General features: G+C 36.7%; 3 protein-coding genes, 1 long non-coding RNA gene and 1 pseudogene across 5 annotated transcripts; 3 read left to right on the top strand and 2 right to left on the bottom strand.

Annotated features, from left to right (window-relative positions):
* Positions 1-14,613: 14,613 nt before the first annotated feature.
* Positions 14,614-15,033, top strand: FAM237B (family with sequence similarity 237 member B). Its single transcript, XM_037837337.1, has one exon. It carries the CDS (start codon positions 14,614-14,616, stop codon positions 15,031-15,033), a length of 420 nt encoding a protein of 139 aa, XP_037693265.1.
* A 6,211-nt stretch (positions 15,034-21,244) lies between these two features.
* On the bottom strand, positions 21,245-93,280 carry CFAP69 (cilia and flagella associated protein 69). The gene is given in 24 exon segments (XM_037836611.1): positions 21,245-21,928; positions 22,462-22,566; positions 24,341-24,427; positions 26,110-26,307; positions 27,251-27,327; positions 27,913-28,026; positions 28,029-28,049; positions 29,107-29,299; positions 31,795-31,876; positions 48,298-48,416; positions 49,923-50,041; positions 52,758-52,922; positions 58,058-58,274; positions 60,275-60,396; positions 60,491-60,539; positions 62,840-62,963; positions 64,591-64,768; positions 64,877-65,026; positions 75,925-76,023; positions 78,271-78,347; positions 81,236-81,345; positions 83,745-83,810; positions 84,952-85,011; positions 92,920-93,280. Coding segments are annotated over 24 exon segments (2,823 nt in total). The 5' UTR covers positions 93,040-93,280; the 3' UTR covers positions 21,245-21,757.
* Positions 38,442-39,388, top strand: LOC119534771 (annotated as a pseudogene).
* Positions 93,281-93,374: 94 nt separating the features above from the next.
* On the top strand, positions 93,375-114,470 carry LOC119534354. Its single transcript, XR_005217015.1, has 3 exons — positions 93,375-93,448; positions 95,280-95,425; positions 112,490-114,470. It is a non-coding gene; the product is annotated as an uncharacterized LOC119534354 (long non-coding RNA).
* On the bottom strand, positions 97,947-123,408 carry STEAP2 (STEAP2 metalloreductase). 2 transcript variants are annotated; one of them, XM_037836609.1, is made up of 6 exons: positions 123,279-123,408; positions 112,470-112,994; positions 108,839-109,366; positions 106,309-106,473; positions 104,160-104,307; positions 97,947-98,676 (listed from the first exon to the last, which is right to left on the bottom strand). In XM_037836609.1, the coding sequence occupies exons 2-6, from the start codon at positions 112,959-112,961 to the stop codon at positions 98,594-98,596; spliced, it is 1,416 nt and encodes a 471-aa protein (XP_037692537.1). In that variant the 5' UTR covers positions 112,962-112,994; positions 123,279-123,408; the 3' UTR covers positions 97,947-98,593. The 2 variants fall into 2 exon arrangements, with proteins under 2 accessions (XP_037692537.1, XP_037692536.1); XM_037836608.1 differs by lacking the exon at positions 97,947-98,676 and having other exon boundaries at positions 99,308-104,307.
* Positions 123,409-136,143: the final 12,735 nt, after the last annotated feature.

The following is a 136,143-nucleotide window of genomic DNA, read 5'->3' as shown; positions in this document are numbered from 1 at the left end:
AGACACCCAGGGGAGTGAATCTCCCTGGCAACGTGGAATATGACTCCCGGGGAGGAATGTAGACCCGGCATCGTGGGACGGAGAACATCTTCTTGACCAAAAGGGGGATGTGAAAGGAAATGAAATAAGCTTCAGTGGCAGAGAGATTCCAAAACGAGCCGAGAGGTCACTCTGGTGGGCACTCTTACGCACACTTTAGACAACCCTTTTTAGGTTCTAAAGAATTGGGGTAGTTGGTGGTGGATACCTGAAACTATCAAACTACAACCCAGAACCCATGAATCTTGAAGACAGATGTATAAAAATGTAGCTTATGAGGGGTGACAATGGGATTGGGAAAGCCTTAAGGACCACACTCCACTTTGTCTAGTTTATGGATGGATGAGTAGAAAAATAGGGGAAGGAAACAAACAGACAAAGGTACCCAGTGTTCTTTTTTACTTCAATTGCTCTTTTTCACTCTAATTATTATTCTTGTTATTTTTGTGTGTGTGCTAATGAAGGTGTCAGGGATTGATTTAGGTGATGAATGTGCAACTATGTAATGGTACTGTAAACAATTGAAAGTACGATTTGTTGTGTATGACTGCGTGGTATGTGAATATATCTCAATAAAATGATTAAAAAAAAAAAAAAACTCTGGAGAACAAAAGAATAATGGAAATCAGTTCAGCTAAACCAGGTTTAGATTGTAACTTTAAAACCTTTTCCTCCTAGCTGGGGGAAAATGCAGAAGTTTGGACTTCCTCACCTGGGTTGTTGCTGATGTTCTCACAAACACTGAGGACTGGCAGTTTGGTATGCCAAGCCCTATATCTTGGGACTTGCCCTTATGAAGCTCATTACTGCAAAGGAGAATCTAAACCTGCTTATAATTGTGCCTAAGAGGCTCCCCCGAGTACCTCTTTGTTGCTTAGATGTGGCCTCTCTCTCTAGCTAAGCCAACTCAGCAGGTAAACTCACTGTTCTCCCTCCTATGTGGGACCAGACTCCCAGAGGTGTAAATCTCCCTGGCGATGCAGGATATGACTCCCGAGGATGAATCTGGACCCGACATCATGGGACTGAGAACATCTTCTTGACCAAAAGGGGGATGCGAAATGAAATAAAATAAAGTTTCAGTTGCTGAGAGATTCCAAATGGAGTCGAGAGGTCACTCTGGTGGACATTTTAATGCACTATATAGATAACCCTTTTTAGGTTTTGATGTACTGGAATAGCTAGAAGTAAATACCTGAAACTATCAAACTCCAACCCAATAGCTTTGATTCTTGAAGATGACTGTATAACAATGTAGCTTACAAGGGGTGACAGTGTGACTATGAAAACCTTGTGGATCACACTCTCTTTATCTGGTGTATAGATGGATGAGTAGAAAATGGGGACAAAAACTAAATGAAACATAGGGTGAGGAAGGGGGTGATTTGGGTGTTGGTTTTTTTATTTTTTATTTTTATTTTTACTTTTTCTGATATAAGGAAAATGTTCAAAAAATGGATTGGGGCGATGAGTGCATAACTATATGATGGTACTGTGAACAGTTGATTGTACATGATGGATGATTGTATGATATATGAACATATCTCAATAAAACTGAATTCAAAAAAAAAAAAAAAAAAGAAGAAATAGCAAGAGAAACTGCAAAATATTTAGAGACGAATGAAAATGAGAACACAACATACCAAAACCTATGGGATGCAGCAAAAGCAGTGCTAAGGGGGAAATTTATAGCACTAAACGCATATATTAAAAAGGAAGAAAGAGCCAAAATCAAAGAACTAATGGATCAACTGAAGAAGCTAGAAAATGAACAGCAAACCAATCCTAAACCAAGTAGAAGAAAAGAAATAACAAGGATTAAAGCAGAAATAAATGACATAGAGAACAAAAAAACAATAGAGAGGATAAATATCACCAAAAGTTGGTTCTTTGAGAAGATCAACAAGATTGACAAGCCCCTAGCTAGACTGACAAAATCAAAAAGAGAGAAGACCCATATAAACAAAATAATGAATGAAAAAGGTGACATAACTGCAGATCCTGAAGAAATTAAAAAAATTATAAGAGGATATTATGAACAACTGTATGGCAACAAACTGGATAACGTAGAAGAAATGGACAATTTCCTGGAAACATATGAACAACCTAGACTGACCAGAGAAGAAATAGAAGACCTCAACCAACCCATCACAAGCAAAGAGATCCAATCAGTCATCAAAAATCTTCCCACAAATAAATGCCCAGGGCCAGATGGCTTCACAGGGGAATTCTACCAAACTTTCCAGAAAGAACTGACACCAATCTTACTCAAACTCTTTCAAAACACTGAAGAAAATGGAACACTACCTAACTCATTTTATGAAGCTAACATCAATCTAATACCAAAACCAGGCAAAGATGCTACAAAAAAGGAAAACTACCGGCCAATCTCCCTAATGAATATAGATGCAAAAATCCTCAACAAAATACTTGCAAATCGAATCCAAAGACACATTAAAAAAATCATACACCATGACCAAGTGGGGTTCATTCCAGGCATGCAAGGATGGTTCAACATAAGAAAAACAATCAATGTATTACAACACATTAAAAACTCGAAAGGGAAAAATCAATTGATCATCTCAATAGATGCTGAAAAAGCATTTGACAAAATCCAACATCCCTTTTTGATAAAAACACTTCAAAAGGTAGGAATTGAAGGAAACTTCCTCAACATGATAAAGAGCATATAGGAAAAACCCACAGCCAGCATAGTACTCAATGGTGAGAGACTGAAAGCCTTCCCTCTAAGATCAGGAACAAGACAAGGATGCCCGCTGTCACCACTGTTATTCAACATTGTGCTGGAAGTGCTAGCCAGGGCAATCCGGCAAGACAAAGAAATAAAAGGCATCCAAATTGGAAAAGAAGAAGTAAAACTGTCATTGTTTGCAGATGATATGATCTTATATCTAGAAAACCCTGAGAAATCAACGATACACCTACTAGAGCTAATAAACAAATTTAGCAAAGTAGCGGGATACAAGATTAATGCACATAAGTCAGTAATGTTTCCATATGCCAGAAATGAAGAAACTGAAGAGACACTAAAGAAAAAGATAACATTTTCAATAGCAGCTAAAAAAATCAAGTACCTAGGAATAAACTTAACCAAAGATGTAAAAGACCTATACAAAGAAAACTACATAACTCTACTAAAAGAAATAGAAGGGGACCTTATAAGATGGAAAAATATTCCATGTTCATGGATAGGAAGACTAAATGTCATTAAGATGTCAATTCTACCCAAACTCATCTACAGATTCAATGCAATCCCAATCAAAATTCCAAGAACCTACTTTGCAGACTTGGAAAAGCTAGTTATCAAATTTATTTGGAAAGGGAAGATGCCTCGAATTGCCAAAGACACTCTAAAAAAGAAAAACGAAGTGGGAGGACTTACACTCCCTGACTTTGAAGCTTATTATAAAGCCACAGTTGCCAAAACAGCATGGTACTGGCACAAAGAGAGACATATAGATCAATGGAATCGAATTGAGAATTCAGAGATAGACCCTCAGATCTATGGCCGACTGATCTTTGATAAGGCCCCCAAAGTCACTGAACTGAGCCATAATGGTCTTTTCAACAAATGGGGCTGGGAGAGTTGGATATCCATATCCAAAAGAATGAAAGAGGACCCCTACCTCACCCCCTACACAAAAGTTAACTCAAAATGGACCAAAGATCTCAATATAAAAGAAAGTACCATAAAACTCCTAGAAGATGTAGGAAAACATCTTCAAGACCTTGTATTAGGCAGCCACTTCCTAGACTTTACACCCAAAGCACAAACAACAAAAGAGAAAATAGATAAATGGGAACTCCTCAAGCTTAGAAGTTTCTGCACCTCAAAGGAATTTCTCAAAAAGGTAAAGAGGCAGCCAACTCAATGGGAAAAAATTTTGGAAACCATGTATCTGACAAAAGACTGATATCTTGCATATACAAAGAAATCCTACAACTCAATGACAATAGTACAGACAGCCCAATTATAAAATGGGCAAAAGATATGAAAAGACAGTTCTCTGAAGAGGAAATACAAATGGCCAAGAAACACATGAAAAAATATTCAGCTTCACTAGCTATTAGAGAGATGCAAATTAAGACCACAATGAGATACCATCTAACACCGGTTAGAATGGCTGCCATTAAACAAACAGGAAACTACAAATGCTGGAGGGGATGTGGAGAAATTGGAACTCTTATTCATTGTTGGTGGGACTTTATAATGGTTCAGCCACTCTGGAAGTCAGTCTGACAGTTCCTTAGAAAACTAGATATAGAGCTACCATTCGATCCAGCGATTGCACGTCTCGGTATATACCCGGAAGATCAGAAAGCAGTGACACGAACAGATATCTGCACGCCAATGTTCACAGCAGCATTATTCACAATTGCCAAGAGATGGAAACAACCCAAATGTCCTTCAACAGATGAGTGGATAAATAAAATGTGGTATATACACACGATGGAATACTACGCGGCAGTAAGAAGGAACGATCTCGTGAAACATATGACAACATGGATGAACCTTGAAGACATAATGCTGAGCGAAATAAGCCAGGCACAAAAAGAGAAATATTATATGCTACCACTAATGTGAACTTTGAAAAATGTAAAACAAATGGTTTATAATGTAGAATGTAGGGGAACTAGCAGTAGAGAGCAATTAAGGAAGGGGGAACAATAATCCAAGAAGAACAGATAAGCTATTTAACGTTCTGGGGATGCCCAGAAATGACTATGGTCTGTTAATTTCTGATGGATGTAGTAGGAACAAGTTCACTGAAATGTTGCTATATTATGTAACTTTCTTGGGGTAAAGTAGGAACATGTTGGAAGTTAAGCAGTTATCTTAGGTTAGTTGTCTTTTTCTTACTCCCTTGCTATGGTCTCTTTGAAATGTTCTTTTATTGTATGTTTGTTTTCTTTTTAACTTTTTTTTTCATACAGTTGATTTAAAAAAGAAGGGAAAGTTAAAAAAAAAAAAAAAAGATATAGTGCCCCCTTGAGGAGCCTGTGGAGAATGCAGGGGTATTCGCCTACCCCACCTCCATGGTTGTTAACATGACCACAGACATAGGGGACTGGTGGTTTGATGGGTTCAGCCCTCTACCATAAGTTTTACCCTTGGGAAGACGGTTGCTGCAAAGGAGAGGCTAGGCCTCCCTATATTTGTGCCTAAGAGTCTCCTCCTGAATGCCTCTTTGTTGCTCAGATGTGGCCCTCTCTCTCTGGCTAAGCCAACTTGAAAGGTGAAATCACTGCCCTCCCCCCTACGTGGGATCAGACACCCAGGGGATTGAATCTCCCTGGCAACGTGGAATATGACTCCCGGGGAGGAATGTAGACCCGGCATCGTGGGACGGAGAACATCTTCTTGACCAAAAGGGCGATGTGAAAGGAAATGAAATAAGCTTCAGTGGCAGAGAGATTCCAAAACGAGCCGAGAGATCACTCTGGTGGGCACTCTTACGCACACTTTAGACAACCCTTTTTAGGTTCTAAAGAATTGGGGTAGCTGGTGGTGGATACCTGAAACTATCAAACTACAACCCAGAACCCATGAATCTCGAAGACAGTTGCATAAAAATGTAGCTTATGAGGGGTGACAATGGGATTGGGAAAGCCATAAGGACCAAACTCCACTTTGTCTAGTTTATGGATGGATGTGTAGAAAAGTAGGGGAAGGAAACAAACAGACAAAGGTACCCAGTGTTCTTTTTTACTTCAATTGCTCTTTTTCACTCTAATTATTATTCTTGTTATTTTTGTGTGTGTGCTAATGAAGGTGTCAGGGATTGATTTAGGTGATGAATGTACAACTATGTAATGGTACTGTAAACAATCGAAAGTACAATTTGTTTTGTATGACTGCGTGGTATGTGAATATATCTCAATAAAATGATGATTAAAAAAAAAAAGAGGTTAGCTAGGGGCATGAATGATACTTGAGGTAAAGATAGAAGATAAAGACTGGACTGTTTAACTTAGCAAAAACTGGAGTGGTCAATGATTGTGACTAAATGTACAAACATAAAACTGTTCTTGCATGTGGGAGAACAAATGAATGTCAACCATGCAAAGTGTTGGAAAGGGGATGGTATTTGGGAAAAAACAGAATCAGAGCAAACAGGAGTCTATGGTCAACAGTAACATTGTAATATGCTTCCATTAAATGTAACAAAGGCAATCTACCAAAGCTAAATGTGTATGAGAGGGGGATATAAGGGAGGGATATGGAATTATTGGTAGAGGTGTTGTTGTCTGACGCTACTATTATATTGTACTATATGGTATTTTAGATTTCTCTTTATTATCTTTTTATTATTCATTAAAAAAACAACTTTTTTTTTCATAGTAATCAGTATGTTCCACTGCTGACTGTGGTGATAAATTCACAACTGTATGATGATTCCGTGAACAACTGATTGGACACTGTGGATAATTATATGTTATGTGAATACAGGGCTATAAAATTGTATGGAAAAATATAAACACGGATAAAAGTGCTGGGGAAAGAAAAAAAAAAAGGAAAAAAAAAAAAAGTCTGCTGGTAACAACAAAATAACAGTCTTGAATTTCAGTTGAGAAAAAAATACCCCAGTGTCATGTTCTGGAAACATGGCTATGCAGTGCCTCTACTGTCATAGGGAGGCACACATGGCCTTTTAAGATAGCTATAGCACCAGGGATTAAATGGAAGCAAGATAGTCTGTCCAAGGAGGGAGTTCAAGTGTGAACAGATCATTTCAGTGCAGCGGGGGAGGTACAGTGATGGAGGTGAGCACAGGTTATGGTCCGATCTGGTGGCAAGGAGCATCAAATGTTTATGGAAGAGACAATGTCTGAACGGAAGTTTTGTTAGGCAAAGATGGGGCTTTCCTAGAAGAGGGCACATCCTGAGTAAAGGCCTAGAGGCAAGAAGAGCATGGTGTGTATAAGGAATTGTAAGCAGTTATGTTGTTGAAAAGTTTGGAGTAGCTAAAATCCTATTTTCACTGCTAGAGGCGTACATGGGATTTGTTCTGGGTCTCTTGACCATCTAAGAAAGTGCTAGAATGCAACTCAGTCCTCATAAATTTTGTGGATGTTTCTGAGCTGGTGGAAGAATTACTGTTTAGTTAGGAGCTGCTTCATCTGCTTTCCTTATTCATTTAGTCCGCCACGTACACTCCCTGCACTCAGCTCTGAGGTGCACTTCCCATGCTTGACCTCCCACCCTTCCCTGCTGTTCACATCTCTCTCCTGGCTATACCCATGTGTTCTGACACCACATTTTAGCTCCTCCTCGTCTTCCCTAACTGAAATGCTCTGTTCCCTCGGGGAAGTCTTCCTGGATCATCCTTGCCTGCATTTATCTTTCCTTCCTCTGAACTCCTAAAACCCAAGGTCACTATCACTGGTTTGGCACTTACTTACAGCCAGTCTGTCTGTCTGTCTGTCTATCTATCTAATCATTTTTCTACTAAATTAGGAGAGCAAGGACCATAATACATAATTACTTAAGTATTTTTTTATGCTTGGCAACAATGTTGATAAATTACATGTGTAGATACTGTGTAATAAATGTGATATAAGTCACCAAGGTAGGGGTTCTAAACCTAGGGTCCACAAACTCCTTCAAATCTTGTGTAAAACTATTTGTGATGTGCATACGTGCTTTTCTGGGAAGCAGGGCTGGGGCCTTCACCACTACCTCAGAGATGTCATAGACCCCAAAGCCCACATTAGACGCATTCTTCTTAACTTTCATATATTTTTTCACCAACCAAGTTAATGCAGAACTGCTTCAGCTAGAAGAACTGGACAAGTATGCAGCTGAGCTCTGACTGTAGAACTGCAAAAATAACTACTCATAGAAGTCTACGACCTGGTGACTAGTTCCACCATGTATAAATTCCAGATTTGTAAAATTAACTAGAGGTGATATGGATAAATAAAATTAAACTTCATGATCTTAAAAAAAAAAAAAAAGTATATAACCTAACAGGTAAGTTAGGAACCATAACCATAAAAGGTTTTGTATACCTTTGTTTAATTTATTTCTAGATACCTTTTATTTTTTGTTTATATTGTACATGATATCTTTTCTCTAATTTATATATTCTGTTTATTGCTCACATTTAGAAATTCAAATAGATTGATCTTATATTCAGCAACCATGTAAAATTCTCTTATTAATTTAAATAATTTGTCTGTAGATATAATTTATTTGATTTTTAAAATAAATGCACATATATCATGCTTACTATGTGCTGAGCACTCTTCTAAATACTTTACAAATATTTATCTAATCCTCACAAAACCCTAAGGAGCCAGTTTGGTTTCTTTATCCCCAATTTATGGATGAGGAAACTAAGTCATGAAGAGATGAAGTAACTTACTCAAGTCACAAACTATCATTTGAACCTATAAGGTAAAATTTAAACCCAGGCAGTTGATTACCAAACTCTGTGCTCAACTGATACATTTTTGCTGCCTTTCTACTTGCTAGATAGTTCTGATTCTTCCTTTAAAATCTTTATACCTTTCATTTCTTTCTTTCTTTCTTTCTTTTTTTTGACAGAACAAAGTGAAATTACTTTATTTCTTTTGCTTTTATAATATACTTAATATCAGATGTAGAAAAAGGATTTTAGAAATCTAAAACTTCCAGTTATCTAGCCTTTGAGCTATCATATATATCAATGAAGAATTAATACCTCCAAAGCCAATTTCCTACTTCTAGAGTCATGAGGGTCTAAAAGTTCTTCTTTATGCTTATATTATAACTGAGACGTTAGGATTTAAGGACTGTTTATGATTACTGAATCATTATATAGATATTCCTTTTTGCTTTTTGGTATATTAAAGTAGACAGAGGGAAATACCTGAAACCTGAACTGTAATCTAACTGCCTTGATCTCTGATGATTGTATAGCCTTTATCTTGTGCCCTTGTGATTGTAAAAACCATGTGACTAACCTTCACTAGTACCCGTTTATCCAGTTTTTAGACTTTAAATCTTATGATCACTAAAGACAGCCCCTAATGTTTATTAATGAAGGGTCTTGGGTCAGCCCAGAACTAACCCACCCCAAGTCCAAAGTTATCTTGATAACCAAAGCTGGGTCTCTTCAAAATGGGCCCACCTGACATGCATAGACTTTAACCTACATGTCACCTATGCCTCATTATAACACTAAAAATCATGCCCATCATCGTGTTAAGGCTGCTACTTTTTTACATATGGTCTGTGACTAAGTATGTAATCAGTCTGTTCATGCTCAATAATTAGATCATTTCTAATTACATCATCTGGGGCCATTGTACTCATTATCCTAAAACCTGCCTATCTTTTGATACTATACAACTATCAGAATTACTGCAGTTTGGGGAGACAGATTTTGGACCAATAGACCATCTGTTCTCCTGCTTCACACCTAGCAATAAAACTCTTTCTCTCTTTGAAACCCTGATGTCTCAGGAATTGGTCATTTGAGTGCATCGGACAAAAGAATCCACCGTCTTGGTCTGGTAACAATTTTTAAATGAATTTATCTGTAAATTACACCCATGCATACTAATTTCTATTGGAACTATGCAAAACAAGTATAATCCCTCTTCCATATAAGTACTTTCACAAGCAAGGCCTGGTCCTGGATCCCATTTTAATTTTTTTGTATGACTCTATATATTATCTTGTTACATAATCTCACTCACAGATATTATACCTACAGCCTACAATATTTCTCTCTTTTCTGTGTTCCAGTTCCATGTATTCAACTTCATATTTGACATTCAACATTTACTTTTCTCAAGGGTAGCTCAAACTCCACACATTCGAAATTAAATTTATGCTCTCTATTCCCAATATGGTGATCTTGAAGTGTTTGAACTGAGAATGGAATAATCTTTAATGCCACTTCCCTTAATGCCAGTTATTAAAGTTATTAAATATATAGATACATTTGTTGTTTAAGGTTCCAAATGTATGGAAATTTATGTTTTTTTTTAACTTTCTGCATCGTGGTCAGGCAACATAGTATGAATGGTAACAATTTTTGGACTTTATTGAGAGTTGCTTTGTGTTCCATGAGACTTTTTTTATGTTATATTAAGAGGAATGCATACTCTAACTGTAGGGTTCAGGATTCTATCCAAATTTAATTGTGTTGTTCAAGTTGTTTGTACTTTTAGTAATTATTTGTCTTCTTGATCTAAAGGCTTGTTGGAATCTCCAGTTATGATAGGGAGTTTGTCAAATTTTCCCTCTTTTTCTGTCAACTTTTGCTTTATGTAATTTGTGGCTATGTTATTAGGTACAACTTTATTTAGAAGAGTTGTATCTTCTTGCTGAATTGGGTCTTTTATTATTATGCAGTGTCCTTTCTCTTATATAGTGCTTTTAATATTAATAAGGCTATGTCAGTTTTTAAAATGAACATTTATATGGTATATTTATTTCCATTCTTTTACTTTCAAGTTTCTCTGTTGTATTATTTGTGCAACTCTTGCAACAGCACATAGCAGAATTTAAAATTGAATCACATCCTCCATATTTTAAGTGGCAACTTCAAACCATTTACATTTATTATTATTATTGACTTGGTTTTTCCATTTTAAGTATTCTTTCCAATTGTCATTTTTCTGTATGCTTCATTTTCTCTGTTCTTGCCTTCTCAATTGATTATTTTTGTTTATCTGTTTTGTCAATGTTTATTCTCAATTGGTACAAATTTTTTTTGCCTATTTCTGTCCTTTGGAAGTTACTTGAGAAATTGTACCATACATATTTTTTTTTACAAAGCCTAAATTCTATATCTAAATCTCACTTTTTACCATACAAATTTAACAAAGAAGTCTAAACTTAACAGTCTGTATCTTACTTTCTTCTCCTTCTCTCTTTCACGTCTTCTTCCCTTCTTACTCTTTCATTCTTCTTCCTTCTCCTCCATCCCCTTCTTTCCTTGGAGATTTCATTTTCTTGATTACTCAATGAGTTAAAAATTATGTTGGTGGTAGTATACCCAGGTTCTAGATATAATGTAGCAATAAACCTTTCAGAGAATCAGTCATATTGCCATAAGTGGAAATTCTCTGTCACTGACTTGATGATAAACATAAGAATAGAATTTCTGGTTCATTCAGTTTAATGAGATTATGACATATTTCTTCCACTTTTCTTACTAGCTCACATGCTTGTATATGAGAATGTTCATTTTCACAAAAACTCACTAACGTATATTCTTGAAGGCTTTCATTTTTTGTTAAGATTTAATTGGAGGAACAGTATATCATTTCCTTCAAGTTGACCATCTTTTTCATGTTTATTCGATATTAGAGATTTCTGTTCTGTGAATTTCCAGTTTCTGTTCTTATCATATTTTTCTATTAGACTATAATTATTATTCTTAATTTATAGAAGATATTTATTCAAGATAGCATTATATACAGACACATATATACAAATTTGAACACAAAAATACACATCCACACATGTCTATAGCACAATAATCATATTCTAATGTGTACTGTTATTTAGTATTTTGTGTTTGAATATCATGTATAAAATATTTGGGCTAAAATTAATTGAAAAAGTACAAAACTATGCTTATGACATAATGTCAATTGTGCTTTAAGAAGCACTGGAATAAAAGACTGGAAATATTACTTTCCTCTATTTTTTCTATATTTTATAAGTTTTCTGTAAAGTATTTGTAATACTTGAATAAAGATAAAATGTTTTATGAAAAATAAACTACATTTCACAAAGTGACTTTTGCAGGAAATATGTGGTTATTCAATACATAGATGAGAGCTACCTTACTCTAGAAAGAACTGTTGAAGGGTCAGCGTTAACCCGAGAATGGAAAGAGTTGTGTCCTTCAAGTTGGGGGCAGGGGTGGGGGTTAGGGGACAGGTGGGCGGGCTGTGCCGGAGTCCAAGTCGAATCGGACAACAAGTTAGGAAGGTGAGGAAATTCTTTGGGAAGGTGGGGAATGTTGGATTAGATAAATTATAATGTCCCTGTCAACTCTGACAGTCCATGGTTAATTGTGGACTGGAACACTAGAATCCAGGAGCAGAAGAAAATCTGGTGTGAGGTGGATTCGTGTGCGTCCTAGCTAATCCGACTATATGAGTCTCCTTTTCTCGGTTCTGTTTTGTGCAGAAGCTGGTCCTGGAGAGGGAAGGAGCACAGGGAGATATTGCCAGGGCGGGACAAATGACTGATCACGTTAGCTCCACTGATGTGAGAAGAGAGTAGGGTGGCACGTAGAGCAGTGGTAGGAACTGAGGAGGGGGACTTCGTGGGGAACAGTGGCTAGGAAATTGGGTTTTGGGGTTAGGAGCTCATCTCATCCAGTACTCTCACCATTCCAGCCCAAGGACCTGTGAGGAAAGGGTGAGCCGCCCAAGGGGAAGTGGTACTTAGGCATCTGGCCTTGGATTGATCTCCCTTCCAGACCCTTCTGATGACTGCCGTTGGGTTTGGGTATAGAAGACAGATATAAACACAAAGATAATCCACTTTATGTAAATCCGTGGTTGATAAAGACATAGATATGAAATGTTAAGTACAAGACCGGAATATTCATTCCACGAAAGGATAAAGAAAATTCTTCCCAGAATCAAGCGCTGTGTATTTAAGCAGAAGAAAAGGTGTGTTTGTGCGTATATATGTGTTAGTATTAATAATTAAATGGTACTTAACTGGAGGTTGGAACCGGTCAGGAGGATTTAGGATAATAGTAGGGTCCACAGCTTTATGAGAGTTTTTGTCCGGATAGAAGATCAGGGCATGGGTTTTGGATGAGTAGAGGAAGACACCTTGGGAAATGTGCGTCTTTGAAGCAGGAGAAAGTAGAGAGCAAGAACTAGAGCGCGCGCGCGGAGGGTGTCGGGCTTGGTCAAGTGGACAATGAGGGCGGGGCTTCGGTAGCGCGACCACCCACCCTCTGCTGTCTCGCTCTGCCCCTAGAAAAGCAGGTCTGACTCCAGAGCCCGGCGCGGCCACGGCGGAGCCCACAGCGCACCACTCGGCGAGCCGGAGCCTCCCGCCTCCGGAGCCGACGAGCTCAGCGCGCCCGGTGAGCGCTCCCGGCGGGCTGCGGAGCGCTGCTTCCCGCTCTTCTCCTGCCTCCGGGGTGGGTCTGGGGAGGCAGCAGGTGCGATCCAGAGGAAACCGGAGGACTTCCCGAGCCCACCCTGAGACCTTTTGCCCCTCCCGAGCAGGAGCCGCCCGCGACCCCGAGCGAGGGTAGCGCACGCAGGACACCGCGCCGGGAGGCAAGACTTGGCCGCTGAACAGAGGTACTGAATTCTTGTGCGGGGTCCTCTTTTGTGTCCTGGTGACGGAACTGGGAGCAGAGCACTCTGGTCGGGGATCCTGACCTGAAATTGATGGGGAAGAAAATTCTCCGGTCCCACCTGCCCCTTCCTTATAGAGCTTGCACTATAAACTGTCCACTGTCCGCTCAATTTGGGGAATCTGCACAATTTTCGAAGTTGTGAAACGACCTGAATATCCTAAATTTAAATTTGTTTCGATTCTTCTCTTAATCCTAACTTTTTGGGGAGGTGGCGGACGGCGGTATATGGGGAAGGAGGCGAGTCCTGTGTTCTGGATCTGTTCTTACCCCTCCCCTCCTCCCTGGCTGTAAAGGTTGGGTCAGGCATATTTCCAAGGCCAGCCTGGAATAGTAGCTCTGTGGCGATTCAATGCCGACTTAGTCCTTAACTTCCACTTAAGTGCTTAAGACTCATTTATTAAATGATCAATCGGCAGGGAAACTGTAGTAAAGAACATTTAAAAGATGTGAAGATTTTGCAGAATGTAAGTTAGACATACATCATCTCATACTAGCCTATATCACATTTGTTGTTTCCCTGCCCCTCCATGTATGTATGCCAATCTTCTCTAACCAGCTTCTGAGCAATCTGAGGGAAGCCAGAGCTCCACCAGGAATCAATGATTGACACATATATTTTTAATGAATAAAAATATATCTTAAATGTAACTTAAAAGGGTGCTTGAGTTGTCCGGTACCATTTGGGCTAATAGATTTGTTATCTTAATTTTAAAAATCTTTTTCTCATTTTTACACATAGAATGGGCTGCATTTTGACCCACCTAATTTGATTGTGGTGTAGTAGGAGAGTCTTGGATGGGAAGGCAGGAGATCTGAGAGCTTGTTGAGCCATGCCACTAACTGAAAAATTTTTGAGAAGGTCGAGGTACAGGCTCTTTAAGGTTCCTTCCAGCTCTAATGGTCTATGATGAAATGGTCACATAAACATACCATAAACATATGATTTGTTTAAATATAATCTGTTGGATTTCCTACAACTGTTTATCAGAACATTGGTAATCAAGTTAGAATTTTAATATCCTTTCAAAGGAAGGTCTGAGAGTAGGCAACTTAATGGGAAACTAATGAACAAATATATAGTAGGCAAATTTGGCTTGATTGAGTGCAAACATATATGTATTTATAATTTTTAAAAGTTTAAATAGATCCTTGAGTTATTGAGTAATTTTCTTTCTAAGTAACACCCCCCCTCCCCTTTTCTTTGGTATAGAATATGGGTTCTGCCACAAGAAGATGCTTCTACCTTCTACTGGGCTGCATGATTTTGATCAATCTGGTTAATGCTGATTTTGAATTTCAAAAGGGAGTGCTTGCCAGCGTCAGCCCTGGGATCTCTGAAGACATTGATCTCCAGTGTTGGAATGCATGCTCTTTGACATTGATAGAGCTCAAGGAAATCAAGATAGAGCACAATGTGGACGCTTTCTGGAATTTCATGTTGTTCTTGCAAAAATCCCAGTGGCCCAGACATTATAATGTGTTCTTAAACATAGCTCAGGATTTCTGGGACATGTATGTAGACTGTTTGCTTTCAAGATCTCATGGAATGGGCAGAAGACAGGTGATGCCCTCCAAGTATAATTTCCCACAGAAGATAACAGGAGGTAATCTAATTATATACTTAAAAGAATAGCAGTTTAGTTTTCTTAAAAATTCAGTATTTAATCCTTCTGATATTTTTTTCCAGTTTATCCAACACACTAGCAAATTTGCTTTTGTTTTCTTAATATGGCTTTGATTTTTATTTTTATTAATGTTATATTATTTAGTAACTGTGGGAGCTCTGATGTACAAATATTTGATTCTAAATGCTCTTGGAATATGACACATTTTGGTATATCTTTAAAATTTTCACTATTTTTGTTCTAGTGTATATTTCACAAGAAAGCTATTTAATAGTGTAATAACTCAGTTTACATTTTTGGAGAAGAAATTTTTAAGCATTGGAAATGAATTTAGTCTTTTGAAATTAATATTTTCAACAGGGTTTTAAAAAAGTTAGCGGGAATTTTAAGAGTCATAGTAACATAAATATTAAAAATTTCACCTCTCTAACCTTACAGGTCTGGATTTTACAAAACGTGAGTTTTACATTTAAGAGGGAGAACACAGAAAATACCTCAAGTAAGAGGACATCAGCCTGAAAGCTTAACACTCACTGTCAATAATTATGAGGTCAAATGTTCCCTGCAGTATTTATCAAAATTGTTATTTCTAATTCTTTAATATTGATAAAGGAGCATTCTTGTTGATGTGTAATTGCTTTCTTGCTATTGAATGACCATTTCTGTCTTTTCAGGTCAATGTTAATAATTATTTTTGATCTAGAAAGCATTTTTGTAAAGCATCTTTATTTTACAGAATACACCACTTGTAATGCAAATGCAATATATTTTTAATACAATAGTCAATGGAGTAAAGTTGTAACCAATTTTATAAGGTATCTTATACATTGATACCGACTTTAAAATTATGCCAAAAGTAATTCCATTATTGTCCTAAAAGGTAATATTTAATCTGGATGTAATGTACCATATGGCTTCTGAAGTGTGCATATCATCACCAAGCCATCTTATATATTAAAGTATTTTTCTATGCATTAAGGGCTAACACCTTTTTTATGGTCTCATTTTTATTTTCTTATTTTAAAAAGTAAGAACAAATAAATAGGAAGTCAGAAACTTCATTTTACTAAAATGCAATTTGATAGACTTTTTGTCTTTAGGTGTTATCTCAATTGGTTATTAATATTTATTTATAGCTCATATCACATTCCAAAAAGGATATGAAACTTTATAGAAAATTATTAAACAATAGGATACCATGAAGTGGATGAGGAAACAGGGATGTAGGGAAATGAAGAGAGGAAACTAATGTGCAGTTGTGGTTTAGATTAATACTTTTGAATGTGTGTCATAAAAGCCTATACCTTTGATAGAGGGTAACTGTAATTTGGTCTGTTTCCTACTACTCAAAGTGAAGAGGGAACATTGATTGCCAGTGCTGGTAAGAGAAACCAAGCCACTTTCTCAGGAGGACCCAGCCTTTCCCAAGACTCAGAACCAATAGGAAGTTCTCCCATAGGTCTCAAATGTGTTCTCAAGTAATCCCTACAATGATAAATTCCCCTCTATGCAAGCTGATGCCAGCACACTGAAACTCAATGAAACTAAGTAATTCAAAGCAGCCAAAGCAATGCTGCAGTATACTGAACTAGTATGATGGCTTGACTTTGATTCAAGAATAAATTTTGAACTAAAGGAGGGGGCCTGACATTCTTTGAGTTACGGGACACTGAGAATCTGATGAGGCTATAGACCCTTTATTAGGGATTTTATATACACACATCCTCCCCATTTTGTGTGTAATTTTAGGGGAGTCCATGAACTCTGGTTAAGAATCTCCAATATTAAAGAATAAATGGACTGTAGAGCTTTCAGATATTATTTTACAAATATAATTTCATATAATCAACTTTTGTCTAATAAACAGGTAACAGATAATATGAGGTTGTAGGTCTAATAAATTCCTGATTGCAAATATTGTATGTTGCTAATTAAAAGTGGCTCCCTAAGGTCAGAAGCCTTATTGAAGGGTAGTGCTGATGTTTTGTTTTAAAAATGACCAGATACCCAAGAAGATACCTAATTCATTGGCTGTAGGTGGGCTGGAATATCTAGAGGTTCAAGGTTATGATTTTCCTTAGAAATCAGTTTTGTCTTTCACAACTTGTAGGCAAATGAATGACAGAGTCTCAAAAGTTCAATGCCATAATGCAAGATCACAGTATTTTTACCCTAAAAATTGTCTTTAATCCTCTATAATCATCATAAAAATTATATTGAAGCATTGATAAAATTCTCATTTTCAAATAAAAGTAGATGTTAACTTTCCAAGATAAGTTAATTGCAAATGAGTTGACATGCTACATTGATTATTCTAACCAATTATCCTACTCCTAATTGAGTTGACATGCTACACTGGACTATCAAAAATAAGCCAATTAATATTGGAGCACATTTGCCAAAAATGGGCATTCTGGTTATTAAAGCAGTTCATCTTAAGCCTTTCTGATGGTAATTAGATGTTATGTTCTGTTAAAATTCCTGCCAGCACAAATCATGTCATCTGTATCTGTTCATCATTCATTCATTCAACAACTAATCATTGAGCTTGGGGTACTTATGAACAATCCAGACACAATCCCTGACTCACAGTTGTCACTGCAGGGGGAGAAGGGTGAATTTGGAGTGACATAATGTAACTAATTCAAAAGCAGTTTTATGATAGCAAAATATAAGTAAAAAAAAAAAAAAAAAAAAAGGTTTGCCAAAATGAGGTTGAGTGGGGGCAGTATGTATTTCTCTTTAACCCTATCCAATATCATGGAATAAGATCAATCAAGAGATTGTTTAAAAAAACAATAAAAGCCACTACCAATTCTTGCAGTGGTAATATAATAAAGATTAAGTTTCACAACTTTGAGTTTATGCTGAGCTCATCTTAACTCATAGCCAGTTCTTTTCCTGAGAGTCTAAAGTTGAGGAGGAAAAAAAAGGTAGTAAAAACATCTAATACCATTCCTAAGATATTTCTTCATAAGGTGATATAGTGGACAATGTTGGATGTCTATGCCTAAAGTTCCTCTGCTCTTCCTGTAGAATTTTCTTTTTTTTATTTAAATAAACTTTTAATTTTAGAATAGTTTTATATTTGCAGAAAAATTGCAAGGATAGTACAGTGTGTTCTTGCATTGTTCATTTTTTTTTTCTTGGTGCATTTTCTTTAATATCTTACATTAGTATGGTACATTTGTCACAACATATCAACCAACATTGATACATTATTAACTAAAATTCATATTTCATTTGGATTTCACTAGTTTTCCCCTAAGGCCCTTTTCCTACTCTAGAATCCTATTCAAGATACTACATTATGTTTTGTCATGTCTCCTTAGGCTGCTCTTGGTTTTGAGAGTTTCTCAGATTCTCTGTTTTTTCTTGACAATTTTAAGAACTGCTGAAGCATTTTGTAGTATGCCCTTGAATTTGGGTTCATCTGACATTTTTCTTATGGTTAGACTGGGGTTATATGTTTCCAGGATGAAGAACACAGAGGTAAAGTGCCGTTCTCATCACATCATATCAAGAGCACATGCTACCAACATGACTTAATCGCCAATGCTGTTTAATAATCTTGGCTAAGATAGTGTTTGCCGGGTTTTTCCACTGTAAAGTTACCCCCTCCCCCAGTTTGCATACTGTATTCTGTGGAAGTGTGGAAGCAAATCACTAAACATAACCCACACTTAAGGAAATAGGGAAGTTATGTTCCACCTCTTTGAGGGGAGGTCTCTAAATAAATTATTTGGAATTCTCTAAATGAGAGATTTATCTCTTCTCCCTTATTACTTATTTACTTAAGCATTTATTTATTTTAGTGTGATATATGGATATTTATTTTATAAATTTATTGTATCTTATTTCGTTTCTCAAATTGTTCTAACTTTGGCCATTGGTAGCTCTTTGACTTACCCCTGGGCATTTCCTTACTTTCTGGCACTACAAGATGATCTAGGCCCATTGTGTATATTCCTTACTCTAGTCCTAGACCAGCCATTTCTCCAATGAGCCCCGGTTCCTTTTATTGGAGAATGGTATTGGAAATCAAGATCCGACAGGGGAAAGGTCCACAGTACCAGGCCAGTGCCTGGATTTCATGGGCTACTTTTCTCTTTCTCAGAAAGCATCTTTGATATTTTCCTTGACTATACAATAAACACAGGCAATAATGAAACATGGTTGCTAATGAAACTAATGTAAGCAAAGGCAGTATTGGCAGGAAGCGTAGAAAAATGAGAGGGACTAGTCTCAATAACTCTACAAAGGTTCTGCTACACCTGTAAATCTGTGTTCAGTTCTGTTGGTCAGTTTAGAATAGTAACAAATTGTAGCACTTCAGAAGTGGCTGGCCAGATTTCATAGAGACCAGAAACTGTATCATAAGATGAATGATTAAAGAATGATTAGATCTGAAAAGGCTTAGGGTTCACATCATATGTGATATGGAATGTAATATGTGCTTCAGAAGATAGACTGAGGACCAGATGCATGAAAGTTATTCACCCAATTTTTCACTTTCACCCAATGTAAGTAAGTTCTTTCTAGTAGAATTTAACAATGGAATGAGCTCCCTCATGTGGTAACATACTCAATAGTGAGTCTTGAAGCCACTTGTACCTGTGATCGCTAAACTAAACTAGACATTTTTTGTCTCCCAAGCACAAGTGTCTGGATTAAGCAACATTACTGCCCTCCTTCAACCTATATTTCTGTTTAGTATTAACCTGCTCTGTTTTACCTTTTCCTTTCCTGATCTGTAAGGTCTACATGACAGGGGAAACGTCCACAGACATCACAGATCATCTTGATTTCAGTCAGTCCTGATCAATTTGGAGATATCAGGCTGTGTACTACATATAAAAAACGATATTCAACCAAATAATATGAATTCTATTTCTATACCTTGGTTATATTTGCATATTAGCATTGATGCCTCACCATTTTAGAAAGCATATTACTATTAGGACGTAAGTATATTTGAATTACTTTAACAAGTTGTCCGTGTGTAGTTATACCTGTAGAGGATTTCCCTCTGGGCTCAAAATTTTGCTGCATTTGCACAGCTCAAGGGAAAGGCTGCAGAGGCCACTATCACACTTATTCAATTATTTATTTACTTAAGTGTTGATTACAATATGAATGAGATAAGGTCTCTACCTTGTCCTTGGGAGTTTATATAGTCTGGGGAAAGAGCTTATAGTACAAAATGGGGGCAAAGATGCATTGTTCTTAGTCATAGGCATTTCATGTTGATTCTGGGTAGATGCCTGAGGTATATCTGGTGCTCTGTCTATGAACCACATCAATTCTTGTATCACAATAATTCCCCTTCACATGGAATCTTTCCGTTTAGGGCTTCCTGTGAAGGAGAGGAAGAAATTATCCCTTCTAACATTTTGGGGGGAGTAGTAGTGGTAGAGAAAGGGATTTGGGGAGAGAACCAAGCTCACTGATAAGCTGATGCATATTATCTACTCCTGTGGACCACATGGGGTCCAGGCGGGTGGTCCAGAATGAGAGGCCACCAGTCAAAGGTGAACTGGCAACTCATTCTAATTAGAATAGTAACAGCAGCCATAACTTATCCCCTCATTGCAGATGCCCCTATCCACATAGACAGGCTAGTGGAAAATTCCCAAAGGCATGTGAGTTGGGGGAGAAGGAGAAGGTGAGAGAAGTAGGTAGAAGGAAGGTGGGCCCAGTGGTGCAATGGAACCACCCACTCTTATAATGAAAGTGGCTTGTATGCATGTCTTCCCAACTCCGCAATCAGTGGCATCATATTGGTAGCTGAAATTGGACAATGTGGGAGTATTTACACCTTATAAATTAGCAAATGGAAGAAATCAGGGCTTTTGTCTCGTTGGAAAGCAGTCTGTTAAACATTTACCATTATATCAATGAGTGGGCCCTGTGGGCAGTATCTAGACTCAAATTCCAGTGTATTTTCCAAAGAAAATAAGTTCTTATCTGTCCTAGCCTGGGGTATGCACTCAATTTTGTGTTCAACTTTTGGCAGAGAAGCGGGGTGAGGTGGGTGGGGCTAGACTATGGAAACCTCAAAATTACATCCAGGGACACAAACACTTTGCTCTACATCCAGCGTTAAGGCACCTACCTCTTATTCTTTGGCAAGATACTTCTGCCACCAACTGGGGGGAAACACATCTCCCCTTTCCCTTCCCCATTAAAGAAGAGAAATAGCATTAGAGTTTGTTTTGCATATTTATATATTAAGAGTAAAACCACCTGCATTTTTACTGTTTAACTCTTGATTAACATTTGCTTTTTTATAGATAACTTATTTTACTTTGGCCAACATATGACTGTAGACCTTTTTTCCCTGCCCAATATTCATATGTACTTTTGAAAACAGTGCCCTAATTCTGCCCCTACAGCTTCTTACACCACATGCTTTGGATGGAGTTGGCCTAGTTTAGGGAACTGGGAAGTAGGAAGCAGCATCAGGGCACTGTTTTCTCTGTCTTTGTAACCAAGATTCCTAACTGATATAACAATGTTTTACAATTTTAATTAAGAGAATTAGCAACTTTTCTGATGTTACATTTGTTACATGTTGATACTTTCAATAAAAATATATGTGCTTTTTTATATAGTATTTTACTATTTTATTAATATTTTATACTAAAATATTTCATTTACATTTGTATATAAAGATAAATTTAACTAGAAAAATTATAAGCAGAATTTATTTCAAAAAGTCTCCAGAGTATTTTATGTAGGATTAATCTTCTTTGGCTCATCTATGGTTTTAACTGTTTTCACTCTCTGTAAGGCTCCTCCTCGAACAGGCAGTTTTTTAAGAGCCATATCTGTGTCAGCCAGAGGTCCTCCTGTTAGTCTAGCAGGAGTGCTTTCCACTGTTACTACCCGACCAAAGGAGACCTAAAAAAGCAAGAAATAAACATATAAAAGTCTATTTCAAAAATTTTCAGTTAGAGAAAAACCCATTAATCCTTTAGCTTAATTTGTAAAAGATCCAAAACACATATATAAGTACTAGGAGGGAGCATGGAATGATGGAAAGATTAGAGTTTTGGAGCCAGGAAAAATGTGTGTGAATTCTTATTCTACTGCTTGTCAGCTCTGCAACCTGGGGCATATTATGCCCAGGAATGCTGGGGTACGGCATGGAGCTGTTTGCCAGGCAAAGGAGGAACCATGCATTTGCTGTCAAAGAGACGTACTGATATTCTGACAGTGCTTGTCGCAGTTTCTAGGGAATCCTGAAGTGCTGTGTCTGGTTTTGACTAGCATTGGCTGAGTATGGATGTATCTTGGAGAGTAATAAGCCTGAACTATGTGAATTTGAACAGCAAAAAGAAAATATATGAGATGAGAACCCCATAGAAATAACATTCTTTGGGGATTAAATATAATATTTATTAAGAAAAGTTATGGAGGGAAAAAAATCTTACCGTTGTGCTAAGGCCTTTAATATCTGTCCGGTGAAATATTGCATTTTGTGGTCGTTCATTGGTTCTAGAGGATTCTATAGCCTTTTCCTGAAGCCTTTTTGCTTTCTGAAGATTTTTAAATTAGGAAGAAAAGATTAATTTCTATTAAATTATTAACTATGGTACTTACTCATAATGAAATATACAAAATGCATTTAATTGTGTCTGATTTATGCTTTGGCTGTGTAGCGGATTGAATTGTGTACCCCAGTTGGACATGTTCTTGGTCTTGGTCCACATTCTGATGGGTGTGGACCCATTCTAAATAAGATCACTTTGAGATGTTACTTCAGTTAAGATGTGGTCTAACTGAATCAGGTTGGGCTCTAATCTGGATTACTGGAGTCTTTAATGAGCAGAGTGAAAATCAAATGGAGAGAGAAGCAAAGAGGAGCAGCTAGAAGCCAAGCTAACTGAACCCGGAGGAGAAAGGAGGACACCACCATGCGCACTGCCATGTAATGGAAAAGCCAAGGAACCCCAAAGATTGCCAGCCAGCAAGAAAATCCCAATCCTGGGGGGATGCAAGCCTTCTAGTCTCTAAAACTAAAAGCCAATAAATTCCTGTTGTTAAGCCAATCCATTGTGTGGTATTTCTTTTAGCGTCTAGGAAACAAAAAGCAGTTTATTAAGTAACTCTGGAATATGAATTTGCTTATTTAGGCTGAGAAGACAGTTAGTAACAAGTTAGATCCTTTGTATACTGAAGAAGACAACAGTTACCTAAACAAGTTACTGATGTTTCCAGAGGTACCAATCATATATAAACAAGGAGTAGAGTAGGCACTAAAGAAATTAGGTTCAATTAAGCAACGCTAATAAATTTACATCAGGTGATGCACATTTTCAACATACCTTGCAAAAAATTAAGTACTAATTCAGTACACTTAAGTGTTTCAAACATTCAGAATAACAAAACACTATATAATTTGCAGTTATATTCAAGCTCAATATTTGAGGCACTGAAAACAGGTGAAAATGGGAGGAAACAAATGATCTGCAGGGTAGGGGCTGATTTTCATTAACCATTCCTTCTGAACACAGGCATTTTGAGGATATTTTGTAACTAAAGTGGGAAATAACTTTTAGTGAACACTTTTAGTGAAAAGTGTTCTTTATTTTGCTATCTTAATGTGGTTCTGCTATTTTCATGGACTAACTTATTTAACAATTTCATATCAAGAGAAAGACTTGTAATATTAGGTAAAAGTGTTTCCAAAGTACTATAGAAAAAAGTTGAAAAAAAAGGATGAGATACTGTGATTTTGGAAATCCACAGTGCTTCTCACATATTTCAAGTGAACAATTAGCATTATAAACTTTTTAGATTAGTTTCTAGTTTAAAGCTGAAACAGCTAAACACATTTTTCCAATGGGGTGTTTATCCCAAGTTCCTATTTAATATTTAATACAATGTTCCTTTTGGTCACAAAGGGGAAAGACCCTTGGGGGAGAGGATAATACAGGAGAGCTGTTTTTTTTCGGTTCCTCACTCTGCTTCTTATAGAAAAGAAATTAATGGAGAAATATGTTCAGGATGGAAAGCAGGAGCATATTTCTCCTGCCTATTCCCTGGCTATCATCTCCTGTATGCAGCTCTGGGACACCACCCCTTGCTTTACACTGCTTAAAGCCAGTAAAACTCAGAATAGTGCCTTCTGTAAGTGTGAAAATGCACAGTTTCAGTTATAAGTTGCATATGAGGATCTAACAGTGTTGATATCTACAGAAATGTCATCACAGAAAAGTTAATAATATTCATTCCTGAAAAAGTCTGCCTGGAGTTTCTGGACAGACTTGGTTATTTTTTGTGGATACCACAATACTGTAAAAATCCTACCTTTAAAGTTTTATCATTTGATGTTCTAGCCAAGAAATTTTTCCATGATTTATTGGCCAATTCTCTTTGCTTGTTTGTGGCTTGTATCTGAAATGAGAAAGATAATTAAGAGTTCCAGTTTCTATGAAAGGATACCAAAGGACCTGAAAGTTCTTATTTTGAAGGAAGCACCTAATTTTCATCAAGGTAAATTTTAAAGCCGACTAGCAAAAACACTAGAGCATTCATATAATTCAATTTATAAAAAAAATATTATGACGGAAAAAAAAAAAATCTTTAACTCATTATGCAGCTAAGGTTTGAACTGTTTTCTTTGAAACGTAAACTTGCTATTTTTATAACAATGACTATTCTCAGCAAGACTGATTGTTTCATAAAATTACCACTTGTAAAGACAGACTATAATTCAGAACAGATTACATAAATGACAACAGGAAATTCACAGGAGAAAATAAAGAGATTTTAGCTGGCCATTAAAATAATTTAGGCAAGATTCTATTGGTAAAACTCTTCTAATTTATGACTGCAGCAAGCAAACCATTTTGTGAGAGTTTTGAGTTTGTTGTGGTGTTGCAGTCTAGGGAGGTAACCACTAAAAAACAGCATCAAAGATTATGGTTCTCAATAGACTGTTTAAAGGTATAATCAGAGGACACATGCATTGGTTGGTGTATAACAGATTATTAAACTTAAATTATGATTCTAAGGATATTTAAGCAAACAACTGCTAAAAAGTAAGTGAGGTCAGAGTCATGATAACAAATCAACAGTAGCTAGTCAACAGGGCAGAAATTCTGCTGTTTTATAGAACTAACAAGGCAGCAGAACTTGCCAATGGGCTGCTCCACTTAAGAGCAAATAAATTAGTTAAAGGGCAGCGTCCATGCTATGAAAGCTCTTGGCAAACAAAACTTTCAAGCAATCAGGTGTCTAAGGTGGAGCAGAATTCACAGGTGGACTCTGATCGAGTTCCTACTAGGCTGACGATATAAACATTTAATAGTTTACATGAAAAGATCAGGCAATAGAAAACCCTTGGGAAAGCACTTTAAAGAGAAAGCATAAAGCAGAAGTGGGGAATCTACATCATCTTCGTACCTGTGGACAAGTTAATTTAAATAGCCACTTAATCCATTTGCTCAAAAACTTTTGATGTGTTCAGCTTTCTACCTACGTAAAGTTTCAAGAAGATGGCTTATATTTCCAGACAGGCGTTTTCTGATTAAAGTCAGAGACCATTTTATCTCTGTTTTTAAGGCTTAGAGTAAGTATCTTGGCACTCAGGTGAGGATGAAGCTTCTCAGTATGCCTGTTCATGGCATACCAATAAGGGCCTATCAGAACGAGGGATGAGGGTCAACTTTATCTGTAAATAAAATTATGCATACAATCTCAGAGATACACTGTTTATGAGGCAGAATTTGTTAAATGTGGACATTTAACTAGGCCACAATTTTTTGGAGCCCTGTGTGGCATTTCAAAAATTGGAAGTCTCTGGTTCTTTTTACCTTTTAAAATAGAAGCATACAGAAATCAAGTTATAATGCCATAGAATAGCAGAGAAATAGAGTAATTGAATCTCAAGCTTTTAACTCTACGGTTTCTTCAAAAGCTGTACAAAAACACTGAAAACAGCTATAAGAGAAAACCACAAAATGACTCTAAGTGCTGATGTATTCACCAGTAAGACAAATATATCCTACGGCAGCTTTAACTAGTTGATAGTATTGAAATGAATATTTTGTGCTTCAGTGATATCTATGGCTTACTTTTGCATATACTTTTTGTTCATTTTGTACATCTTGGCGTGCTTGGCTTTCAATCATCTCACTTTGCAGAGAAGCAACCATCTTTCCAATATTTTCTGATGCTGTTATAATAGCTTCCAAATTTTTTGAATCTGCAGTGATTGGTCTTAACTTTTCTAATTTTATTTCTTCATATATTTCATTCCATATTTCTCCAATCTGTTATAACAAAGTTTGAGTTTATAATTAACCAAAACCAAATGATATTAGGTAATCCTTCATTTGGGTGGTCATTCTAAAGCTGACACTTAGTGAGCTAGCATTTTCTAACTGACTTCTGGGGATAAGTTAAGTGCACTGGGAATGATTTGGGTCACTGGATAGATATAAGCACTCAGGTAATTTACAGTTCCTCTGTTTTCAGAGCTGCAGAAACTACAAATTTAGTCTTCTATTCCTGAACTCCTGTTGCCCTTCCTCCCTGAAGTCCTGAATTGAAGGATAAGTCAAGTTGAACTTGGAGAACAAATATGGAGACTCCTGGGACTCTAGAACCCAGCCACTGTGAGAAGTAGGGCCTTGCTCTTCTTCCTCTAGCTAAGGCAACAGGCAATTCATCATGCTGATAACTCCATCTCATATTCAGGGTTGTCTAGAAATGAAGGTGCTTGAGAATATTTAAATTTAGAGAAAATTTATACATCCAGAATAGGGATAAAAATCAGCTTTTCTCTCATTTGGAAAAGAGGTATATTCGTTTATAACAAATATATAGTGCTAATGTTTGTTTACTCAAAAAAAGTCTCTGAAACTTCAAAAGCATTTATTTACCTACAAAAACATAACCAGCAAGGTAAGCCATCTAATGTCCTTTAGTTGTTATTGGATTGTGATAAAAATGGTAAAATAACACCTTAATAAGTGTTAGTACTTGTATTTTAATTCTAGTTCCAAATGGTTTCTAAAGAGAGGAATTTATATTAAAAAATTGTTAGGCTTTTGAATAGCTCTATGTTAAGGAAAGTACCTCGTCAATTAAGTGTTTCCTGAACAGTATTAGATGCAACATAGAAAACAGAAACTACACAGTACCTGAATTACGGCTCACAATTGCAAATATATCTTTTCTTTCCAATAGCAAGGTTATTAAGAAGGTACTTACCTTAAAATCAAGATACCTATGTATGATACAGAGTGTGACAAAATCTTCAGCAGATAGGCCAGGTAAATTCTCAAAATCTAAACAAAGTTTATAAAGAAGGATAACTTTAACAGAGAAACTGATTCCTAGAAGCATATATCCATCATAAAAATAAATGCAAACAGTCATTTTTGATTTCATCTTGATTTATGAAACAATTACTTCTGTGAGTGCCTGGCTTCCTTTGCCAGGTCAACCTCATCCAGTCTCTAGAAGAGGGATCATTCTTTCTGTGCTATGGTCAGACGATGAATTGTACTTTCAGAAACTGAAGTGTGTATAGGACATTTTCCTTAGCAGGAAGCAAGGACTTAAAAAACTCAGGTGATGGAGAATTCTAGTCCTTAAATCTAATCATGTAAACAAATTGTTCTTAATCCTGGCTACACATCGGAATTGCCTGGGGAGCTTTAAAAAACACTGATGCCTGCGCCCCACACACAGAGATTCTTATTACTTGGTCAGGGGTGCAGCCTGGACATTGGGGTAACAATGGAATAAGCATTTATCTGTATAAAAGGACTTTGGTTCATCATGTTTTGAAAATGGGCTTAAAAGCAAAATCAGATGGCATACTCAGCAAAACAGAGATGTTCTTTTGGAGTTGATGAGTAGCTTCTTACCTAGTTTTCCCAACACAGCATATATTTTTGCTCTGATATTCTCAGCAACATCCATAACTGCAACAGTTGGGCAGTTGGCAGGCAGTGGCATGGGTTTTTGTTCTTCTTGAAACTAGTTAATAGAGGTTTCTTTATATCTAATTAATTGGTTATCATGAAAACACAAAACAGACAGTTAAAACCATAGCAAATCATAGTAAATATCTGAGATTTCAGTCTAGACAACATAAGATATATAAAATTGTAACAGAGTAGAATTTGCCTAATATGTGGTTACTCTTTTGAATCCACAGCAATCAGTTATTTTCTTCCCAATCTGTGGCAAAAGTGAAGGTTTTAATTTTACTATTTATGTGAAATATGAAGTTTTAAAAAAAATCACTCATTTTAAAAGTGAAACTTGTAATTTGCGATTGAGAAACTGAATAATGTCACTTTAAACAACAGTGTAAGCTACTTAGCTTTTGTTTACTATATATTTTGCTATAAATATAAAAACTATTTTACAATGTTATAGTCAAAACTCAGAAATAAATAGATTGAAGGAAGAAACTCAATAGAAGTTAAAGGGGAATATTTTCATTTAAAAATAAGCAATTTTTCTTACATAATAAGAATTTTAAAAGATTTAGAAAATATAATGTAGCATTGTAGAATAATAAATGAATAGCCAATTCTGATACTGTAAACCTTGTTATTTTAGAATCTAGTACTTTAAATTTATGAATATTTGAGTTCATTTTTACATTTTTATTCAGAAAGTAGGTTCTTTTTCATAGTAAAACATAACTGTAACAAACCAGTATCAACAGGAATGTATAAAATAATATATAAAAATGGTTTCCAAACACTCTACTTACATCTCCAAATATTATTGGTAAATGAGATCTTAATCTGTAAAAGCAGGTAACCCAAAAAAACTTCTCAGGAAGTACTGTTAGATTGTTTTGAGTCAAATAATATAATCCAATACCATTTCTTAAAAATATCCTATTAAAATCTGGACCTGGTACTAGTTTACTTAGTCTTCTCCCAATCATTCAGAATTGATGATAGCAAGTTCTTCAAACCCTTGTGAAAAGAACTTTAGAGAAAGGGGTGATAGTGCTCAAACTTTCCTAATATGTTTTAAAGATATCTTTTTAAAAATATATGCATCTAATTGCTTCTACTAACAAGTTTAAATACACTTACCAATGATCTTTCCATTTTTGTCACGTTTTACTCCTAGTTCCTTTTCTTCTTTTCTCCACAGTTTAATTAAGAGACTAGCAGCTGTCTGGTCCTTTTTCCCTCGCCAAGCATTGACATGAGCGGTAGTTTTGGGATTATCACAAAATTCAACCATTATTCCAAGTATCAGATTACAGAACTTTTTTTGGTTCAACTTTAGCAACGAAACAGAAAAGGAAAAACAGTTGCAAGAAACATTAAGAATTATTGCCTTAAAAAAAGGGAAACACCTGTGTTTTTTAATAAGTTTCTTCTAAATGATTGCTTTAGTAAACTCAGAGCCTAAATAAGTAAGATTTGGGCAATCTCCTGCTAAAATAGATTCCCATGGTAATGAGTACTTTTTACCCATTAGAAATTCAAAAGGATAAAAAGAAAAAGATTCAATATAATTCTGAAGTAATCATAAACAAATATCATGAACAAAAATATGTTTTGATTGAGTTGGAAAAGAGGGATTGCAAAAAGAAGTGAGATGTTCATGCTAAGTGGACAAGGTCAACAGTGGTCTACACAGTTTACCACACTACCAACTACTGTAATTAAAGGATCTTTCCAGTTCACATACTTTATTTAAAGGTTTGTAAAGACTCGTTCTAGCTATAACTTCATTGCTCTTAAGCAACGTGGCAGGCACATATGAAAATTAAACAAAATCATGTGTAATTTTGTATTTTGAAAATTAGCATCAATAAAAAATATTGATTTAAGGAAAATTCTCTTCTCAAACACATTTCCTTTGTTTTACTACAACTAGTTTTAAGCAAACTAATATTTATGTATAAAAAATTCCACCCAGAGCAATGGCCTCCCAATAGTGATGGTTTCTGTGTGAAATGTATTTTGTTGATTAACTGTTATAGTTTATATTGCCAACAGAATACAGCAAAGGAAACACATACCCTTTTGTTTACATTGCAACACATTATCAGTTTCTTCTTTTATAAAAGGGATAATATAACATGCTGCAGAGGGTTATTGTAAGTTATATGAGACTGCCTGGAACGTATAAGCCCTCAATAATATTTAGCCATTACTAGCAATTATTATCAGTATACACTGAATAAGTATTTTAGAAAAATCATATTAAACATAATTCTCAATTGAGTCTTTTATTCTCGTACTTCACTATCAGGAGAAAAAGGCAAATGTCAAGGGCCAAAGTTGATATAAAAACTCTCTCACAGAATATTTATAATTTGTAATTAACTTGACTGGTTCAATCTACATTAAACACAATCTAATAATATTCACTGCAAACACATATACAGCAGTAATATATGTCAAGCACTAATGTAGCCAAAATCCATAGGCAAGTATATATAAGTATGTACACACACACACACTACTCATTTACTCCTCCCAGCATTGCTTTGAAGAATACTACTGAGTGAGGGCACTCCCCCTAAGCTTAGACGTCCAATAATGAGTTTAGAGAACAGCCTGAAATAAAAGCATAGTGTCCTCCTGGTCTTTTCTGTGCATGCGTTTTGTCCTGGGCATGCAGGTGTGACCCTATGAATTACATGGACATGAACATCCTCACTTGCTTAGGAAACTGTTTCCTGATGGTCCCAGGTGCTACACTGTATGTCCCCAGCTGTCAGTCCTTTTCCGTAGGCAGCACTGATTTCATTGTTCTCCTACAGTGTTCTATAGGAGAACTCTGTGAGCTGCCTCTACATGCACAGCAAGTTCTGGAATGGCGAGCCTGTGATGTGTATGCTGGTTCAGTCCTTTAGGCTGCCACCAGACTGGCACAGACACACATTCATCCTAGTATGTGCATAAAGGTTACTTTACTCCCTCCAAAACCAGGACTGCACTGGGAGTGGGGGTTGGCTCTGTACCAAGCCAGCAAGGGTACCTTCAGATCCTACCATTTTTAAGTTGCATTTTTCTAGATGAACACTTGCCCTGTTACTGCAACCCTGTAACTGTTTTCTGGAGCTTTGAAAAAGATGCTTCTGTCAGCTCTTGCTTATTGTCCCAAGGTTCTGTAGGGAGACAGGGCTCTGGTCTTATTCCACCATCCTGATGGGGGCAGAGTCCTCTCTAAGCTTTATACAAATGAAATTATATTTTCCTCTTACATCATCTTGACTATGGACCTCACTTAGATTTGAAGCTAGTAGGGGGTTACTTTTGAGTGTTAATGGGGGTCTTCATCATTCTTCTCAGTGACTAGATGGCAACTATCTTTACAGCTGTGGCTTAGTATGCTCCCCCCACCCCCTGCTCATTCCATAAAAGTGGTTTCACGACACACTAGACTTCTTAACATTATCTCCAAACTGTACACAGCTCTCAAAAAAAATGCTTATCTTTATTGGCTAATGTGGCCCTTGACATTTAATACTGGGGGCTAAGCTAGAAGTTATTAATAAATGACTATAGTTTTTGTTACTCTGGTACTTTATGTGCTTTTTCTTAGGAGTTAATGGAGTACAAACAAAGAAAAAAAGCCCAAATTCTCTGCTGGCATGTGTTTAGGATCACTGACCTAAATAAACTGAATTCTTAGCTGGAGGAATTTTCAGAGCTTTCAACATGCTAGTGTATATATGATGAATCTCCAGGAGGGACTTTCTTTAAAATAATACATTTGAATCTTTTTCTTTGGTTTATAGTTGTTATACCCATACTTACTGCCAATAAATCCAAAAGGAGAAAAATTCCTTCCTTTTCAAGAAAATAATCCTCTGAGGGATAACATCCTAAAATGCAGCACCTTAAATAAAAAGGAAGTTATTGTTGAACTCAATTTATAGAGCTTTCTACCAAAACAGCATTTTCAAATAATTTTATTTATTCCCTTAGTTAATATTCTTTACTTAAAAAAATAGAACTCTAAAATTTAAACTGTCCCAGTGAAGTTTAATTTCAACTATTTTTTAAAACCAGTATCAATTAAAACCTTTTCATAAATGCCTATTTCTTTTCTGCAGACTTGATTTTTTCCTCCATTTTATGATATTATTTACTTTTAAAATTCTTTTCTGATTGCTCTGGAAACTGTTTCTTCAAGGTTTATCAGTTTATTATCTCCTTTTAATGGTGTTGGTGCATCTCAAATATCCGATGATTCTTGATTACTTCTAATTTCTTAGCAGCTGAGATTATATACTAAAAATGCCTGTAGCTTAGGCCTATGCAGTTTATATGCAGGGAGGGATTGTTGGTTGCTGCCAGGGCTATTTTCAGATTTACAGGGTAGGGAATTTGGGCTAGATGAGCTCTTACGGTGGTGGTGATGGTGGTGGTGGGTGAATAGTAACTCACAGGCTAATTTCTCTTCTTCCAGGTACTGCAAGCCAGCTGGAGTTAGCTTCCTGTCTTCTTTCCCTTCCTCTAGCAAAAAGAGACCTCTGCCTCTGCTGACTGCCTGTGGTGGTGATCAAGGTGGTGGTAGTGGTGAGGTTGGAGAGCGGATGGTGCATAAAGGCTACCAGCGTGGCCCCTCCCATTCAGGAGGTCCACAGGTTTCACCACCTCTGGGCATAGAACATGCTTATTTTTTTCCTACTTTGGAGTAGAACTCTCTGATGTCTACAGAGCCATATAGCTCTTTAATTCATAACAATAATAGCAAAAATAGAAAATCCTTATTTGTTCAGAAATTAAACAATACACTCTTAATACCCAAAGGTCAAAGAGAAAATTAACAATGAAAATGAGAAAAATGAGTTAGAAAATCAGAAAATATGAACTGAATGATGACGAAAATAAACACATAGCCAAACTTGTGGAATGCTACTAAAATCATCATTAGAAGGGAACTTACAGCCTTAAATGCATATATTAGAGCAGAAGAAAGGTTGAAAATCTATAAACTTAGCATTCATCTCAAGAAGTAGAAAAAGATAAACAGGTGAAGCAAGGAAAAAGAGCAGAAATTAATGAAATATATAAAACAAACACAAAATAGAATCAACAAAGCACATGAGTTGATTTTTTGAAAAGATGAATACTATAGATACATCAAGGAGAAAGGGAGGGAGGGAGAGCACAAATAACAAATACCAGAAAGAAAAAGAAGGCAAAAATACATCCCTTCATAACCTACAGCTATTAAAGACTGTAAGAGGATATTATGAACAACTACATGCTGGTAAATTTGAAAATTCAGAAGAAATAAACAAATTCCTAGAAAACTACATCTTAGATCCTACACAAAAAGAAATAGAGAATCTTAAAATATCTACATTTATTAAAGAGACTAAATTTGTAATTCAGAACCTTTCTACAAAATAAATTCCAGGCTCAAATGGCTTCATGGGTGAATTCCACCAATTTTAAGAAAGACATAACAACGTTATACAAATGTATTCCACAGAAGAGAAAAACAAGGGAGAACCTAAGATGGTGGCTAGGAGAGACAGGGCAAAAAAACACCTCCGTGAAAAATACTAGATAAAAGCCAGAAAGTGACCCAGAACACCAGTTCCAGTGATGTACCAGCTGGACAAGGTCTCCTAAATCCACAGGGACCGTGCACTTGGTGAAACTGGGAGTCTGCATTCTGAAACGAGTGAGTGAGCCTACTGAATGTCCGGCAGCCATGCTGTGGGGTGGGGAAACCATGGGTTGGCGTTTGGAGGCAGACTAGTTCTTTTTAAAAAAAAACCCAAAAGCAGCTGCAGATAAGGCAGTGAGAATCACACAGTGCAGCATAGCAGGAAAGGGCTGTACGAATGCCTCAATAGCTGGCGTGGAAGATAGCCTTTCGTGCACCCACTGCTAGTTGTCTTGGAGCGAGGAGGACAGAGGGGAGCCAAAAAGCCATGCCCCTGCAACCATCTTCCCAGCGCGCTGGGAATGCTCCTGTCTGGCTCCGGAGACACAGCCCAGAGTCACGCCAAGGGTCCCATTGTGATGAGAAGTGTTTCCAGCAACACCGCACACATGCCACAATATTGGGCATGGACAATAGCCTTTTGTGCACCCACAGCTAATTGTCCCGGAGCTGGAAAGGCGGAGTTTTGCAAAAAGGGGGAAATTAACACGCCCCATTCAGCCATCTTCACAGCAGGCCAGAAATGCCCTTGCACAGCCCGGCGGCCCAGGGCTTCCCTTGAGAGATGGCGCACATTTGTGATGTAGCACAGCCTTCCCTCAGCAAAGGCCCTAGAAGGGCATGGCTGGGAAGAGGAACCCACCTGGAAATCCCAGGGACCCTACACCAATACCAAGGACTTGTGGGTCAGTGGCAGAGACAATCTGTGGTGAGACTGAAATGAAGATTTAGACTCTTGCAACAGCCTTAAATCTCCAGGAACACCTGGGAGGTTTGATTATTAAAACTGCCCTGCCTCCCTAACTGCTCAGACACACGCCCCACATTCACGGCAGACAGCACCAACAACACACTCAAACTTAGTACACCAATTGGACCCCACAAGAACCAGGCCCCCACAAACCACAAAGACAAAGTTGGGGAGAACTGACTTGAGGGGAATAGGTGACTTGCGGACGCCATCAGCTGGTTAGAGAAAGTGTATGCCACCAAATTAGAGATTGGTGTCTGAATAATCCTTCATATCCTAAAAGAACCCTATTAAGTAAAGCAATTGCCAAGAGCCTAAAAACAACAGAAAATTTTAAAGCATATGAAAAAAACCAGACGGTACAGATAACCCAAACCAAAACACCCAAATCAAAAGATCAGAGGAGACACAGTACTTGGAGCAATTAATTAAAGAACTAAAGACAAACAACAAGAGCATGGCACAGGATATAAAGGCCATGAAGAAGACCCTAGAAGAGCGTAAAGAAGAAATTGCAAGAGTAAATAAAAAAAATAGAAGATCTTATGGAAATAAAAGAAACTGTTGATCAAATTAAAAAGATTCTGGATACTCACAGTACAAGATCAGAGGAAGCTGAACAACGACTCAGCGATCTTGAGAACCACAGAATGGAAAATGAAAGAACAAAAGAGAGAATGGGGAAAAAAACGGAAAAAAATCAAAACGGATCTCAGGGATACAATAGATAGAATAAAACTTCCAAATTTAAGACTCATTGGTGCCCCAGAAGGGGAAGAGAAGGGTAAAGGTCTATAAAGAGTATTCAAAGAAATTGTTAGGGAAAACTTCCCAAACCTTCTACACAATATAAATACACAAAGCATAAATGCCCAGCGAACTCCAAATAGAATAAATCAAAATAAACCCACTCCGAGACACATTCTGATCAGACTGTCAAATACTGAAGAGAAGGAGCAAGTTCTGAAAGCAGCAAGACAAAAGCAATTCGCCACATACAAAGGAAACAACATAAGACTAAGCAGTGACTACTCAGCAGTCACTATGGAGGCAAAAAGGCAATGGCATGACATATTTAAAATTCCGAGAAAAATGTCCAACCAAGAATAATTTATCCAGCAAAACTCTCCTTCAACTTTGAGGGAGAGCTTAAATTTTTCAAAGACGAACAAATGCTGAGAGATTTTGCTAATAAAAGACCTATCCTGCTTCAGATACTAAAGGAAGCCCTACTGACAAAGAAACAAAGAAAGGAGAGAGAGAGATAAAGAAATTTAACAGACATATATAGAACATTACATCCCAAATCACCAGGATACACATTCTTCTCTAGTGATCACAGAACTTTCTCCAGAATAGACCATAGGCTGGGACATAAAACAAGCCTCAATAAATTTAAAAAAATTGAAATTATTCAAAGCACATTCTCTGACCACAATGGAATACAAACATAAGTCAATAATCATCAAAGACTTAGAAAATTCACAAACACCTGGAGGTTAAAAATGAGGGGGAGATGAAAACATTCCCAGGTAATCAAAAGCTGAGGGACTTCACCACCAGTAGATCAGTCCTATAAGAAATGCTAAAGGGAATTCTGCAGGCTGAAAGGGAGGGACACTAAACAATTGACGGAAACCACATGAAGAAATAAAGATTTCCAGTAAAGATCACATGGCAAATATAAATAGCAATACTACTGTATTTTTGATTTGTAAATCCACTATTTACTTGCTACAGGATCTAAAATATATCAAGTGTAATGATAAATTAGTGGTTTTGGACTCAATGTAAAATATGTAATTTCTGACAAGAACTACATAAGGGTGGGGGAATGGAGGAGTATAGGAACATAGTTTATGTGTCCTATTGAAGTTAAGTTGGTATCAAAGAAAACAAGATTGTTATAGACTTAAGATGTTAAATTTAAGCCCTATGATACAAAGAAAGTATCAGAGAATATGATCATAGAGATGAAAAGTAGAGTATCAAAGAAAACAAGATTGTTATAGACTTAAGATGTTAAATTTAAGCCCTCTGATACAAAGAAAGTATCAGAGAATATGATCATAGAGATGAAAAGTAGAGTATGGGTTATGAGAAGTGGGGGAAGGAGCAATGGGGAGTTAATAAGAAATGAATGTAGGGTTTCTGTTTGGGGTGAAGCCAAATTTCTAGTAATGGATGGTGGGAAGGTGATGGCATTGCAACATTATGAATGTGATTAATCCCACTAAATGGAATGCTTGGGAGGGGTTGGAATGGGAAGATTTATGCTGTATATATGTTTCCATAATTTAAAAAAAAGACAGCCTAGATAGATAATGACAATTAAATGCCATAGATGATCCTGGATGAGATCTTAGAGTAGAAAAGGCTCAAAAGGACATAATTGGGACATAAGAAAAAAAATGAAATGTAGAATGTAAGCTTTATATCAATGTTAAACTTCCTGAACTTCTTAACTACACTTAATGTGATTACATAAATGAATATTCTTGTTCATAGGCAATGTATATGTGAATTATATTATTTGTTCAAGGATGTGTGCAACTTGCTTTCATATGTTCAGAAGACACTGCAATAGATGATGGATGACAGACAGGTAGGGAAAGAAAAAAATGGTAAAGTGACAAAATATTAAAGTTGGTAGATTGGGGTAATGGTGGAGGGGGTTGGGGTATGCTGGAGTTCTGTGTATGGGGTTTGTATTAGTTTTGCAACTGTTACTGTAAGTTTGAATTTATTTCAAAATTAAAAAAAAAAAAAAGAATAGAAAAAGAAGGAACAGTTCCCAGCTTGTTTTATGAAGTCAGTATAAATTTATCCAAAGTAAGATGAACATTTTAAGAAAGGAAATTAAATTACAGGCCAATTTCTCACATGCACATAATGCAAAAAATCTAAAAGAATTAGCTAATTAAATCCATCAATTCTAGGAATGCAATATGATTTATCAAAGTAACAGAATAAAGGAAAAAAAATCCTACTATCTTAATAGATGATTAGAAAAAGTATTTGATAAAATTTAACATCTATTCATGATGCAGATGAGGAACAGAAGTTCAAGTTTAAGAATCTTAAAAGTTTAAATTCCTGAGAAAAGGAAAGAGAACAAAATGTCTGGCATCACCAATTAAACACTGAACTCGAGGTTCCAGCCAGTGAAATGAAGCAAGAAAGAGGAATAAAAGGTATAAGGATAGGAAAGAAGGAAATAAAATTGTCACTATTTACAGATAACAATTATATATATATAAAGAACCTACAATAATCTATAGATAAACTAACAGAATTAACAATATATATTGCTGGATATAAGGTCAATCTATAAAAATCAATTGTATTTCTATTTTTATGTACAAATAACAAATAGAAAATGAAAATTTTTTAAAAATGCCATGTAATTGTAGACAAAATAACAAAAACTTTTTTTTAATACCTAAGAAAAAATCTAACAAAGGATATGCAAATCTTCCATCTGGAAAACCTGAAACATTATTGAGAAAAATTAAAGAAGGCATAATAAATGAAGAACTGTATCAAAGTCACAGATGGGAAGACTCAATATTGTAAAGACACCAATTCTCAAATTTGCTCAAAAGATTCTATGCAATCCCAATTAAAATACTGGAAGGTTTGTGTGTGTGTGTGTGTGTGTGGATGTGCATATGTTTATATGCATGCAGAAACAGACAGGCTAATTTCATAATGTAAATGTAAATGCAAAAGGCCAACAAAAGTAATGGACAAGAGTAAAGTGGGAAGATGTACTCTTTCAGACAACAAGACATTAAAAAATTTCAAGAAAGAACAATATCATACAAGGAAAGACAACAAACCAATAGAACAGAGATCCTAGAAGACCAAATATATTTGGACATTTGATTTGTACAAACAAGGCTTTGCAAAACCATAGATTTAAAAGATGCTTTGGAGGTCAGACCCGTGGTTGTGGCAGGGGAGTTGTAAACACATCCTCCTGTGGTTCCTGGTGTTTGGTCCTTAATTATAATGGTGGGGAAAGACATGGCCCTGCCATGTTACAAATGGGGCTGCAGCCATCGCTTTGATCCCAAGAACAATTCCGATGATGCTTGCACATACCACCCAGGTGTTCCAGTCTTCCGTGATGCATTAAAGCACTGTAGGCTGTACAAAAGGTAGGCATAGTAGTGAGAAGCCACCTGAGCCAGTCAAGCCTGAAGTCAAGACTACTGAGAAGAAGGAACTATCTGAATTGAAACCCAAATTTCAAGAGCACATCATTCAGGCTCTTTAAAGTAGAAGCAATTAAAAGGCCAAGCCCAGATGAACCAATGACAAATTTGGAATTAAAAGTATTTGCCTCCCTAAAACAAGCACTTGATAAGCTTAAACTGTCTTCAGGGAATGAAACAGATAAAAAGGAGGACCACAGTGATGAAATTAAGATTGGGACCTCGTGTAAAAATCAAGGGTGTTCAAAGACATACCAGGGTCTGCAGACTCTAGAAGAAATCTGTGTGTATCATTCTGGACTACCTATTTTCCATGAAGGGATGAAATACTAGAGCTGATGTAGAAGAAAAACTTCTGATTTTAATACATTTTTAGCCCAAGAGGGCTGTACCACAGGGAAAAACATGTGGACTAAAAAGGATGCTGGGGACAAAGTTGTTCCATGTAGATATGATTGGTTTCAGACTGGGGGTGAAATCACCATTTCAAAATACGCTAAAAATTTACTTCCAGAACTTAGTCAAGTAGAAGCAAATAGTACATTGTTAAATGTGCACATTGTATTTGAAGGAGAGAAAGAATTTCATCAAAATCTGAAATTATGGAGTGTGATTGATGTAAAACGAAGTTATGTATCTATGACTGCAACCAAGGCTGAGAGCGCCATGAGAAAAGCAGGACGCATGCAATGGGCAAGCCTTGAACTGCCTGCAACTAAAAAGCAGGAAAAGCAAAAGGAAGACATAACAGCTTGATTGGAGAAAGGAAAAACTAATGCTTATATCAGCATTCTTAATAATGCGTGATGAATTATGAATTGGTGGCTTGCTGCTATAAATTTTTGTTTTGTTATTGTTGAAGTTTGGCATTTCAGGGTCAACAGTAGGATTTTAAAAGCCAAAGTCATTTTATATATTTGTCTCTTCCATATTCCTTTGAGTTATGTTCTCTACTTGAAGAAGTTGGAAATCAGTTCATAAACAGAGTTGTAGTACTTCTTAGTATATCTGTGTTGAACAGAGGAATATTAAGGAACTTTTTCTTTTTTCATATTTTTCTCTTACCCCATATTTTGTAAAGCAAAGTGAAATGTCAAATTTTAACCATTTTTTTCATGTATTTGTATTCCTATAATACTTGAAAATCTCTAAGGAAGAGATAAAGCTCTGCATTGTTTTTTTCCATTTGGGATGGTTACTTTTTTCTAGAAGGTAATGTAGCAAGCAAGGAGGAACATATGCATTGTTAACAAATTAGAATTCAGTTACAATTAATTAAATTAAAATATTATTTCAGTATCCTGTATTACTTGCCAAGCAGTATGAAGTAACTGTATAGGAGGCATTATAAATAAGACTATTGAGATATCAATTTGGTTGAAATTCACCATTTTATAAGACTAAGCAATAATGTTAAATATCTCTTTGCTGATTATTTTAAGGTCCTCTGTATAGTGTTACGACTAAATTCTACCTGATTTACAGCCTATACTTATTTAAAGACTTTAATTAGTTACATAGCAAAAGAAATTTTATCTGGCCTCAATGATCGAAAACTATAACTATAAAATTGTGGATTCTTAAAGGCTTGTAAATACATTAGGGTATGAGAAAATGTAAATGCTTTGCTTTTCGACAACAGTCTCTTACATATTAAGTATAAAATAGCTTAATTCTTTTGAGTCTTTTTAGACCTTCATGAAGAGCTTGACAATTCTTTGTGATATGATGTTGATTATGTATTGTACTTTGTTTTAATGTAGGTTTCACAGAATTAGATTGTTTATGCTCTTTGGACCCATTAAAGGGTAGGTTGCTTTGTGCAGGAGTGCAGAGCTCAAGAAAAAAATTAAAATTAAAAAATATTATGAAAGAAAAATCTCTGGCAAAATTTAGTTTGGGTATGAATTATGCTTATATAGATTAAAATGATTATTCTCCCCCCCCTCCCCCCAAAAAAAAGATGCTTTGGTAAAACATAGTTTATCCATAAATTATGCTGGGTCATACCCATACAAAAAAACACAAAACCTTGTACTTCACCTCTCACATCATATAGAAGACAGATCAATTCCAAGAAGGTATAATATGAAAGGTAAAACAATAAAGCTTATCGAAGAAAACACATAGCTTAAACAGGACACTTAAGGGACTAACCATGAAGGAAAAGGTTGATGAACTGGATCACATTAAAATCAAGAATTTCGGTGCAACAAAAACCAAAATTAAGAGAGTGAAAGAGCAACTCCAGAATGGCAGAAGATACTTGATACAAATATAACCAAAAAGGGCCCATGTCAAAAAGACATAAAAGACAGGCACTCCAATAGAAAAATGAGCAAGATACAAAAAAATAAGTTATCAATTAGTTAATAAGCTCACTAGTAATCAGGAATATGCAAATTAAACTATAAAGAGTACAAACCCACCAGGATGGTTACAGTTAAACATACAATACAACGTGTTGGCAAGGGTATGGTGCAATGCGAAATCTCATACATTACTGGGAAAGATGTAATTGATATAATTTGATACGATTACTTTGGAAAACTTTTTGTCATTATTTTCTAAAGCTGAAAAGATGCATATACTATGATACAGCATTTACACGTAGGGTTCTACTTAACAGAAGTATGAACACATGTATATTTAGGGACACACACAAATATATTGATTGCAGCATTAGTCTGCCCCAAGCTGGAAACAAACAAAATGTCCATCAATAGTTGAATCAATAAATTGTGACACATTCATTCAATGGAATACCATGCAGCAATGAAAATGAGCTATACTCAATAAACATGGATGAACCTCGCAATGTGGAAAGAAATCAGACTCAAAAAATACATCCTATATGATTTCACTAATTCAAAATCAGGCAAAACAAATACAAGAGATTGGAAATTAGGATAATGGTTATGTCTGGGGAGAAGGAAGAGCTGACAGATTTGGGGGAGGTATGAAAAAAGCATCCAGGGTGCTAACATATTCTATATCTTGATGAGGATGGTGGTTGCATTGGTATTTTTGTGATAATTGGTGAAATACATTCAGGATTTATGTATGTATATGTATGTTGTAATCAGTAAAAAATTAAAACTAAGACAATATGTACATTAAAAAAGATATTGGGAAATGCATTTAAAAAATATAAGCCAATTATAAGGGTTTAAGTGATAAAGCTTAAATAATTATAATTAGTAGTGACAGGAAAACGTATACTTACCAAGTCCCCCAAAAAATTATATTTTGGAGTTTTCATTTAAAATTAATTTTAAATTACAAACTCTAATCCCACCAAGCAAAAACTTCCTTCTCTTCACTTCCCATTTCCTGGTAACCTCGAATCTACTTTCTTTCTCTGCAAATTTGCTATTTATAAATATCTAAGTGACATCATACACTATTTGTCCTTCTGCACTTTGCTTATTTCACTCAGCATGTATTCAAGGTTCTTCCATGTTGCTGCATGTCTCAGAACTTCATTCCTAAGATTTTTACTGCCAAATAATATTCCATTATTTACATGTATACCACATTTTGTTTATCCGTTCACTTGCTGATGGTGTCCACCTTTGGCTAGCGTGGATAGGGCTGCCATAAACATTAGTGTATAAGTATTTGTTTGAGACCCTATTTTCTGCAGTGATTTTATATGTGTTGATAAAACACTAATCCTGAATGTCATGGGCTGTTTTATATATTTGAAAGTAAATCAGCAACAGGAGAGGAAACTTCTCTAACATCTGTTAGACTGTCCTAAAAAGTAAGTGTTGTGTACCATGAAAGAAATTAGAGAAGGGCCAGAGGATGCCATGGTAGCAGTTTGAAGGTGTGAGTGGCCAGAGAGGGACTCCTAAAATATGTGGTGGGGACTTGGATGGAAAAGTGGAGAAGCTACGTCTTAAAGGACGGGGTTAGTTTACTCAGCTGGGACCATCACCAGGGGCTGGCAGTGGTGAGACAGTTGCTGAACAGAGGAGTAAGCAGCTCTCCACTCCTGTGCACCCATCTCAGCTATTAGCTGGGGAGATAATACTCCATAGCCACATGGCCGGGAGCTCCCATGAGGGAAGTGGGGATGCAGTGGACCAGTGACCACATTTATTCTCCCTCCATGGAAGTACATGGTGTGCATGAGCAAGAGGCAAGGATAGGCCAGGGTGCCACATGGAAGTACCAGGAGGTCCTCCCACACCCCAGAGGCTAATGGGTGCATGGCAGGCAGGGAACAGGGCATGTTTGAGCTGGAGGGTGAGACACACAGCCTGAGAGTGACCCACTCGGAGGCCCGGGAAATATCAGACCCATGGTGCCCTTAAGCGGACTCCCTGCTGAACTGTACAGGGCCCATATTGCACTCCCAGGGCTGGCAGTCTCCAGTGCACATGGAGAACGGGTGTGCTGACTGGATTCCCACCTGGTTTGTACCCCACCCAGTGCACAAATTGGGGGAAAGCTGGCTTGAGGGCGAGAGGTAGCTCAAGAGTGCCATCTGCTGGGAAGACAGGGAAAGCGCACTTCAGCAAGCTGTGGCTCTGCAGTACATATATATATGTTCAAATAATACTGCATTTCCCAAAATAAACTTAACAAGATGAGCAAATTCCCCAAAGCGAACAACAAATCATAAAGCACATAAAGAAGCAAGAAGATATGGACAACTTAAACAATCAAATTAAAAAACCGGAGGAGACAGCCCTTGGAGCAAATAATCAAAGAAGTACACACAAATCTCCAAAAACATCAAAGAGTTAGCTAAAGACATAAAGGACATCAAGACTGTAGAAGAGCATAAAGAAGAATTTGAAAAAGTAAATAAAAATGGTAGATCATATGGAAATAAAAGACACTGTTGAGCAAATTAAAAATGTACTAGAGACACAAAACAGCAGATTTGAAGAGGCAGAAGAAAGAATAAATGAACTAGAGAATAAGGAAATTGAATGTGAATGCACAAAAGAACAAATGCAAAAAAAATTTAAAAAATTGAAATGGATCTGAGAGAAATGATTGACAACACAAAGCACACAAATGTAAGACTCACTGGTGTCCCAGAAGGAGAAAAGGGCTAGGAAGAGTATTTGAAGACATAGTCGGGGAAAACTTACCAACCCTTATAAATGATATAAATATGCAAATCAAAAATGCCAACAAACTCCAAACAGAATAAATCCAAATAAAACCACTCTGAGACATACACTAATCAGATTGTCAAATGTTGAAGGAGAAAGTCCTGAAAGCAACAAGAGAGAAGCGATCACCAAATATAAGGAAAACCACATAGGATTAAGTACTAATTACTTAGTGGCACCATGGAGGTGAGAAGGCACTGTATGACGTATTTAAGATTCTGAAAGAGAAAAATTGACAGCCAAGAATTCTTTACCCAGCCAAGCTCTCCTTTAAAATTGAGTCAGAGTTTAAAATCTTCACAGACAGATAAATGCTGAGAGAATTTGTTAGCAAGAGACCTGCCCTGCAAGAAATATTAAAAGGAGCTCTACTGGCCGAGAGAAAAGAAAGGAGAGAGAGGTTTGGAGAAGGGCACAGGACTGAAGAGTATTAGATAAGGTAACCAAAAGGAAAAAAAAGAGAGGGGGGAAAACAGACCTGACAAATAAAAACGAAAGGATAAGAAGGTTGATTCAAGAACTGCTTTCGGGGTATTGGCCTACCCCACCTCGATAGTTGCTAACATGACCACAGACATAGGGGACTGGTGGTTTGATGGGCTGAGCCTCCTACCATAGGTTTTACCCTTGGGAAGACGGTTGCTGTAAAGGAGGGGCTAGGCCTCCCTATATTTGTGCCTAAGAGCCTCCTTCCGTATGCCTCTTTGTTGCTCAGATGTGGCCCTCTCTCTCTCTAGCTAAGCCAACTTGAAAGGTGAAATCACTGCCCTCCCCCCTACGTGGGATCAGACACCCAGGGGAGTGAATCTCCCTGGCAACGTGGAATATGACTCCCAGGGAGGAATGTAGACCTGGCATCGTGGGATGGAGAACATCTTCTTGACCAAAAGGGGGATGTTAAAGGAAATGAAATAAGCTTCAGTGGCAGAGAGATTCCAAAAGGAGCCGAGAGGTCACTCTGGTGGGCACTCTTACGCACAATTTAGACAACCCTTTTAAGGTTCTAAAGAATTGGGGTAGCTGGTGGTGGATTCCTGAAACTATCAAACTACAACCCAGAACCCATGAATCTCGAAGACAATTGTATAAAACTGTAGCTTATGAGGGGTGACAGTGGGATTGGGAAAGCCATAAGGACCACACTCCCCTTTGTCTAGTTCATGGATGGATGAGTAGAAAAATAGGGGAAGGAAACAAACAAACAGACAAAGATACCCAGTGTTCTTTTTTACTTTAATTGCTCTTTTTCACTTTAATTATTATTCTTGTTATTTTTGTGTGTGTGCTAATGAAGATGTCAGGGATTGATTTATGTGATGAATGTACAAGTATGTAATGGTACTGTGAACAATCGAATGTACGATTTGTTTTGTATGACTGTATGGTAAGTGAACATATCTCAATAAAATGAAGATTTAATTAAAAAAAAAAAAAAAAAAAAAAGAACTGCTTTCACAGTAATAACATTGAATGTGAATGGATTAAACTCCCCAATTAGAAGCTACAGATTGGCAGAATGGACTAAAAAGTATGACCCAAGGATATGCTGTTTACAAGGGACTCACTTAGACCCAGTGACACAAAGAGATTGAAAGTGAAAGGATAGAAAAAAATATTCCATGCAAACTGCAGCAAAAGAAATCAGATAAAACACTAATATCAGATAAAATAGAGTTTAAATGCAAAGATGTCATAAGAGACAAAGAAGGACACTATATAGTAATGAAAGGACAACTCACCAAGAAGAAATAACAATCATAAATGTTTATGCACCCAATCCAATCAGTATGCTCCAAAGTACATGAGACAAACATTGGCAAAACTGAAGGGAGCAAGAGACATTTCTGCAATAATAGTGGGACACTTCAATACACCACCTTCTTCTACAGATAGAACAACCAGAAAGAGGACCAATAAGGAAACTGAGAACCTAAACAAGGTGATAAATGAATTAGACTTAACAGACATATATAGAGCATTACATCTCAAACTACCAGGCTATGCATTCTTCTCTAGCATTCATGGAATGTTCTGCAGATACTTCACATGCTGGGGCACAAAAAAGCCTCAGTAAATTAAAAAAGATTGAGATCATTCAAAGCACATTTTCTGACCATAATGGAATGCAGCTAGAAATCAATAACCATCAAAGAACAATAACATTCACAAATATGTGGAAGTTAAACAACACACTCTTAAACAATCAGTGGGTCAAAGAAGAAACTGCAAGAGAAAGACAGACAAATGAAATATCTACAGACAAATGAAAACGAGAACAGAACATATCAAAACCTATGGGATGCAGAGAAGGTGGTGCTGAGGGGGAAATTTAAAGCTCTAAATGCATAGATTAAAAAGGAAGAAAGAGCTAAAATCAAAGACCTAACTGAACAACTAAAGAAGCTAGAGAACGATCAGCAAACTAACTCTAAAGCAAGTAGAAGAAAAGAAATAACAAGGATTAAAGCAGAAATAAATGATATGGAGAACAACAACAACAAAAACAAAAACACAGAATAAATAAAACCAAAAGTCGGTTCTTTGAGAAGATCAACAAGATTGACAAGCCCTTAACTAGATTGACAAAACAAAAAAGAGAAGACCCAAATAAACAACATCAGAAATCAACAGTCCTGAAAAAATTAAAAAAATCCTAAGAGGATACCATGAACAACTATATGCCAACAAACTAGACAATTAGTAGGCTGAGCCTTGATCTTGGTGCCTGCCCTTATAATGCTTATTAACGCTTGTTACTGCAAAGGAAAGGCTAAGCCTATTTATAATTGCACCCAAGAGTCTCCCCCAGAGAACCTCTTTTGTTGCTTATATGTGGCCTCTCTCTCTCTAAGCCTATTTGGCAGGTAAACTCACTGCCCTCCCTGCTACATGGGACATGACTCCCCCTTCCCCATAATGTCAACACTCCTTTTCAATATGAGCAAGTTGGGATGGTCACTGCCCAGGTATCCCCGAAGACTGAGACAGTGATCAAATGCGACAGAGGGGCAGCAACTGACAAGATAGGATTTAACAGAGGATTATGAATACTGAATCTTTATATAAATAAATTTTTTTAAGTTCCTAGGGTACTAGATAGCTAGAAAGAAATAACTGACATGGTGGAATTGTAACATATAATATGCTTCAAAATTTGCTCTATAGCTACTTGTTAAATTATACTTTAGTTATCACATTTCTGTATATATGTTATATTTCACAATAAGGAAATAACTGAAATTGTGGATCTGTAACCCATGACAGTCTTTGAAATTTGCTCTAAATCTACCTGTTAAATCATACTTTGAAAATTATCACCCTTGTGTATTTGTTATACTTCACAATAAGGAAACAACTGAAATGGGAGAACTGTATCCCATAACATTCTTTGAAATTTGCTAATTACTTGTTAAATTGTACTTTGAAAGTTATTACTTTTCTGTGTATATACTATATTTCACAATTAAAAAAAGTGTTCTAATATGGATTTGCTGCCAACACAACAGAGATAAAATGACTTACACTTCACTTATTTGCTATGTTTACTTTACCTCTTACCCAAAGGGATTTGAAGATGTGTATAATAAAAGACACAGATAAAACCATTCATATATTAATTTTCATCTTAGTAAAACTGTGATGCATTAAATAAAGAGGGATTAAGAAACATCAAGACATCTTCTGCAGCAGCCTCCAAATCCCAATATATTGCTAGATAGTAAGGGTGATACTCATGACTAGTCATCTCTGACTTTTTTACTATGCTTAATATAGTGCTTTAATCAGTAAGAATATACTGTTGAAACTTAAAAAATATCAGGTCATCATGTTATCACTATTCCTCATTTCTCTATAGTAAAAAAACAAACTAGATAGCTGATTAACTGCCTTGCTTCTATATTTGGATGAGGACTGAGTAGTCCAGCTCTCTATTACAAACAGAAAATTTTCAGTGGATAAATCTAGTTACTTGATCTTATGAAAAGTGATGTTCAACAGAGTTTTCCTACTAAATGTATTGCGGTATGGCTCTGGTGATTTCCATCCAGAAAGAACAAAGGAAATGTGTTAAATTTTAATAATAAAATAAACTCAAGTTATCTTATTCAAGACAAAATTTGGTAAATTAATGCCTAAGAGAAGCAGTATTTTTACCCTTAGGTATGTTAAAAGTATGTTAAAAGCAATATTGATTAGGAAATGACTGATCAATTGTTTTTAACTCTTTGAAGAGAAGATGAATGAGGAATTCATCAGTATAAAAATACTGTAGGAGTGGTAATTGATACTAGTGTTTTCCCTAGTCCAGGCCAAAGTGGAACAGGCTCAAATCACAAAGCAAGTTTTAAATACAAAAAGAATGGTTTAAAATTTGAGTGACGGGTTTGGTAAGTGTTACTTCAGTATTATCTAAAAGGAAAAGGCATAAAGAGGGTTATCTTTCTGGCAGTTTTGAGTGAAGAAGACTGGCACAGACAGAGACAGGTAATTTTCTGTGATTCTATCAAATTTGGTTACAGGAATACTCACCAAATGCTGTCCAATGTACTAAAAAGAAGTATGTTATAGCCTAATCCACTCTGTAACTTCTTGGGATCTGCTCTCATTACATGGAGAATTATATCCACACCTTCAGTTCCAAAAATTTCCTGTTTATGAGTATTTATTTAAAATTATTTCTTGAAATATATAACCTTTTCTTTTCTCTACCCTACCTGTGCCCTAAAACTGTTTTTTTTTTTACCAGAGAAATAAAACAACACTGTTGAAAATTTTTTTTCATATAAAAAATTATTTTTAAATGTGTACTCATTTGTTCTCAGGAATGTAAGACAAATTATTGTAAAGCTAATCATTTTAAAAGCAGTCATCAATCAACATCCCAGTTCAATGCCCTTTTACATTTTTTGATTTTTACTTTTTTTTTTTAAATAAAACTATAAAATTTGCCCCGTAATTCTCTTCTGTGTCATAATGAATGCAATCTAGCATCATGTCAGATGAACACTAGATGGCAACAACTAAAATTCTATCATGAAAGATTTTATCATGCTCCCAAGAGACAAAAAGTACACAAATGGTAGTTTACACCTTTGAAAATCTATATAAACTTATTACCAGGCTATATTTTTCCTTTACAATTACTTTCCTCATTGCTTCAATAAACAGGATTATGATTATGTTTCCAGAAGAGTACAGGCACAGGGTAGTGTAATAGAAGGAGAACTTACATTCTTGGAGCAAAGTATGAATTCACTGTTACCACTGTCTTTCCCTAAAATCCCTCTATTGAAATTTGCATATTTTTTATTTTTATCTTTCTAGTTCCATCTCTTGCTATTAAAGTTATCAATCTCTGAGACTTAAGAGTTTGCTATGGAGTTTAAAATGTCAGAAGGAATTTAGCTTTTGTTCTAACTTTTTGTTCTAAATATGAACCCAATTCAAACCAAAAATGCATTTATAATGGTATAGCCCACTCTGGAAAACTGTTTGGCAGTTTCTTATAAAGTTAAACATATACCTACCTTATGATCCAGCAATTCCACTCCTAGGTATTTACCCAAGAGAAATGAAAGCATATGTGCACAAAAGGACTAGTACAAGAATGTTTACTGAAGCTTTATTCTTAATAGCCCCACATGGAATCAGCCCAAACGCCTACCCGTAGGGGAACGGATAAATGAATTTCGGTGTATTCATACAATGGAACTATTCAGCAATAAAAAGAAACGAACAAATGATATACGTAACACCATGGATCTATCTCAGAAACAAGAGGCTGACAGACAGAAACCAGACCCAAAAGAGTGATTCCATTCATATGAAGTTAAAGAATAGGCAAAACTAATCTATGGGGGTAGAAATCAGAATAATTGTTCATGGGGATGGGTAGATGGGGTGGCTAGAAAGGGGCATGAGGGAATTTTACACAGTAATGGCAATATTCTATGTTTTGATGGGGATGTTGGTGAAATGAAGGTAGACATTTGTCAAAACTGATCTATATACTTAAGATCTGTACCTCTTAAAAGGAATATTAAATTAAATTTTCACAAGATTGAAAAAAATTTAAGAGCACTTACTAAGAAAGAGTATAAAGTGTTAGGTGATTGGGAGATCTGAACAAAACTTGGATTCACAGGCATACATACCTTCCTATGAATATGATGTTCACAAAGACCAGATAAGATAAGTAATATATCAGAATGAAGTTCCAAAACAATGGCCTCTTCCTTTTCATTAGGCTTGCTTATTGTATTTTTAAACATTCCTAACGTGAAAAAAAAAATGCAAAGTTATTGAACACTGTATATTTATTTTGATCCAATACTGTCTGAAAGCCCTTTCTAATAAAATTTTGTCAGCTAGATTTTATTTTTGTCAGCTTATTTTAAAAGGTGGCATTTTCATTCTTACCTAGAAGCTGTGGACAGAAGGATGAAAAATGCATTATTTGAGTTCTCAATACAGACAGTAGCCCCACATATATAGAATTAGTATGGAATTAATTAATGGAATGTCATTAAAAGATGTCTTAACCTGATACTTTGTCTCAGCAAATAAAACTGTGTTTAAAACTATGCTGAGTTTCATGAAGCCTTTGCAAATACACAACCAAAATGCCTGACTACAGTTCACCTCTTCCTTTCCTCATGGATAACAGGGCCAACTTTAAGTTATGGTGGAAGACCTCCTGAAGTGTGTTTCTCTTCCTGTTATTTCTTTCTGCATCCTTTCCTCATGTCTGACTACAGGTGTCTTCAATAACTTTAGGTAGCAGTATTCTCATGTCCCTTAAAATCTCTCCCTTACTTCAAATTGAAATTAAAAAGGACTTGAAAACAGCCACTTACAGAATGACATTTGTAATAAAATTTTGTCTCAAAAATGAAGTGTTCTTTATGCTTTAAATGAGGGCCAAAAGTTATTTTTCCCTGTTAAAGGGGTCACTGGCAGTCTGATCAGAAGACTCCAGAGAAATTAACTGAGGCTGCTGCAGGCCCAGTGTTGAGGCAAGCCATGATGATGGAGGGGCCTAGGTTTATCGGGAACATTTTCTAGGAAGCCAACCTGGCTGGTCACAGGTCTGCTTGTCCTCTCTAAATCATCTCGTTCTCCTTCCTGCATGGATACAGGCAGATAATTCTCCCTGCTGTTTGTAGCACATGTTACATTTATAGTCAATTATTTTCTTCATACTTTGTACCTTTGACTCCCTGCCTTTACCCTCTCCTTGTTCTACTTTAAATCATTCTGTATATTTCTTCCAGATTCATCTTCATAAAACAGCATTTTACACATAACCCATCTAATCAAAACTGCTAATGGCTGCCCATGCCTAAAGAGGATGAAGTTCAAACTCTGTTGTCTGGTATTCAAAACTAGCTTGGCTCCTGATTATACAATTAACCTTATATTATTTATCTTTGTAAAACTTTAATTCCAGTTAAGCTAGCTTAGAATACATTATCATGCATATTTCAGCATCATGTCTCTGCTAATATTTTCTTCCTTGCTTGAAAGTGCATCCCTTTCTTTTTCTCTTGAAACTACCCTACCTTCACAATTCAATTCAATAAAGGCTCCTAGTAAGACTGCACAGCCTTGAAAATTAGCCAAGCCTTTTATTTTCTGTGGCACTTACCCTCTATATTATTCATCAAGGTAACATATGTTCTCTTTCTATGATATACATCTTTTCTTTTGTTCCCATCAAGGGCAATGTTCTCAGTGTCCCCTTCTATATATCTTTGTAATCTCAGTGCCTACCCAGAAGGTGTACAAACATTTACAATACAATAACTATTTATTGAGCACATTACTATAAAAAAGCCCTTGGTTAGATTCACTACACAGGATCGCTGCCTCCAAGAACTCATATGATCAAGATCAGCTTCTTTCAAGTTAAGGGAGAAAAAGAGTAATAAGAGAAGAACCTTTGCTAGCTGTTTTTCCCTTTCTTTATCCTACCCCCCAGCCAAGGTAGGATCAAGACTTTTTCCTGGACATATGGAAGACTGTATTTCCTGGAAGCCCTTGCAGTTAAACTGGGCTCTTGAGACTGAGTTCCATATAACAGAATGTACATGAAAGTGATAAAATCTACTTTCAGGTTTGGCTATCAAACTTATCAAGAAGATGAATATTTTGGTTTGCTCCTTTTTCAATATCCTTCTTTTCCTCCACTGCTATTACTGGAGGATACCACCCCAGTTCACTAATGACGGGACAGTAGGAACTTAAACTGTACAAATGGAAGAGATTTTGAGTAGGCGTTTATAATTGACAACCAGCAAGTAATATCACAAAGGCAATCACTTACTCAAGAACTAATCACTGAAATGAATATGACTGAACTAGCTCTCACTTTTCAATGTCAGGAAGGGTAAGGGTTAGAAGACTATTTTTTAACAAACAAAAGGTAAAGAAGCTTTTGTTTAGGGATTCTAAACAACATTTTACACTGGCCAATGCATGTATTTTGGGGATAAGATGACCTAGTATACTAAATTCCAAGTTGAAATCAAGGATATTCTGATATTTCAAATCAGAAAGAAACTCTTGTATACATTTCTGAACAGTGTACCAGCGTTTTGATACATAAGATGCACTGGAAAACGCTGTTATCTTCTTTTAAACTGGCTCCAAAAAGTTGGGCCAAAGCAATGACCTTATTACTAAAAGGAAGAACCATAACAAAAGCCAATTAAAAAAAAAAAAAGGGATAATCATAATCCTAAATGAAACGGTATCTGAACTGAGGAAACAAATGTTTAAAGAGTTAGTGATTATGATGTTTCAGTAGACAACCTGATTTATAACAAAAATATAAAACAAAAATCAAGAAAATATCCAAGAGTTGTCTCAGCTATAAGGACAAAAACAAACAAAAAAACAAAAAAACAAAAAAGTGTAGAGAAACATTCCAAACCAAACCTCTAATATTATGAATGTTTTACTTAGGACACTAACATATTATATTTTACCTATCAGTTGCTGAATTGCTCCTTTTCCACAAAGATCCTGGTTTATGGTCTCATCTTCAAGGTACACCATGGCTCTCAGGAGTCTTAAGCTGTAACGCATCTGGGCAAACTTGTTGCCACGGCCACCTGTACCATGAAAACTGTTACCCTCACTAAAGAAGGGATCTGTGGGGAAAAAATAATTTGCATTGCACTAAGAAATTTATAGCATAAAACATTTCAAAAAAATGAAACAATATATCAGACATCTTATATATCTATGTATAAGATTAAACAGGTTAAAATCCTGTTTCTTTTTTTCTTTTTTTTTGAGAAGGAAATATTATCCCTTCCCCCTCCTTCTGCTCCCGGAAAAGAAATAATGTGCTTTAAAATTTTATATAAATTTATAATATATGTATCTTCTGCAAATCATTTGTTACACAACATTATGTTTGTGAAATTATTCACATTGTCACTGTAGATCTATATCATTTTAATTTTTTTCAGCATTCATTTTATAAATAAATTAGTTTATCCATACTGATACAAATGATTCTACAATAAACATTGAGGCTCATGTCCTCTTGTTCACATTGAGAAGTTTCTCCATGTGACATCAGAATTATATGGGGTGTGCCTAAATTGAAGTTTAATAAAAGTTGCCAAATGGTTTCCCAAAGTGGCTATACACACATGATGTATAAGACTAACTTGTTTTTATCATTAATTTACATTTTCCTGATTACCAATGGGGTTGAGTGTCAGTCATTTCATGTTTTTTGAAATTTTGAGATTTTTCTCTATGAGTCAGCAGTCTGTATCCCTTATCTATTTTTCTACTGAGTTATTTTCTTGTCTGATATCTAGGCATTTTTATGAACCTGGATTCTAATCCTTTATCAGTCACAGGGTTAATAAATGTCTTCACTCAGTTTGTGGACTGATATTTTATTCAGCTTTTGTCATACAAACTTTTATCAACTTTACTGTAGTTAAATGACTCAATCTTTTCCTTTATTGCTTAAAGCTCTCACATCTCTTTTTTTTTTTTTAAAGCTTGGAGAGGTTTAATGTAATTTCTGTTAAAATCCCAACAAGATATTTTGGATATATAGACCAACATACTCTAAAATTTACATAGAAATCCAAAGGAACTAGCAGAGCTAAGTCAATTTTTAAAATGAAGCACAAAGAGATAGGAGTCACAATTAAGGTTAACATTTTAAGATTAGCAAAACAGAACAATCAAGATAGTGTGGTACTGGAAGAGGTTAGGCACGCAGATTGATGGAAGAGTACACAGAACCAAGAAATGGACCAACACAAATATGCCTAATTTTTTACAGAAAGGCAAAAGAAGTCTTCGCAACAAAATTGGGTTGAAGGAACACAAAACAGCTTCTGCTTATAATGGTGATGTAAGACTACACATGTGGTCAATTAAAAGACTCTAAGGATTCAAAGTGTTAATGATTATTTTTATGTCTGTACAATGCGCTTTTCAATGTAATACTATCACATAGCTCAAAAACCAACTCAAAGAATATACCAAAGGAAGAATTCCAAAATACCCCAACCAAAAAGGGGCATCATGGGACTGAGTCCATGGTGATAAGTGTGAAATTCACACTACCTGCAAGTACACATGCAAGTTTGCCTGTGAAAATTTCCATCACTTTACAGCATGTGATCCCAGTCTTCATGAAACCTTTTGTAAGGTTTAAAAGTAACATTTGTTCTCCATGATTTTTTCTCTGTTATCATTATCCTTTAACTTAATTTAGTTGTATGTTTTATTTTGTTCTAGCCCTAATTCAACCCCTAGAAAACTGTTGAGGTAGACTTGGGGAAGCCTCTACAAAGGATTAAAGGTGGTGAGAAACCTCATTGAGAGGAAAGAATTGAGAAAACTGTGATAATCAAACTACCACCCTCAAACTACAGAGAAAATAAAAAAGTGAGCAAACTGGGATCAAGAGAAAAAGGGAGTGTGGGTGGCTAAATACCCATAAAAAAAGTTTTGGTTTTTAAAAATCAAAGCCTTAAACAGGTTTAAGTGGTACAGCAAAATGTGCCCATCTGTAGGTATATTGTTATCTCCTTAAATATAAAAATACTTCATTATACAAGTCTTCGCATTTCTCAGGGATGTATGCTTCTTAATGGTAGACACAATGTTGTGGAACAAAGAACGCTTTCAAGAAATGTTTTCAGATCCACCCTTAAATGTCTAACTATCTTGGCACTAGAGAGCAGTGAATATACATATAAGACAATAAAGGGGATGAAGCCAATTTTCCTCTGAAACAACACTCCCCTCTCACCAAATAAAATCAGGAAGGGATGAGAAATTGTCATAGCATTGGCAGGGATGTCTGAAAAAAGCTGTGCTTACATTTCTTTCTCTTTTCTCTTTTATATCTTCTCTTTCTTTGAAAAAAATATTCCTGAGATAACTGCAGAATAAATGAAGGAAAAATATGCACGGGACAGTTTTCCTACGTGATGAATTCTCAGATGTACAATAAGTGTCCTGGTGAGGTCAATTTCTAACATGACTCTTTGGATGGCAAGTGATGACCTGCCACACACTTTTGTAATGTGATGATCCTTGTGGGGTTTCTCTTTGGTGTGAACAATCAGATGCTGAGTAAGATGTTTCCTCTGGCCAAAGATTTTCCTTAGTAGTTACATTCAAGAAGTCTTTCCTTGGTAAGAGTTTTGGGATGTTGACTGAAATTTGCCCACTTGGGAAACATCTTCCCACATCTGTTACACTGACAGTTTCTCCTAATATGAACCCTTTGATGCAGAGAGGGACGAGCTGCGACTAAAAGCCTTTACACATTCATTACACTCATAGGGCTTTTCTCCAGTGTGGATGATGGAGTGTTGAATGAGGTTGGTGCTCAGCCAAAAGGCTTTCCCACACTGGATGCATTCATAGGCCTTCTCTCCAGTGAATCCGCTGGTGCCTCATGAGATGTGACCTTCCCAAACTCAATGCATTCATAAAGCTTCTCACCAGTATGGATGATGTAGTATCAAATGAATCCTGGCCTATCATGAAAGACTTTCCCACATTCTTTGCATACAAAAAGGGTTTTTCTCTTATGTGACTCTGATTATACAAGACAAAAGTAGAGTGATGGGTGAAGGCCTTTCCACATTCACTGCACTTACAAGGCTTCTCCCCACTATGAATCTGCTAGTGCCACATAAGGTGTGACCTGCAGTTAAAGGCTTTTCTACATTTGATGCACTTATAGGGCTTTTCCCCAATATGGATCATGTGGTGCCAAAGAAGGTGTGTGCTCTTGCTAAAGGTTTTCCTATACTCAGTGTACTCAAAGCACTTCGTGCCAGTGTGAATCTGCTCATGTCAAACAAGGAAGCAATTCTTGCTAAATTCTTTCCTGCATTCCTTGCTTTCATAGAAATTTTTCCCTTTTTGTATCAAGGAATCTTCACCTGATCCTCCTGAGTCATGTTCATGGTTAGCATCTCCTGGAGAGACTTGCTCCTATACAACCCTTGAGTGTACACTTTCGTCTGTCAATTTACCATCAAGTTCAGGGACTATGTTCCCAGGGAATGTCTCTTTCTGGGGGTCTCTCCCTGGCCTCATGTTCTCTTCTTTAATTTTCGATGAGGCCTCTTGATGTGTGCCTTGCCCCAACCTGGAGCCCTTGAGACACCCTCTGTCAGTAGTTCCTGGAGTGAAGCTTCCTCAGACAAGGCCAGGTGAGATGTGGTAGATTTGATTAACTTGAGTTTTGTACAGTCACCTGTACAGGTATTTTGGGAGAGGCCTTTCTTCACTGTCCATAGTTCCTGCTTGTGCTCCAGCTGATTGATAAGTTCATGTGTGGGAACAAGACATCCCAGAGAGACCAGGAACCCACAGGCCTCAGCATCACTTCCTGGTACAGAGTCCTCTGGGCCAGATCACCTCTGAGGTGAAGGTCACAGTCATATCCTCAAAGATCATCAATACCTCTTTACCATGGGCATACATCTTGGGGACCATGGGGATGCCAGGCCATCCACTTTATGCCCAGGAAACCTGAGGCTCAGGTGGCTGAGGACAAAGGCATGGAACCCGGCCACTGTCTCGGTTCATGACTTCCCTGCTCAGTGCCTTCTCTCTGGATACTCTTGTGGAGAGTCTCCTGGGTCTTTTAAAAGAAATGTTTTCCTCTCCAATATCATAAAGATATTTTCTCCTGTTTTCCTCTAAGAGTTTATGGTTTTAATTTTAAAAACAACTTTTAAAATTAAGTTATTAAATTCATTTTGCAATTTTTTTTTTATAAGTTCTAAGGATGTAAATTTTATTTCTTCACATGGAGGGCCAATTGCCCCAGTGTCATACTTCCCTCACTAATAGGTACTCAATAATTATTAGTTCTTCTTCTTCTTAGGCAGGATTTTCTCTTTTGTCTTATAGTCTTCTATAAACATGAATGATATTATAAATGAGAGAGAAAATAACTGTCTTACTTAATAAATGGTGATTTAACAAACTAAATTTAGCAAGTAAGCATATTAGTAACCAGAGAACGGAAAAAAAAAAGGCTATACTTTTTTTCCTTCCTCATGGAAGAGTAATATTCACAATCCTATGAAAATTCATTACATAAAATTATTTCTAGAACAAAATATTTACCAGGAAAGAATGAAATCTCTTCCTCATAAGATTTTTTTAAACAATATGGGTTTTTTGTTTGTTTGTTTGTTTTGTTTTTTAATTTCCTTTCTAAGAATTCTGAGAATTAAAATAAAATACTAATACAAATTGGAGTTTTGCTAATTTGGTAGACTACATATGGAATCATTACTTCTGTCTAGAGAACTAGATTTTAAGTTCCTTGAAAGCAAGGATTTTTTAAAAAAAATTTCAACATGACTGTATCTCCAACACCTAAAATGGTAAAAATAAAGAGAAAACAAATTTGTTGAGTTAATTACTTAAAATATTGCCAGGACTTAGTATACTTTTTGGATAAGTTCAGTAAAACAAAAATTTAAATCACATTACATGGATGATTTCTTTTCATGAGAAGTATATTTTATTTATTTGCATCAAGTATAATTATGGTTCTGACATTTATCAATATCTGATTTAAAATGAAAACTCAGTTTTTTTTTTCCTTCAAATTTAACATGTAAATACATTAAAATCATGGGAAAAAAGATCTCTACATTTTAATTTCTCTTTGCTCTAATTAATTTTATGGCTTTTTCTATGCTTATATTGAGAGTTCAGTTGAAAAATGCAGATTATAATTTCAGCAGGAATCTTAATGGGCACTCACCTTCATTCTCACACCATTCTAGAAATGCAAGGACTTGAGCATTTCCCTGGCATGACATATACTCTTCTATTAGTAAAGGAGCCACTGACGACAAAGTGGCAAGTGCATGCAGTTGTAATTCTTCATGCTGTGAAGCAGACCACTCAATTATTTTGTGTTTCTCAGGCTTTTTAACATAGGTAAACAAAGCCAAGATGACGTTGCCATCAATTAGCAGCTATGAGGAAGGAAAAAAGTATTTTGTAGAAACAAAATTAAAACTTTATATACTCTAAGAAAATCAAATGAAATATTCCCAATTTGATGTTCTATTGATGAACACTTTAAAATATTTCTTTCCTAAGTATCTCCAACTTATGATATGTACCCAAAAACCCAACCAAACAAAAACAAACCACAAAGCCTTTCTGGGCTATATATTTTCTAGCTGACAATAATATAAAATAAATGTCAACTTTGTTGTTTATGCTGTTCATATGTAATTTAGTTCCTGCTTATGATAAAACCACAGGAGTAGAAAATATGGAGCAAATAAACTGCTGGCATTCCTCTTCTCCCTCTCTGTTTTTAAAGGAAACATTTCACAGATCCAGTTCTGTACTATAAAAGCATAAAAGCATTTTTGTCTGAAGTCTGATTATGGCTAATTTTAAATCATACATAAGAGAACTTATAATTCCATTAAATGAATGTCAGTCAGGTCACAAGCCATGTTTAACTAAAAATTGTATTGAATCTATCCTCTAAAGAAAAAGAAAACAAAAATGCATACCTATTATGGTATGACAACAAGAGAATATAGCTGATTCTGATTGTTGTATATTAGTGGCTCACTAGGCAGTAAACACCATGTGCTAATTTCTATTCCATTGTTTTCATTTGGCATTATTTTATAAAGACATTTACCTTTTCACAATAACATCTGTGAATTTTTCTAATTCTCTATTTCCATGTGGAAAGAACACACGATTTAGAGTTGAGAATATGTGGTCTTAAGCCCCAGCATTGTTACCTTGTAGCTGTGTGATTTGGGGAAAGTTATTACTGACCACAAATATATATGACATAAAATCAGAGCAGATTCTAAAGCTTATTAACCTTGTGCCATTTGACTCTGTTGTCTATAAAATGTTGTTCAGTCAACTAAAATAGGTTTATAAACTGTAATATAAATTTTACTTATAGCCTCTATCATTTCAATGGTTAGTTAATACTCCACTATAACAATAAACCGAATTTTATTCAGCTATTCTTTAATTGGCACTTCAGAAAATACATTTAAATTCTATAAATATTTTTCTGATATAAATAATAGTTATAACTGTAAAGACAATTTTTTCTTTTTCTGAGCATTTTATAGTATATATATTCCTCAAAATGGTATTACAAAGAAAATGCTGAGCTCATTTAATCCTCATAATAATCCCATGAGGTATGTATTACCCCCATTTTGAAATTGAGACAACCAAGATTTAGGAAAATTAAACAACCTATTCAATATCACAAAGCTAGAAGGTGATAGTACCAGGATTCTGCCTGACTAAAGCCTTAACTGTTTTACTATACCATCTTTATGTTATCATTAACTTTAGTGATAGAATGAAATCAGGCTTCTTTTTTAGGGAACACTATTGGTGCTTGAAAGAGCCTTCACCACAACCTTACATTAGCCTTGTGAATAGGGCAGTAGAAGTATTATAACCTTTCTTTTACAGAAGGAGGAATTAAGCCTCAGAAAGTTTAGATGATTTTCCAAGGCCACACAGTGATAAGTCAGAAGCGAAATTCAGTTCCAGTGTTCTTCAGGTTACATTATGCTATTATGTACGAAAAGGAAGTGTTAAAATAAATTCATGGATAATCAATTTTCTCTAACATTAAATAATCCCTGTTGTTATGGTCAGATACAGCATTATTAGGCGGGATGGGCCTTATGAAAAATTTTCTACCTTATGTTCTGTTTTTCAGAAGATATAAATATATTAATGAATCTCAACTTCTCTTGCTTTTTTTGGTTCATGTGGTTTAACTTTACTTTTATTAAGTTTACTTTTATTAGCAGATAAGTAAATTTTTAAAAGCTGTAGTTCAAGCAATAAGTCTTCGTTACGTAATTATTGTAAAGATTTAGGTAGCTCAAAGATTTGTAATCATGACTTTAAAAAATGTTACTACAAAGTGCGATGATTTTCATTTTCTGTTTTCTTTATTCTTTACCTGAATAGTTGGTAAATCTTTACATAAAATCACAATTATATTGAATAGCAATTTCTTCAACTCAAAATCTTCATAGGAATTAGAAAATTTAAGACCTTTCACCAAAGGGTTTTGACTTTTAACTGTGAGGAAAAAAAAGAAAGAGTGAAATGAAAGCTAACATAATGTACAAGACTTATTAAGAAAATCATAAGTTGAAAGTTTTATGGATGTTACCTTCATTAAAGGTTGCAAAAAGTATCAAATCTCTGGTAAAACCACTTTCCTAATATAAATACACAAAACAAGTAGAAGAATCAATTAATTAAATGCAAGTTAAGATACAGATACCCATGTTTACACAATATTTAAATATCCTTATCAGATTCCCCTATAGTAATTCATTTGAATTCATAAAGCAATAATCATAATAACAGACGAATGCATGAAAATAAAAGCCTAAAGCTAGATAAACCTGTAATTTATTTAATTTTGAACTTATCTCTCTAAGTTCTAGGAAATATTTTACATTTTTCCATGAATACTTTATAAGATATTGTTTAAAATTTGGTAAGAAGCCAAAACGTTTAGGCCTACATAGTAATGTATGTAATTTATTATCTATACCTTCAAGTGACACAATAAGGAAAAAAAGTTATTTTTCAATGGCTTTTGCTCTTAAACACCCTCCACCTCTACCCCAATCATTCTTATTATGTCAAATGTTTGGTCAAGAGATAATAAAATGGTTCCTACTTAACATGAAAAGCTCTGAAGAATGACCAGAATTGCAAACATTTCAGCAGGAGAGAACTCAAGCCTGCCATAGAAATCCGAGATGGACTCTATATTAGGGAGAGTCTGTAGGGGCCAAGTCTGGGCTTTTGAGCTTGCAGCCTTATATTCCTACTACTTTAGGATCCATATGCTTTCTCTAAAATGTGAAGATGTTACTCCTTTGACTAGAGACTTCAGAGAAACATTAAAGGTCCACCTACACATTGCATCCTTGACCAACAGGCTACTGTAGGGCTGTTGCCCCATTTGCACAGTATGAATTACATGACTCTTCTCTTACGCTGGGATTCACTTGACGTCCACTGATATGAGACTCGGGCCTCTGTGGCCAAAGTTTCTTGAAGTACTTAGAAAGTATGTAGCTGCCATGTGAACACTGCCCCAGATTTCTACTCTGGGATTTCTATCATTAAAAGATTTTTACATTACAAAATAGGGGGAGGCTCAGCTTCTGGTCTGGCTGAGTAGCTCCTATAAGACAAACTTCCTGCAGATAACAATGAAGCCTCAGGGAAGGCCTCAGTCTGTACTTTGCGGTGATGCTAAAACTAAGCCTATGTTCTTACTGCCTTGAAGAACCAAAGGACAGAGTTCAGAGCAATTTCAGCTACTGGGAAGTGAAAGGGAAGAATCCCGAAAAGGAGAGAGCCAAAGAGGGGGTATCTCAAATTCTGTGTTTAAACACTGCCCAAATTTCTGGCTGACCCATGAACTGTGCAAGTGCAGGGAACACATCAAGCACTCTAGGTAGGTCTAAAAGAAATGAACCGAATTGGAGATTGAGATGCCCTTCACTGCAGCGATGAGTTCAGCCAAGTAAAATGCCTATTAAAGCAAAGAATAAACACTCTTCAGAGGAGTAAACTAGATCCAGCGTAAGATGCTCCTAATGAATGGAAAGATAGGAACTCTTAGTAGAGAAATAGAAATTATAAAAGGGAACCAAAGAAAAATTCCAGAACTGAAAAAATATAATATTTGAAATAAAAACTTACTAGATAGGATTAACAGCAAAATGAGGATGACAGAAAAAAAAGTCAATGAATTTAAAGATATAAACCAGTACAAATGATCTGATCTGAAAAAAGTAAACAGAGCCTCACAGATCAGTGGGACAATATCGTAAAGTCAAATATACATGTAATCAGAGTTCCAGAAGGAGAGAAGAGATAGAGAACAGAGTCGAAAAAAATACTTGAAGAAATAATGACCAAAAATTCCTCAAATCTGATGAAACATATAAATTAATAGATTTAAGAAGCTCTGAGAAGAGCAGGATAAATACAAAGAAAATCACACCTTGGTACAAACAGCAAAACTGCTGAAAACCAAAGAGAGTGAAAATCTTGAAAGCAGAAAGAGAAAAAATGATACATCACATACAGGGGAACAAGAAATTAAGGTGAAATACAGATACTTTCAGAAAAAAGAAAGCGAAGAGAATTTGTTGGCCATAGCCAGCAGACCTGTACAATAAGAAATTCTAAAGGAAGTTCTTCAAGTGAAAAGAAATAATACTAGTTGGAAACTCAGATCAAGAAGGAAACAAAAGCACCATAAATGATAAATATGTGGATAAATTAGAAAACAGGAGGAGGATCCCAAATTTCCAAAGGGATGCAAATAAGCAAGGGCAGAGTGATAAGTATACTGGTGACTATCATGACATCACAACCTAACTTAGTATTGCAACAAAATACGAAAATATTACCACACAGTTTTAAGAGTCCCAACCCCCACCCCTACCACTTCCACAACTAAATTTAATGCAATTCAATTTGTACTTACAATCATTGGTGCTCCAGGATTTTGAGCTATAATTGTAGTGATCACTAATATATCATTTCTAAGCTGACGATCATAATGACTAAAACCTCTCATAAACAGATTTTTAAATACTTCCTTCAAAGACCTAGAAAGTAAAATCATATTTTTATGATCTATGGAAATAATACTTAAGTGTCTATCAATAAAATCCCCCTTTATATACTACACTATTCATTTCAAAGTATTTCTAATTTATTCACACTTCCAAATCTGCCTCTAATTCACTGTGTACCAGGTAAGAATCCACTGATCCATTCTACACATGGTGGTCAAAGTGCTTTAAAAATGGAAGATTCAACCATGTCATTTTCTTTTCTAAAATCCTTTAAAGGTTTCTCTTTGTCCTTAGGATAAAGTCCTGTCTCCTTAACAAGGCTCACCAGGCCTTTCATGTCATGGTTCCTGCTGACACTGGGGGACTCATCTATCACCATTCTACCCTATACCTTCTACTCTCACCATACTGAATTTTGTTGTTTTGTGGTTTTACTAAATTCTATTTTACCCTGTTCTGTCCAGGATGCTGTCTGCATGCAAAAATCTTGTCGTCAATTCCTACTTATCATTCAAGTACCAGATTAGAGTTCGTTTCCTCATGAAGCATTTATTAACTCTTCAAATCTGGGCCAAGTTCTCTCTACAACAGACATTTGTCTTGCCTGGTGGGACCCACTTGCCCTTCTTATATTCACAGTACCCTTATTTTAATTTAGGCATCTACTCTTCCCCACTGTTGGTCCTGTGAAGCTGTCTTCATCTTCCTTTTAGCCAGTCATAATATTCCTTCTCTGTTACCAGAATGGGCATATGACCAACATCAGGCCATTCAGGGCCAACAGAGACTCAATTTGAAGACTCTTCTTTCAGCTTTCAGAATAGCAAGCCTTCTCTTCTGCTTGATTTTGTGTTGTGTTGATGTGAACCTGAATTTCCTAGGTTATTGCAAGTGGAGCCTGAATAGGGCCCAAGTCTTGATATTTGCTGAGCCTTGAATCCAGATGTACAGGAAATCAGTTTTATTCTTGTCTTTGTAGTATATAAACCCAAGAATTTTCTGTATTGTTTAAGTCGGTTGAGAAGAGTTTCGTGTCACTTGCAACCTAAAATGTGTTGCTTCACCCTTTCTAAAGAACGCGTAACATCTCGTGATGATCTTTCATAACATTTTGTACACTGCTAGTTGCCTATTTACTTGTCCATTTCTCCCATCATATTGTAAATTCCATGAAAGGAGATACCATGTCTGTATTGTTTTCAATTGCATTTCTACTGTGTAGTAGTGAATCTGACTCAGAGCATACAATATTTATTTGTTGAATAAAGAAATGAGCAACTTGAAAGGTTTACTCATACTTTATTTCCAGTGCTTATGGTAGTATTTGGAAGATAGTAAACACTCAATAATTACATGTACAGAATACATAAATGGGATAGTTCTTCTAAATGTCTAATTTCACTTTTACATATTCAAATGAATAATTTAGACCTGTTACAAGCTACCTCAAAAGCCTTCCACAGAGAAAAGCACGGTTTGTTACTATGCAGATTCATTTATACCATGGCACAGTATACATACATCCTGAAACACAGCCAAAACATGACTCAAAAGCCTAACTGAATACAGATTCAAACAAAGATGTTAGTTATGTCATTGACTATTATTTTAAGGGTAAAAAAGTAAGAACATTCTTATTCTAACTACTTATACTTACAGCAAACATTCCAAGTTACTAAGCTGTTGGATTATTTCCTCTTTTGAAGATTTTTCCATTAAATTCCAAAGTATTTCTGATGAACGAAATAGAAGCTGTCCAGAGGGATCTGAGTCATTAAGGTGAACACAGAGTTCACTGGCTGCTTGTGCTTTCACCATTAAATTACAATTGACTTCTGAAAATAAAGTTTAAAAAGTATTTATGTTATATAATCTTGACATACTTAGATGAAAATAAAAATGCTTGATAATGAAGTGCTCAAATTTCATAATATTGTACAAACCAGAAGTTGAGAGATGCTGCAGAACTTTAAGTACCCAGAGTTTCTCAACAAGCTGATTTTCGAGCAAGGCCATTGACTGGACCATTGTTTTTGCCAATCCTCCAACTTCAGCCATTTGAATCTTGTATGATGAACTAGCTTGCTGGTAACCTAGCAACAATTAGTTATGAAAGACATATAGTTATTTCACATAATGATCATCTACATTGAGACAAAGGAATGAGTAATTTATCACTAGCCAAGAACAACAAAAAACTTTTAAAAAGTTTATGGTATTTAAAACTGGTATAGGATATGGATGGGCAATCTTTTTCTATTAAGGACCAACAGTATATATTTTAGGCTTTGCAGGCCATATGATTTCTGTCTCAACTACTCAACTCTGCCACTGTAGCAACCACAGACAACACACAAATGAATGTGCATGGCCATGTTCCAATAAAACTTTACAGCCGGGCAACTTTGGCATGTGGGCCCTAGTTTGCTGATCCCTGGTGACCACAGAATTTGGTTCATAACTTCAATTCCAAAAAAGAAAAATGTTTGTCAGTAGACACACCTTTCTGTAAAAGAAAATGGAATGCTTACAAATACTGAATGTTTTCCTTAGTCAGGTAAAGGCATTACTTTAGAACAACAATTATGTAGTGCTAACAAAACAAGAAGAGGTAAAAAAATATATAATGCTGCTCTGATAAAGGCTAGTGAATGTAATGGTATGCTAGGGAAATTTGCTTCTTGGTGACATGTTTTAGAAGAATTCCCTTCTGCTTTGGTTCTTGTGAGAAATACCACCTCTCCTTTTGATGCAGTTGCACAGGCACCTGACCATCCACATTCAACAAGAAGGATTAAAGGAAAAGTGGAGAGTACTTGCTAACCTGAGGTCAAGCCATTTTCTCCCTTACTGATCTCGCTTATCTAACTCCCTGGCTTCCTGACTTCTGAGACCAACTAAATTCTTTAATCTTGCCATAGTCCTGAGATGTCTGTCAATCTGTCTTTATCTTCCTGAATCTGATATCTGACCATGGGAAAGCCCTGTTCAATTCTGTGTTGGGTTCTCCATGGCCCTAGCAGGCATTTTAAGTCCTGAAAAGTATAAAGAGGAAAACAAAAATCGCCTGTGATTTCACACTTCAGAGAAAACAACATTAACATTTTGGGATACTTCTTTCTGATATTTTTAATGCAAGTGTATAATTTTAACAATATCCTGTTAGAGTTTTATATTCTATTCTAGCCACTGAACATTTTATTTTAAGTTTTTCCCATGCTATAAAATATTATTCAAAATCATGATTTTTAATTGTATAATAGTCCATCATACAGATGAAGCAAAATAATTGACTTTATATTACTACATCTTTATACTGAGCTTATATTTCTATAAAAGAATATAGCAACATTAAGACACATGAACAATCTTGATTCCTGTCTCCAGGGCTAGGTCTCTTCCAACAGCCCCACCGAGGACTCTTCATCTCTGGTCTCAGATTGCCAGCCATGCCCATCACTTGAAATCAATTGTGTGACAGTTAGTTAGAGCACTGGCTAAGGCTCTTAGTTTTCAGAGTTTGATCAAATTAAGGTCAACCTCACTACTCTACCTCAACACTCCTCTATCTTAACTTGTATGTCGTTTGTCTCCCTTCTTTATGTCTTAAAAGACAAAAGGTACCTGTACCTTGCCAAGGGTAACCCTAAGCTAGTCCTCTTCATTCCATCCTCCCATGCTTCCTTTGGGCATTTCACCCTCCAAATTTCCATTTACTAGCTTCTTGCTCCTCTGTCCCAAAACTTCATTTCTCCCTATCTTAAAAACAAATAGAACAATGGCTAGGAGCAGGATAAAGGAGCAGATACAGCCTCTAGGAAAATTAGGAAGAATGCCCACTGGGGCGGGGCAAGATGGCGGATTGGTGAGCTGTATGTTTTAGCTACTCCTCCAGGAAAGTAGGTAGAAAGCCAGGAACTGCGTGGACTGGACACCACAGAGTAATTTGACTTTGGGCATACTTCATACAACACTCATGAACACGTCGAACTGCTGAGATCAGCGAAATCTGTAAGTTTTTGTGGCCAGGGGACCTGCACCCCTCCCTGCCAGGCTCAATCCTGTGGGAGGAGGGGCTGTCAGTGCTAGGAAGGAGAAGGGAGAACTGCAGTGGCAGCTCTTATCAGGAACTCATTCTACTGATCCAAACTCCAACCATAGATAGACTGAGACCAGACACCAGAGAATCTGACAGCAGCCAGCCCAGCAGAGAGAAGACACGCATAGCAAAAAACAGCAAAAAGAAAAACCAAAATAAAAGTGGAGGATTTTTGGAGTTCTGGTGAACACAGAAAGGGGAAGGGCAGAGCTCAAGCCCTGAGGCTCATATGCAAATCCCGAAGAAAAACTGATCTCTCTGCCCCTGGATCCTTTCTTAATGGCCGTAATTGCTTTGCCTCTTAGCATATCAATAACCCATTAGATCTGCCAGGAGGGCTTTTTTTTTTACTATTTTTTTATTCTGTTTCTAAAACAATTACTCTAAGAAGCCCAATACAGAAAGCCTCAAAGACTTGCAATTTGGGCAGATCAAGACAAGAGCAGAACTAAGAGGGCTCTGACACAAAAGGCAATAATCCAGTGGCTGAGAAAATTCACTAAACACCACAACTTGCCAAGAAAAGGGGGGTGTCCACTCACAGCCATCATCCTGGTGGTCAGGAAACACTCCTGCCCGTCACCAGCCACATAACCCAGAGCTGGCCCAGACAACCAGTGTGATGGAAGTGCTTCAAATGACACGCACACACGACAAAACTGGGTGTGGACATTAGCCTTCCCTGCACCCTCAGCTGGTAGTCCCAGAGTTGGGAAGGTGGAGCAGTGGGAATTAACAAACCCCATTCAGCCATCATTTCAGCAGACTGGGAGTCTCCCTACACAGCCCAGCAGCCCAGAACTGGCCTGTAGGGACAGCACTCACCTGTGACATAGCACAGTCATCCTTCAACAGAGGACCAGGGGGTGCACAGCCTGGAAGAGGGACCCACTCGCAAGTCTCAGGAGCCATACGCCAAAACCAAGGACTTGTGGGTCAGTGGCAGAGACAAACTATGGCACGACTGAACTGAAGGATTAGACTATTGCAACAGCTTTAAAACTCCAGGAACACCAGGGAGATTTGATTGTTAGAGTCACTCCTGCTCCCTGACCGCTCAGACACACACTCCACATACACGGCGGGCAATACCAACTACACATGCAAGCTTGGTACACCAATTGGACCCCGAAGACTCACTCCCCCACTTACCACAAAGGCAAAGCAGGGGAGAACTGGCTTGTGGAGAACAACTGGCTCGTGGACGCCACCTGCTGGTTAGTTAGAGAAAGTGTACTCCACGAAGCTGCAGATGTGATAAATTAGACATAAGGACTTCAATTGGTCTACAAATCCTAAAAGAACCCTATCAAGTTCAGCAAATGCCAAGAGGCCAAAAACAACAGAAAATTATAAAGCGTATGAAAAAACCAGAAGACATGGATAACCCAAGCGCAAGCACCCAAATCAAAAGATCAGAAGAGACAAAGTACATAGAGCAACTAATCAAAGAACTAAAGATGAACAATGAGACCATAGTACGGGATACAAAGGATATCAAGAAGACCCTAGAAGAGCATAAAGAAGACACTGCAAGACTAAATAAAAAAAGAGATGATCTTATGGAAATTAAAGAAACTGTTGACCAAATTAAAGATTCTGGACACTCATAGTACAAGACTAGAGGAAGTTGAACAACGAATCAGTGACTTGGAAGATGACAGAATGCAAAATGAAAGCACAAAAGAATGGGGAAAAAAATTGAAAAAATCTAAAAGGACCTCAGGGATATGATAGATAATATAAAATGTCTGAATATAAGACTCATTGGCGTTCCAGAAGGGGAAGAAAAGGGTAAAGGTCTAGGAGGAGTATTCAAAGAAATTGTTGGGGAAAACTTCCCAAATCTTCTAAACACCATAAATAAACAAATCAAAAATGCTCAGCGAACTCCAAATAGAATAAATCCAAATAAACCCACTCCGAGACATATTCTGATCACACTGTGAAACACGGAAGAGAAGGAACAAATTCTGAAAGCAGCAAGAGAAAAGCAATTCACCACATACAAAGGAAACAGCATAAGACTAAGTAGTGACTACTCAGCAGCCACCATGGAGGCAAGAAAGCATATTTAAAATTCTGAGTGAGAAAATTTTCTAACCAAGAATACTTTATCCAGCAAAGCTCTCCTTCAAATTTGAGGGAGAGCTTAAATTTTTCACACACAAATGCTGAGAGAAGTTGCTAACAAGAGACCTGCCCTACTGGAGATACTAAAGGGAGCCCTACACACAGAGAAACAAAGAAAGGAGAGAGAGACATGGAGAAACGTTCAGTACTAAAGAGATTCTGTATGGGTACATTAAAGGATATTAATAGAGGGAGCGGAAAAATATATATGACAAACATAAACCAAAGGATAAGATGGCTGATTCAAGAAATTCCTTCACAGTTATAACGTTGAATGTAAATGGATTAAACTCCCCAATTAAAAGATACAGATTCGCAGAATGGATTGAAAAAAATGAACCTTCAAAATGTTGCATACAAGAGACTCATCTTAGACACAGGGACACAAAGAAATTGAAAGTGAAAGGATGGAAAAAAATATTTCATGCAAGCTACAACCAAAAGAAAACAGGTGTAGCAATATTAATCTCTGATAAAATAGACTTTAAATGCAGGGATGTTTTGACAGACAAAGAAGGCCACTACATACTAATAAAAGGGGCAATTCAACAAGAAGAAATAACAAGCGTAAATGTTTATGCACCCAATCAAGGTGCCACAAAATACATGAGAGAAACACTGGCGAAACTAAAGGAAGCAACTGATGTTTCCACAATAATTGTGGGAGACTTCAACACATTACTCTCTCCTATAGAAAGATCAACCAGACAGAAGACCAATAAGGAAATTGAAAACCTAAACAATATGATAGATGAATTAGACTTAACAGACACATATAGAACATTACATCCCAAATCACCAGGATACACATTCTTCTCTAGTGCTCATGGAACTTTCTCCAGAATAGATCATATGCTGGGACATAAAACAAGGCTTAATAAATTTAAAAAGACTGAAATTATTCAAAGCACTTTCTCTGACCACAATGGAATACAATTAGAAGTCAATAACCATCAGAGACTTAGAAAATTCACAAATACCTGGAGGTTAAACAACACACTCCTAAACAATCAGTGGGTTAAAGAAGAAATAGCAGGAGAAATTACTAAATATATAGAGACGAATGAAAATGAGAAGACAACATACCAAAACCTATGGGATGCAGCAAAAGTGGTACCGAGGGGGAAACTTACAGCACTAAACACATATATTAAAAAGCAAGAGAGTGCCAAAATCAAAGACTAATGGATCAACTGAAGAAGCTAGGAAATGAACAGCAAACCAATCCTAAACCAAGTAGAAGAAAAGAAATAACAAGGATTAAAACAGAATAAATGAGATAGAGAACAAAAAAACAATAGAGAGGATAAATATCACCAGAAGTTGGTTCTTTGAGAAGATCAACAAGATTGACAAGCCCCTAGCTAGACTGACAAAATCAAAAAGAGAGAAGACCCATATAAACAAAATAATGAATGGGAAAGGTGACATTACTGCAGATCCTGAAGAAATTTAAAAAATTATAAGAGGATACTATGAACAACTGTATGGCAACAAACTGGATAATGTAGAGGAAATGGACAATTTCCTGGAAACATATGAACAACCTAGACTGATCAGAGAAGAAATAGAAGACCTCAACCAACCCATCACAAGCAAAGGGATCCAATCAGTAATCAAAAAGCTTCCCACAAATAAATGCCCAGGGCCAGATGGCTTCACAGGGGAATCCTACCAAACTTTCCAGAAAGAACTGACACCAATGTTACTCAAACTCTTTCAAAACATTCTAACACATTTTATAAAGCTAACATCAATCTAATACCAAAACCAGGCAAAGATGCTACAAAAAAGGAAAACTACCGGCCAATCTCCCTAATGAATATAGATGCAAAAATCCTCAACAAAATATTTGCAAATCGAATCCAAAGACACATTAAAAAAATCATACACCATGACCAAGTGGGGTTCATTCCAGGCATGCAAGGATGGTTCAACATAAGAAAAACAATCAATGTATTACAACACATTCACAAGTCAAAAGGGAAAAATCAATTGATCATCTCAGTAGATGCTGAAAAAGCATTTGACAAAATCCAACATCCGTTTTGATAAAAACACTTCAAAGGGTAGGAATTGAAGGAAACTTCCTCAATATGATAAAGAGCATATAAGAAAAACCCACAGCCAGCATAGTACTCAATGGTGAGAGACTGAAAGCCTTCCCTCTAAGATCAGGAACAACACAAGGATGTCCGCTATCACCCACTGTTACTCAACATTGTGCTGGATGTGCTAGCCAGGGCAATCTGGCAAGACAAAGAAATAAAAGGCATCCAAATTGGAAAAGAAGAAATAAAACTGTCATTGTTTGCAGATGATATGATCTTATATCTGGAAAACCCTGAGAAATCGACGATACAGCTACTAGAGCTAATAAACAAATTTAGCAAAGTAGCGGGATACAAGATTAATGCACATAAGTCAGTAATGTTTCTATATGCTAGAAATGAAGAAACTGAAGAGACATTCAAGAAAAAGACACCATTTTTAATAGCAACTAAAAAAATCAAGCACCTAGTAATAAACTTAACCAAAGATGTAAAAGACCTATACAAAGAAAACTACGTAACTCTACTAAAAGAAATAGAAGGGGACCTTAAAAGATGGAAAAACATTCCATGTTCATGGATAGGAAGGCTAAATGTCATTAAGATGTCAATTCTACCCAAACTTATCTACAGATTCAATGCAATCCCAATCAAAATTCCAACAACCTACTTTGCAGACTTGGAAAAGCTAGTTACCAAATTTATTTGGAAAGGGAAGATGACTCGAATTGCTAAAGACACTCTAAAAAAGCAAAATGAAGTGGGAGGACTTACATTCCGTGACTCTGAAGCTTATTATAAAGCCACAGTTGTCAAAACAGCATGGTACTGGCACTAAGACAGACATATTGATCAATGGAATCAAATTTAGAATTCGGAGATAGACCCCCAGATCTATGGCCGACTGATCTTTGATAAGGCCCCCAAAGCCACTGAACTGGGTCATAATGGTCTTTTCAACAAATGAGGCTAGGAGAGTTGGATATCCATATCCAAAAGAATGAAAGAGGCCCCCTACTTCACACCCTACACAAAAATTGACTCAAAATGGACCAAAGATCTCAATATAAAAGAAAGTACCATAAAACTCCTAGAAGATAATGTAGGAAAACATCTTCAAGACCTTGTATTAGGCGGACACTTCCTAGACCTTACACCCAAAGCACAAGCAACAAAAGAAAAAATAGATAAATGGGAACTCCTCAAGCTTAGAAGTTTCTGTACCTGAAAGGAATTTCTCAAAAAGGTAAAGAGGCAGCCAACTCAATGGGAAAAAATTTTTGGAAACCATGTATCTGACAAAAGACTGATATCTTGCATATATAAAGAAATCCTACAACTCAATGACAATAGTTCAGACAGCCCAATTATAAAATGGGCAAAAGGTATGAAAAGACAGTTCTCTGAAGAGGAAATACAAATGGCCAAGAAACACATGAAAAAGTGTTCAGCTTCACTAGCTATTAGAGAGATGCAAATTAAGACCACAATGAAATACTATCTCACACTGATTAGAATGGCTGCCATTAAACAAACAGGAAACTACAAATGCTGGAGGGGATGTGGAGAAATTGGAACTCTTATTCATTGTTGGTGGGACTATATAATGGTTCAGCCACTCTGGAAGTCAGTCTGGCAGTTCCTTAGAAAACTAGATATAGAGTTACCATTCGACCCAGCAATTGCACTTTTCGGTATATACTCGGAAGATCGGAGAGCAGTGACATGAACAGATAGTTGAACGCCAATGTTCATAGCAGCATTATTTACAATTGCCAAGACATGGAAACAACCCAAATGTCCTTCAACAGATGAGTGGATAAATAAAATGTGGTATATACACACGATGGAATCCTACGCTGCAGTAAGAAGGAACGATCTCGTGAAACATATGACAACATGGATGAAACTTGAAGACATAATGCTGAGCGAAATAAGCCAGGCACAAAAAGAGAAATACTATATGCTACCACTAATGTGAACTTTGAAAAATGTAAAACAAATGGTTTATAATGTAGAATGTAGGGGAACTAGCAATAGAGAGCAATTAAGGAAGGGGGAACAATAATCCAAGAGGAACGGATAAGCTATCACGGGTAAATTTAACGTTCTGGGAATGTCCAGGAATGACTATGGTCTGTTAATTTCTGGTGGGTATAGCAGGAACAAGTTCACAGAAATGTTGCTACATTAGGTAACTTTCTTGGGGTAGAGTAGGAACATGCTGGAAGTAAAGTAGTTATCTTAGGTTAGTTGTCTTTTTCTTACTCCCTTGTTATGGTCTCTTTGAAATGTTCTTTTATTGTATTTTTTTTAATCATTTTTTTTTAATTTTTTTATCTTTCATACAGTTGATTTAAAAAAAAAAGTTCAACAAAAAACAAGGGGAAAAAAAATGTAGAGCCCCCTTGAGGAGCCTGTGGAGAATGCAGGGGTACTGGCCTACCCCACCTCGATGGTTGCTAACATGGCCACAGACATAGGGGACTGGTGTTTTGATGGGTTGAGCCCTCTACCACAGGATTTACCCTTGGGAAGGCTGTTGCTGCAAAGGAGAGGCTAGGCCTCCCTGTAACTGTGCCTAAGAGCCTCCTCCCGAATGCCTCTTTGTTGCTCAGATGTGGCCCTTTCTCTCTACCCAAACCAACTTGAAAGATGAAATCACTGTCCTCCCCCTTACGTGGGATCAGACACCCAAGGGAGTGAATCTCCCTGGCAACGTGGAATATGACTCCCGGGGAGGAAAGTAGACCCGGCATCGTGGGATGGAGAACATCTGCTTGACCAAAAGGGGGATGTGAAAGGAAATGAAATAAACTTCAGTGGCAGAGAGATTCCAAAAGCAGCAGAGAGGACACTCTGGTGGGCACTCTTACGCACACTTTAGACAACCCTTTTAAGGTTCTAAAGAATTGGGGTAACTGGTGGTAGATACCTGAAACTATCAAACTATAACCCAGAACCCATGAATCTTGAAGAGAATTGTATAAAAATGTAGCTTATGAGGGGTGACAATGGGATTGGGAAAGCCATAAGGACCACACTCCCCTTTGTATAGTTTATGGATGGATGAGTAGAAAAATAGGGGAAGGAAGGAAACAAACAAACAGACAAAGGTACCCAGTGTTCTTTTTTACTTTAATTGCTCTTTTTCATTTTAATTATTATTCTTGTTATTTTTGTGTGTGTGCTAATGAAGGTGTCAGGGATTGATTTATGTGATGAATGTACAAGTATGTAATGGTACTGTGAACAATCGAATGTACGATTTGTTTTGTATGACTGCGTGGTATGTGAATATATCTCAATAAAATGAAGATTAAAAAAACAAATAAAAATAATACAAATAAAACATAAATACCTTTCTTTGGTCTTGCTACCAGCTGAGCTGTCCTCCCACATTCCTTCTTTCTCTTCACCATCTAACTTTAAAATGTATCTGCATTTGTTGCCTCTACTCTCTCATTACAACCCACTGCATCTACACTCACAGCAGCCTCATTTTTTAACCCTGTATCTGCATTGAGTACTGTAGGGCAAAAGATCTGCCAAAGATGACTACAACTTACAACTTTAAGATACCACATTAACTTGACATTTTCATTCTCAAATTACATAAGCCTCTACGGGATATCTGACACAAGCCACTTCACACTTAATCAAACATTTCATTGGCTGGCAAACATGACATAGCAGTCTTTATTAGGTTTTCTCCCACTTCTTTGAACTTCCCTTGGCTGCCACTTTCTTTGAGTCATTTCTTCCAAAGCTCAATATGGTACTCTGCATGATGTCATTCTTCATCCCTTTCTGTTTGTATGATCTGTCTTTTGGCAAACTCATCCACTCTGATGGTTTTGATTCTTGTATCTATTTGAATGAATTCCAAATCACTATTTATAGCCTCTGCCATTTTAGTATCCAGTGTCTACTATCCACCAAACACTTCCACCTGCACAGATCATCAATAGTGTAGATTCAACATTTTATAATCTCCTTACTGATTTCTCTCTTTCAGATGTCTTCCCATTTTCCTCTATTCATAAATAACCTTTCTTTCTTTTGAACTATGATAGACCCTTATTTTCATGTATCTTAAGGAACATATAACTTTAACATAGATTTTTGTCTTCTTTCCTAACTAGATTAGTTATAAATTACAGAAACTGTAAAGGCAGGAAGTATATCTTAAATAACATTATATCCTTCACAGTGTAAATAACCCTGCCTTGATACCATCCATTTCAGTATGGTTCGTTTTACCACATATATTAAGATCCCTTTGTTGTAACATGCAGAACTCTTTTCCCAATATGATTGAGAATAGCATTGGTATTAGAAATTTAATATTTAATTGGGTTGGGTAGATAGTGTGAGTAATTATAAAATATGTTAGAAAAAATAACAATATTAAATAATATTAATAGCATCAATAATTATAATTAAACTAATAAGGCTGTGACTATAAAATTCATGTCATAAATATTAAGTATTGGAACAAAATGTCATGCAAATCCAAAATTTCCAAAGTACATATAAAAATGTTTTATTTAAAATGACTAAAGAGCTCAAGATCACACAAAAATGTTTTGATTTTAAGGTTGAATTTATGAGTCCACTATGTCTTTCCAAGTTCAATGAGAAACTGGACAGTATATCTTGTTTTCAAAGACAGAAATTATTACTGAAAGACCATTGAAAACATCACCTGTAATATGCTTCTTTGGTGGTTCTGCATGATAAAAGTCAACAATACACTTACAAATCTGTGTCCTCAACTCAGAACTTGGTATTTTCATTAAGTCACCTGCCAGAAAGATAAATTTAATAATACTGTCACAAGTTTATTTGCAAATGTAAGCAAAAAGTGTTAATAATACAATCATTATTAAAAATAATCAGTTAAAAATATCCTCATCAGATCTAATCAACTGCATTGTATGACAGATACAGTACATAACACACCCTGGATCTATCCTTACACATTTGGCTCCTCAATCAACTTTTTTCTAGGAAGAATACAATGGTGGTTAAGAGTTTAAATGCTGGAACCAGAGTGCTTGAGATTAAATCCTGGTCCTGCCACTTATTATCTGGGTAATCTTGTGGTCCTGGTTTCCTTATCTGCAAAACGAATATAATAATAATTACTACCTTTAAGATTGCTCTGGGGATTAAATGAGATAATATCAGACAGGCTGAGGACAGTGTCTGGCATATAGTAAGTTCTAATAGTGTTAGGTACTATTCATTATTTTGCCAAAATATGGGTTAGCATTTTTCTCCCTAACTAGAGTCAGTAATTTGTTCTCTTTAATAAAATGTATCCTTTGCCTAGAGAAGTTCCAGGTGTTCTGCTCTTTAATTTGCTGTCAGGCTGGAAGGAAAGTATGCTTCTAGGAAGCCTTTGCTCTATAGGCAGTAGTTTTAAGTTCAAGTGTGTGCATATGGGTGGGGGTGGAGGGGTAGGAAGCGTTCTTTCTCAGTCATATCTAATCTACTCTGAATTGGCTTCGGCCTGTATTTCAACTTGGACTTCATTTGCTCTGGTGAAATGCCACACTTATGATACTGAAGTGAATCTGAACCTCTGTGGGGGACTCAATAGCACCAGCCTCACGACTGAACCAGACCTGGTTGGACACTCTGAAGAAAAGGGGTGAACTAGGTGTTCCTTAAAAACTTGAGTTTTGCACTAGGATTTTTACAAAGTTCATCTTAGGGGACTCAGAGAGTGGGGAATCAAGTGGACAGAAGGATGGAGCTTGAATGGAAGCCCCACCCTTTCACCACTAAAGAAAAGTTCCAAGATTATTCTCACTATTAATTTTATTTTATATTTGTGCCCTTCCTTTGGAGTTAGTAATCATTATTTAGGTTTAGAAAACATTTAGGCAACAAGAACAACTACATTTTTCCAACAAATCTAACCAAATACGGAAGCCTATAGGGAATTCTAGGGTTTCTCACTTGCTTCTCCACCCTTTTAGTTCCTATAAGTTTAGATCATTTCTCACAGCTTCCTGTTTTATAATCTTAGGACAGAGTAGCAACTGCTTCCCTCATAGTTTCCAGAATCCTGCTCTTACCAGAAAAATCTGTATATTCTTTTATAAGAAAAAGTAATGTAACTTATTAGTATACAGAAGAAGCTGGAAGGTATTAGTTAAAAATCATAAGTAGCTTTTGTTCATCACTTCATATTATATATGATTATTTTAGTTCAACGTATGTTCCCAGCAGCTAAAAAAGTAAGGGAAGGAACAGCAGTACTTGCAGTCAGTAATCAGTGAAGGGAACTCATTTTAAGCTCTGACTGATTCATACTGCCCTCAAGAGAGAAAGTACATGTTCTGTATAGGCAGATGGTCATTAAGCAAAGAGCAGGCTGGCACGCAGGAAGGAATGGGCCATGTATTTATCACATAAATGGCTATCAACATTGTTGGAGGCAATGTTTTAAAACAATAAGGCATTTTTAAAAAATACCACCAACCAAATATATATCTGGTAATACTACCATGTCCTCTTTTACGTGGGCTTCCCATTTTAAATTTCCACTGATGATACATTCATAAGATTAAAATTTGCTAAGGCTCTCTTTTCTAACTCCCCACCTTTATTCTAACCTCCAAGGTATTATGCTGAAGACTATGACACTTATTCAGATATAAAAAGGTTAGTGCTTACATTAAAAAAATAAGTTTCTTACTCATGCCAGTTGAATCTCTTGACATTTTTCAGTATGGCATATAACGCTGGGAACATAACTATTTAGTAAATACTTACTGATTTTTTCAAAATATTATGTCAATCAGGTATCTTTTATTTTTCCCTTACAAATAAAGATCTAAATTTATACTTGCTAATTACTAATGGGAAGAATTGTTATGGCCAAGTTTAGGAGAAGACCTAAATTAACAAGTATAAATTTAAAGTAGGATTTGTTTTGGGAACATACAGCTATATCTGAGGGGCTGACTCAAAGAGCTAGTGTTTCACTGATTTCATACCCTAGAAAATTATTTTCTTTCTCTAGGAAATATTAACTTACCCAGAAGTGCGATTGAATTAGCAGTATCTTCGGCATATGTTATTTCATCTGATACTTTCTTTTTCAAAAATGGCAAGCTACGAAAAAAATGAAGAATTTTAAGAGTAATTTTTAATGAATTCCTTGACTGATGCGTCATTTGCAAAGTAGGGAAAAATTTCTTTTTTAAAGAATAAAATGAGGATAATATCCTATTCTTTAGACTTGGGGAGTTAATATCTATGAAAAAAAAACACCAACTGATCAAAAGAAAGTAAAATAGATTTATTTAGAAATGAATCGAGTTGGACCTAAAAGGCATGGTTAAGAAATCTATTTTGCATCATTGCATAAATAAAAAACTTAACTCTCTATTCAAGAGGGAAATAATAAGAGATTATAAACTGTAATTATATTAGGTAGGAAGACCTTGGATAATCTGATAAAAACCACAGATCTAGGCTTACCCATAAAATAACAGAATGTTTTTTGGGACACTGTGGGACTGTTGTTAACAAATGTCAATAATATTAAAACAGCATTTCTCAGCTATTACAACCAAAGTTATCTGAACATAACTTCTTTATAAGCCATAAAATATAGGGCACATGAACTTGGGTCATTAGTCTGAATTTCAAAGGAGACTATAGTCATTTTTAAAATACAAAATATAAATTATTTCAGTATGTTATGAATTCAAAATTTGAACCTCCTATGCTATTTAAAGTACAATATATCCTATATATTTTAATTCATGTTGCTCAAGAAAAATTAACCACGTGGTTGAAAAACGGCATTTAGAAGTATCACATGTGGGTGCAGTATATATAATCAATTTGAGTTTAAAGATATTTCAAGGGCAAGCTATGAAAAGGACATTGTATAAGTGCCACACATAAAGTACGTAAATATCCAAATATTTCTAGCATTTGTTAGAATTTGTCATTTGCAGAATTATTACTTGTTATCTGGATCATTGTTGGAAAGTCAAAAATTCATTCTTGTTCCACAGTATTTTCCTTTTCTACCAAAGGAGACAGCCTAAAACATAAAGAATCAAAACGTTTTCAACTAAAAAGGTTATGGAAAAAAATAAGCATTATTCTTCTGGTGCAGTGAAAAAAAAAACATAGTATCTACAGGTCTGTGATGGTTAGGTTCCTGTGTCAACTTGGCCAGGTGATGGTACCCAGCTGTCTGGTCAAACAAGCACTGGCCTAACCCTTGCTGTGAGGACGTTTGTGGCTGGTTAACAAACCAACAGGCTTTTTTATTAAATCATCAGTCAATTGGCTGCAGCTGTGACTGATGATGTCAACGAAGGGCGTGTCTTTCACAATGAGAGAATGCAGTTGGCTGGATTTAATCCATTAATCAGTTGAAGCCTTTTAAGAGAGACAGACAGAGGACCTTCACTTATTCTTTAGCTGCCCAGCAAAGTGTTTCCTGAGGAGTTCATCGAACATCTTCATTGGAGTTGCTAGTTTGCTGCCTGTGCTAAGGAATTTGGACTCGTGCATACCCACAGTTGCATGAGACACTTTTATAAATCTTATATTCATAGATATCTCTCACTGATTGTTTCCCTAGAGAACCCTAACTAATACAAGGCCCAAACAGAAAGGATAGATTTTATCCTTTATTTTCAATATTTCTATCTTCCCAAAATGTTTTTTTTTTTTTAAAAGTCAATCAAGTGAGGCTGAGGTGGGGAGAAATTCAGTATGTAAGCAGAAATTAGGAAAGTAGAAAAAAATGAAATAATGTGAATAATTATGAAATATGAGGGAAACTGGAGAATTCAGTCCAAAATATTTGTCATATTATGCAATGAAACTTTCCCTCACAAGCTTTCATTGAGAACCACCTCTGGGCAGAGCTCTGTATGAGCATTTATGTTCATTTAACACCTAGAACACGGTGTTGTAGGTCTTGTACACCTTGAGATTTGAAAGTATTCTGCACACAATAATTGCTGTTTGATACAATGATTCCCAATTTTTACATTAAAGTTCCTTGAAAACACCAGAACAATAATCTCTTTCTTTATTTTCCATGGTCCCTATTAAAAAGGTATGGTTGAATGCATTCTATAAGTTACTTTTATTTCACTCAGATACCAAAAAATTGAATGTAAGTGGTTATACAATTTTAAATACTATTGCTGCTGAGAGTTAAAATTTACCATGTGTACACAGTCCTGCCAATAAATCATTTAATTTGCATGTTAAAAGAAACAATATTATTTGAAAAGTTTAATTGGCAGGAAGGTTTAGAAAGCTAAAGTGTCAGGAAGGTTTATTTCTACTTTAAGAAATTTCCTCTCCTGTATATATTGAACTGAAAACAGCTATTTTAAAATATATATCTCTATTAGCAACTATGTGGCAGCAAGGAAGCACAGCAGATTCGTAGTTCCCAGAATTGGTTGATGAAACAGCAGGAGGAAGGATGGGATAGACATGTGAATTTTATAATTCTCATCTTTATTTATATTTTCAAAACATACACCAAAATGATTGGTGACATATTATTCTTCATGTTTGAAAAATCAAATAAAACATGACACAGGACCTAATATATCTTTGAGAGCCAAATTTTCTGGAGAGAGGAAAAAAAACTGGACTGAAAATCTTCTATTAAGTATTGCCAATAAATCTATTCAGCTTTTCTAAGAATATTACAATTCCTTGGTTTCACCTAATGTTTATCATTCTCTTGAGAGCAAGTGATACAAGAAAACACATTTAATGTACTTACAGTTTAACCCCTTGAGGCTGGAAATCTCAGACTATAATAAAATTGACTACCTTTGAGAATACCATCTGCTGGAGACAAGGAATCAAGTGAAGTTTTTAAGTTCTGCAGCACTTGGGTACTTACTTTATCCAAGCACCATGACACATAATCTCTTTGTAACATAAAAATAAAACACAATAAAATACTGCAGGTTAATGTAAAATAAAGTTCAAGGAAAAAAACTTACCCACATAATTTTAGTATATCACATGCAGATTCTACAAAACAGGACTGGTTTTCAATTTTTTCTGCACACAGATTCAAAATTTTAAATATCTGTGCTAAATCTCTCAGAGGCTTTGATATTTTTAGTTAAGAAATAAAATTAAGATTTTTTTTGGCTAACATTTGTTATATTACTTCTTCAAGAAAGGCTACAGAATTCCTCTACTTTTGACACTGTTTAATTATACTTATTTTGAATCTGTGGTGGTTTGAAGCTGTACGTATCCCAGAAAAACATGTTCTAAAATTTAATCCATTCCTGTGGGTGTGAACCCTTTGTAAGTAAGACCTTTGATGAGGTTACTTCATTTAAGGTGTGGCCCACCTCAATCATGATGGGTCTTATTCCTAATACTGGAGTCCTTTTTATGCATAGTGAAATTCAGACAGAGAGAAAGCCACACAGAGCAGCTAAAAGTTGAAATTCAACAGAAACTGACAGAGAATGGAGAGGCCAGCAGAGGCCACCATGTGCACTGTCATGTGACAGAGGAACTAAGGACCAAGGATGGCCAGCAGCCAGCTCCAGAATGCCACAGTCTCTGGGGAGAAAGCACTGCGTTAATTATGCCTTCATTTGGACTTTCTTTCACCATCAAAACTGTAGGCAAATAAATTCCCATTGTTTAACTTGACTCACGTCATGGTATTTACTTGAGCGGCCTAGGAAACTAAAACAAGGTCTACAGGGGAAACATTAGAAGTATTTATGTTTATAGGTCTATTACCTAATTTTTGTTTTAGTACCTTTATTCAAAATACTTTCTTTCCTCCTCTCACCACAACTTTGGAATTAGATTACTATGGAGTCAATTGATCAAGAATTTATTATTGGCAATGAGTTATAAGACATTGAAAAAAAAAATTACCTTATTGGCTCCACCCATGCACACACATACACACACCACTGCTAGGGAATAAGCAACCCCAATCCTTATGTTATTTTAATTGCATTACTTTAACAACATTTAATTCAGATGTATTTTCTTGAATTTAAGGTTTAAATTGGTTGGGATTTTATTCCATGTGAAAATAGTGTGAAACCAAAATGCGCCCTCTCTACATCTTCAGGTAAAAGCATTTTTATTTTTCCTATTTTTAAAACCCTGTTGGTACACAAACCAATTCCTAGATTTTTGTTTAAAAGCCAAGAGATCATGGTAGTTATGACTTGCACTTCTTGGCTGGATCCTATCATTTCTCTTCCTAGGAGCATTTTGGGAAGACATGCAGAACAGGGGATACTGAGGACAAATCTCCATAAACTTCCTAGAGAAATGACCAAGATACTTCTCTAACTTACCTTTGCTTTAAATTTTACAACCTCTAAAGCCAGCCTATTAAGCATATTCAGAAATAGAGTCATTTGTCAAACCTCTAAATCTGAAGAAAAAAAATGATGGAGATGTTGCAGCGTCAGGTTACGACAGGAAAATCATTTGCTAGTGGACTTCCTTAGCCACCAGCAAACAGTGGTTGATATCCACAAAGCCCTTGGGTAACTGATTGACCCCACAATTAATCAGTATAAAACCAAGGCTAAAATAAAGTAAGAAGAGATTTAGATAAAATCATAAGGCATAATTCCCTGAATGAAAGACTTAAGACATTTTGATACTGGAACAAGCTAATATACAGCTGGTACCTCTTTACAGGAGGTCATACAACTGTTGATTGTTTAGATCAATGCAACTCAAAAGTGTGGTCTACGAACAACTGCCAGTCATAGAATTGTATATTACCAGTCTGTGATAAGAGGAGTACAGACAGTGAGAGTGAGTCCCTAGAAACTGACATTAGCCACCTAGAGTTAATTGTGTTACACTGATTCTTCAATTTTCTATACTCTGATAAAAAATATAATTTTGTAAAAAAAAAAAAATGAAATTTTAAACATTTTCTCTGGTAGTTAAAATAACGTGCCCTCCCCCCACCCTGCTCAAGATGTCCATGTTCTAACCCCTGGCACCTGTGAATATGTTACCTTACAGGCCAAAAGGGACTTTGGGGCTGTGATTATGTTAAGGATTTTGAGATGGGAAAATTATCCTGGATTACCTGATGGGCCCAGAGTTATATAAAGGGTCCTAATAAGAGAAAGAGGGAAGCAGAAGAGAGTAAGAGAGAAAGACATGTGATTTAGGAGGCAGAAGTAAGAGTGATAAACTGCAAGGAAGTGGTCATGAGCCAAAGGACTGTAGGCAGCATCTAGAAATTGAAAAAGCAAGGAAATGGATTTTCCCCTAGAGCTTCCAGAAGAAACCTGCCCTGTCTATACCTTTACTTTAGCCCAGTGACACTGAGTTTGGTTTCTGACCTTTAGAGCTTGTAAAATAATAAATTTGTATTGTTTTAAGCCATTAAGTTTGTGGTAATTTATTACAGCAGCAATAGAAAACTAGTATATTTTGTAATAAGAATTCTCCCGTTTCAGGAAAGGAAATGAACATAGATATATATATGAAGGATACAAGTCCATTCTGATAACATTGCACCAGTTTCTTGACAGATTGAAGTTGTTTTGCTTCTGAATCATCCTAAAACAAATGATCTATTTAGTTCTTTTGTTATTAAATCTGTTGAGATTTTTAAAACGTTCTTTAATATACAAAGAAAACAGAAACATTAAAATTATCAAGTAATTCTTAAATCACCATTGTAATATAAACATTATAAAATGGTTCTGAAACAGTAAAGATAGAAATAAATGATCATTTAAATTCCATTAGGAAATTGGGAATCAAAAACTAGGTTATAATATAAAAGCAGCAACTGTTTCCAGAAATAATAATAATAATAGGTAAAGTATGCTGAACATTTATTCTATGCCACACAGCATTAATCTTCAAAATGACACTCTTGGGGAGGTACTATTATTATCCCTCTTTCTGGAAGAGGAAACTCAAACTGAAGTTCAAGTAATTTGTCCAAAACTACATGGCTAATAAGTAGTGGCGTTAGGAGTTGAATTTGGCAATTTGACTCCAGAGTTTGTCCTTTTAATCTGTAAATATACCCATTTTACTGGAGCAAACCAAACATCTTCAATCCATGGGAAAAAAAAAAAGATCCTAGAAGGTGATTGCTTTCACAACTAAATCACTTCTATCCTTTCAGTCTCCTTAAACTGTTTGTGAGGAGCTGTGGCATTTTCTGTTTTTTGTTTTTGTTGGCTTAGCCCTATTGAACAGCTAGTAAAAGCTCTGTGTAGTTGACATTTTCTTTTACTTTGATTTTTAAATTTAAAACCCAGATATATTCACAATTAAACAGTAACTTTTCACAATAATCTCAGCCAACAAAGGATATATTATTCTTACACAGTCATTATTTTTGTGTTTCTTTTCTCTCTATATAAAAAAGTATAGAGACTAAAAATTGTTAAAACAATTATTTGCAATTGTGCCTACTATTCACAGGACATTGGTTTTGATAGACTATTCTATGGTCAACTGCTTTCCATTTATTAAGAATATGCAATCTTCTTTGGAAATTGCCATGAAGTAATTCAGCGTGTGTTGGCTTTTAGGCATTCAGTAATTCTTGGATAACTTCAGAAGAGAAACAAAACAAAAGGAGAGAACTGAGATGTATATTTGGGGGAATACCTGCTACCCCTCAGGGAGATAAAAACTTTTAAGCAACATAGCGAATAATTTTTTCTCTAAGCGTACTCACTTCATCAGTCTCTTCAAGGAGTTTGATGACACGATTAAGGTCCATAGACTTGAAAAAACCCTAAAAAACACAAACCTCTTAGTTTTCAGTAACATGGGCATCAAGAAATTATATCAAACACACTATTTTTATATGATATTTTTCCCTTGGCTACTTAAAAATATGGCAAAAAGATAGTGAGGAGACTGGAAAGCTGATGAGATCTTATAGGAGTAAATAAATTCTGGAGCAAAAACAACTCCTGAATTCTAGAATTATTTTATAATCTTTATGCCTTTAAATTCTATCTGACCCAAAGCCACAAGAGACCATCTGGGACAATAGCACTTTCATGCTTTGGAAAACAAAATTATCTGTACATGGATAAACATTACACCAAGTTTGCCTGTGCAGACAGACAATAGTATAGCTTCTAAACGACAGGTAGGAGAGATGGCCTTCCTGAGCTAGGTATCCTCTCTCTCAGTCGGAACCAGCATTCTTCGAGTAATCCACATTAGAAAACAAGAACCTCCAGTGGGTTCTACAGATTTCACATCTTAAAACATTTCTTGAGCCCATTGCCTCTTAATGCCTTCCTCGGTTCTCATCTCTCACTCAACTTCTCATCTCTCACCCTATTTTGATGGGCTCCTGCTGTTCTCCTGGCCTCCACTTTTGTCACCTTCAATATCTGTCCTCTACCTTATGGCAAGAATAAAGAAACTAAAACTCAAATCTGAACAAAACCCATCTAAACCATTCAATGACTGCATTTATGCCCCTCACACCTACCCTCTACTTTCATTTATATTGTTTATACTGTTCCTCCCCTTGGTTAATTACCACAGGTCATTCAAGACTTAGCTCAGGTGTCACTTCCCCAAGGGATGAATCAGGCTGGAACAAAGGTCCCTCCTTTGTGCTCCCTTAACACCTTAAGCATATCCCACAACACCTTAAGCATATCTCAACTCCCAGCCATTGTCCTGAAACCCTTTATGTGTCTATCCTCCACTTCAACCCTTTCTGCCCTACAGTAAACTGACTGAAAGACAAGGACCTTTGTCTTCTGGCACCTCAGCACCCAAAACTGTATTGTAGCTGCTGAATAAATGCTTAGAAAATATAACCAAGGAAAGGCCATGTTATAATGAAGTTATTTGTGGGTAAGTAGGGAAGGAAACAGGAGGTACTCCCAACCAGAATTTAAGTACTTGTGATAATACAGAAATCTCCAAATCAGGAAAGTCAGGACTTGGTCAGTGACTGCCAGCTTCCTTATTTTTTTGCTCCTCACTTCCAACTCAGGAACAACAGAGGAAGGCAATTATGTTCCCCAAACCAATTACATAAGATGATCTGCTTCTAGTTAGCCCTCCTCTAGCTTCCTGATGCCAATAACCTTCAATCAGAACACATGGAAAGCCTTCCATTTTTTCATTAGAAAATTTTCCCTTCCCTGGTTGTCTATGAGTCTCTGCCAAAAGTAAGCAATGGTAGCTGACTCCCTTGCCATTGCAAGTTCTGAATAAATAGCCTCTGTCTGTTTCTTTGGGGCGATTTTCATTTATTTCCAGAGGTTCTAACTAGAAGAATGTAAAAATAAAAGATCATTTTGTCTGCTGTGTAGAGACTGAACTGGTGAAGGCTACATCGGAAGTAGGAGACCAGTCTGTAACTTTAGACTTTGACTAAGGTAGTGACAACTGGAATAGACAACAGGGGAGTTAAAAACATCAAGGAGGTAGGATCAGCGGGACCTGAGCGATCCAAAGTGGTAAGAGAGAGAAAAAAGGGGAATATGATTCCCTGGCTTGAGGAATTATTTAAACCGTCTACTGAGACAGGAAATGCTGGAGGAAGCGGTTTGAGTTTGGGTTGGAGATGATTAACTTTGGGCAGAGATTTCTGAATCATAGGTTTAAAGTGATAATTGAAGGCACTGGGTAAATGAGGCCACAAAAGCACAGTGTAGAAGCAAAAGAGAACATACAAATGTAAATATCAAAATAACTGTGATTAGTATAAGCATCATATGATGTTAATGGAGAAATTGTAGAAAGATTTCTCAAAAACAGTTTAATAAACTGCTTTGAAGAAAATTAGACCTCCCCTTACTTCAATTTTAGGATGAGCTTATTTCCCCACTTTACCAAGAGATATCTCAGAAGGCAGAAATCCTGTTCATTTGATACATAGTTATTAGGAAAGGAACAAACATTTATTACGGTTCTTTTATGTGTGTAGCACTCTATATCTAAATTAGTCCTCAAATCTACCATATGAGGGTAACACTGGAATGACTGTTGAAGAAACTGAGGCTCTGAGACTGAACTTGTTGAGGTCACACAGCAAATGCGATAGCAGGTCTATCTGATATAGGAAGGCTTGTTCTTTGCACCTTAGTTCTCTGTCTGACTCTTCAACAGACTCCAGGGGTTATGTCTAACAATAACTCCAAAACAGAGGTAGGCTAGTTTAAGGATACAGTCCATGGCAGACCATGGAAGTTCTTAAGAGGTTCTCAGAGGGAGACCAAATTTGGGCAAGGAAACTCAGTTCTGATTTCTGTACCAGTTAACTAATTATGATTATATATTTATTCTACAGATATTTATCGAGTCCCTCATTATGTCAAGCATTGATCTAGGTGCTAAAGATAAAGCAGTGAATAAAACAAACAAAATCCCCTGCCTTCATAAAGAACTGACCTGCTTGTGGGGAAAACAAAGCGAAGGTTACACAGTGTGCTACAAGATGTTAATGCTCTGGAGAAAATAAAAGGGGTAGAGAGTGCTGGAATGCTGGAGGAGTGTAATTTTACACCCAGTAATGAAGGAAGGACTCACAGAGAGGGTAACATTTCAGCCAAGTCTTAAAGGAGGTAAGGGAGCAGGCTAGTAAGTATCTAGGGAAAAACTTCCAGGCAGAGGACACAGCAAGTGCAAAGGCCCTGAGGGAGAAGTATGCCTGGCATGTTTGAGGAAAAGCCAGGAGGCCAGTGTGCCTGGAGTAAGGAAGCCTTTATAAGCTACTTATAAGGACTCAAATTTCTACTGTGAGCTTAGAGTAGAGGCGGGGAAGGACACTAAGTACAATATAGTCCCCATTCTTAAGGGCCTATAGTCTAGTGTGAGACAGAAAACTTACACAAATGGAATAGTGATCAACATAAAACAAGTGATAATTAGGTGTGAAACCATGTAACTAAGATCTATGAAAAGAAGGACATCTGTGGGGGTGAAAACAAATAGGAAGTGTTTCCTCTTGGGGAAGCACTTGTTGGAGAGGTAGGACCCGAAGGTAGGGTAAGATTTGGCGAAATGCAGAAAAGGGAAGGCATAATTCAATAAACAATTAATATCATCTCCTGTACACCAGGTATTGTGCTGGGTGCTGGGGAGTACTACAGAAACAAACAAACAAACAAAGAAGGATTCTGCCCTCATGGAGATGGTACTTAGCAGAGCACATTCCTGGGGCAGTGAGGACATAAGCCCGATCCTCATACAGATCATGTACAGAAAGAACTTGAAAAGCAGACAGAAAAGACAAGCTGAGGTAGTTTATGGTTGGCAGAGACTTTAGATATCTAGTTCAGTGGCTCTAAGGTTAACCATCACAAGAGAACTTATAAAAATACAGTCCCGGGTCCAACCCTGGGGATTCTGGATTCTGACTGAACAGATCTAGGGTACTACCCAGCTATGTGGTTTTTAAAAAACTCCTCAGAAGACTATGATGGTTATCCAGATTTGGGGAATACTCATCTAGTACAGGCTTGTTTTATAGAAAAAGGAACAGGCCTAGAGAGGTTAGGTAACTTAGTCAATGTAATTATATTACCTAAGGTAAGCAAGAAGAAGCTACTGTGGAATCCTGGATGGAAAAGGGGATGAGGTTTAGGGGGAGGAAGGAGGATAATAAAGTGGTGTTTAAGGAAAATAAATTTGGAAAGGCGGAAGAGATACGAGTCTAACAGCTGACTGGAAGGATGTGACAATAATCCAGGATTAATTGAGGCACTGTGGGAGCCAGTGAGGAGAACAAGTAGTTCTTTTAAAACCCTGTTTGTTGCCCCTTGTTTTTTTACCACGTCATCTGACTTGGTAGGGGAGAGGTAGAGTTTTTTTGTCGTTGCTGTTTATTTTGTTTCAGAATCTGAATCTATATGAAACCGTCTCCTACAACTTTCCAGGAGTTAGTCATTCTGAAACTCCACAGTACTGTGCAAGAGCCACTGGCCCAATTTGGGGCCTGTGAGACTTTGTGCTCAATATAACCTGTGTGACCTAAGTCAGTTAATGTTTTATCTACCATCACGGTTCCCTAGAAAGGATGCGTAGCTGAACTTTTGTATGTATAGAAGCCAGACTTCCTACATCAAATATTACTCTGCCTCCTTCCTGGGCTTCTTAAGATGCTATCATTCTTATTGTTATCTCTACTCCCTTCCTGCATAACATAATCGACCACCACCACCACCCCTTGTCACGAGATCCCCTTTCCCGCGCTCATGCCCTCATACCCTTATGAATGTCTTTGTCTAGAAAGCCCTTATAATCAGCTTGACCAGCTAGCTTGATTGCGGTCAGTTTCTCTGCGAAGGTGGCACCTGTCCAGCAAGAGAGTGTGGTGATAACCTCTACATGACTTCTCACCCTGTAAGCAAGCCCTGAATAAAAGTTCATGTAACAGAAAATGCCCCATATCTTCTTTAGCCTCTGGACAGGCAAAGCCCTCACAGGCCACGACATATTGTAGACCCACACTGCAGCTATCATTGCTATTCAAAGTTGAAACCAACAGCACTGGCATCATCCTGGGAGCCTATCAGGAAAGGAGAATCTCTGACTCCACCTTAGATCGACTGAGCCAGAATCTGAATTTTTTATATCCCCAGGTGCTCAACGTGAACATTAAAATATGAGAAGCACTGTTCTAAACAGCTTTGGAATGCTTTAGAATTCGGGGAATAACAAAAAAAAAAAAAAAAAAGGAAATAGATAAAGGATAAATGATTAGGTACTTTGTGATTTCAAGCATATGATTAAGGTAAATTTCACCTCCACTCCCATCACTCCTGGGGGCAGAACTGCTCAGTCTTTAATGGGTTACCCTTACCTTCCAGAGCCACATAGTAAAAAGCAGTGGGACAAGCATCAGAAAAACAATCACCAAGGACTCGCCTTCATAATAATGATAGTGATAAAAAATAATAATAGTAATAAGCTATTGATTAGAGTTATTAGTAATAACAAAATAGTTACTATTTTATGGGGCACTTACAATGTATGTGGTAAGCACAGTGCTAAATGCTTTTCTAATACTTTCAACTGTAATTCTCACAATAATTCTATGAGGTGGGTTATTTCTTTTACAGATGAGGGCACCAAGACTTAAAAAGGGCTAGCAACTTGCCCTAAGTAAACAATTAGTACCTAAATTCTGGTATTATTTTATTGTTTTGAAACTTGAAAAGTATGATACAATGTTTGTTTGTTTGTTTTTAAAAAAAGGTTAGAATCATCATAGCAGGCATTGTCTAAAATTTTTATAGAGATAAAATTTGAAGATGGAGGGCTCAGGTGAGCACATGATAAAACAAAAAATGCAATTCAAAAATTCAGATTCCTAAACTATTGCTTTCCCTGTTTACTACTAGCTTCAAACCAATAATCAACATTTACATATTCCACAATTCCAACTACAAACATTTCAAAGTTTATAAAATTAGACAACTCTAATATTATGCAAATACCATTTTGGTACCTTAGACAGTATTTACAGTAGCTCTCGCCTCTTTACAAAAATTATTTTTAAGAAAACAGAAAATCAATACTACTTAAGGCAGAAACGAAGCATATATTTAAAAAAAAAAAAAGTGGGAAATAATCCACACATTTTACTGTCTCAGGTAACAACATTCAAGTCTATTTCAATTTTATAAACTCAGTTTAGGGTAATTTGGATGATTCAACCTTGCTCTGTCATTAGGACAATGATACAAAAAAAAGCTACCAAAACAAAGGTAATCAAAGTAGGAGGTAGGAAACTTCCAACTGTCACTTAGTATGGTCTGAATGGATAAGGTAAAAAGACTGGAATCTGGATTGTTTCGGGGGTGGGGTGGGGGTGGGAATTCAATTTCACTTTCACATTCTGGAAACCAGTGAGAAACAAGAATTCCAGAGAATACCTTAGCTTTAAGGTCCAAATTATTTTAGGGGCTCTAGCTCCCTGGATACAAAATGATGATAATAATGTCTTTGTTGATGTTGATGACACATTTTAATAGAGCATTGTATAATTCTCTACGTGCATTACTTCATTTAATCCTTACAACAAATATGAGTACTATTCCTCTATTTGATCAAGAGGTTAACATATTTGCCTTTGGTCACACAGCTGGCAGGTGATTAATGAACTGAGGAAGAGTCACATTCTCATTTTTAGCCACTAGGATATAATGTTAATATTCCTAGAAGTAGTTAAAGGTAGGTACATGAATTAATGCAAATTGATTTCTTCTTGGAAGAGAATCCTACTCCCTGGAAGGAGAGGTAGTAATGAAAGAAAAATATAAAAGAAAGAAAAGGGTACACACAGGTATTTTTGTTTTGTTTTATTTGGTATGTCATGGACCACTTTGGCAATGACCTGTTAAAAGCATTTCTCCTTTTTTAACCCATATTTGCCTGCCTCATATAATTTTGCCTTTTTTTTTTTTTTTTTTGGTAATACTAAGTAAAGGAAGGATGAAAGCCATCAGATATCAAATTTACCTACTTCTCAGTTTTTCCCGGTGCCTGGAGTATAGAAGTAATGCTAAGTGTCCTTGCAGCCTTGGGAGTGGAAGGCTGTCGCTCCTCAAAGCTTTTCTTCTTCCAGCATGGGTTGGAATACCTCCACAAAACTGATTAGGTAAATTCCCCTAACACTTGCTCTTCCTCATGCAAAAGTGCTGTTGCTCGGCAGGTTACTGTGTAAATGCTAAATGCTTGGCGTCCCTCAGTGAGCTTAACTCTACTCCCACAGTAGAGAAGGTCCCCAGTCAACTGGCCACTGCCAAGGAACTTTCCATGGCTCCACAATGTGGACGCAGGAGACAGGGTTCCTGACGCAGCATGAGATTTAAAGAGTCACAACAGGAATTCCCAAAGTGGTTCCACACCATTAGTGTGAGGAGGCTGGGCAAGATTCCTCCACAGAATTCTCGGTTTCAGGACACAACTGATTATGGCTCTCAAGGGGAGCAATGAAACCCCAGTATAAAACAAACGACTTGGGGTTTATAAAACACCCCCACCAAGAATGGAAATCCAAGTGAGGGTCCCTAAGTAAAATAACCGATAAATTTGAAAGAACTAACTTTGTATTCAAAATACAAGTCGATACCAAAACAAATACAAGAACAATAAAACAAATCAACTCTATTCTCCCCTAATTCTCTCCACCTCACCCTATCCCCAGCTTCCAATTTCAGATTAAAGCAACGTTTAACTGCTGATTTTAACAGCATTTATTTGCAAACTCTCAGTACAGGTTTTAGTGGCAGCACATTTAGGCAAGGAAAATTGACGCCTATATCAAGAACATCGCTTGATAACATGGATCAACCTACCAATGTCCAGCGCAAGGAGATCTGGCCATCAAAGCCTTTTTCCCCAAGAACGATGCCTTCCCTCCCAGTGCCTCAGTGGCCACATTCTTCGAAGGAGAAGGGCAGCAAAACCTCATCGACTCAGCTCAGTGGGACGCTCCGGGAGGACCACACGGCATGAATTCCCAGACGGGTTGGTTGACGACAACCAACTTCCCTCGCAGGCTAAGCTGCTCTCTGGAGGTTCTACCCTGCGCTTGGAACCTCCGCCCCATGGGCTCCCCGTCTGCACTCGGGTCCCCATTTCCGCCCTCGCCGCCCCCAGGCCTCGTTCCCATCCCCAGACGTTAATTTTCCACCCCAGCACAGACACCTACTCTTACCTGCGCCACTTCATCCTCCGTCACCACCCGGATCACCGGACTGGGGCGGGGGCTGCTAGACCTGTGTCTGCCGTATGGTTCCTGGGCCTCGGCCGTCGCCGTGGCCTCAACCGTCGACATGGCAGACGGAGGCGGGACGGGGTGGGCGGTAGGGTCCTCGGTTCCTACACTGTGCCTGCAGCCACCGTACCCAAAGAGGCTCGCCGCCCAGAAAGGAAGGCAGGCTGAAAGCTACTAGAGTCACGGAGGGCTCCAGACTTCTGGCCGTGGCCTTGGCAAGCGAGAGTCCACCAGCATCGCGCCGCGCCGCACCGCGCCGCGCCCGCGCACCCGTCAACCTCCGCTCCAACCCGGCAGTCGGTTACCGACACAAGCTGGTGCGTTACTAGGGGCGGGGCAGAGGCGGAGGAAGAGCCAGCGCCTACGGAAGCCCGGGGATCCAAACTACCCAAACGCTAATCGAGTTTTCATGCTCAGGACTGGCTGAATTTGCGCGCCTGCCAGAAAGCAGCAGGAGACGGAGACTTCTGTACGTAGGGGATGGTGGGGTGGTTCCTTAGGTTCCGTGTGTCTCAGTCTTGGTAGCTTACGCTGGGCTTCTCAAAACAGGCATGTGTGAGTATATGGATGATGGATGTGGGATACATGAGGGATGGATGATGGTTAGTGTTTGAAGTGGAGCAGTTTTCCTCACTCCTGAGAAGTGACCAATTGCCTAAATTTCTCAGCCTTTTACTTCTATACTTTAGTGGGCTCAGCTGGACAGTTAAATAATTAAATAAGGCAGTGTACACAACTTCATAAAGCTTTCGAGTCAGATCTGATTCGAATCTAGAGCAAATCACTTAAATTCTGAAGTCCCGCTTTTCTCATCTGTAAAAAAAACTGTTTAGAGGATTAGATGAGACGATAGTGCTTGTTAAGATGTGCTTGCCACATAATAATCTTTCAGCAAATGGTCAAATTTATCATTATCTTTACTATTACTGTGTTATCTATCCATTGTATGCTGAGTAGTAATATAAAAAGAGTCAAGACTTAAATGAAAGGCTTCTCATGATTGTCATCAGTATAACTTATCACTCCAAACACCATGAATATGAAAACATATATAATTCCTTTAATCCTTTTAATCTTTTTTTAACCTCCAGAAATTCTTCAAGATTTAAATGTTTATAACTTTTCTAGGATTTATGAATTTTTAAATTACAAATAACTAACACCGTGAAAATGGATGTCACTTCACTTCTCAGAGCCTCTCTACTCATGTGTAAAATGAACAGGGTTGATCAATGATTGCTAGGTTCCTTCCAACTCAAACACTGAATGACATTCCTGGCCTTACAAATGAAAAGAAATGGAAAAACTACATTCAGCCTGGCAGCACTTTGATATAAATGATAAAGGAAGAAATGAAGCTTCTCTGAAAAATTTCTCTGGACTTCCAGTCCCCATTTCCTCAGTTCTATTCATTTTCTGCTCTCCTCAGCCCCAGTCCTCTGAAACTGCTCTGAGAGCACCAACACTTGTGGTCTAAGTTTGCGTGCACTTTTCTGTCGTCATCTTGCTGTACTTCTCTGTAGCATTTCACACTGTTGATCACTCTCCCTTTCTTGAAACTCCCATCTAGGTTTCAGTGTTCCTGTTTTCTTTTATCTCTACAGCTTCTTGGTGTCTTTATAGCTACTTTCAGGCTCTACACCTAGAGGTGGGTTCAGAAGGTCTAAAGGTAGAATGCACAGGGAGTGTCAAGTGTATTGTTTTAACAAAATTTTAATTACTGTTGCACAATCTGAGTATTTCACGTCTAAAGGAGACTGAAGCTACTTGGATCAACACAGTGGAATCCTATGAGAGTGGCACCTGAAAGCAAGATAATGATGGAGCCCTGACAATTGGTTGATTTATCCTTTGTGTAGTCATTCTGGTATTTCAATATGAGGAAAGACTAAGAGGAGGGACTGCAAAGAAAAATTTTTCTACTTAAAGTAGAGTTTGATCAACTGACTGTTGTGTTTCATTACAACAGACTGAAGCTGATAAAGGTCCATAAACCTCAGTGACCCTGCAAAGTCTGACCTCAGTGGACCTAACTTGTATTTTATGACCAATGAACAACAGGACTTATTTTAACCAACTGTGTAGACTTATATACTCATTTTGTCCTATCTAAAGTTATTTTTCAATGTTTAATTAGCATAACCCACCATGAACTCTCACTTTCTGGCATTTAAAAACTTCACTTTTCCCCCTTAGAGAATTTTCTTCATGGGATGAGTTCTCCTGCCTGCCAAGCTGATAGATAGAGCTTTGTAATTTTTTAACTCTGATGGTACAGTATTTGTTTTATTCATTAACAGGTGAGAAATGAAGAGGATGGTAGCCTTCAAACACCCCACACTCAACCATTTTAAGTAAATTACTTGCAGTTTTCCAAAGTTACCAAGCTTCCTCCTGTATTACTGTTGCACATTGTGAAAAACTTGTACCAGACAATTTGAAACAGGTAAGGAGGACTTTATTCAAAGTTATATGCAATAGAGAACAAAGAGACCAGAAGGCAACTGTGGAGGGTGGGGGGAGGAGTGGGAGGGCGTGGAGATTAGGAGACTATTGCAATAGTGGGGGAGAGAGAGCTCAGGTCCTGTGAGGCAGAGGGTGGGGGAGTTTTTGAGATGAGCTAATGGACTAGTACTGGATGGTGAGGTCAAGCAGTGGGGTGTGTCAGTTACACGATGTCTCCTGAGTTTACTGTGGAAGCCAGGTGGACCATGTTCTATCTGGATTTGGCAAGGGCCAAGGTGAGGGAGGTCAAGGGCCTAGAGTTATGAAGAAGCCTGTCTAAGGTTTAGCAAAGTTAAGGAGAAGTTAAGGCCGTCCTAGTTTCTGTTTCAGTCCTCACCACAAACTAAATGGTATTTACTGGCTCACCAGCCCAACCCCTTCCTACTCGATTGAGATTCTTAAAAGGAGAGACACTTACATTTGTACCCAAAGCCCTCAGCATAGTATCTAGGGCAGTGATTCTCAAATCTTAGCATGCATCAGTCATCTGGAGAGACAGTTAAAACAGGTTCCTGGGCCCACCTCCTGAGTTTCTGCTTTACTAAATCTGATGGGGCAGAGGGGTAGAGGAAGCTACGGGACAGAACAGAGCAGGACTTAAAGCTTTGAATTCTAACAAGTTTCCATGTGATGCTAAAGCTGCTGCTCTGGGGGCCATACTTGGGAACCCCTGTTCTAGATCATACTTGGTACTCAGTAAATATTCATTAAAGAATTCAAGGATTATAAATTAGTCCTTTATTTGATTTGAAGCCAAATAAAGTATTTCCTAAGTTACCAAGAGTAAGGTAAACACTCTAGGTCCTTACTACACAAAATGGGGTCCGTAGGCATCACTAGGGGCTTGTTAGCAATACAGACCCACTGGCCCCACTGAGTGATTAGATGCCCAGTGATTAGAATGCACATGAAAATTTGAGAAGCATTGCTTTAGTGTGTGTGTGTGTGTTTTTATTATTGTTTTGGAGTAGTTTTAACAATCTCCATAAAACTGGCTTTCGCTAATTATTCCATTGTGTGTTTTCCAAGTCCTTTGTTTCTTTAGTGATAATGATCCTGTGTTCATTTATCTGTTTTTCTTCTTGGTAAATGCACCAAGCTTACACTTTTTAGAAGCTTTATTTAAATTCGGTATCTAGATTTAATTTCCAACGTTATTCATTGAAAATTCTTTAACACAGACCTTTGAAGGCTGAAGTTAAGCACATAGGAGACATTTTTAACACAACAAAACATGAAGGTGAAATGATTACTGACATGACAAATTATTTCAACTAGAAGATAAATTAATAGTGGAGAAATGACTAAGAAATGAGTTGCATCTACTCTGTAAAAGTTTCAATCTGATAATTTAACATCTGTTAAATTATAAACTGCCATTTCTTAAAGATTAGGTTTTTTTTTTTTTTTATTAAATTCAGTTTTATTGAAGTATTCACACACCATATAGTCATCCATGGATATACAATCCACTGTCCACACTATGATAACATAGTTATGCGTTCATCACCGCAGTCTATCTCTGAACATTTTCCTTACATCAGAAAGAACCAGAACAAGAATAAAAAATAAAAGTGAAAGAACACCCAAATCATCCCCCCATCCCACCCCATTTGTCCTTTAGTTTTTATCCCCATTTTTCTACTCATTCATACACTAGATAAAGGGGGTGTGATCCACAAGGTCTTCACAATCACACAGTCTCCCCTTGTAAGCTACATTATTATATAATTGTCTTCAGGAGTCCAGACTGCTGGGTTGGAGTTTGGTAGTTTCAGGTATTTACTTCTAGCTATTCCAATACATTAAAACCTAAGAAGTGTTATCTATATAGTGCATAAGAATGTCCACCAGAGTGACCTCTTGACTCCATTTGAAATCTCTCAGCCATTGAAACTATTTCGTCTCATTTTGCATCCCCCTTTTGGTCAAGAAGATACTCTCAGTCCCACGATGCCGGGTCCACATTCATCCCCGGGAGTCATTCTGCATTGTCAGGGTGATTTACAACCCTGGGAGTCAGGTCCCACGTAGCGGGGAGGGCAGCGAGTTCACCTGCCGAGATGGCTCAGTTAGAAAGAGGGCGGGCCACATCTGAGCAACAAAGAGGTACTCAGGGGGAGACTCTTAGGCACAATTACATGCAAGTTTAGACTCTGCTTTGCAAGTCCCATGATCGAGGGCTCAGCACATCAAACCGCCAGTCTCAATGTTTGTGACAACATCAACACCAGCCCAGGTGAGGATGTCCAACACATCCGCACCTTCCCCCAGATCCTCGGGGCTGGTGGGGGGGGGGGAGGCTGTGAATATATTTTTTATTATCTGCCCAAATTACTCTGGGATGTGTCACTAATTCACTCCAGCCTATACTAACTTACCGTATAAAGATTAGGTTTTTAAAATATCTTGACCTACAGACAATTTTACTTTTAAAAGTGACAAAGAAAGCTAAATATGTTTTAAAAAATAAGAAATGTGTGTAAGAAATAGTGTGGTTCTGCTTCTGATTTTTTTCTGGAACTTATTTGCACACTACCTAATTAGCAATGTTTAGTAATTATTTATTAGCATGAATTAAGTTCATTTCTAGTAAGTATTTTAAGATTATTTCATTCTCTGTTTGAAGATCCCACTACTAAAATTACTATCCTGGCTTGGGTTCCCTAGATCCTGCCATAAAAAAACAAATACCTGCTGTCACTTTATTGGGGAATGCTATCCCAGAGAATCCAAGTGAGAGAAAATGGAAGTAAGGCAGCTGGGGAGGGAGCACAAATATAGATGTTATTAAGTTGGTGGTAGTTTTGGAACAAGTTCAGTTAATTGCTCAGTCTTTTAGGATAGATTTTTCATGGAGGATCTATTTTTTGCTATGTCCATCTGGAGGAAAGGAAGGGAGAAGAATTTATCCACCAGATGTCTCTTGTACTGTATGTACCTCCTTGGTCAATGTTCATCCCTCAAAGAGTTGTCAGATTTAGCCAAACAACAACAACAAAACAGTTCTATGCAGTATATGTGACATACTTATACAAAAAAGTATTCATTGTTTGTCTGCAATTCAAATTTAACTGAGTGCCCTTTACCTTACCTGGCAACCCCTCTTTCAGGACTTTAAGACCCTTGCATTTCCGTGTATTACGCTGACTTTCCTGGCATCTGCTGGGGAAACCTGAGTCTCCACGGGTCCTATGCACAAGCAGAAGTTCAGTTTCTCCCTGTGAGCTCACAGCACAGATTTTTTGATATGTAATAGTGTGGCAGTGGCAGCAGCAGTGACTTAGCTCTGGGACCTTAGGGCAGTTGTAGGCAATTGGCCAGGAGGCATGAAGAGAGCTGGAGGCAGTGGTGGAAGGGGAATAGGAAGTAGGCCTGGCTGCATGCATATGGGGTGATAAACATCATTTTCTGTAAAAATGAGGCAGCTTTCCTTATGCTATCTCTTTAGTATCTACCATGGACCATACAGTGCTATCCACTGGGGACACTGTAGTGAATAAGACACAGTTCCTGCTATCAGGGAGCTTACCATAAAGCTTCAATATTGTGAATCCTGATTTAAAGGTGCTTAAGGAACATTAATGAAATGAAATAATTTTAAGAATACCACCTTTTAAGTGGAAGTTTTACTAATGACTACTTTGGTTAAAACAAACACAAACACTATTCACACATATTACTTTCTGGATGCTTCCATAAAAGAATAGCAGAAAAAATATTAGATGGTCTCCATCAAATAATGGAATTATTATTTGGTAAGAAGAAAAATCCATTTGTATACAATATTTCAAAAAAGAAGTTAAACCATTATATAGCACTTTTTATTTAGATGTTTATAAGGCAAGTCTATGAGAATGATATAAAAATGTGGCATGTAATTTGGTGGTTGTGTTTTGGAGATTTACAGAGTTTTAGCAAATATCAATTATAGAGTTACAAAGAAAACTGTTTTCCAAGCAGACACAAAATATCTCATGAAAGATCAAGGCAACAAAATGAGTATAATTAATTAACAGTGGAAAATTAATTTTAATATGAATTGCAAATTATCCTTTAAAAGCTTTTGAATGTAAAAATTATTGCAGTCTAGTTGATTCAAACAGTGTTAAACGGTATCAGGACAAAGAAATGAAAGTTGTAAGGGAACTGTTTTGACTTCACATGACAATGAAACTCAGATTAACAATGGTTTAAACTGTTTATTTGTCCATCAGGAAAAAGTAGTCAGGGACTATCTAGTCTCCAGTCTGCCTTCCACTGGGCCTTGGTCCTTCTGGGATGGCTGCCAGGGGTCCTGTCATCATATCCACATTCCCCACAGCAAGATGGAGGAAGACAATAAAGAGCACACGCTTCTTTCCTGTAAGGAGACTTCTGGGAAGTCACACATTCTTCCCCTTACATCTCAATGGCCAGTACTCAGTCCCGTGGATACATTATAGTTGGGGAATGGAAGATGCAACAGCTTTTAAAGAAATAGGGCAAACAGACACTGGGGGACTACTTCTAGTCATTGCTCAGGCTGGAAGTCTGCAAAGCAATGAAGGACTTTTAAAGAAAATACTTCCTTGAAATTGGCAATTTGGAAATCATAAAAAAGGCACCTGCTTTTCTGACTTAATCTAGTCCAAATATCCACTGGGAGAATCCATAGTCAGCCCTAATTTTATATGACTCCACAATGGGAACTCAATAATTTGTAAAGTTAAAAAAAAAATTTCAGTGTAATTGTGTTAGGCTGAACATTTTTGGTGTCGTGCAGATTCTTTGCATCCTAAGTACTTTATATTTTTCTTAGATTAAAAAAATGAAGAACCTATTTATTCCTGTAAAATTCACCATTCAAAGATATGAACAGATTGTGTTTCCACTAAAATTATTACAGTTTCACTTAAGGCTAATTACATATATTAAACATACACCAGAATTTTTTCATTGACTTATGAACAATTGAGGGTGCAGCATCACATTTTTATGACAATGCATCACAAACAGAAGTCTTAACACTGCATTCAAGCATGTTATACTATATGTAGCACTGTTCTAAGTCAAGAATTTATAAAATAATTTCAACACAACATTTTAGGCTGTTTACTTATTTCAAAAGCAGGGATTTTATAGACTGACACAGCTATAATTAGTTCAGTGTTGACAGAATTCCTAAGGAAATACTTATGAATTACATTATGGTACTTAATTTTAAATGCCAGATAAGAAACCCTAAATTTCATAATTAAACCTCTTTTTGGGGGAGAAACTCTATGGATTTCATTATGGGATAGTTTAATGGCAAAAGGCAATGAAAAGGATTAAGGTTTTCTCATGTAAGAGATAATAAAAAACTTGGCTATGATATGATATAGTCTTGAAATTCTTGTACAAATAACATTCATAATTTGACTGTAAGGTAAGTATGAACATAACTCAAATTACCATTATTAAATAATTTTGAAACTAAAATTCCTAATCAAGTCAAGGTCATGCTAATTTATAAGAAATTAATCAGGTAATTTAACACTGGGGCTCATTAGCCAACTGTGTGTAGCACAAAATAATTATCTCTCATAAATACCTATAAATATAATTTGTTCATACTTTTAAATATTTAAAAATGTAAATGAAAATTTCACATGTAAACAATCTGGGCTAAATTTCCAGAATATTATGTTTTGAAAAATATACGATAGCATTAATATAGTCATATTTAAACATGATTTAAATGTTCTAAAAAAGGAGATACTGGAAATCTGCACACAAAAGCTAAGTAGCATGATACAGTCCATGTATCATTATTATCTTCCTAGGAAGAACTTACTTGATTTTTTTGCATAGGAATAAGACTGGGTATATTTTCTACCTTCTTATAATTTTCTCAGGGGCACTTCTCAAAATTCAGGTCATGAAATAAATCCCTGCTGCTCTAAAGTTGACACCACATCTAACAACAACAGAATTCAGTCTTATTTCAGAGGCCAGAAGAATTATTCAGAAAAATGTTTATGAAATAAAATAATTATTATGAAAAATAGATAAGAGATAGTAAAGCAAGTAAAAGACAATATTTTTGCATTTTTAGAAAGGTTTTTAAACATTTAGAATTATAATAGATATATTATGTTTATCCTTAAACTTCTATATTACCATCCGTATATGAAAGGTGCTATTACCATTTGAAACAATAGGTGTATATTTTATACATTTTCATAAAAGTTTATTTTTCGTATTTTCAAAGGCCCCATTTAAGTGCAATAGCAATAACCTTATCTATATTATTGGCTACTTAATATATACATGCAACAATATACTTTAATAGTCATCTAACTTTTAAAATCTCTCATTTTACATTTGCATTAAATGGTTAAAGCATGGTCTTAAGAAAGTGAAATTTAAGGAACAAGTATTGAAAACATGTTACTTTCATTAGTCTACTAAAATAATATTATTTATAGGTGTTTTTGTCTAGGTTATCACCCAACTGAATTCCTACTAAGAACTGACAACCAGTTATCAACAGAAGTATAAATTAAAATAAAGAAAACAGAAAACTTCAATTAAAGTAGCAGATACTAAAATTCACCAAGAAAAGAGAAAATCAGAGAAGTGTGAGTGATTTCTCAAACTGACAAAAATGCAGTTAGTGGGAAAGGTAGCTTTCACTAAATAAAATCCTGTTTTCTTTCACAGCTAGATTCGGTAGTACCTCAATGAGTAAGTTTAGAAATGTTATAATTTCAGGAAAAGGAATGCATATAATTTTATCTTGTCTGCAGCTCTCTATTTTGATAAGGAAAGAGCAAATGTGGAAAAATGTAGGGCATTCTAACCAAGGTTTGCACAAAGTGCAATTTAAATGTGAAATGTCTGTGTTGAAAATTTTTATGAATAATTCACATGATTATATGTCTCTAGAGTGGATTTATAATTAACTACTTATCCTAATAACCTTCATGCTTGCAAATTGCTCCCTAATGAATGGTTGTGTAGGTAGGTAGGACAGTTCAGAAAGAGAAAAGTTGATGACCAGCCCTACGGGGATTTTATTTTAATATTCTGCAGGACCTCAGCAATCCCTTCACACTGCCACGGTCCTCTCACTGCACAGGGGGTCCATCACTGCCCAGGGAGGCCCCTGTCTTAGGTCTCCAGGCTCATGTCTCAGGTCAGATCTGGATAATTAACTGTGGCTTATCCCACAAGCAATAATAAGTTTATGATTGTAATATTCTCATTATCTTTGGATACATACAACTCTCTCTAAAGAATGTTGATGACTATACAAAAGAGGAAGCATCTAGATTGGCATCCTGAACATAATGCATGGGGATGAAGCAAGGGCAGTAGCGCCCCCTCAGGATTAAAAGCATAGCCTCTGTAATCTGACTGCTTCGATTTGAACGCTGGTTCTGCCACTTACTAACTGCATGACCTTGGGCAAATTACTTAACTTTTTTACCTTGGGCAAATTACTTAACCTTTCTGTACCTTAGTTTCCTTATACATGAAGTGAAGATAATAACTAACTACTTCATGGGATTGTTTTATTAAATGGGAAATATAAGTAAAGTGCTTAGAACAGTGCCTGCCTGGCATCTTATAAACCCTCAATGAACGTCAGTAAAATCCCACTCCACAAAGTGGAGATTGGCTAAGGTGCAACAACACAGAGCAGTTTACAGCTACTTGTGTGTTAACTTGACACTTTCCCACTAATTAGGAACAATGAAAAGATTCCCAGGATTGATACTATCTTAATTTTGGAGGCAGAATATTAAGGAATCCTCTCCCTGGTCAACATATTAGTGTGCAAATGAACCTGTTGTAAGCAAAAGCATATAATCTTTCACAGGGTGTACATTTTCAGTACTTCATGCCTCCAAGGCATTTTAAATAAAATTTCAGGTTTAACATGTCTTCAGAATTTGTGTTTGTTCCCATAATCACGTGTTCATAAAATTAGCTACATTCTCCAAATCCTACCTTATAAGAAAAATATAGGAATGTTACCACAACACCTTTACCTAGATGATAATGTAATATGTCCTTTTTAAAAAATAATATATGATTACTCATTTCTATTTCTTAAGTTGTATAAGAATTAAAAACATTACTTAAGCTTCAGAATAAAACACAGATCCACTGAATTATATTAAAAGCTTAAAATTCTGCTGGTTTACACAGTGTTTTTAACATTATGAAATGTGTCTATATGATTATAAGTATTTTGGTCTATTTATACATGTAGTTTTGTTAAAATGACAATAGTGTTACAGTTGTGCAAAACAAAACAAAAAGGACCTAAATTTCAACAATATATTTGGCTCTAAAGTTCATATCAGCCAAATACAACAACTATGAACATTAATTTGAAGAAAATTCTACCACGAATTTGGTTGAGACCCTCATTTAACAGGTTTCAACCTAAAGTGATTATGACAAGCGCATTTACACAAACTTCTGAACGTAAAAAGAGGAAATCATAAAAATAATGGTGTAAGTAGAACTTTATATGGTATCAGTGAGCACCGCTTATCATCACATTACAGTAACCCTCTCTGGTGAAAGATGAGGAATTGTTCCTCCAATACCTTCTTCTAGAAGTTGGCTCTTTTCCCAGCCTTTTTTAATTCTTTTGAGCTTTTGGCTTATACATGGAAGGAGTAAAATGATCTTACCCAGAATTACAATTGAGGGCAAAACAAGAGCAAGAACAAAGTTTGGTGGTGTATAAAACCTGTAGTACTCCTCTTCAAAAGCTCTTTTCCATCCATAAATTAAAACATGGAAAGTACTTATGAGCAGAGCAACATATCCAAGTGTAGACTGGGGGTGGGAGAGGAAGAAAAAGAAACCAATTATTCAAAGGCACAAATTAACCTATTCAGATATACCATGTTTATATTCTGATAAAACTATTCTGTCTTAAATTATTGAGCTACTCTTCGTTCTCTACCAAATTAAACAATTTTAACATATATATTTATTTACTTACATATTTACATGCACACTTTATTTTACACAAATATATTGTATATAGTTGAATATTCTGATTTATTTCACTTATAATCAAGAGCCTTTCCTCATGTCATTAAATATTCTGAAAACATGACTTTAAATGCTGTTTAATATTTATTGAAGGAATGTGCTATAATTTACTTAACCATTTCTTCTTGTTGAATACTTAGGCTGTTCCCCAACTTTTCTCAACTATAAATAATGACACTTTAAACCTTTTTCTATATTTCAGTTTATTTCCTTAGGACTGATTTCTAATAGTGGAATTAGTGATCAGAACATCTATCTTTTCCTTAAGGGTGCTGACACATACTGGTAAATTGCTCTTTAGAAAGGTGTTCACATTTCACCAGCTGTGTGTAAAAAATATACATTTATATATTTTTATTTATGTATAATAAAATTAAATGATGAAGAGAATTCTCATGATTATATATTATATATATATATATATATATATATATATATATATATATATATAAATGTATGCATTAGTTGTTAGGTAAAAACAAAAACCCCTATGGTATAACTATGTAATAAAAACATCAGTTTAAATATGTGGCTCATATTTAAATAACCTCAATTTAAATATGAGGTCATTTAGAGTGTTTCAATTAGGAAGTTAAAATCTAAAAGGTCAGCATTCTTGGGTTCCCAAATTATTATGTTTAGTATTGCTATCTGTTACATAAAATGTAATATTACATCAGTATAATGATGTAATGTTTAATTTGACTGGGAAAAGGATGAACTCTCCCTTCTCGCAGGAAAAATCTTTCTGTTTGCAGTTACTCATCTCAATTTAAAATGATAATTTGTACTGGTCTAGCATCTTTTATCAGAGGGATCAGAGGGCCTTCTATTTCTTTTCAGGTGTGATTAAACTAGCAGTTGGGAAAGTATTCATATTCTCTTTCCTTCAAAAAGGGAAAATGAATTTAGACAGGGTATTTCCTTAATTTGAATGAGATTTTTACATGCTCTAAAAAAAAATCAAGAAAGTAGGCAAAGAAACAAAACTTAGAGCACCACCAAAGGACATTCATGAATCTACATATTGTGCTTTAAACCATTTGGATACAACCAATACAGATTTTGCAATAATATAGGTGGGGTATATGTTTGAGTTATATATTGTAAAAATAGGCAGAATTATTATATAGATACTATTGGTGAAGGAGAACATTTAACTTATTAAAGAACACAATAGTGTTCTGAAATTCTTTTATAGACATTCATATGCATGTGTATACAACTGATATACTAAATACATACACTAAAAAATTCATAATGCTGGCCACCATCATAATCCATTAACCTAGTTACCTAGTTTGCCACTGCTTGTGTTTGTGTGTACACACATATATTTCTTCTAAAATATTGACTGACCTTCTCTCCATCTTGAATTCAAATTAATGAGATTTTTCTGGATACACAGTGACTCAAAATATCAAATCATTTCTCATTCATTTGGCTAAAAAGTAAATTGACCTTTTAGCATTAAGTTTTATCTAAGCTCACCCCTTTCCCACTATCATTTTTTTTTTAAATAACCTTTCTCCCTAATTCAGTAGGCAGTGCCTTCAAAGCCTTCCAGTAGTCTTCATCCAGGTCTTTCACTTACTGAACTAGAGTGGTCTTAAGGTGGCCTCCAGCAATTGTTCCCCATGATAGGTGCATAAACATTGTCCCCCAAAGGCATTCTTTTAATAAGGAGCATCATATATTTGGGAACATATTTAAATTCAACTAAATTTAACAATTAAATTCTATGCCACCCAACCCCTTACCAAACAAAACCCCACATACCTGAATAAAACTGAATTCCCTCCAATTTAAAGCACTGCTCACAGAAGGGATAGAGGTGACTGCCAATAGGGAAAGTAAGCCAAGGCTCATTATGCCAAAGGAGATATACATTTCAATTCTCCAAACTTCTTCCTCATTCCAAGAGTTTTCAATATTTGCATGAACCTAACAAGAAAGCAAATACGAATTTCCTTTATATGATAGAACATCAACTGATCCTGCATAGTGCACTCTTGGCATAAGAAGAACCAAGTTATGTATGAACATATTTATATTATGTTAATTCAGTTCAACAAACTGTTGAGTAGAACTTATTACTGGATGGTAAGGAAAAGGGGAGAGAGAATTAACCAAAAAGATGACTAAGACTCTCTCCTGTGATTGCATGCAAGAAGAGGGTGATGAACATATGTCATTACATTTGTAATACATCACACTTTACACGGACTCTGGAATCCCAAGATCATGAGATGTCAAGTGATTGGTTTCATGTGACACAACAGAAATTTAGGCAGTTAGACTTAGTCTGGAAGTACTTTTAGAAATTGGTTTACATTTGGTTGAATATTTTTGATACACTTTGGCCTTAGTTCAACTTAGAATTTAGGCAGAGAATTTCAGAGCCACTTCTGTCTCTTTCTCCTCCACATGCAGAATATTCAAGTGTTTGTTTATCTTTCTTCATACTTCCTCTTCCACCAGGAAGCTGAGAGTTCTCCAATGTGTACAACTTGAACTGACTCATTAATATACTTTTCCACCTGTTCAACTGCCTCATTCATAGACAGTACTTTTCCACGTCTTTCCTTTCATTGACAATGCATATACATAGTAAGTCAGACTTGATTACCTCTAAATTTGTGGTTTTCTGCACAGGGACTACTTTTAGAATTGTCCATTTACGCACAACTAGTACAGAGTATAAATCAAGGGCTAAAGCTTTGATTTAAATAAATATCTATTCATGGAGAACAGAGCCTCTAAATACCAGCTTAACTTTGTTCAGTTACAGTTACCCCAACATACTTAAAAGTTTAAAAAAAAAGAGCTACTTCTTAGCCATTTAAAGTAACCATACTAACACCCTGAAAGAAGCTACAGAGCTCCACTCCATGGAAAAAGAATCTTACCATCTTCTTGTTTGATCTCTACACAACAATACAGAATAAAAGCATACCGCAAATATGCAGAGACTACAACCTGGCATCTTCAGTTGCCTTCCCAGTTCATTCATTCATTCAACAAATATATTTAATGTCTACTATGTGCCAGGCACTGTTCTCGTCCTTAGGCATGGATCAATGAACAAACTGGACAAAGACCCCTCCTCTCACAGAACTTACATTCTGACAGAAGGCAGATAACAAACCATAAATATAATAAACAGGAAAGACAGGAAGTGTGTTAGAAGGTGGTAAAAGTTAGCAAATGCTATTTAAAAAAGAAAAAGTAGAGCAGGGCAAGAGGGACTTGGAGTACTGCAGTTAGGTTGGAGGCAGGTAGTGGAATTTAAATTTACATCTAGTCCTCATTAAGGAGGTAAGATGTGAGCAACTACTTGAAGGAGGTAAAGGAATTGGTGGAGCAGATATCAAAGGTTTAGTGTCCAGTTAAGTGGTCATTTTGGAAAGAGAATGGCTTAAAGGACATTATCTATTTATTTTTTCAAATATTTTAGGCTTCATTATTGAAACAAATTGAACTGCTAGATGCTACACATTTGGATCCCACTGCATTGGCTGGCCATAAGATGCAAATACTTCACATTTGTTTTGGTGCAATGCCCTCAGCTTTCACTGAGGAATGCTACAAGAAACAGCTTAAGGAGGCCCATTGTATTACATTTGCCGAGTGGGAATTATTGAGGAAAATCATAGCTTACTACATCATTCGAGCACCTTCCATGAAACTCTCTCTGATATTTTCTTGGAGAGCTAAATGCTAAGACAGCTTTCCTTCACCTGAAGAACTAGTATCTTTTCTGTTTTTTTGATAACAAGAGTCTTGTAACTCACAGTGCTCCTTTTTCATTTATCAGAAATTTCAAAGCCAAACTAGAGGTTGTAAAGACACTCATACCCAGCAGAGATGTATTCTACTTTTCTTTCCCCTGAACTTGACTTCCTTTTCTGCCTTATATTTTCACTGATTCTAATTTTATTGTATTAACCTTTTGTGGAAAATGGTCAACTATACAAGTTAAAATAATTATTCAATGCTGAAAGCAATCATTGCAATCCTAAGATAATAATAAAATAAAAAAGAAAAGAAAAAGAACCCATTATTATAATTCTCTGCTTTTATTCTGCAAAGAGGGCGGTGGTAGCAGCTCTTAATGATTTTAAATTCGCCACATAATTCTTTTGCAGAAACACTGTTTAAAGAACAATTCCTTCCCCTCTCTAATATATCAAAAGAAATTTTCTATTACAAGATGTTAAATTTTACACTATTTTAAATCTTACAGTTTACAAATCATACCACTAAAGTTTTTTACTCGAGTCAGAAAAATAGCAAGAGCATTCTGTACCTGTTGATAAGCCATATTGAGAAACAAGTATCTCTCCGACCTTCTCATTGGTAAGCAGAGGCTGTAGGCAACATGGACGGCAGCGAAGAAAAAACTTAGCAATCCAAGCTGTTTTCTACACTGTAACCAGGTCTCCAACCAAGGTGCAAATCTCCTATACTTAGTGCCATAATACAGCTGATAAGCAGCCGCCAGGAGACCAGCTAGGTATACCAAGGACAGCAAAGTAATGGCAACTATGGGCAAGGTTTTATTCACAATCTCAATAGGAATCTTGTAAAAGTCACTCTGCTGGTTTCTTGCATATGGATGTATCACATCTCTGACAAAGGAATAAAGGAAGAAAAATGTGGCCAGGCTTATGGCTACTACCACTGGCCCTCTCCAAAGAGTAAATAGTCTCAAGGGTAAATTTTCAATCTCTCTGGCTGATGATAGTGATCCCAGGTCAACTGGAATGAAATTCAGCTGACGAGCAAGTTCAATAACCTGTTGTCGAGCCTGAATGTTGTTGCTGCATATATAAACCTGTGGAAAAAACAAAAAGACTCATCACTACTACTGTTGTATATAAACATGATTAACAACCACATGCTCCACCAAATCTATGAAGTGTCACTTGTGATGTTTGAATAATACAAATTATTAAAATTAAGGAGTTAAAGCTTCTGATAATTTGTTAACCTAGAGTATTAACCTACTTATTACTAGGTTAAAATAGTGTCATAAAAACAGCAAAGTCTTTGTCACAAGGGATGACATGAAAATAAAATTCAGAGAAATCCAGCTAGAACCCGAGATCAGGGAGTCCTCAGAGGAAGGAAGGTAGGAGGAAAGAAAGGTACATTTTCCTAATGGTTCAGTAGTAGTGGCAAGACAAGGTATCCCCTCTGGGAGACCTTCTAGGTGGTGCTGAGTCCAAGTTGCTGGCCACTCCCTCGCCTGCCCTCCCCCATTCCCAGACCCTCAGCTCTCTAACTCCCGTAGAGAACAGGGCAAGGATGGGGGCTGACTCCCCAGCTTTCGTGGACAATATTTAAGTTCTAGGACAGTGGTGATTCTGCCTAGCAGAGCGATTGCAAGCACTGCCTTTACAAAAACACAAAACAATAGACGCATTGACTCTGGATGGTGGCATTTGCTATTAAAACCTTTAACTTACATCATGATGCTGTGCTATTTATAAAATTTCTCTTTAAGCTTAGAAACCAATTCTCCACGTGTCTCTGAAAAACCATGGATAATCTCAGGTGTACTGTTTCATTGGTCAGTATACTGAAATTCTTTCATCTTTAAATGATTATATACTTGATGAGAGAAAGGATTAAATGATAAGGCTTAATTATTTTAAGCAGTAAAGCAACTGCCATTTTCTAAGACATAATGTCTTAGAAAATGGCATAATGCGTTCCTCTATAGGAATGCAAATGACATTATGGCTGGGAGGTGAGGCTGGTCTCTCAGATATTGATAGAGTTGAGAATTCAACAAATATTTTTTGAGCACCAAGTTCACTGGTGGAATGAGCCACTATTACAAATAGTTAGGTCATCTCACTGAGGGGTAGAAAAATATTTCTATAAGGTCTCCAAGTAATATTTAGGGAAAACAGATTCCTAAATATATTACTAAGGATGTTTACATAAGGCCTCTGAAGTAGGTCACCCTGAAATATTTGCATGCTAAAGCCATTTACATAACAGTGGCTATATAGAGCTCTTTGAATTATTAATTTTAGCTAACAGTGTTAGGTTTAGGCCCTGGACCCTCACCCCACCCACACCCTTTGGAATTCTGCAAGCTTGAGATAAAAGCCACCCACCACCCATCCCCCCCACCCCAGGAACCCTGCAGGTACACAATAAGCCACAGCTCCTACCCTTAGGAATCCTGAAGGTTTAAAATTTTAAACTTTCCTGCTCCTACCCACCCCCCACACCGCGCTCAAAACAGCCAATGGAAATCTGCCAACTACCCCCCTTCCCAAAAGTAGCCACTGAAAGATGGCATACCTAGACCTGCCAGCCTCCCCTTCCCTGGACAGAGAACTTCCCGCCAACCGTCCTTTATAAGCCCTACTGTTCCCTTGGCTTGGGGCTGTCGCCATCTTCAGCTTCAGCCCACCTGCACATGTCTGGACAATAAAACTCCTTTTGATCGAGTTGTCTTCTCTTCTCGATTGAAAAGCCTAACAAACAGTAGCCAGATGAATTACAAATTCTATGCTATCCTATATATCATATAATATCCTATTATATGCAAGTCCATAAACATATAAAATACAGGCTTTTTTATACCAAAAAAATAAGCAAAAGCATTTTAAGTTAACTTTATTAATTTGTGACTATGGTGGAATTAACATTTTTAAAAATAATTTGGAAATAGTTTACAGATGTCTATAAATTATATAATTTTATAATAAAACCTGAAACTATAAATGAAACTCTCAAAATAAGGGCATTAGGACTATGAAACACAAACGAAATGATTTGTTGTAACTCATTTGGAAATTAATCACTGTTCCACATTTGTTTGTGGTTAAAAATTAAAAAATTGCTAATATGGGTTAAGGAATAAATTCATGTACATCTCACAGGTCTTGACTCAGTCTGTATCCACTGCTACACCTTGGTAGATGTTACTCCACCACCACCAAAAAGAAAAAAAAGGATTCAGACATACTCTCTAGGAGGATGTATTCCTTTACTAGTTAGTCCTCCAAATTAAAGACTTGACAGTGAATGGTTATTATGACTCTTATAGGCAGCATACAGTGCTACAATACTTAAATTTATTGTTTAAGGCATTTAATCAACTGTCTTTATGGACAAAAATAATAAAATTATTTTATCATCTTGCATAATTATAATGGCATAACCACACCCTTAAAAGATTTTAAAGTGCTCTGTATTTTTTTATGTCTTTACTTATAAAAGCTGTCATTCCACAAAAGCATTGACAGGGCTCCCCTCTGCTTTTCAAGTTGAATTAGATAAAGCACTAACAAAGACTTAGATGCTGAAAGAAAACTTAAGAAATGCAGACTGCCTCTACCTTTCCCACACAGATTAAAAGCAATGCTTATAATAAAACAAATCGTACTATTTTACATTCTATGAATATTTAATACATGTAAAATAAAAAGGTACTTCTAAAGCTCTCTTCTTGAGGATTGTATTAAACACAGATTGATACAGAGATGCTATACTGTTTTACTAAATAGTTATAAAGGAAGGAAGCAAGGAAAGGAGGAAGGAGAAAGGAAGAAAGGGAAGAGAAAAGGAGGGAGGAAAAGAAAAAGACATGTTTGTTATTGTTTCTGTTTTTGAGGAAGCAAGGAGAAACTCAGTGTAATGTGTCACATTATTTGTTTGCCAAATGTGCCTTTTCTTTAATTAGCTGGTTATGACAGGAAAGTCCAAGTTAATTTCCCAACTTTCCACATCATTTTGGGAAGAGAAAAGAGAAGTATACCTCTACAAGGTTAGAACATCACTCTTCAGGTGCTTATAATTTCAAAAATGGTAATTTCTGGAGAATGTCAAAATTCGGTTTTTAAATGTGTGATATTTGTTTTACTGTTTAACTACAAAATACCAGATAAATAAGAATAAAATTTAAAAATACATACCTGCCGGCTTGCATCCTTAGGTCCTAACTGAAGTGCCCACGCTGAGACAACATTAAATCCTTTGACCACCAAGGAATCTGGGAATAATGAAGCTAAATATTCAGCATTGGATTCTGGGTATTGGTTTATCTTCATGTTATTGCTAACGTCAATCAGAATTTTACCTACAAGCAGATGTCTCAGGTCCCACAGGGAGGTGTAATGTTCTCTATGTATAGCAACAAATATTATATTTGTTTTTGTTAGCGCATCTTCATGATGAGTGACATCTACCACATGAGGAAAAAATTCAGAAGCAAACTTAGGATTTCTGCTTCCTATGACCACATGATAGCCACATCTAATAAGTCGGATAGTCAAGGACTTGGCAAAATCCCCACTTCCAATTACACCTACAGTGACCTTCCTTGCATCTTTGATACCATTTATGCCATTAGGCAAAAAAGTTTCACTAAGGCTCTTAGGGCTTCCCATCATAGAGATCGATTCCATGATCCAGACTCTTCCAAGATCACCAGTGGGGTCCTAGGGGAGAGAAAATTAAATGTTCATCAATTATCTATTACCAAATATCGTTAACACTTTCAGACTTTATAATAATGTCCCTCATTTCTAGATGTAAAATAATTTGGCAAGATATATAAAATGGAACAATGCAAGACACAATTTGTAAGCTACAATGGATCTCTAAATGGAAAAATTAACTGTCACAAAGGCTCAAGGGGGCTTCTCAAACTTTAACATGCACAGGAATCACCTGAGAATCTTGTTAAAAATGCAGATTCTGATTCAGCAGTTCTCGAGTGAGCCCAAGATTCCTCATTTCTAACAAACCCCTGGGTTATGCTGCTGCTGCTGGTCTGTGGATCCCTCTTTGAACAGCAAAGCACTAGATTACAAAAGGAAAAATTGAAGTTTTCACCCAGAACTTTTTAAAACACAGTTCTAACAAGTCTGATTACCAAGCTGCTCAGCAGATCCAAGGAAGCAAATCAGAAAATATGACCATGAGCCAATGTGATAGCTCACAAGACAATAGAAGACAGAAATTCTATTTAAACTAAAACATTCTAGAGTCATTTGTCGTAGAAGTAAACTGTCTTATGTACTTCAGTAGCTGATAATTTTAAAATTATGTAAGAGTAAGGTAAATCAGATAATAAAAAAATGAACCCCTGGCCCTTCAAAAGAAAAATAATATTTTAAGAAAAATAGGCATCAAATATACCAAAGGATTAATTAAATATCACAGACTTCTATCATTCACCCTCCATACTATGACTTATTGACAAAGATGGCTTTCCCATGGAATAGAGGGATAATAATGAATTTATGGTCTTAAATACACAGTACTTAATGAAATTTTTCTCCCCCCTTTACTCACTGGCTGCAAAGAGTATAATGATGTTATTCTTCCTGGAAAGAAATATGTCAAGTTCTTTTCTCTTAAAGTGACTAACGTCTGAAATTCTCATATTTGTAATAATTTTCCATGAATCAGTCTGGCTGATGGATCTGAATGAAAATCACTCTTCTATTCCACCCTCATTCACAGTTTCTTTTACGCTAACAGCAGATGTGAATCACTTTAGAGGATTTAAAGAATTTTACAGGTGCTGGTTGAGTATTTCAAAAAACATGTTTGGGCATTTTTACTAAATGAAATATGAAAATACTAGAGCCAAGAAAATTTGACTTCTTTACCCTAGAAATGGGTCACATTCAATGATTCACTAAAACATTAGTAAATTAATCTTTAGGAAGATACTAATAGTAGTACTAATAGCTAGTATTTACATAGCACATACTATGTGCCAGTTCGGTTCTGTGCTTTATATATTATCAATTGATTGAATCCCCACAACACACCTATGACATAGGTGCTAATATTATCATCCCTATTTTACAGATGAGGAAACAGACATGCACAAGATAATTAACTTGCCTAGTGTCCTAGGAGAGAGAAAGTGGGGGAGCCAGCATTAGAATCTGGGCAGTCATGCTAACGTATGTGTGATTTGGGCAAATGTAAGGAACCTAAGAAAGAGAATTTGGGAGTAGGGGTTGGAGGGGGAGGGAAAGTGAGAGAGTTATGGTTGTGTTTATTACATTATTCCTTCTTTGGCTGTTTCATTGCTCCTCAGCATTGGCTCTTGATAGTAATGCTTAACTTGGAACCTGGGAAAGGAGAAAATTCACTATGTTCGAATCTATTACACACGTCTCATTTCACAAGACATCTTTCAAGATAGAAGGGTTGTGATTATCTGCTTTTCCCTTGGAACCATACACCCAAAAGACCAGGCTGAGTATCAGAGGCACCAGGGCAATACTCAGTAAAACTGTCAATACCCCCTTGGAAATATCTTTGGCTATCTTGGGAATCAGGAGCAGTTAAAGAACCAGAAGTAATTAAATTAATGCTCATTTCATTTGAAAATTAAGGGTAAAGTATCTAATTTATCTACCTTAATCATATAGATTATCTAAGGGAGAACAGGGTTACTAGACTCACACACAGGAACCTAAGTCTCCTATATCTCAGGCTTAAATCCTTTTGAGTAGATACTGTAGCATCTTCCAAAACATTAGAATTGTAAAATCTTTAAGAATCATGAGAAAAGCCTTTTCAAACAAACAAAAACTAAACTAAGCTAAAACATTTATCTTTGTATTTTACAATGCAAGTTCAAACCTCTTCTGTAAGTTAGAATGAACATAAACAGGTAAAAATACAGTGGGACCTAATAACTGCCACCTGTGCGTCTCTGATTATATAGTGTACTTATACATGTAAATGGGGGACTCTGCTCTAACATGTTTGGGCCTTTTTTCATGTTGTACTTCTAATGGCAAGTTCTGACAGAACCCTTTATGTGGCTACTAATAGAAGTTGGCTCAATAAACGAGACTCTATAGTTTTAAGGAATGTAATAGCATCCATGAGAAAGAAAAAACTTTTTTAATGGGTCTGAGAGACATTATTTGTGTATTGATGAAGGCATATAATAATGCTTGTGTGCTATTTCATAGTTCACAGAGTGTTTTCTTATAAAATATTATCTTATTTAATTCTCGAATACTATTACGCCCATTTAAAGATGAGGAAACAAAAGCTCAGAGAACTTTAGTGACTTGCCTAAGACAGCACAATTTGTAGTGACACAACCAGGATTCAAATATGAGTCTTCCAAATTATGCTCATTCTAAAACTGCAGTGAAAACATTATATGGGGAATCTTAACTCAAAACTATTTAGTATCTCCAAATGTCATCTGTAACTACATTGTCTAAAAACAATACTAATTTTAAATAGGTGAAATATGAATCTCAGCTGGGTATAAGTTTTAGATGAATCCAAATTTATAAGCTCAGAAATTCTAGCTACAAAAATGACAAAATATGCTTGACATAATTCCCATTTTGGGGAAAAAATCAACCAAAGATCTAAGTTTATTAATACTATAAAACAAAACATGATTGGTCACTGTGTAACTCTTCTAGAACTCTGAACAACTCATGTCTTCTGGGGAGTCTGCTGACACCGTGAAGCTGAGTTCTGCTTTGGAGGGGAGGGAAGAAGAGAGGACCAAAAAGTATGCTCATATCCTCTTTGATTTGCCCCACAAAGACGTAAGAGCAACCCATCTGCACAAGCTTTGGAAAACTATCCAGTGCTGAGACACTGGAGCAAAACCTCAACAATTTATAATTTGCTGATTCAGCATTTGGATCATTTGGATAATGATGCTTTCCTGAGAGGGGAGGAAAGTACCCTGGAGCAAAGCTGAAGTTCGCATTTTTTATATCCATAAAAAATGGGGTTATAAAAAATTGAATAATGTCAATATCTGAAGGAGATTTGCCTGTTTAAGGAAAAATCCTTAAATTTCACATTTCTATTTACAAGGAATAATGTGACTATAATCTAAAGGAAGATATACCCCGCTGTGACCCAACAAGCATTTGTCCACGTCACTGCATGCTTTGTACATAAGAGAGAAAGGACAAGGGAGGACATGATGCTTACACTCGAGGAATTTACACTCCAGTTAGAAAAGACAGGATGTACAGAATAAAAAGCAGAGAAAAAACCTCACATCATTATACATTTAGAATTAATTGTATGATCAGAGCATAGTTACTCTAGAAAATCAGAAAATGGAAATACTGCATGGTATTACCTTACCCAGGCCTATATATATGTATAATAAGGTCTCTCTCTATAAATATAGATATAAACTTATATAATATAAATTCATACACAACTTCCTCAATACAAGTTGATGATAATACACTACAAGTTCATTCTAGCTAGAATGACCCAAAACCAATATTTGGCTTTCTGTGACCCCAGTCTAAAAGCTGGCTAGGCCACTGGTTTCCAAATATGAAGTTACCACTGTTCTACAACAATTAAGAAAATACGGCTATAGTAGGGAGTTTTTCATAAAATTATTCAACCAAAGAACTGTCCTTTATTCTGAAAGTATGCCTTTCTTACCTTTTGGGGTCAAAATGTCCTTTTATTCACAAAGGATAGTGATAGATGATAGTTGTTTGAGTTGGCAAGCCTATATACATCCCAATATTAAAATTTTATCTTATTGGTCTTCTGGAGAGGAAGGCCTTTCATGAGAGGGGAGGTAAGTAACCTTGAAAAAGGTCCCTGCAACTGGAGAAGTCTGTGATAAAAAGAATACTTACAGTGGAGGGATACATTCTAAAGATGAATTATCAAATATCCCATTCTAATTTTGTGTAAGTAGATGGTTGTTTCAGTTTGCAAATGCTGCCGGAATGCAAAATACCAGAAATGGATTGGCTTTTATAAAGGGGTTTATTTGGTTACACAGTTACAGTCTTAAGGCCATAAAGTGTCCAAGGAAAGGCATTAACAATAGGGTACCTTTACTGGAGAAAGGCCATTGGCATCTGGAAAACCTCTGTTAGCTAGGAAGGCATGTGGCTGGCGTCTGCTTGTTCCCAGATTGCGTTTCAAAATGGCGTTCTCCAAAATGTCAGTGTCAGCTTTCAACGGCTGTCTTCAAAATGTCTGTCTCAGCTGCAGCTCTGAGATTCTTCTGTTTGTAAGTCCCTTTATAAGACTCCAGTGAATGGACAGGGCCACAGCTCCATGGAAACACTCAATCGGAGGTCACACCCTAACCAAAGGTATCACTCACAGTTGGGTGGGTCATATCTCCATGGAAACAATCTAATCCCAATATCCCATGAGATTGGATTAAAAGATCATGGTTTTTTTCTTGGGGGCCATAATATATCCAAACTGGCACAATGGTGATTCTAGGTTAGTTCAGGAATTCAGTGGAAAAAAAAACTTTATTTCCCAAGGACTTCAGTTAATAAAATTTTAGGATCCTCTTCAATAAATTAAAGCAATGACTACCCCCTAGCACCTCCCCACCTATTTTTCTTCTATGTATCATTTAGAGAAGAATGCTGTACCTTCCATCCCATCTCACAAGTGTGACCTGATTATTTAAGCAGAACGATATGCCCTGTGTGTACTTGTTCTTTCACACTGAAAGTTAACATGAGCAGGGCTAGGTCTAAAATGAAGCTGGGAGAGGCAGGTTATGGCAGGGCTAAAATAATTTCCCCATCTGAAAAACCTTGTTGCAGGTAGTTATTTTGGGTGTCTATGTTTATTGGGAGCAAATACAAATTTTTCTGTGTTGCAGTAACTCACTTGTAAATAAACAGTCTGCTATGACAGGCCTGGCTTTTTTTGTCTCTACACAAACCTGTTTACCCAATTTTAATACCACACCACATAACAGATTGTAAATGTCTGCAGTGGCAAATAGCACCAATGCCCACGGCATGTTGTCAGCTTTAGGGATTTTTGGGAATTGACATCAATTTAGGAATAAGTCCACAACAAAAGATTGTAATGATACTCATCCATCCACCCATCCATCCCATCCATCCACCCATCCATCCCATCCATTCACCCATCCAATATCTTCGTAAGCCCTATCTGTCAGGCATTCGGCTAGGTGTTGCTATTCCAATGACATAAAATTGGCATTGGCTTCCTGGTTATCTAATTGATATCATGCAATTAAAAGTATTAATGCTTGCACAGCAACTTTTTAAAAAAGCTTTGTTAAACTATAAGTTACATATAACAAAATTTACTCACATTAAGTATACAATTCAGTGACTTTTAGTACATTTACAAAGCTGTGCAACCATCACCAAAATCCAATTTTGGAACATTTTCATCAACAGTAACTGTTGCTACTCAAATTTTAAGAGAACTGGCCATGGGTAAACTCCTCTTTAAAAAAAATCCTACCTCCATTGATATTCTGAAAACCCCACTGGCAAGAGTGTGATGAGAGTTTTCCTGACTCAGTTTGGAGCTTTGGTAGTGTTGGAGGTTCCCACTGTTTTGGTAGGGAGAGTGGCAGAACTGTAATCTCAAAGCACTTCCTCCCACAATGGTCTGGAATGGCCTACTAAAGCAATGGTTCTCAACCCTGGCTGCACATTGGAATCACTTGGGGAGCTTTAAAACATAGTGAAATCTGGTCTTTCGAGACTGCACCACCCCTCAGATTTTTATTTAACTGGACTGGGGCTGGGATTCAACCTAATAATTATTTTGGTATTTGGAGATAGCAGATGTGGCCTTTTGATCCTCAATTATGTCTATTTCTACATTGTTGTTTGTAAGAATGGAAAAAAGCACTAGTGGAAGAGTAGCAGTTGCCCTTGAATACAGGAAGCTGAAGAATATGCAAGCAGTCCTTTCCCTTTCCAAAAGGCCCACTCACTATTTTGCAATTTCCTCTCTTCACTTACTGGGGAGGGCAATGTCATTCCTTAAAATGTGTCATCCCATCACACAGCACATTTGGTTCCTGTTGTTTCAGAATGTTCAAAATTCAGAATGTTCAGAATATCCACTGGTGGTATCTCTTCTTTCTATCTCACAAGGTGCTTCTCTCCTCAGTTCTCCAAACTTGAGCAGGTGAGAGTTTGCAAATGGACTGACAAGCTCCAGAACAGCCAGAATAGCACTTGTCAAACTTGAATGTGAATATGATCACTTGGGGATCTTGTAAAAATGAAGATTCTGATTCAGCAGGTCTGGGGTGGGACTGAAGATTCTGCATTTCTCACAAGCTCCCAGGTGATGCCCACAGTGCTGGTCCACAGGCCACACACTGACTAGACAAACTCCTGGTATCTCTACTATCTTTTCATTTGATGTTATGTACAGGTAATGCAAATTAAATAATTGAGAAGACTATGCCATTTACAGAAAGTTCTACTTTTGTGGTGTCAGAGCACATGGACATTTCTAGGCTTCTGAAATCTCCTTGATTCTCTTACTGTTTCCTTTGTCAAATGGAAAATAAAACGGTTGTACTTGACTCCCATGGTCCTTTCCGACACTAAAATTCTTTTGTTTCTGAGTCTTGAAGCTATGTAATTATGGTAATGTCACCACTTTATATTTAATTACTTAAACACTTCAACTTTATGTGCTTGACCTTAAAGTGTGATTTAAGTAGCACTTTAAGCTCCTTGAAAATCCAAGGCCACAATTTTCCTTGAATTGACATTTGATTTGCTGTATGCATTTAACACTCGAGAGTTTATTATTGCAGTAAGAGAATTCAATTACAGTCAGTTACACGGCCTCCCAAAGATTTTCAGTTGTTAGAGGGATTTCCCTGACATTCTTCTAGCTGACGGACAGAACCTAATTTGTTTCACATATAAATATCTGGGGCATTAATTACTGGATAACAGTAACTCTGAAAGGGCTGTCCTTAAGAGATTTCTATGGCATTGAGAATCTGCTTATTTGAGGAGCAAGAGATAAAAGGACCAAGAGGTGGGGAAGGTATATTCTTGATCTTGCAACACCACATCTGGACCATTCTTCTCTCCTGCAAAAACCCAGCTCCCTTTAGGCCCTGGAATGTCATAATACCCTCTCCCAGTCCTCACTGCTGTCAACTACTGACTTCGTTTATTCCCTATAATTGGAGTCTTTGCTCCCAGTACACACATAGTCTTCCTCTCTACCCAAAACCCATCAACCTTCACCAGTACTTCATTATCCAAGTGGATGAACCATTCAGTATCATGGCCTCTTGTTTCCTTGACTTATCAAAGGCAATGAATCTTGGCCTCCACTCCACTTCAGTCACTCCTTCTAGAGATCTCCAAACACTATCTCGTAGCCTTCCAAAAATCTTAGTCAAATATTTACACTGATAATTCTAGATATCAGAAGACTCTGATCTAATGACCCAAATTATGTTCTCACTATCCATTGATCTCCTTTCTGGTTTCCTTTTCCTCTTTACCCAGCATAGATTGCACAGTAAATATTTACAGTCACCCCCTTGAAAAGACCCTCAACTCTCTTGCTCTCCATCATATTTATTTGGCACAACTACAGTCCTGGAAGAACCCAGCTATCCTTTTTTTTTTATTTGTATCCAAGTGAGTGAAGATGGCTGAAGAAAAATCAGAAAACTGAACTCTTTAGTTTCACTTTAAATTCATGATCACCACCTTCATGTATCAAAGGCCAGTTTGAACTCACCCATTGGCTCAAGTCAGAAATCTGAGTCTTTTCTTGAGTCCTTGCTTTCCCTCACCCTTAACATAAAATCCACCACCAACTCCTGTTCTCTAAAATATTTCTTAAATGCCTCTCTACTGTCACCAGTCTAGACCAGGTGTCTATCATTTCTCATCTGAATTCTGCAAACATCTAACAGGTTCCCCTACTTACTTCTTGGCCTCCTTTCCAAACCATTCTCCACACAGCATATTAAGTAATCTTGAAATGCAAATCAAATGATGTCACTCCCCTCTTTAAAAGCAATGGCTTCCTGCTGCACTTAGAACTATAAAGCCTATTCCTGACCATGACCTGAAAGGCCCTGAATGAGCTAGCCAGTGCTCACATCTCCAGCCTCATCCTTTAGGGCTCTTACTCCCCATGGTCCAGCCAGACTGTCCTTGTAGTGCCTGGAGTAGAAAAGGCCAATCACTTTTCCATCTTTAGAACTTTGCACATGCTGTTCTTTTTGTCTCTTTAGTAGAACAATTCACTCCAGTTTTGTTTTCCCCCCTTAGCACTCTGTTAAAGTTTCCTTTGAAATTTCTTTCACATTGCTTAGCACAGTGCTTGCCACACTGTAAATAAGAATGTGATAAATATTTATTTTTCATTATTGAATGCATCAAAAAAATGTTAGGACCAAACATATAATAGGTCTCTAGGTCAGACCCCTTTTTTTGCTGACCAAGATCTGTGGGCCCAGGTGTTAAGTGATATGTCAAGGTCATGGCCACTGGCCAAGCATCTCCCAGTGTCCTGACAGTGTCCTTTATCACAGATGCAGCTGCAGTCTTTCAACATTTGGTGTGCCCTCTTTCTCACTTTTCTAACTCATCATGATCCATTCTTTAAAAATGTGTTCGCCCTCATCTGTGCTATTTTTCAGTATTAAAATATAATCATTGCATTCACTACAACTACATTTTCCATGACACCAGTACAATAAAAAGTGACTTGGATAAAGCTTTTCACTTCCTTCCAGCATAATTAGCTTAATTTATCATTATTGATATGGTCTCATTCCCCCATCCTCCAAAGACTGACTTTAGCTAAGAGGCAGAAGCCTGCAGTGGTACCAAGACAGCATATGTAGTTCCTCTTATATTTCTAAATGTTTTGCAAAATATCTAGGATGGGTATTTTTTCTTCTTTAAATGGCTTTTAATGCATTGCATCAACAGAGGGAGAGATGCATAGTTTAAAAATAAATAGCCTTAGAGAAAGAAAAAAAATAAACGAAGGAAAATAAAGATCAATACAAGGAAGAAATAAGAAGGGGGAAATGGGGGGGGGTAGGGGGTGGACAGGAGGTGAGTTGGAGAGAACTAAAAAGGTTCTCAGCAGGGGAGCTGTTAACGGGATTAGAATCTAAGTAATGAGGGTAGAGGAGGGGGCAAGAGTATGAATCTTATTTCTCCCAAATTAATCCTATACTGATAAGGGTGATAATTACCTATGGCCTGGAATAAGTTTTTCCATCCAATAATTAACTGCCCGAGGAGTAAAAACTGACACCAATCCTTCTCCATGGGGTGGGGGAGATAATGAATGGAAATCTGTCGACAAAAATTCTCTTTATCTCCCTGCTCTATTTCAAGAGAAAGATTTTTAGGGCATAATTTTCAACAAGTTTGGCGGAGGCTGAACACAAGTCTCAAAGATAATTTAGGACACTCAAAGAAGAGGCCAATTAATTCCTAACACAAAATGATCTAAACACACCACTGGCACATTACTGAGTAATAAACAAAATGCTACCGTAAATACTTACCTGTTTGCAAAACAGCGTTGCATGATTTTCAAAGAAATGCGTTGTACCAACCCAAAGTGTTAGGTAGACTATCAGGAAGGCGGAGGTAATCCTTTCCTTTTGCGGAGCATCCTACGTGGGACGATGTCTCTCCTGACCTGCATTTCTCCTGGGCCCAACCTTAGGACTTTCTGGGAACTCAGGCAGTAGACCAAAAGGAGTAGAGGGAAGGAATCGGCGGAACGGACGCCCATCTTCACCCCTCCAACTCCCCACCCCCACTTCAAGGTGCCAGTCGATTAGGGACCACGCTAACTCAGGGTGGACGCCTGCAGAGGGCGCGGCGGGGGAGGCTGGATACAGCGCGTGGCGCTGACCGCATCTTGACCCTTAACTCCGTCGCCGCCACCACCTCCTCTCGTCTCCCTGACCCACTCACCTCCGCGCCGGGCAGGGATGAGCCTTGCAGCTCTCCGGGCTCCGCGTCGTCTCCCAAGGGGCTCTCCCGGGTTCCAGGGCCTACCGACTGCGCCTCCGACAGCCGGCTGCGGGGTAGCTGCCGCGGTGTACGCGCTCCGGCCTCCCCGGGCTGGATCGCGTAAAGCAGGAGAGGAGGGAGGGAAGCGCGCGGAGGCTGGTCTTGCCGTGACGCGCCACGAGGTGGTGCGCGCTGGAGGGCGCCGAGCGCTGCAGGGGGGCCCGGGAATGCAGGGGGTGGAGTCGGGGAGTTCGGAGGGGTTCTAGGGAGGGCGTGGGGGAATCTGGGGCCGGCCTAGAGCGCTAAGGGGGAACGAACAGTACAGCGGGAGGCCGGCGTACCGCGGCTCCACAGTTGTGCGCACCCCTTGACTGAGAGCAGCTGGGTGCCGGCCCTTCGCCAGCATCCCCCTGCAGCCCCCCCCACCCCCACCCCAGGTCTTCCGGAGACTCCTTTTGAAGCAGCTCTAAAAAAATCAAGCCCAGTTTTCCACTCTAGTGCTTTTGTGATGTGTGGTCCCCTTTTAGCTGTAGACTGTTTTTATTATTCTCTACTCCCACCATCACCCCTGTCCCCACTCCCGGATTCCCACCTTCTCCCCAGTTCCTGACAGTCCTCTTAGAAACCAATTTTTCTCTTGTAGGTGTTCTTTTCCTTACCTCTCCCCACCCAAAATATCTTTTGGATTCACTGTGTCCTTGGAATAAAATATACAGAAATGCCCTTTCATGAACCGCATTTTAAAACTCCCTCCGGCAAGAGGATCATTACAGCCGGCCGAGCGTAGATTTTACTCTGTTGACTTTGACCTCTCCAAGCTAATGCTGCTTGAACTTTGGTGTTGGGGAGAATAGCTTTAGGTCCGGAATCAGTAGATTGTTCCTGGGAAGGTCACAAAGGCCTTGATTGTTAAGATCATTGAAGTGTAAGAGTACCTTTAGCCTTGAAATTCCGTAAATTTTCTCCCCGCAGACTGCCAGTCAGGTATCCTTTTTCCTTTGTGTAGAAGATGTCGTAAATGAAGCAAGAGATCTTTATTCTCGAATACAAAATCAGTTTACCAAAAGTTCTCAAATATAGGGAATTTTTTTCGTAAGTCAGTAAATTAAGTTTAAAAATTATCTCTACTGGGTAGTTTATTAACTAGGAAAAAACGAGAAGGTGGTCTTGGATCGATCTTTGGGACACTGCACTTTCCCCTTTGTAGTCCTTACAGAGATTAACCTTTGCAAATGCTACCTTTGGGAATAAGTTGTTTCTATGACTTGAAATGTACCCCTTCCCCCCACTGCCAAATACCGTTAAGGTTTAACGTTTAGGATAAGCTAAGCCTTTGGTGATGTGTCAGGGTGTAAGGGCATTGACAGCTGGTAAAATAATTTCCATTTTGGTAACTGGGAAAAAAAATCATTAAATTTTATTTAGATTTTAATTATTTCCACTTCAGCACTTCTCTCAAATAATTAAATTAGTATTAGTTGTTGTTGTTTTTCCTAACACTTCTGGAAAACCAGTGGGAGAAATTCATTAATCTTAACAGTTATTTAAAAGTATGTGGCTTTTCTATGTTATTAAAAAAAAAAAACAATCCCATTACATAACTTTCACAAGGGGTTATTAAAAGACATAACATTTTCCAACTATCTAAAACCCACAAATTATTGTATAAAATCGTAGATAAGCAATATCTCTTAAGTATTTTTAAAAACTGTTACCATGGGCTCTAACTGTCCAAAAATATTAAGAAATCTGTGAGATCACTTGTCCCAAAAGAGAACCTGCCAGCCAATAATTTGCAGTTTACAGAAAGTTTTCATACCTAAACAATTAAAATTAACTAATATTCCTGGTAGAAAATCCCATGTCATCAAATGTGTACTGAAAGATTGTTGGCAATGAGGAAAAGCATGATTCCTTCTGGCTCATTCTCATGGTAACTGAACTTTTTACTACTGTTTTTCAGTTGGAGTTTCATAGTATAAAAACGATTGTATAAGACTTTTCCGGGTCATGAGGTATTCTCTGAAAATCTCTCTTCAGTTCCCTGAAGTAGTAATTGATTCCACTGAAGCACAGCAATAATTTATTAAATGGATATCTAGTGGCCTAGAGGTGTTAACACAGTTTTCTCTTTGAAGTTATTATACAATTCAATAACTTTAGAGTGATAGTTCCCAAAGTGTGTAACTTAAAGCACTAGTTCCTCCATATGCTCTCCCAACTCAGTTATTCAGTGCTATGCCATTTATTGAGTTTCCACCATGGACTCTGGATGGGTTCTAGGAACAATGGTTGAAAAAAACATATGGTTATGTGCCAGTTTGAATGTACTGTATTCCCCAGAAAAAGCCATATTCTTTGATGCAATCTTGTGGGGCAGACATATTAGTGGAGATTAAATTGGAATGTTTGGATTAGATTGTTTGCATGGAAATGTGCCCCACCCAACTGTGGGTGATGACTCTAATTGGATAATTTCCATGGAGGTGTTACCCCACCCATTCAGGGTGGGTCTAAATTAAATCACTGGAGCCATATAAATGAGCTGACAAATAGAAGGAACTCAGTGCAGCTGTGAGTGACATTTTGAAGAGGAGCTACAGCCAAGAGGGACACTTTAAAGAATGCCCAGGAGCTGAGAGAAGACTGCAGATGAGAGACGGCCATTGAAAGCAGACTTTTGCTCCGGAGAAACAAAGAGAGGACAAATGCCCCAAGAGCAACCGAGAGTGACATTTTTGAGGAACTGCAGCCTAGAGAGGAATGTCCTGGGAGAAAGACATTTTGAAACCAGAACTTTGGAGCAGATGCCAGCCACGTGCCTTCCCAGTTAACAGGTTTTCTGGACACCATTGGCCATCCTCCAGTGAAGGTACCCGATTGCTGATGTGTTACCTTGAACACTTTATGGCCTTAAGACTGTAATTGTGTAACCAAATAAACCCCCTTTATTAAAGCTGATCCATTTCTGGTGTTTTGCATCCCGGCAGCATTAGCAAACTAGAACAGGTTACCTGTCCTGATAGAATTTATACGTTAATGGGGAAGGTAAAGTAAAATGAAATGAGTCTGAATTATGATGAAAATGACAAGTTTTGAGATAAAGAGAGGAACTTCATTTTAGAGATCCACAATGCTTATTAATAGATTAAAGGCTCTGAGAATTTCTACAGTAAAAACACTTAACCTATTTCCAGCAAATTTCCAAATTTGCTTTTGTGAGAAACAAGCACTATACATAAAAAGGAATAAACGTTCATCTGATTGTGGAGAAGAAAAGAAATTTATTCATGATCTTGCAAGAACAGGTTGCAACCAAATTGTGGTGGCTGGCACCCTGAACAATAGAACACAGCACTATTTATTCCCTAAGCCTAACATGCAAGTCCCTCCCCTGTTTCTCTATTGGCTGGATACTCCAGAGGTTACAGCCTATTCAACAGTCCTAACTAACCTGCACAAATTTAAATAAGCAACCTGCGCAAACTTGAAACATTTGAAACAAGAAACATTTGAAACAAGTCGCCACCCCCTGACTGTAAATGTTTTGCCCATATAAGGCACTGACACCACTCCTATGCTTACATGGCCTCTTTCCTTTGTTCCTTAGCTGCAGAGCCAGTTGGTAACAAATTATGAGGCTATTTCAGGAGCCTCCACCCCTGAATCTTCACCTTGCAAGGACAGTGGGTGGATAAACAGAAGGACTGGCTGCTGACTATGGCTTGGCTTCTTGACCCTCTGCCACCCCCCCTAAGCTGCCCCCACCCTGTGTGGAAGCTAAACTTAATCTATTCTCACACTTTGAGCACTAAATCTTATTCTCTGTGTGTGAGCAATGTCTATTATAAATACTGGACTATTTTATAAAACACTACTTTTTTTTTTCTTATGATTTTGAAATAATTTCAAACTTACAGGACAGTTGCAAAAATGATTGACAAAACCCATGCAGAAAACTCCAACATAACATCCTCCATACCCAGATTCACCAATTTTAACGTTTTTTCACATTTGCTGTATCATTCTATCTTGCTAGCTGGCTGTTGTGGGAGCCCCGGGCTCAGGGCCTTTCCCAAGTGCCTTGAGGACTGCGCACAGCAGCTTGCTTGACCTAGGACAGTTAAGGTTTGACCCACTCTCCTTGTAAAATCAGGCCTCTCTCCTGAAACTAACTCCTCCCTGAAATTCCCTGAGGCTACAAAATAATCTATAATCCTCCCCTCCTCCCTGTTGACTACAATCAATCCCTCCCTATGTCACAAGACCCCCACTCCTCTCATACCCATTTGAATGTCTTTGTCCTAACTCTTATAAACCACTTCCTGGCACCCCCTGCTTTTGCGGAGTATCTTCACATTGAGCTCTGAACCCGCCGCCATTCAGAGCAGCTCCTGAATCCATTCAGAGAAGCTCCTGAATTCAGGGAAACGTGACCGACTTCCCACCCTGTACATAAGCCCCAAAATACAAGTTCATGTCTCAGAACATGCCCGGTACGTTATTCAGTCCTTTGGCTACAAAAGCCCTGTTGGGCTGTGACAGCTATTTTCTAAACATTTGAGAATAGGTTGTATATGTCATGGTCTTTGAACACATAGTGCCATGTACATTTCCTAAGAACAAGGATATTCACTTATGTAACCACCCTATATACAGTTATTAAGTTCAAAAACTTTGATATACAGCTTTCAGTTTATATTCCCATTTTTCATATTTCCCAATAATGTCCCTTTGGGCCTTTTCACCTCCAATATTAGATCCAGTCCAGGATCATGAATTGCATTTAATTGTCATTGTTTCTTTAGTTGCTCTTTATTTAAAAAAATGTGGAAACATTTATATAACATAAAATTTCCAATCTCAACCACTACCAACCATACTTTCAGTGGGATTAATCATGTTCACAATGTTCTTTGCTACCCTCATCACACTCCATTATCAGAATTTCCCATCACCCAAATGGAAACCCTATGCCCATTAGGGATTAACTCCTCATTTGCCCCCCCTCCCCCATCTCCTGGTAGCTTGTGCTCTACTTTCTGACTCTATGAGTTTGCATATTCTAACTGTTTCATGTAAGTCGAAGCATGCAGTATATGTCCCATTGTGATGGATTTATTTCACACAACATGATGTCTCCAAGGCATGTCTCCAAGTCTCATCCAAGTAGTGGCATGTATCAGGACTTCATTTCTTTTTAAGGCTGAATAATACTCCATTGTGTGTGTATATACACACACACACACACACACCACATTTGGGTTATCCATTCATGTGCTGATGGATATTGGGGTTCTTCCACCTCTTGGCTATTGTATATAATGCTGCTATGAGCATTGGTGTACAAATATCTGTCCAAGTCCTTGCTTTCAATTTTTTGGGGGTATATACCTAGTATTAAGATTGCCAAGTCATATGGTAGTTCTATGTTTTACTTGTTGAGGAACTGTCAGACAGTTTTTCACAGCAGCTTCTTCATTTTACATTCTTGCCAACAATGTATAAGAGTTCTTATTTCTCCACATCCTCACTAGCACAAATTATTTCCTGTTTTTTTAAAATAATAGCCATTTTAGTGGGTGTGAGGTGGTAGCTCTTTACAGTTTTGATTTGCATTTTCTTAGTGGCTAATGATGTTGAGCATCTTTTCATATGTTTATTGCCCATTTCTGTATCTTCTTTGAAGAAATGTCAATTCAAATTGGGTTTTTGTCTTTTTGTTATTGAGTTGTAGGAGTTTGTTATAATTCTGGATATTAAAGCTTTATCAGAATATGGTTCCCCAATATTTTTTCCCATTCTATTGGTTGTCATTCCACTTTTTAGTAATGCTGTTAGATGCTAAAAGTTTTTAATTGTGATGAAGTCCACTTTATCTATTCTCCCTTTTGTTGTTCATACTTTTAGTGTAAAGCCTAAGAATCAATTATCTAATACAAGGTCCTGCAGATATTTCTCTATGTTGTTTTCTAAGAGTTTTATACTTTTATATCTTATATATAAGTCATTTTAAGTTAATTTTTGTATATGGTGTGAGATAGGGGTCTATTTTTATTCTTTTATATGTGACTATCCAGTTTTCCCAGTATTATTTGTGGAAGAGACTGTTTTTTCCATTTCAGTAGACTTGGATCCATTGTCAAAAATCAATTGGCTAAAGACAGGTGGGTTTATTTCTGACTCTCAATTCTATTCCTTTGGTGATTACTGTAGTTTTGGAATAAGTTTTGAAATCAGAAAGTGTGAATCCTTCAACTTAGTTCTTTTTCCAGATGGTTTTGGCTATTTGGAGTCCCTTACCCTTCCATATGAATTTGATGATTAGTTTTTCCATTTTTGTGGAAAAGGCTGTTGGAATTTGATTAACTGTGTTAATTGATTAAATGTGTTAAATCAATTACACATTTGGGTAGTTACAGCACTTTGGATAGTACTAACATCTAAATGATATTAAGTCTTCCAATTAATGAGCACAGAATATCTCTACATTTCTTGTCTTCATTAATTTATTTCAGTAAAGATTTATAGCTTTCTGCATAAAAGACCTTTACATCCTTGTTCAAATTTATTCCTAGATATTTTATTATTTGAGTTGCCATTGTAAATAGGATTATTTTCTTGATTTCATTTTCCCATTGTTCATTGGTGGTGTGTAGAAACTCCACTGATTTTTGTATATTGGTTTTGTAACCTACCACTGCTGAATTCATCTGCTAGCTCTGGCAGCTTTCTTGTAGTTTCTTCTGGATTTTCTATATATAGAGTCATATTAGCTGTGAATAGGGTTGGTTTTACTACTTTCTTTGCAATTTGGATGACATATTTCTTTCTTTTCTTTCTTTCTTTCTTTCTTTCTTTCTTTCTTTCTTTCTTTCTTTCTTTTTTTTTTTTTTTTTTTGCCTAATTGCTATGGCTATCACTTCCAGTACAATGTTGACTAGCAATGATGATAGTGGGCATCCTTGTCTTGTTCTTGATCTTAAGGGGAAAGCTTTCAATCTTTCACCATTGAGTGTGATGTTAGCTATGGGGTTTTTGTTAATGCCCTCTATCATGTTGAGCAAGTTCTCTTCTATTTCTAGTTTTCTGAGTATTTTTATCAAGAAAGGGTGCTGGATTTTGTCAAATTCCTTTCCTGCATCCATTGAGATGATCATGTAGTTATATAATTTCATTCTATTGATATGGTGTGTTACATTGATTGATTTTCTCATGTTGAACCACCTTTGCATTTTTGGGATAAATTCTACTTGATCATTATCTGTGATCCATTTGATGCACTGTTAGATTCAGGTTGCTAGCATTTTATTGAGGATTTTTGCGTCTATATCCATAAGGTGTATATCCATGGTGTATACCTTTTTTTGTTGTTATGTTTTTATCTGGCTTTGGTATTAGGGTGACACTGGCTTCATGGAATGAATTAAGAAGTGTTCCTACCTTTCAAATTTAGAAAAGAGTTTGGGAAGGATTGGTACTAATTATTCTTTGAATGTTTGGTAACATACTCCAGTGAAGCCATCTGGTCCTGGGATTTTCTTTGTTGGGATGTTTTAGATTACTAATTCAATCCCTTTACTTGTTATTGAGATCTTCTATTTCTTCTTGTAAGTGTAGTAGTTTGTGCATTGCTAGGAATTTGACCATTTCACCTGGGTTGTCTAACTTCTTAGCATACAATTGTTCATAATATCCTCTTATAACCCTATTATTACTGGGAGGTCAGTAGTAATAGTCTCCCCTTTCACTTCCGATTTTTGTTATTTGCTTCCTCCTTCCCTTCCTCCCACCCTCCCTCCCCCCTCCCTGTCAGTCTAGATAAAGTTTTGTCAATTTTGTTGATATTTTCTAAGAACCAAATTTTGATATTGTTGATTCTCTCTTGTTTTTCTATTCTCTATTCCATTTATCTCCACTCTACTCTTCATTATTTCCTTCCTTATGCTCACTTTGGGTTTAGTTTGCTCTTCTTTTTTCTAGTTAATCATGTATGAGTATATGTCTCTGATTTGAGATCTTTATTCTTTTTTTAATATAAACATTTAGAGCTATAAATTTCCCTCTCATCACTGCCTTTGCTGTATCCCATAAATTTTTGTATATTGTGTTCTTGTTTTTATTTGTCTCAAGATATTTCCCGATTTCCCTTGTGATTTCTTCTTTGACCCATTGGTTGCTTAAGAGTATTATTTAATTTTAACATACTCTGAATTTACTAGTTCTACCTCTGCCATTGATATGTTGCCATATTCCTTTGTTGTCAGAGAAGATACTTTGTGTAATTTCAATGTTTTAAAAGGTATTGACTGGTTTTGTGATGTAACATTTGTCTATCTTAGAGAATGGTCTTTGTGTAGTTGAGAAGAATACCTAATCTAATGTAGTTGAATTGGGAGTTCTATCTATGTCTAATAGGTCTAGTTAGTCTATACTATTGTCAGGTCTTCTATTCCTTATTGATGTTTTATCTGGATTTTCTATCCTTTATTGAAAGTGATGTGCTAAAGTCTCCTGCTATTAAAGCAGAACTTCTGTTTCTCCCTTAAAGTCTGTCAATTTTTGCTTCAAATATTTTGGGGGCTCTGTTGTTAGGTGAATATATGTTTATAATCATATCTTCTTGATGGTTTGATCCTTTTACTCATATATAGTGCCCTTCTTTGTCTCTTTTAACATTTTTTGAGTTGAAGCCCATTTTGTCTGATACTAGGATAGCCAACCCTGCTCTTATTTGATAACTATTTGCACGGTATATATTTTTTCTATCCTTTTACTTTCAACCTACTTGTGTTTTTGAATTTAAGACACATGCGCTTATAAACAACATATAATTTAGCATGCTTTTTAATACATTCTGCCAATCTCTGCCCTTTGATAGTAACTACTGATAATGACGGAGTTTCTTCTACCACTTCATTCTTTTTTTTTTTTTTTTTTTGTAGTCTTGTAACTTTCTTGTCTCTCAATTCTTCCACTATTGACTATATTGTTATTTAGTGCTTCTTTTGTAGTGAATCCTTTAGAATCTTTTCTTCTTTATTTCTGTGCATATTTTTCAATATTTCTTTGTGATTACAATGGGGCTTAAATTGAACTTTGTAAATCCATAATAAACTCATTTGTTTTATACCAAATTAACTTCGGTAGCATATACAAACGATGTTCCTATTCCTCTCTGTTCCCCCACCTTTATGTAGTTATTGTCACAAATTATGTATTTATACATATGAGTCCAAACCATTGATTTATCAATGTTTTCTAGGCTTTTGCAGTTTAGATTCTGTAGGAAGTAAAAAATGGTGTAACAAATCAAAAAATGTAATAATACTGACACTTATATGTACCTGTGTTGTTACCTTTACTGGAGATCTTTATTACTTTATGTAGCTTTGCTCCATTGATCAGTGTCCTTTACTTTCAACCTGAAGAACCCCCTTAGCATTTCTTGTAGGGATGATTTTATGGTGACAAACTCCCTAGCAATTGTTGAACTGGGAATGTCTTAATCTCTTTCTCATTTTTGAAAGTTTTCCTGCATATAGGAGTCTTGGTTGACAATTTTTTCCTCTCAGCACTTTATATATGTAATCCCACAGCCTCCTTGCCTCCATGGTGTCTGATGAGAAATTGGAACTTAATCTTGTTGAGGTTCTCTTGTAAATGACACATTGCTCCTCTGTTGTGGCTTTTAGAATTCTCTCTTTATTTTTGCTATTTGACTGATTATTATATGTCTCAATGCATATATATATTTGGGTTTATTATGTTTGGAGTTTGTTGTGCTTCTTAGATGTATTTCATTTAATTTGGGAAGTTTTCAGCCATTATTTCTTCAAATATTCTGTCTCTTTCTCCCTTTCTTCTCTTTCTTGACTCTCACAATGCATATGTTGATAACTTGATGGTGTCCACTGTTGTCTCAGACTCTGTTCACTATTCTTCATTCTTTTTTTTCTGCCCTTCAGACAAAATGATTTCAGTTGTTCTATCTTCAACTTGACTGACTCTTTAGCCAGCTCCAATCTACTGCTGAATCTCTCTAGGTAATTTTTAATTTCTGTTACTGTGGTCTTCAGCTCTTTTGATTTATTTTCAAGATTTTTATCTCTTTATTGATAATCTCTTTCTGTTCTTCTTCATTTTCCTGATTCCCTTTAGCTTTTTATCCATGTTTTACTTTAGCTTTTTTTTTTTTTTTTTTTTTTTTTTTTTATAATAGCTAATATGTATTGAGCATTTCCTACACCGGGCACTATGCTAACCTTTGTGGTGTTTTTTTCTTTTTTAATTGAGATTGTTCACATATCATACAATTATCCAAAGATCCAAAGTGTACAATCAGTTTCCCAAGGTATCATCATACAGCTGTGTACCCATCACCACAATTAATTTTTACAACATTTTCATTACTCCGGAAAAGAAATGAAGACAAAAAAAAAAAAAAGAAAACTCAAGTCCTCCTATACCCCTAACTACTCCTGCCTCCATTATTGATTCATAGATTTGTTACTGTTGATGAAAGAATGTTAAAATACTACTAACTGTAGTATATAGTTTGCAATAGGTATACAGTTTTTTCCTATGTATGCCCCTCTATTATTAACTTCTATTTATAGAATCATACATTTGTTCTAGTTCATGAGAGAGATTTCTAATATTTGTATAGTTTATCACAGACATTGTCCACCACAAGATTCACTATTTTGTACATTCCCATCTTTTAACCACCAACTTTCCTTCTGGTGACATACGTGACTCTGAGCTTACCCTTTCCACCACGTTCGCACACCATTCATCACTGTTAGTTATTCTCACACATGCTACCATCACCCCTGTCCATTTCCAAACATTTAAGTTCACACTAGTTGAACATTCTGCTCCTAATAAGCAACCATTCCCCATTCTTTAGCCTTGTTCTATATCCTGGGAACTTATATTTCATATCTGTGAGTTTGCATATTATAATTAGTTCATATCAGTGAGACCCTGCAATATTTATCCTTATGTTTCTGTCTTGTTTCACTCAATATAGTGCCCTCAAGGTTTCTTCATCAATCCATTTTTTTAAGATTCTTTTGTTCACACACCATACATTCCGTCCTCAGAAAACAATTGATGGTTCCCTGTATAGCCATGTATTTATGTATTCACCACCATCACCTCTATCTATATAAGGACATCTCCATTTCTTCCACAAAGGAGGAAGAGTCAAAAAAGGTAGAGAGACAGAAGAAAAAGAAAAAAAAAAGAACAGAGAGAACAAAACAAAACAAAACATGACAGCTAGGAAGCAACAAAAAGAAAGATAGCATTAAACTAAAGTAGAATAAAGGGTCAGACAACATCACCAATGCCAAGATTCCCATACACCTTCCCTATATCCCTCCCCATATGCATTTAGCTTTGATATATTGCCTTTGCTATATTAAAGGAAGCATAATACAATGTTTCTGTTAATTAAAATCTGTAGTTTGCATTGATTGTATTTTCCCCCAATTCCATCCTATTTTTAACACCTTGCAATGTTGATGTTCATTTGTTCTACTTCATGTAAAAACACTATTTGTACCTTTTATCACAATCATTGAACATCCTCGCTTTTACTGAGTTATACAGTCCCAGTCTTAATCTTTTGTCTTTTGTTCTGGTGTCCCACATGCTCTTAACCTTCCTCTTTCAACCATACTCACAGTCATCTTTGTTCAGCGTACTTAAATTGCTATGCTACTATCTCCCAAAATTGTGTTCCAAGTTTCTCACTCCTGTCTTTTTCTTTCTGTCTCAATGCTTCCTTTACTGTTTCCTGTAGAGCAGGTATCTCATTCACAAACTCTGTCATCATCTGTTTGTCGGAGAATATTTTAAGCTCCCCCTCATATTTGAAGGACAGTTTTGCTGGATATAGGATTCTTGGTTGGTGGTTTTTCTCTTTCAGTATCTTACATATATCTCCCCACTTCCATCTTGCCTCCATGGTTTCTATTGAGAAATCCATACATAGTCTTATCAAGCTTCCTTTGTATGTGATGGATTGCTTTTCTCTTGCGGCTTTCAGGATTATCTTTTTATCTCTGATGTTTGATAATCTAATTATTAAGTGTCTTGGCATAGGCCTATTCAGAGCTATTCTATTTGGGGTACACTGCGCTTCTTGGATCCATAATTTTATGTCTTTCATAAGACATGGGAAATTTGCATTGATTATTTCCTCTATTATTGCTTCTGCCCCTTTTCCCTTCTCTTCTCCTTCTGGGACACCCACAACACGTACATTTCTGTGTTTCGTGTTGTTGTTTAATTCCCAGAGATGTTGCTCATATTTTTCCATTCTTTTCTCTATCTGTTCTTTTGTGTGTAGGCTTTCAGGTTTCTTGTTCTCCAGTTCCTGAGTGTTTTCTTCTGCCTCTTGAGATCTGCTGTTGTATGTCTCCATTGTGTCTTTCATCTCTTGTGTTGTGCCTTTCATTTCCATAGATTTTGCCAGTTTTTTTAACTTTCAATTTCTACCTTATGTAAGCCCAGTGTTTTCATTATATGCTTCACCTCTTTTGCCATATCTTCCCTAAACTTTTTGAATTGATTTAGCAGTAATTGTTTCAATTCCTGTATCTCAGTTGAAGTGTAAGTTGGTTCCTTTGACTGGGCCATAACTTCATTTTTCTTAGAGTAAGTTGTACTTTTCTGTTGTCTAGGCATTTGGTGTCCTTGGTTACCCCAATCAGGTTTCCCCAGATCAGAATGGCCTCAGGTCTCAGAAGGAGGCAATAGTATCACATCTCCCTGATGGTGTGTCTTAGAAGATTGATGCTCCCTGTGAGGCTTC

This window comes from Choloepus didactylus, chromosome 5 (genome assembly GCF_015220235.1).
Source record: "Choloepus didactylus isolate mChoDid1 chromosome 5, mChoDid1.pri, whole genome shotgun sequence".
NCBI lineage: Eukaryota > Metazoa > Chordata > Mammalia > Pilosa > Megalonychidae > Choloepus > Choloepus didactylus.
Note: the sequence above shows the minus strand (reverse complement) of the source record. Positions and strands in the feature narration are given on the sequence as shown.

What these genes read in the sequence shown, in the direction of transcription:
- FAM237B (XM_037837337.1), top strand. Translation starts at nt 14,614, where the DNA reads ATGGGTTCTGCCACAAGAAGATGCTTCTACCTTCTACTGGGCTGCATG.
- STEAP2 (XM_037836608.1), bottom strand. Translation starts at nt 112,961, where the DNA reads ATGGAATCGATCTCTATGATGGGAAGCCCTAAGAGCCTTAGTGAAACT. An exon ending in TCAATATGGCTTATCAACAG is followed by an intron (nt 106,474 to 108,838) that starts GTACAGAATGCT and finishes CTTTCTTGTTAG; the next exon opens with GTTCATGCAAATATTGAAAA. An exon ending in GGGAATTCAGTTTTATTCAG is followed by an intron (nt 104,308 to 106,308) that starts GTATGTGGGGTT and finishes TCCCACCCCCAG; the next exon opens with TCTACACTTGGATATGTTGC.